Source organism: Podarcis melisellensis, assembly GCF_964234715.1.
Source record: "Podarcis melisellensis genome assembly, chromosome: 8".
NCBI classification, from domain to species: Eukaryota; Metazoa; Chordata; class Lepidosauria; order Squamata; family Lacertidae; genus Podarcis; species Podarcis melisellensis.
Window position 1 is genome coordinate 5,945,900 of NC_138540.1, and position 112,811 is coordinate 6,058,710.

The window sequence follows — 112,811 nt, forward strand, 5'->3', positions numbered from 1 at the left end:
GGGTTCTTGATTTTTGTCGATAACACGGCAAGGGGAAATGGAAGAATCGGGGCCACAAAGGAGGGACAGGCTGTTCCGAAGAAATCCCTTACCCTGACCACTTGACCTACTTTCCAGAGCCTTTATCAGAAACTAGCAAACTTCGCTTCAGGGCTTGACTTTTGAAAGGTTTGAGGCACTGGATTCCCTGCGGACAGCCAACACCTGTGAGTCTAGGACCACAAAAACCTTTTTGGAGATGTTGCCACAGAGAAAAAGTCTAGCTCTATAACAGAACCCCTGCTTTGCATTTTTAGATAGATCTGGGAAAGATTTAGTAGGTGATAACAGCTTCCTGTGTTCACATCAGCATTCCTCATGTGTTTCACAATGTGAGATCCCAGCCCCGAGGAGCTTACAATCTAAACATTGGCGTAAGAGACAACAGCAGAAAGTAAGGGAGATGCAAGCAGAGGTGGTGGGGAAGAATAGTGTTACACGCCACCCCAATCTCTGAGCAGTGCCACATTCCAGGGGTAGTAGGAACACATACCAAGGTCTGTATTTCTTTTTGGAAATGAGGCACAGCGGAGATGGTGGTGTTTTTATGATATATGGTTTACTTATACATACAGCCTCTTTGAATTAAAGAACCTCCTAATGAGGGTGAAAGAGGAGAGCAGAAAATATGGTCTGAAGCTCAATACCAAAAAAATTAAGATCATGGCCACTGGTCCCATCACCTCCTGGCAAACAGAAGGGGAAGAAATAGAGGCAGTGAGAGATTTTACTTTCTTGGGTTCCGTGATCACTGCAGATGGTGACAGCAGCCACGGAATTAAAAGACTCCTGCTTCTTGGGAGAAAAGCAATGACAAACCTAGACAGCATCCTAAAAAGCAGAGACATCACCTTGCCAACAAAGGTCCGTATAGTAAAAGCTATGGTTCTCCCAGTAGTGATGTATGGAAGTGAGAGCTAGACCATAAAGAAGGCTGATCGCCGAAGAATTGATGCTTTTGAATTCTGGTGCTGGAGGAGACTCTTGAGAGTCCCATGGACTGCAAGAAGATCCAACCTCTCCATTCTGAAGGAAATCAGCCCTGAGTGCTCACTGGAAGGACAGATCCTGAAGCTGAGGCTCCAATACTTTGGCCACCTCATGAGAAGAGAAGCCTCCCTGGAAAAGAACCTGATGTTGGGAAAGATGGAGGGCGCAAGGAGAAGGGGACGACGGAGGACGAGATGGTTGGACAGTGTTCTCAAAGCTACCAGCATGAGTTTGACCAAACTGCGGGAGGCAGTGGAAGACAGGAGCGCCTGGCGTGCTCTAGTCCATAGGGTCACAAAGAGTCGGACACGACTAAACGACAACCTGAGCTTGAATGGAGGAGAATCCCAGCATTACACTCCAAGGTGCAGCAGGCCTGGGTCTGCAAATGAAATCAGCCACTCTCTAGTATGTGTCCTTGTCCTAGCCAGCCCACACGGGGCTGAGACCCCCACTTCCCTGCATTTCCAAACCGCTTACAAAACTAACACTCCCCTTGTTTGCTTATTTCATCCACCCTGAAATCCTAAATTGCTTTGCTCTCTGCCCACCGACGGCTGTGGGCCCCCCCCCCCCCGTGTCCAGCAGAAAGTCTTCTGCCTTGTTGATTCCTTTCTTGCTGGGTTAATGACTGCCTTTGTTCCATAATAGCGCATCTCCAGGCAATTCTCCGCTCAGGAAAAAAAGTCCAGCTTGTATTTTTACCCTTCTAAATCCATTGGATAAACTCCAACATTTACTAAAGCCAGGAATCACGGGATTTGCTTAAATTCTAACCCTGTTACAGAATCCAGAGATATTGGGGGAGCCTTAACAATATTAATTAATTTCAGTCTCAGTAGGATACAGGGCGAACTGCTCCTTCTCTTTCCCCCTAAGTATTGCCCAAGCACCTTCAAGAATACCTTCAAAACCATAACAGACTTCATTTTTAGTAAGAAAAAGAACGGAATGAAAGGTCGTCTTTCCAGGGTCCCACAGCCTCAGATTTCAACTTTTTAAAGTCCATCTAATGTTGAATCCACAAAACTGTTGTCATTTACTAAATTACAGGGAATGTTTAATGGTGTCGGGTGACCTGGAATTACCGTATTTTTCGCACCATAGGACGCACTTTTTCCCCTCCAAAAATGAAGGGGAAATGTGTGTGCGTCCTATGGTGCGAATGCAGGCTTTCGCTGAAGCCTGGAGAGCGAGAGGGGTCGGTGCGCACCGACCCCTCTCGCTCTCTAGGCTTCAGGAGAGCCCCACCGCCAGCCCCACAAGCTCGGGGGACAGCGGGGAGGCGGAACACAGCCATCCCGGTGTCCCCCAACTTGGTTAGAAGGCTGGCGGGGGGAGAAGCCTGCTCCTCCCCGTCGCCAGCCCCGCAAACTCGGGAGACAGCGGGAGAGGCGCAGCGCGCCCTTCCCGCTGTCCCCCGACTTGGCTAGAAGGCTGGCGGGGGGGAGAAGCCTGCTCCTCCCTGTCGCCAGCCCCGCAAACTCGGGGGACAGCTGGAGAGGCGCAGCGCGCCCTTCCCACTGTCCCCCGACTTGGCTAGAAGGCTAGTGGGGGGAGAAGCCTGCTCCTCCCCGTCGCCAGCCCCGCAAACTCGGGGGACAGCACTGGGCTCCCGCTGCTTGCGGAGAGTTGCCTGCATGCTGAAGCCTGTGCACGCTGAGCTCAGCGCGTCCAGGCTTCGCGGACCTCTCCGCAAGCAGCGAGAGCGCTCCCACGGCTTGCGGAGACTTGCCTGTTTGGGGGCTGGGGTCGGGGGAAGCTCGAGCTTCCCCCGTCCCAGCCCCGCGCCTGGGGGGGAAATAATTTTTTCTCCTTTATTTCCCCCCCAAAAAACTGGGTGCGCCCTATGGTCCGGTGCGCCCTATGGTGCGAAAAATACGGTAGGAGCGAATAGTGTGAGGCCAAGTTTGCTGATGACACTAACAACAAAATGAGATTGTGAAGAGCTCCAAAAGGATCTCTCCAAGCTGAAATGTTACTGTTTCTCTTTTGGTGCAGCTGTAAGTGATGCTTCCTAACTCCCAAGTAGCCTCTGTTGGGGCTACCTTTGAATGATATCTGTGGAGGTACACTTGTGGAAAACGTTGTGTCAGAATTCTTCACCAGTGTGAAGTTTCTGGAACGATACCATGAGCAATGAGTAAAACCGTAACTCTCTGTGGATGACCAATTTTGACTTACCGGTAACATTTATCACATATATGCCTAAAGGAATTGTTCAGGAACATTCCTGTTGAGGCAAATGTTACATCAGAGTGTTGTTCGTTTGATTTTATGAGCCCTGCAGGGTGGGAAACCATGCATGCATAGTTGAAAGGGCTGGCCTCCAGGGCATGTTGGAACAAGCACATCTGAGCACCACCAAACACAGTCTATGCCATTCCCTTCCCAGGCACATGCAATTCAGTGCAAACAAGTGTAAAGGGATAAGGCACACTGGGGCAAAAAATACAACTTTGTGGTGACTGACAAGGACAGAGAACTTGTGGTTGTGTTGGATGATTGCTCCGTTGACTTGCCAACCCTCTCCTTTTCATGGGCCTTGTTTCCCTCTGGGAAAAGTGAATTCTGTGTTCAGGATTGTTAGGAGACAGATGGAAAAAAATAAAACTGCCTACCTCAAGGTGCTTTTATGCAAAACATGCTGGGGAAATGACTGATTGCTTCTGGCTGCCAAACGTTATTGTACAAGTTTCAGAAAAGGGCAGCCCAAATGATCAAGGGGCTGGAGCGACTCCCCTAGGGGGAATAATTACAGTGTTCAGGGCTGTTTAGTTGAGAGAAAAGGTAAGAGGAGACCTGACAGAAGTGTATACAATTGTGCATACTGTGGGTAAAAGTTATTCTCCCTCTTGCCTAACACTGGAACTCCTGGACATCCAATGAAACTGAATACTCGAAGATTCAGCACAGACAAAAGCACTTATTCGCACAGTGCACAGTTAAACTTTGGAACATGCTCCCACAAGAGATTGTGACGGCCACCAACTTGGATGATTAAAAAGGGGTTGAAGGCAAATTCATGGAGGGCAAGGCTATCATTAGCTTCTAGCCACAATGACTGTGCTTTGCTTCCACTGCTGGAGGTGATTTGCCTCTGAATACCAGCTGCTGGAAACCACAGGGACAGCGCTGTTGCGTTCACGTCCTGCTTGTGAGCTTTCCACAGGTGTTTGCTTGGTGTCATCCAGATCCAGCCTCCGAGGAACGTATTGCAGTGGCAACAACGGCTGTGGCACGCTCCTTCGAGGCCAGATATTTCGTCTCCTCGGCAGCCACCCCATAGCTGTCAACTTACAGATTTGAAAATAAGGGACCAGCAGCCAAAATAAGGGATTTTAGTCAACCAGCTCCCGAGCCAAAGGCAGAAAGCCCAGCCAGCCCAGCAGCTAAACGAAGCCTCAAGTGGTGGTTCCCACAGCGCAGCAAACCGGCAAAGGGGATGCAGCAAGGGAAACCACTGTCACCTCTCCGCTGGGAAGCGCTGAGCAAAGACAAGTCCCCAGGCAACGCGGCTGATTTGATTGGCACAAGGCATGCAAGCTCCACCCCCCAGTAGTTCTTAGACTCCTTATTGGGTGAGCAACGCAGCCAAGCAACACAGTTGGAGCCTCCCTCCTCCCTGGCAGGCAGGGAGGGAGAGGAGCTGCGTCCTTTGAAACTTGGGAAATTTAAGGGACATCATCAATAAGGGACAGCAGCGGGACATGGCGCTGGGATAAGGGACTTTCCTGCCAAATAAGGGACGGTTGACAGCTATGAGCCACCCCACCAAGCTGCCTCTAGAGTGGCCTCTTGGCAAATAGGAAAAGTGCTGGTCTCCTCCCACCCTTAGGGAGGAAATGGCAGAGGCGGCATGATTCAGAGCGGCCCCTTTCTCCCCTGCCTTTGATTCTCACTTCAGCCATTGGATAAGGTTGGTTTGATCCCCCACTCCTTGTTCCCAATGTAGATCTTCACTCATCCCTTGTTCCCGAGTGGGGTGTGTGTCTGCCATTTTGTGGTTCACCTCAGGTGACAAAATGTCTTGGGCCCGCCCTGGTGATTGCGGACTTACCTCATCTGAACCTTTACAGACGTTTCCTTATTGAATTAAGCACATTCAGTGTTTCTGCTCCCTCTTCTGCTACTCCAGTCTATGACTTGGACAAGGAGACGTGACGTCGATCACCACCTTGCTGCATCATGCAGTCCTATTTTTCCTCTTGCAAATGCCATGCGCTTTCTCCGTTATCTGATCTCGGGGCCTGTTCCCAGATGCTCCTGCTTAATTGGCCAAAGGACTGTACAATTCATTGAGCAAAAACTGCTTCTGGGCGTGGAAAGCTGGCAAGGAAAGCAGTTGGCTGATTCATGCGGATGAGTCAGTGTCTGGTCAGCATCTTGTGTCAGGGTGCATAGCTTTCCCTTCAGCAGCTGAATGGCTTGGAGGGGAATGTACGTCTTGAAGGTGAAGCACTGAAGATGGGAGGCATGGTGGGGTAGTCATAGGCTGATTCTGCTTAGTGATAATTCATCTTGATTAATACACATTCAGGTTTGCTCCTGTTTGCCCTAGCAAGAGATGCGTGCTGCCTGCACCTCCACAGAGCTACAGGTTCACATCTATTTCAGCAAAAGCATCCGGCTGCAGAGACATTGCTTTTGTGCTTCTAGCGGCTGATTAGTCATATGACCCTACATTTGCCATCGAGCAACTCAGAGACTTGCTGCTATTTTTGTAGACAGCCTGGATTTTTGTTTTGCAGAAATGTGGACACGAAAACCTGGAGGATAGGAAGAGATGACTTGCTGGAACTTCATTCCTGTCTCTTCTTGTTTGATTTCAAGCCACAGAGTCAGCTTCCTCCCTCTCCCTTTCTCGAGATGCTTTTGAGAGCATCAAATGAAATAACATCTTCTAGGACTGTCTGAGGAAAAACACTTGCTAGACTAACAATACTGGAGAGAGACAGAGATGGATGTAAACTCTTGCTCCTTGTGTGCATGTGTGTACATATTCTAATATTTATTGGTACTGATTTATTGCATGCATGCATGCAAGTTGAAATTTCTACATGCTACCGAGGGAAAGCTAAAAACTGCCGGCACACAAAATGGTAACATCCAGGCTATTAGAAAATTCAGGTAGATTTAACTGCTTGCTTGTCCTGCTCTTTGAGACACCAAAGGCGAAAGGAATGGTGAATTTCCAGATTTTTTTAAATTTTTTGGTGGGGGGCAGAAGGTTCAGACCTGCATGAATGTCAGCCTTGTTTGCAATAAGGCATACAGGTGTGCAAGTGTAACTAAATCAGGATCTTACCTTTTTATGAAGACAGTCACAGGTTTGCAAAGAACAACATGTCCATGTAATCATGACAATGCTGGGTCAGATCCAAAGGTCAGTCTAGCCCAGCCTTCCCCAGCTGAGAATTATAGAATTGTAGAGTTGGAAGGGACCCAGGGGTCATCTAGTCCAACCCCCTGCAAGAATCTCAGCTAAAGCATCCATGACAGATGGCCATCCAACCTCTGCTGAGAAAACCTCCATGGAAGGAGCGTCCACAACCTCCCGAGGGAGTCCATTCTACTGTTGAACAGCTCTTACTGTTAGACAATTCTTTCTAATGTTTAGTTGGAATCTCCTTACTTGTAAGCCTGCACAATAATTGGCCTGGTGGGAGTAGCAGTTCAAAACATCTGGAGAGCACCAGGTTGGGGAAGGCTGCTCTATCTAGCCCAACACTTTCTTCCCATCAGCGGACAGCCAAAAGCAGAATGTGAAGGAAGGAGATGCCCCTTGACTTTTCCTTGACCATCTGGTGGTCTGTGGCAGGGTGTCTGCGACACACCACTGAAAGTGCCAGGTATGTTCTGAACTTGCAGGATGGCTGAGAATTTGCCTGATGGTGCATCCCTTAAACAACTCCATTGTGGCTGTGGATCTCAAGCCAGCCTGGCTCTCCCACAGCTGTAAAGAGGTAGTAGGTCCATTGGGCACTGCCTGAGGAGTCAGGCAACTTGGCCTTGCTTTGCTGCAGCAATGCCTCCTGTTTTCTTTCCTATGGTGCCAAGAGTTCTGCTGTGAACAAAGACGAAGAGATTCTAGACCCTCCAAACCAACTGCCTTGCCTCTGGGGTGCCAGAGGGTCGTGTGCAAAAACCCTTGCATGATGGTGCAAAGGCTGGGAACTGAATGCAAGTGACGACTGTTCTTGAATGAAACCCAGCGCTGCAGTGAATGAGGCTTGATCCAGATCTGTAGGGAAGACAGGATGAGGGAAAGGGGAGCACTTGGGTTTGTTAATGTTCTTTCATGGTGACCTAAAGATCTTCTAGCTAGGCAAAAGGCTGCACAGTGCCACAGAACTGTTTCATTAAATTGTAAAGTTGGGAGGGACTCTGAGGGTTATCTAAACCAGTGATGTCCAAACTTTTATCAAAGAGGGCCAGATTTGATGAAGTGAAGGGCCGTGAGGGCCAACCAAAGGGTCAATCTTTTTTTAGCACTGAAGTTATTGAACTTTTTTTAGGATTGAAGGTGTTGGGTTTTTTTTTTAGGATTTTACCCCAGGAAATAAACTGCCACAGGGGCCGGATTAAACCAACCGCCAGGCCGGATTAGACCCCCGGAACGGACTTTGGACATGCCTGATCTAAACCAGGGGTCAGCAAACTTTTTCAGCAGGGCACCGGTCCACTGTCCCTCAGACCCTGTGGTGGGTTGAACTATATTTTGGAAAATAAAAATAAAAAGGAACGAATTCCTATGCCCCACAATAACCCAGAGATACATTTTAAATAAAAGGGCAAAGTTTTTTGCAGATAAAATCACTCATATTCGGAAGGAGCTAGACACCACCGTGGGAGCAGGGCTGGGGCGGGAGAGTGCTAGAGCCCTGTCTGGTCAAGTTGCATGGAATCAGTTTCAATCCGTTACCCCCGAGGATGTGGACAGGCTGCTTGGACGCGTGAAACCAACCACCTGTCTCCTTGATCCTTGCCCATCCTGGCTAATAAAAGCAAGCCGGGAAGGGCTGGGCGATGGGCTCTGCGGGGTGGTGAATGCTTCCCTCTGTGAGGGAACATTCCCAGATCCGCTGAAAGAGGCGGTCGTTAAACCGCTTCTTAAAAAACCATCTTTAGACCCGGCCAGTATGGCCAACTATCGCCCAGTCTCAAATCTTCCATTCTTGGGCAAGGTGATTGAGCGTGTGGTTGCTGAACAACTCCAGGCACGCCTGGAGGATGCGGACCATTTGGATCCCTTCCAATCGGGGTTCAGGCCTCATCATGGGACCGAAACTGCCTTGGTCGCACTGGTTGATGATCTCCGGCGAGCTAGGGACAAAGGTGAGAGTTGTTTCCTAGTTCTGCTGGATCTCTCAGCGGCCTTTGATACAATCGACCATAACATCCTTCTGGACCGTCTAGAGGGGCTGGGAGCTGGGGGCACTGTTATACAGTGGTTTCGCTCCTTCCTCCTGGGCCGTGTTCAGAAAGTGGTGGTGGGGGATGAGTGTTCAGACCCTTGGGCCCTCACTTGTGGGGTACCTCAGGGTTCCGTCCTCTCCCCCATGCTTTTTAACATCTATATGAAGCCGCTGGGAGAGATCATCAGGGGGTTTGGACTGGGTGTCCATCAATATGCAGATGATACCCAGCTCTACCTCTCTTTCAAATCAGAACCAGTGAAGGCGGTGAAGGTCCTGTGTGAGTGCCTGGAGGCGGTTGGAGGATGGATGGCGGCTAATGGATTGAGGCTGAATCCTGACAAGACAGAAGTACTGTTTTTGGGGGACAGGGGGCGGGCTGGTGTGGAGGACTCCCTGGTCCTGAATAGGGTAACTGTGCCCCTGAAGGACCAGGTGCGTAGCCTGGGAGTCATTTTGGACTCACAGCTGTCCATGGAGGCACAGGTCAATTCTGTATCCAGGGCAGCTGTCTACCAACTCCACCTGGTACGCAGGCTGAGACCCTACCTGCCCGCAGACTGTCTCGCCAGAGTAGTGCAGGCTCTAGTTATCTCCCGCTTGGACTACTGCAATGCGCTCTACGTGGGGCTACCTTTGAAGGTGACTCGGAAACTACAGCTAATCCAGAATGCGGCAGCTAGACTGGTGACTGGGGGCGGCCGCCGAGACCACATAACACCGGTCTTGAAAGACCTACATTGGCTCCCAGTACGTTTCCGAGCACAATTCAAAGTGTTGGTGTTGACCTTTAAAGCCCTAAACGGCCTCGGCCCAGTATACCTGAAGGAGCGTCTCCACCCCCATCGTTCTGCCCGGACGCTGAGGTCCAGTGCCGAGGGCCTTCTGGCGGTTCCCTCATTGCGAGAAGCAAAGCTACAGGGAACCAGGCAGAGGGCCTTTTCGGTAGTGGCGCCCGCCCTGTGGAACGCCCTCCCAGCAGATGTCAAAACGATAAACAACTACTTGACATTCAGAAAACATCTTAAGGCAGCCCTGTTCAGGGAAGTTTTTAATGTATGATATTTTAGTGTTTCCTGGTTTCTATGGAAGCCGCCCAGAGTGGCTGGGGGGCCCAGCCAGATGGGCGGGGTATAAATAAATTATTATTATTATTATTATTATTATTATTATTATTATTATTATTATTCTACTCATGTAAAAACACACTGATTGCCAGACTGTCTGCGGGCCAGATTGAGAAGGCGATTGGGCCGCATCCGGCCCCTGGGCCTTAGTTTGCCTACCCATGATCTAAACCAACCCCCTACAATGCCAGTAACACAGCTGAAGAATCCCTGACAGGTGGCAGTTCAACTTATATTTTAAAATCTCCCAGGAACGAGAGTCCACTACTTTCCCAGGAAGTCTACTCCACTGTCAAACAGCTCTTACCATTGTAAAGTTCTTCCTAATCTTTAGCTGGTCTCTCATCTCTTGTCATTTGAATCTACCGGAGCAGCAGAAAGCAAGCTTGCTCCATCCTTTTTGTGACAGCCCTTCAGATATTTGAAGATGGCTCTCATATCCCCTCGCAGTCTCCTCCTCTTCAAGCTAAATATGCCCAACTCTCTCAATTGATCTTTATCAGACTTGGTTTCCAGACCCCTTAGCATCTCAGTCGCCCTCCTCTGCACAGTGAACACCTTCCAGCTGCTCAATATCCCTCTTCAATTGTGGTGCCTAGAATTGGACACAGTATTCCAGGTGTGGTCTGCCCAAGGCAGAATAGAGCTGTACTATTCCTTCCCTTGATCTGGACACTAGACATCTGTTCATGGGCTGGCATTAAAAATGTCGTGGTAAACTCAGGTAGCAGAGGCTGGGAAAGTTGCGTAAGCTTAGGAATCAGGAGAAAGCATGACTTTGTGGAATTTGAGAAGCCTCTTCTGCTTGCTGTAATGATTTTGTTGTTGACTCCCACAGCTTCCTTCCTGCCCCAACACTACACACCCGATAGGTTGTGACGGTCCTGCTCTATCACATCGGCTTCCTGGGCTTGGCAGGGCTTATCACATCACATTTGGTGGCTTTTAACCAAACCTGACTGACAACTGGAGGCTCAAGAAGCAGCTTGTCCCTTCAAGCTTTGGTTTTAGCCAGTGCTCAGAATAGCTTTATTCATGGCTTAGGACCTAAAGAAACATGACACACAAGGGAAAAGAGACAGGGAGGGAAGACAAAGAGGAAAATCAAAACTCATTCACTGATTTCTGAACTGTTGTTCCCATAATGGCTAGGGGGCACAGTTCAGGATCGTGGTGAAGAAGAGGAGGAGGAGTTTGGATTTGATATCCCGCTTTCTCACTACCCTAAGGAGTCTCAAAGCGGCTAACATTCTCCTTTCCCTGCCTCCCCCACAACAAACACTCTGTGTTTAACCACCGCTCTTAACTACCGTATTTTTCGCTCTATAAGATGCACCAGACCACAAGACGCACTTAGTTTTTGGAGGAGGAAAACAAGAAAAAAAATATTCTGAATCTCAGAAGCCAGAACAGCAAGAGGGATCGCTGCGCAGTGAAAGCAGCGATCCCTCATGCTGTTCTGGCTTCTGTGATAGCTGCGCAGCCTGTATTCGCTCCATAAGACGCACACACATTTCCCCTTACTTTTTAGGAGGGGAAAAGTGAGTCTTATAGAGCAAAAAATACGGTACTACACCATGGCTCTCTGATGCCTGATGGAGGTGAGCCTCTAGCAATGAACCCTGCAGCTTCCTCTATCTCTTCCACTGAGGCCGCCTGATAGAATGGCTGTCCCCAGGTGACAGGTGAGGGGAGGTTTGAAGGAGGCAGAGCATAGCCATCATCACTAGTAGCCATCAGTATACCAGATTTTTTTTCAAAGAATCTCTTTTTTAAAGAGAAAAAAGTTATTTAAAAAGTTTTTTTTTATTAAAAAAGTAGTAATATCTTCTCTTCTGTAGTCTCCTCTGTCATGCAGCCTTGCTCTGGCCCCTGGCCTGCTCTATTGGAGTGCTAGCTGCTGTGGAGTAGGCTCAGGTTGGGCCTGGGCTCGGCCACATGTCCTTGCCCTCCCGGTGCTCTCCTACCTTTCCTCCTCAGCAGCAGTGGAGTGACAAGGTCGGGGCTCCCCTCTTTTTTCTCCTTCCTCTTTCTCTCTCTTCTTTCTCCTTCTCCTCTCCCACTTCTCCCTGCGTTGGCTCCGGGGTTTTCCTGGCCCTGGAGAGCTGGGCAGTCGGCCAGGTGCTCTAGCCCTCGGCTCAATTTGGGTCACGGGGGGTGGTCAGTGGTTCCCCCAGTTGACGCACCAGGCACCCCCAGTTCCCCCTCAGCAGTTGCAGCAGAAGTGGCAGTCTCAGCAGCCCAGAGCCAGCCTGGTAGCGCAGTTGACTCTGGCTGGCTTCAGAAGCTGCTCGCTGCCGTGGCACCCACCATTTTGCCTCGCTGGAAGTTCCCATATGATGTGTCTTGTGCCGTTGAACCAATCACGCAACATTCATCCCCTACTAATAAATCTACAACACTTAAAATATACATCCGGGGACATTAAATGAAATCTGGGGACATTCCGGGGACGGATTTTGTCCAGGGACAGATTTGTAAATCCAGGGACTGTCCCCGGGAAAGTCTTGTTAACCATACACCAGTAGCCTTAATCTCTTCCATGACACCTGGGAGAAACTCTATTTGAACTAAATGGGATTAACTTCTCCACCAACCGGCACAGGACTGTTCTATTAAGGAATTAGTCCTGAAGCAGTATTGCCCTACAAAGCACCCAGCAGGAAGACTGGATTTATATAATGAAATGGACTTAAGTGACAAGGCAGCATTTCTTCCAACATACTGTACTACAAATGAAATTAGGGCAATCCTCATAATAACCTATATTTGATATCAAAGGTTCCTGTTTGAAAACCTTCCCCCTCCACCTGTATTACACACTGCAAAAGGCTCTACTCTGCCTTCTGTAGCTGTTTACTCTGCAATACCTTCATCCCTGGTTTTTAAAAAATATACTTGATAACATTTTGCAGACAGTTATGTTTCTCAGTAAATACATGAGCAGCTGCATGGTGTAAATTGTCAGCCTGTGAGTGACTTGGGTCTCTGCATGTGGACAGGGAAGACATGTCATCATGTGGATCAGAGACAAGAGGCATCCCTTTTTCCGTCAGAGATCTGAGACTCCCCAAGAGGAAGCTAAATGCTGGAGGATGGCAAGAAGTCTTGCAGTTTCCATTCACAACATTTTAGGTAGGTATCCACAAATGGCAAGCATCAGAGTAAAACAGATAGTGAATGACCGGAGATCAGGAAATTGGGAGTGTCAATAGCTGTGGCATATGGAACATGCCCTTTGGCACCATGGGACCCCTCACAGCTCCACCGGAGATGCCAGAAACCAGGACAGCACTCAGCCCAGAATACTTTTGGGCTCTGAGCGGAAATACATGTTCAGATGTCACAGAAACTGCCTCGTAGCACTTCTCGCTTGGCTGTCTCAGTCGATCAAACCTTTGAGCAGTTCAAGAGCTGTGTCCTCCTACCCATCCCATTGCTTGTTTTTTCACTCAATCACTTTTATGCCTTTCTCCCAACATGACAGGCCCAGTAACCATGATGCCAGTCCATAAAGCAGAACGAAATTAGGATGTTAAAAGCCCCATGTTATGCTGCTCGTTTCACTTTCTGAGTACGTAACGCAATGATGTTTTTGCAATTCTCTGGGAGCTTGCAAGTGGCTGTAGTGAGTGGGCTTCACAAAGGAGGGAATTTCACAAATGTGCTGCCGCCTCTGAGAAGGCTGGCTGTACGCTGAGATGCAGCCCCTGCTTTCTCCCAATGGTACCTGAAGTGAGGATTGCTATGTGCACCATGTGTGATCATCCCAAATGTTTTGTGACCATCCCAATACCATTAAGAGCAGGAAGCATCCTGACTACACAAGTTATAAGTTCAGCCAGTTATAAAAACAGTTAGAATCTGGCCAGAGGGTGCTCTCAGTCAGCTCCAGGATTGTTTCGAAAGTACTGATTGGAGCGTGTTTGAACATCAAGATCTATACAGATGCACAGACGCTGTACTTTCTTCTATCAAAGTATGCACTGGCAATATAACAACAGAGAGGTGCATTAGAGTTTATGGGAACTGTAAACCCTGGATGACTGCTGAAGCAAGGTCACTCTTGAAAGCTCAGAAAGGCCCAACAGAGACTCCATTTCCTCAGGGTCTTGCAAAAGAATAATGTTAAACAACAATTGATGAACTCCTTTTACCGGTCCACAATAGAAAGTGTCCTTTCATATTGTATCACAGGGTGGTATGCTGGCCTGACAGCTACGGACAGAAAGTCTCTACAGAGGGTAGTGAATACAGCACATGATATCATGGGCTGTCCCTTGAGTCCGCTAGATGACATTGCATGAGATCATTGCCTTAGGAGAGCGAGAAAAATACTCAGGGATGACTCACACCCCAGTCATCACCTCTTTAATCTTCTACCCTCGGGCAGGAGATAAAGAAGTATAATCAGCGGTACCAACAGGCTAAAAAATAGCTTCTATCCGTGGGCTGTTAGGCTGTTGAACGGAAAATAACATAGCACAATTGACTTGCGAGGTGGTGTGTTGTTCGATAAGAGATTGAATGTTTTTTGGGGGGAGGTTTGTTTAATTTCATTGTACACAGGTTGTACAATGACAACAAAGGTGGTAATAAATAATAATAATAATAACAACAATAATAATAATGATGATGATGATGATGATGATGATACCTGAAGGAGTTTCTTTGCCTCATGATCTTGACACCAAGCAAGTCCAAGGTTGTCTATTTGGGAAGCTTTTCTTGGGCACCTCCAGGTGGGTGTCTTATTGCTGGTACAGTGGTACCTCAGGTTAAGAACTTAATTCGTTCTGGAGGTCCGTTCTTAACCTGAAACTGTTCTTAACCTGAGGTACCACTTTAGCTAATGGGGCCTCTTGCTGCCGCTGCGCTGCTGGAGCATGATTTCTGTTCTCATCCTGAAGCAAAGTTCTTAACCCGAGGTACAATTTCTGGGTTAGCGGAGTCTGTAACCTGAAGTGTCTGTAACCTGAAGCGTCTGTAACCTGAGGTACCACTGTATATGCAGCAGTAGCTTTATGCTTCTTGACTAACTACAGTGGTACCTCGGGTTACATACGCTTCAGGTTAAAGACTCCACTAACCCAGAAATAGTGCTTCAGGTTAAGAACTTTGCTTCAGGATAAGAACAGAAATCAGGCTCCAGCAGTGCGGCAGCAGCGGGAGGCCCCATTAGCTAAAGTGGTGCTTCAGGTTAAGAACAGTTTCAGGTTAAGTGAATGAATTAAGTAATTAACCCAGGTACCACTGTACTTGATACTTAACAATCTACTTGACTGATTACTCGGCCGTCCTTCCACCCACTACGTGAATCTCCTTCAATTCTCCCACATTACTGACTCTGCTGCAATGGCCTCCTTTGACTCTCCCCAGGCCACTGTTTCCGCCCCCACACCCTGCTCCCTTTTCCCCCACTAGTGAAAGCTGGTTGCACAATGATGCCTTGCAACCCTCACCGTAGGCAAGTCCCACCACGAAATTCCAGGAAAAAGGGAGGAACACTTCCCCCCCTTTAAGTTTTATTTTTATTTTTCCAAAACATTAAGAAAACAAAAAATTAAAAATAGACAGGAACTCCTTATTCTAAAGGAGCCCTGACCTTTACTGGCTGCTCTAAGATTGATTTGATCAATGCAATGACTGTGCTACAAAAATAAAGATTAAAAGAATCAGCTCGAGGCATCTTTATAGATTTTGTGGGGCGGACGATTTGTGGATTTCTAGTGCATCATAGCAGCTGACGCCGCAACAAATCAGCTGGTCTTTAATGGAGCCACAAAACTCAAGGTATCGGTTGTTCTTGTGGCAGATTAATCCTGAAAAAAACTAAGTTACTCATCCAAACCAAAAACAACCTCGAATTTGATTAATTACGATAAGCACGTTGTTCCAGTGTGCTTTTCCTGTTTACTCGATTGCCGTTTCAGATGGCTCGCTTGGTCTGTGGGGCCAGGGCAGTGTCGTCATAAGTACAGTCAGCTCCTGGACTGATGCAGTTATAGGAGTGTGTTTTATAAGCCAAGCTAACTACGTCAGCGCGAAACCCTTACGTGCAGCAGAAAGTGGTGTGTGCAATAGGCTCTCTGTTTTTCTGCCAAAATGTTTCCAAAGAGATCCTTGTTTGGAGAAGAAAAGTAGAGTGGACAACAACCTGCTTGTCTCCCTAACCACCCCTCTCTGCCTGCCCATGTTCCATGGCTGTAAAGTGGGGATAACACACAAGGCTCTCTCCTGATTAATACTGATAAAGTCTAGCAATTATATCCAGCAGAGGAGGGTGACCAAGATGATAAAAGGTCTGGAAACTAAATTTTATGAGGAACAGTTTAGGGAGTTGGGTCTATTTAGCCTGGAGGAGAGAAGAGTGGGTATAGCCATCTTTGAAGGTACTTTTTACGATATGTGGTGGGAATCTAAGAAAGTAAAAGACTTCTGGGAAATGATTTATAATGAAATTTTAAAAATGTTGAAATATACAGTGGTACCTCGGGTTACATACGCTTCAGGTTACAGACTCCACTAAACCAGAAATAGTACCTCGGGTTAAGAACTTTGCTTCAGAATGAGAACAGAAATTGTGCGGTGGCGGCGCAGCAGCAGCGGGAGGCCCCATTAACTAAAGTGGTGCTTCAGGTTAAGAACAGTTTCAGGTTAAGAACGGACCTCCGGAACGAATTAAGTACGTAACCAGAGGTACCACTGTACATTTGTAAAAGCCCTTTTACTTGGTATAGTACAGAGGTGAGCAACTTTTTCCAGCTGTGTGTCAGTCCACTGTCCCTCAGACCTTGTGGGGGGCTGGACTATATTTTTTTGGGGGGGAAACAACGAATTCCAACGCCCCACAAATAACTCAGAGATGCATTTTAAATAACAGCACACATTCTACTCATGTAAAAACACCAGGCAGGCCCCACAAATAACCCAGAGATGTATTTTAAATACAAGGAGACATTCTACTCATGTAAAAACACGCTGATTCCCAGACAGTCCGCGGGCCGGATTGAGAAGGCAATTGGGTCGCATCTGGCCCCTGGGCCTTAGGTTGCCCACTCCTGGTATAGTAGGTACAGAGATTCACAAGCATGATAAAAAAATTGTTTTTATATGCGACAACTGCAGCAAGAATACTATTAGCCCAGCGATGGAAGCAGGAAGAACTACCAACAAAAGAAGAGTGGCAGATGAAACGGATGGACTATGCCGAGTTGGCAAAATTAACTGGGAAAATTCGGAACCAGCAAGACCAGACTTTCCTGAAAGACTAGAAGAAATTTATGATATATTTGAAAGACAATTGTAATCAATTGACATCACTTGTAGGGTTGCAAGAAGTTTTGTAAGGAGAACCATATGAATTATTGCAAAAGAGGACTCAGAAGGAGTTTATTTAGGATATGGATTTTATAGCAATAACTATTAAAATAAAATGCAAAATCAGAAAGAAAGTTAGAAAACCATCAGTCAAGGTTGACCAGTGTCTCAGGCTGTGATACCCGAAGGTTTGTTATGTTGTATAAGATGGGATGTTATATTTGGAAAATATGTGCAAAAACCAATAAAAATTATATTTTTTTAAAAGGACACACACACACACACAGAGAGAGGGGGAGGGAGAGAGAGAGAGAGAGAGAGAGAGAGAGAGAGAGAGAGAGAGAGAGAGAGAGAGAATAGCCATCTTCAAATATCTAAAAGGCTGCCACATGGAAGATGGAATAAGCTTGCTTTCTGCTGCTCCAGAGGGGAGGACCTGAACCAGTGGGTTCAAATTGCAAGAAAGGAGAGTCTGACAAATCTTAGGAAGAAGTTTCTGATGGTAAGAGCTGTTTGACAGAGGAATGGACTCCCTCAGAAGGTGGTGAGCTCTCGTTCATTTGAAGTTTTTAACAGAGGCTGGATGGTCCTCGGTCAGGGATGCCTTAGCTGCAGTTGCTGCATTGAAGGGGTTGGACTTGAACTAATTATTATTATTATTATTATTATTATTATTATTATTATTATTATTATTATTATATCTTCTAACTCTACAAGTCTGTGATTCTTCACAGGATGTGATCCTACCTTTGAGTTATGCCTGCTCGATCAGGATAGGCTCTAAATTCCCATTTGCTTCAACAGAACAAAGTGCTAGGCTGGTGCTAGGAAGATGCTGTGTCAGGGTAACCCTGCCAGTAGCAGGGCAAGGTCTTCTGAATGGCTATGAAACACCTTTATCTCCCCAATACTACCTAAAGACAATGCAATCTTAGCAACTGTGCATGCAAGCACGGTTACAAAAAAAAGCAACTACCTTGTAGTTTGAGTCAGAGAGAGCTGGTTTTTTTTAGTGAGACTGGAACAGATAGCTAGGAGAGTAAGAGAAAGCTGAGTTTGGACACTAAAAGCTAAGAACATTTTGGGGTGCTGGCTGCCCTAGCTCAGTAACAGAGCATCTGCTTAGCATGCAGGCATTTCCATGTTTGATCCCTAAGATCAAGCAGGTAGGACTGAGAAAGGCCCTACCGTCTGAAGCCCTGGAGAGCCACTGCCAGTCAATCGAGGCCAGGCTTCCTCAACCTCGGCCCTCCAGATGTTTTTGGCCTACAACTCCCATGATCCCTAGCTAGCAGGACCAGTGGTCAGGGATGATGGGAATTGTAGTCTCAAAACATCTGGAGGGCCAAGGTTGAGGAAGCCTGATCTAGGCAACACTGAGATGGACCCCAAGTGTCTGTGTATAAGGAAGCTTCTTGTTTCAGTGGCCTTTGGCTGCCTGTTGAGGGTGCTTAGATGTGCACTTGTATATTTGAGTAAATAAATAAAAATGTTACAAAGCAACAAAAGCCTCCAGTGACATCCTTTCAAAGAAAACGGGATGTATCTTAGCATTTTGCTCTTGGAACGTCTCACCACTTGGAGAAGCTGAACAGTATTATCACAACAGCTGCAAAGAGTGTTTAAAACCATTTGGTCATTGCACTATATTATAAACAGGACTTGAAAATGCATTGGCTTATTCAATTATAGTTAGGAACTGGTTTTTTTTTAACAGATTATCCTGGCTGTTCTTCACCTGGAGGCACCTTGCTAAAGTCTTTACACATACATTTCAAAAGCCTTGCTCATTGGAACTGCCGTATTGGATGCAGTTGCAGTCCATGCAGAGGCTGGTGCTAATTGTGCCAAAGAAAGCAAGAAAAGACCCACAGGCCAAAGTTTATTTCTGAGATGAGACATTTGGCAAATGGAGTGTGCTGAGAGCATGAGGGTTTATGTTCCTTCCATGATGAATTATTTTGCTCTGATGTAACTGAGACTGTTCTTGCATCTAGTATTTTGCTGGAACCATCCATAATCTATCATGGGGAAGTTATGTTCACAAGTTAAGTGTGTCACAAGTTAAGTGGGCCGGTCCACTGTCCTTCAGACCTTGTAGGGGGTCGTACTATATTTTGAAGAAAAAAATGAACAAATTCCTATGCCCCACAAATAACCCAGAGATGCCTTTTAAATAAAAACACACATTCTACTCATGTAAAAACACACTGATTCCTGGACCGTCCGTGGCCGGAATTAGAAGGTGATTGCGCCAGATCCAGCCCCCGGGCCTTAGTTTGCCTGCCCATGTTTTAACCTTTACATTAGGAAAAACTTCCTGACAGTAAGAGCTGTTCGACAGTGGAATTTGCTGCCAAGGAGCGTGGTGGAGTCTCCTTCTTTGGAGGTCTTTAAGCAGAGGCTTGACAACCATATGTCAGGAGTGCTCTGATGGTGTTTCCCGCTTGGCAGGAGGTTGGACTCGATGGCCCTTGTGGTCTCTTCCAACTCTATGATTCTATGATTCTATGAGCTCTAATCTGCTGTGGACCAGGGTACTGAAAGAGCAGTCTTCTCCCAAATGAACTCACCCTTTAGGGCTGTCACATGGAAGATGGAGCAAGCTTGCTTTCTTCTGCTCTGGAGAGTAGGACTTGAACCAATGGCTTCAAGTGACAAGAAGGAGATTCCGTCTAAACATCAGTAAGAGCTGTTCGACAGTGGAACAGGCTTCCTCAGGAGGCTGTGGACTTTCTTTCATTGGAGGTTTTTAAGCAGAGGTTGGATTGACATATGTTACAGATGCTTTAGTTGAGATTCCTGCATTGCAGTGAGTTGGATAGGATGACCCTATTCTATTATTCTATTATCGATCAGCTATTGCAGGCTCATTTGCTTGTGCATCCTCAAGTGATATAAACTGTCACCTGTTACCAACAGCCTTGGGCCATTATGTGAAACTCTTTAAACACCAAAGTGCAATATAGATTCTCAACATTTTTCATCCAAACTAAAACTGGAACCTTCTAGTCTTCCCTTTTCCTTGCTCAAAATCATGTGTATAGAAAGAGGCCTTCACATTCTGACCACGCATGAGTTTAAAAAGGAAATGCTGAACAGGCAGCAGAGATGCTTGCCAAATAAATAAATGAATAATCTCAGCGTTAAAAGTTCATGTTGCTGACACTGTTCTCCATATCACATGGCAACCCTGACCCTATGCAGACATAGTTTTACAATTTATGATTTTAAAATATCAAGGGGGAAGACAGAACGAAGGACAAAAGGGTGCCGAGTGCACAGCTTGTGGCAGGCTAAGGCAAACACAGCCCACCAGCGCTGCATATTAACCACAGTGCTCCAAAGCTGCCTCCTCCTCAGGCAGGGAAACCAGGAGGTTTTCCAGGTGTGGCCACCTTACAAGGAAGACAGGTGAACTGCCTTTCCAGGTGACCCAAGAAAACATCTGTCATGCTCTGACCATGTGGGAGAAAGATAGAAGTGGTGCAGGGGCGCGAGGTTGCAACCTTAACCACCTGTCTTTTATCATGCAGTCATCCACGACACACTTGCTTAAACCCATTTCCATTGACACCCATGGCACTAATCAAAGGAGCATATGCAGATAGAGGAGTAAGTAGGATGCTGTTTTTGCTTGACCCAACAACATGACTAAGGTATCCATTTCTAATGATTAATCAATTATGAAAACACAATACTATCTAAAACAAACCTATCATAACTACCACTTATATAACCTATTTATTTGCTTATATCTATGGTAGAGAGAAAGTTCTGTTTCTATCTGTTCATAAATCCATCTTCATTCTAACTCAGGCCTGTCCAAAGTCCATTTCGGGGATCTAATCTGGCCCGCTGGTCAGTTTAATCCGGCCCCTGTGGAAGTTTATTTCCTGGGGCAAAATCCTAAAAAACCTCAACAACTTTAATCCTAAAAGAAGGTTAACAACTTTGGTCGGCCCTCACAGATGTTCACTTCATCAAATTTGGCCCTCTTTGAAAAAAGTTTGGACACTACTGCTAACTGATCCTTAGCAATATAATCAGGTGATTCTTACATATGGCAGAGCTAAGAGAGTTTAGACAACTAAATGCTACTAAAAAATAAAATTAAGGGGAAAAATATTTAAGATACCTGAGTACATTTTTTACTTTCTTTTTATTTGTTGTTTTTGAGGCGTAACATACAACTACTGCATAACAAGCAACCAGAACATGCCCCCTTCAGATAAACTGAGGAATATGATTTTGGGGGTGGGAGTTAAAGATAGATCCACGTAGGTTAACATGCTTATTCTTGAAATACAAAGGGCTTTTTAGAGCAAAAGCCTCCTTTTCTGTATATAGCTTGACTTCCTCTATTGAGAGAAGCATGTAAAGAAATATGGAAATGTGCTATGCAAGTATCATGCAGCAATACCTGGGTATATCAATGGGTTTGATTTCAGCATCCTAATCAATATTCTTTCAGTTACAGATAGGTAGCTGTGTTGGTCTGCCATAGTCAAAACAAAAAAAATTCCTTCCAGTAGCACCTTAAAGACCAACTAAGTTAGTTCTTGGTATGAGCTTTCGTGTGCATGCACACTTCTTCAGATACACTGAAACAGAAGTCACCAGACCAAGAACTAACTTAGTTGGTCTTTAAGGTGCTACTGGAAGGAATATTCTTTCAGACTAAGATGGCCCAGTGTAAGCTGGAAGACTTTTGAAATGTTGTAGAAATGGTAGGCTGTACATTTGTACATTCCAGTGCAGTAGTAACTGCTTTTTGGTAGGCCTACAAGCAGTTCCAGTCTAATATAATTATGCATAGTTCATGCCAGTATAATTCTACCTGCACACAAACCCCACCACTAAATGGTACAGCATGCTGCGTAGGAAGGTATTGTTTGCATAGATGGTGGTGTAGATGCATTCAAAATAACTCCTCCTACACTACAGATGGCGTGCATTAAAAGGATACAAAAGTCCCCGTGCAGCGGAAAACTACACTATTATTCATGGTTGTGGCTGCTCAGATAGAAACAATGGCTACAGGTGCTTTCACTGCTAAAGCAATATAACTTCAACAGAATCCTCTGACAGTCATTGGGCAATATGTGTAAAATAAACAGCCAAATAACTTATTCAAATATTTCCTCTTTTTGCTTGCTAGTGTAGGAGGGAAATTCCAGCAGCCATCAAGTAAATCTAGGATGGCTGAAATGGAAACTTTCCCTTACCCACCCCACGCCCCCAACAATATTAGGAAGATTAGGAATACAGTATGGATTTTGCTCAGGTTTTTATTGTTGTTATTCTTTTTTTGGAGCGCCACAGGAGAGCAGTAGTCAGTAAAGGCTATAATCATATATGCATATATACCTGGGATTAAGTCTCACTTAATAGGCCTTTTCCTTCCCAGGTAAACATGCATAGGATTAGGCTGACAGCTGTTTTATTATGGGCAACAGTAGGGTGTTTGTCACCGGCAGTGGGAACCCCATTCATTTCTCCACTTAGCTGGGCTTGTATACACCCCCTTCAGAAAGAAGGGGGCCCAGAGAAGTGTGTTAATGTATCCCATGAGGACAGGATACCCTAGGCAGCACTGTGCCTCAGGGAGATCAGACTCCCTTTCTCTTTATCTGATTTTCAGAGCTTTCTCTACTGTCCTAGCAAAACCGGGAAAGCAGTCAAGCTCTAGGCAAACAAGAAATTATTTGCAATGACTGAAAGATCAACAAAGATTTGAAGGCCAAAGTGGAACGTTGTAACATGCTGGAGATTGAAACAAAAAATAAAAAAAAATTCCTTCCCGTAGCACCTTAGAGACCAACTAAGTTTGTTTACTGGTATGAGCTTTTGTGTGCATGCACACTTCTTCAGATATCTCAGAAAGCTCATACCAATAACAAACGTAGCTGGTCTCTTAGGTGCTACTGGAAGGAATTTTTTAATTTTATTTTGTTTCAACTACGGCATACCAACATGGCTACCTACCCAGTGGCGTAGCGTGGGTTGTCAGCACCCGGGGCAAGGCAAGTAATTTGCACCCCCTAACCCGTGAATTTGCGCCCCCTAACCCCCAGATGTTGCGCCCGGTGCGGCCGGCCTCCCCTGCACCCCCCACGCTACGCCACTGTACCTACGTGTAACTAGAATGCTGGAGATTGTGTCACTGACCTAGAGAGCAACCTGCTCTTTTGACAAAGCCTGATCCAGATGCTATGGTTTCTTTTGCAGAGATCAGCCTCTAAATAGAAAAAGCAACGTGGTTTGAAATGTGACACTTATCAAGCAACTAATGCAGGTAACAGTTCTGAAGTGGTCAGTCAGTTCACATGTACCAACAAGAAGACTGGAGCTAAACTTCAAATGCTACCAAGGACACGCTTCCTCCGGAGATCGAATGACATGATAAAAAGGCACTCCAAGATGAAAGCACTCCAAAGGAGAGAGTTGAACTGCCATCCTATACCCCTGGAAGCTATGCATGGGAGCGCAGAGACCCCAGATACAAGGAGAAGCTGAATGCACCTTAGGTTTCCCCTCCCAAACTGCCCAGTGCCTAACCTAAACTTTTTTGAAAAGAGACTACAGCAGCCAGCTTTTGTCTCAATTGTATCTATCATCTTAGTGATACAGTACTATTTCATCTTCTTAAGGGGGCAGAGATTTGACATGAATCAAAGAATCATAGAGTTGGAAGAGACCACAAGGGCCATCGAGTCCAACCCCCTGCCAATCAGGAAACACCATCAGAGCACTCCTGACATATGGTTGTCAAGCCTCTGCTTAAAGACCTCCAAAGAAGGAAACTCCTTGGCAGCAAATTCCACTGTCAAACAGCTCTTACTGTCAGGAAGTTCTTCCTAATGTTTAGGTGGAATCTTCTTTCTTGTAGTTTGGATCCACTGCTCCGTGTCCGCTTCTCTGGAGCAGCAGAAAACAACCTTTCTCCCTCCTCTATGTGACATCCTTTTATATATTTGAACATGGCTATCATATCACCCCTTAACCTCCTCTTCTTCAGGCTAAACATGCCCAGCTCCCTTAGCCGTTCCTCATAAGGCATCGTTTCCAGGCCTTTGACCATTTTGGTTGCCCTCCTCTGGACACGTTCCAGTTTGTCAGTGTCCTTCTTGAACTGTGGTGCCCAGAACTGGACACAGTACTCCAGGTGAGGTCTGTCCAGAGCAGAATACAGTGGCACTATTACTTCCCTTGATCTAGATGCTATACTCCTATTGATGCAGCCCAGAATTGCATTGGCTTTTTCAGCTGCCGCGTCACACTGTTGGCTCATGTCAGGTTTGTGGTCAACCAAGACTCCTAGATCCTCTTCACATGTGCAGTGATTTATCTGTGTGCATCTGTGACTTGGTAAAATAGATATTTTCATTTGTGCCCCCTATAAATATTGAAATATTTGATTAAGAAAATGCTTTGTAGTCTTTCTGTTCTATGCAATTTTAATTATTTCATGTTCTCCCTTCTTTTAAACCTGCAAAAGCCTTGAAATGAAAACAAACAGAATTGATAAATGTTTTTAAAATGGCACAGTCAGGTGAATTGGCTCTTTTTGGTCATGCGTACTAGCTTACTACTACTACTACTAATATTTCATAATTCTTTTCTTATTATGTATTTATTAATTTGCACCCAGTTCTTTATCTTCTGTTCCCCATTTCCTGTTTTCCATCCTGTTGTTTTTTTAAAAAAATATTTATTCTATTTATGTTTCCTCCATTTCTCCCCTTCCCCCCAAAAAATGTTCCAGAGGTTTACAGCATGATCCCAGGCATGTATTGTTCAGTACTTTTTATTACATTTATATCTGGATTTCTTCCATCATGTAACTCAAGGCAGTATACACATGGTTCCCAGTGTTATAAGAAAAAAACTGCTCCCTGTCCCCTATGGGGTATCTAAGAGCCCGTATAGAGTCCATAAGTAGGTTCTCTATGGGTAGGAGAAAATAACAGAGGCCAACCAGAGAATACAGTGGACCCTCAGTAACGTAACTTTCAGGTTGCGAACGCGGCAAACCCGGAAGTGTATACTTCTGGGTTTCGCCGCACATGCATGCGCAGAAGCGCTATAACGTGCTGCATGTGCGCGCAGAAGCAGCGCCTCTAGATGCAAACTTTTTGGGGTACTTATGGACCCCTAGAACAAATTAAGCTTGTATCCGGGGGGTCCACTGTATTAAGAAGCGAGGTAGCTAGCGAGCCTGATCTTTATTAACTGTTGCAACAGGGCGCCCACAACCACAGAAGTCAGGAGTCAGGAAGGACCCAGTCCAAGAATAATGGTGCACAAGCCCTTCTATAGAGTTTTGAAGTTGCCCATCCTGTAGCCAGAGACCACCCCCAAAACATCATACATACATCACAGAAGGAGGCAGGCTACAGCATAAATCCTGTCTGGCAGGATTGATTGCTTCACCTGGGCAGCCTAGCCATTCCTTTTGAGATGCTAAACTCTTAGTTCCTGAATCCAGGTGACAGGCTCACCCTATTCATACACAATACGCCCTTAAGACAGGATTTGTGAGCAAAGAGACAATGGGGAGGTTTCCCCATTTCCTTCCTTACTGCAGAGAATTTTTGAGGTGGCTGGAAGAGTCAAAATGGCTTCAGGATTGTTCTCCTATACTATTTCAGACATGTGGTTCATATACTTATGAACATAAATCTATGATTATATATATGAGACCTTAGAATTCCTATAATACCAGGCAAAACGTGCCCTATAATTTTTATTAAAAAATCAATATACTGTAGACCCAACCATAAGTAGTCAGGTGCTACCATGAACCCAGAAATTGTTTTTTTCCCCCAGGAGGTGCTCCCTTTTTTCACCCCCACTCAGGTAGGCCACCTCTAAAAAGCTTTGGGGCAGGCAGGAAAAAAACAAGCACACTTTGTACCCCACAGCGGCCAGTCTGATGCCTCAGTGGGAAGCCCACAAGCAGGCGCGCTGGTGATTCCCAACCTGGTGGACTCCCAGGGGTTTTGGACTACAGTTCCCATCAGCCCCATCAAGCACACCTATACGATTCATGGGGCTGATGGGAGCTGGCAGGCACCTGGGTGCTGGGACTAAGCTAAGGGGGTCCTCCTGAGACACAGAACAGAACCATGAGTAGCCAGGGAGAGCGTCACACGGAGTGGGGTGGGGAGCCGAACCTGTTGCATTTCTGCCTGTCATAGAATCATAGAGTTGGAAGAGACCACAAGGGCCATCGAGTCCAACCCCCTGCCAAGCAGGAAACACCATCAGAGCACTCCTGACATATGGTTGTCAAGCCTCTGCTTCAAGACCTCCAAAGAAGGAGACTCCACCACACTCCTTGGCAGCAAATTCCACTGTCGAACAGCTCTTACTGTCAGGAAGTTCTTCCTAATGTTTAGGTGGAATCTTCTTTCTTGTAGTTTGGATCCATTGCTCCGTGTCCGCTTCTCTGGAGCAGCAGAAAACAACCTTTCTCCCTCCTCTATGTGACATCCTTTTATATATTTGAACATGGCTATCATATCACCCCTTAACCTCCTCTTCTCCAGGCTAAACATGCCCAGCTCCCTTAGCCGTTCCTCATAAGGCATCGTTTCCAGGCCTTTGACCATTTTGGTTGCCCTCCTCTGGACACGTTCCAGTTTGTCAGTGTCCTTCTTGAACTGTGGTGCCCAGAACTGGACACAGTACTCCAGGTGAGGTCTGACCAGAGCAGAATACAGTGGCACTATTACTTCCCTTGATCTAGATGCAATACTCCTATTGATGCAGCCCAGAATTGCATTGGCTTTTTTAGCTGCTGCGTCACACTGTTGGCTCATGCCAAGTTTGTGGTCAACCAAGACTCCTAGATCCTTTTCACATGTACTGCTCTCAAGCCAGGTGTCACCCATCTTGTATTTGTGCCTCTCATTTTTTTTGCCCAAGTGCAATACTTTACATTTCTCCCTGTTAAAATTTATCTTGTTTGTTTTGGCCCAGTTCTCTAATCTGTCCAGGTCGTTTTGAAGTGTGATCCTGTCCTCTGGGGTGTTAGCCACCCCTCCCAGTTTGGTGTCATCTGCAAATTTGATCAGGATCAAATTGTCACCACAACTCAGAAGAAACTCGCCCTGACAGGACGGAAAAGGGGAAATAAAACAATTGGCTCCTTTTCTTATTTCTCGGCCAAGTTTCCTTTGGGGGTTAAACTGCTGCTGAGCCACTGCCCCCCTCAAATGACGGAGCTGGATGTCGGCTGAGGCAAATAAGAGCAGCAACAATAAATTCCCTCTCACACACATAGTAACATATTCTGTATAAAAATACGGGGGGGGGGGGGAAATGGCAAAAATAAAGAAAACGGGTTAATATGGTCGAATTAACCTATTTGGGTAGACTTGCGGGTATAAGGCGGCATATAAATTCATTGAATAATAATAATAAAATAATATATCCTGTCCGAATCTAGGCATGTCCACTCGTTCGTTGATTCCACTCCGAGGATTTTATGGAAAATAGGTTTTACCGTTTCATGTACATCGCCTAGATAGAAATATATAGAGATATGCACACACACAGAATATGGATTAATCCGTTTATGAAAACCAACAGCGAGCGCAGCAGCCTCCTCAGAGAAGAACAAAGGCGGCGGCGGCGGCGCTATCTCCATCCCCGGCCTGCCGGGCCGCCGCCGCCGCCGCCTCCCTCCAAACCGCGGAAGGGGCCGCGGTGGGAGAAGCAGCCGCCGCCGCTTCCGAGACGCCGCCGACGGGGGGGGGGGAGACGCGAGAAAGGCAGGCCGGCGCCGCCCGCGCTCTTTCCGCGCTGCCCGAGGGGCCGCGGCGGAAGGCGCCATCTTGTGAGGAGGGGGCGGCCCTCGCTGGCTCGCTCGCCTGCCCGCCCGCCCGCCCTCGCGTCCTACCTCCTCCGCCTCCTGCTCCTCCTCCTCCTCCTCTTCCATGCCTCGGCCGCCAAGTCCCCTCGCTCGCGCTCCCTCAGTCTCCGCCGCTCTGCGAGGGAGCGCAGCCACTCCAGGCCGCCTCAGCCGCCGCCGCCGCCATTTCCAGCCGCTTCCAGCCATGGCAGGTGAGGGGAGGGAAGGTCGCTCGGATAGGGAAAAGGGGGGGGGCTGCCCCGTTCTTCCATTAACGCCCACCTGTCCGGGCCCCCCACCGATGCCTCGCCCCCCACAAAAAAATATCCAGGTTATTTCTGGGCTCCTTCCCTCTCTCCCCGGCTTCTCCATCCTTCCTGAGCATCCCTTTCTCGTTTCGTTTCTTTCCATCATCGCTGGTTTCTTCTCGCCCTGTCAGGCCCAAAGCCGCCCCCGTTATCCTTACACGCCCGCCCAGGTGTCCACACGCCGCTTGGGACCCCCCCTCCTTGACCGGCCTCTCCAAGCATCGCTTTGCCCCAGAATAACGAACCCCCCCGATCCAAAAAGGTGGGTCCCGCGCCCACGTCCTTTTGCATCTGCCTGCCTCCCCGCCCCCACCCCCCAATATAGCCCATTTTGTTCACCTCTTATGCCCTTCCCCTCTAAATACTCGGAATTTACACCTCTTTTTCTTTGGGCTACCTGGATCAGTAGTTCACGACTTCGCTTTGTTTCTACTCTTTGCATCTCTGGTTTATAAGGCACAGTTATTGCAATCCCCTTTTTCTCTGCCCCCCCGAATAATCCATACTAACCTTTGTACTGTACACTGTTTTGTGCAATGTTAATAGTTGCAAGCATGCACAGCTGTCACGCCCTTCCGCGAACTCCTCTTTACAATGTGCCCGGAGTCATTGATTCCCATGCGTGCGTTCACACAAATGTGGTCCCTCAGTTGCCCCTTCTTTCCACCTTGGCATCTTCTGCCTATAGGAATCCTGCTGTTCCTCTTCCCCCCACTAGACCCTGATGGTTGCAGCCTAGATACACATATTTTTTCCTCCAAGCCAAGCTATAGCATTTGCCATCATATCCTCTGCCCCTTTTCAAATCTTTCCTGAGGTGAGCGGCCCCTGGCTCTCTTTTCTTCCCACCCCCCACAGCTGATTTGAGTTCTGGCTTTCTACTTGTAGCAACCCGTTTCCTCCACTTATGGGCACTTGAAGTATCTTTCTGTTTCTTTTTATGTTAACCCAGTTTGTTGCCTCCGTAGCTGTAACTACAAAAGCCTTGTTATCGTATGATATATTCATTCCATCACTTCTGTTTCTCTGTCTGTCTCTGTCTCCCTGATAATGCCTTGTTACTACAGCAGATATTAGCCTCATTTTGCTCCCTTCTTGTTGGTACATTAATAATAGCATTCTAGCCATTCTCTGTGTGATACCAGAGCGAACATCTAGCTAATTACTGCAGGGTTTTTGCCTTCAAATTGACTGTTGGAAAAGGATAAGAGGATTGAAATGGGTTGGTGCCAGCGAGAATCATCCATCTGATTAAAAATGAATGCTTTCTCCCTAACGCACTCCTGGGTGTAACCTCTCCCTTTCACTTGTATGTCCATCTTTTTTTGAAACAAAATGGGTGGCAGACATATAAGGCTTATAAACCAGGTGAAGAATTTAGGTTAATTCACCTGCAGTGACAGACTACATTCCCTTTCTGGCTGGGACTAATTTAAAATTGATGCAGGGATAGTGTGTTTCTGTAACTTTAACTCATAAACTGCCTGCCTTTCAAACTACGAAGCATTTATTGTATATTAAAATATTGGAGGACGAGGAATTAACTCTTCTCTCTTTAACTGAGCAGCATCATTCAAGCCTCTCCCCAGTTTATAGAGAAAATGTATTCTCTAAAACAGAATGACGTAGCTGATACCTACTAATGTTGCTGAATCCATACACGTACTGTATTCTTAAAAGATAGTATATTCTGCACACTCATTTTGAAACTGACATAGGTATTCCCCTGCCCTTCAAAGATAAGCTTGGAACACAACCTTGATCTGCTTCTATTCTAGCTATTCTATCTATTTTCTTTGAATGCCCAGTTCCCTCTTGAAAAGCAAAAGATTAAACAATGAATTTGCTTTGAATGACTGAAATAATTGCTTTTCCTTGTCAGAATTGATTGCATTGTCTCTCAAGGATTCTGGGTCAATGAGTGCTCTGTTGCTGGACAGTTTTTAACCCTCATTTTAGTCCTTGTTTAACTGGAAAGTTGGAGACTCTGCAGGACTGGAAATGCTGGACAAATACTGAGTGTGGGTGTGGACTGACTATTTAGATTTGTGCATTTTGGGGAGGTGGTGCAAGAAGTAATAGATTGGCCATTTGCAGCCCTCTACTGACTAGGAATTGAGAGAACATCAGATAATTAATGTATAGAATCCTACCATGTCATGTAGTCCAAGCAGTTTGCTTATCTACACAATTGCCCTTGTTGACTGGATCTTGCACTCCAGCAGCATTGGAAGCAATCTATACCAAAAAAAGAGTCTTCACCCTTGGATGTTTTTTTAAAGGTAGTTGTTAAAGATCATAGTTCATAGGAAGCTTAGTGTGAAATCTTAATTCTTCAATGGTCTGATGCTAGGAACAAAAGCTATCCTGGAACAACCATTGATGTTTGGTTAATAGACTGTAAACAAAAGGAATGAACAAGAAACTAGATTGGAGGGCAGAAATGAATGTTGCTTGGAATTTTTGTTTTTATCTGTAATTTATACTAGTAAATAGGTTTAGATGCACCATCTTAATATCTGATTAACTTTTAAGAACAAAGATAGGTCACACCTTAGGATGTTTTCTTGCTAGCAAAGTGTAATGCCTGGTGAATTTCGGGGTTGGGGCGCAATACATAACAAAGCACAGTATAAAATATTAGGATTATAGTCCCCTCTCCCGAATTGTTATTTTCCACTGTATAGTAATACCTTATGTTATAACTCTTGCTCTACAGCCCACAATGCCAGTAAATATTGGTAGTAGATCTCATTGATTTCAGACGAACTTGTTTCCAAATAATCATGCTTGAAATCAGTGAGGATTAACTGGAAATATCACTTCCATCCTCTACAGAATACTAAACTGCTTCCCTCCAACTTTATAGAAGCTCAGTGTTTGATTTTCACAGATTCTTCATGAAGTTATATGTAAGCTGTTATAATTAGGTGACGTAGGGATCCTGTGTGTGATCAAATATCAGCAGTGTAATTGAAAACTATTGACCTGTTTGGTTATGTAGGCAGTTAGAAAAGTCCGCTCTGCCTAAAATAATAGTGGTTGAGCAATTAACTGTAAGAGCAGGATGCAGTTTTGGTGCAGTAAGTTCTCTTCTGCTGTTGCCTGTCGATGTACCACAGGTCAAAGATGCAGGAGGTGCTTGACAGTCCTCAGTGTCTTAAGTGGACACACATAGAATGGGAAATGTAATGCTAGTAGCATCTCAGCTGTGTAACAACTTAAACACAGTGGCCGCTTCTCTGCATGCCAAGGATGGCTGAGACAGTATAAGGTGTGTTGTGTTTTATTTATATACAGTATTGCTTTTTGGCCCAAAGGTCTCCAAAGCGGTTAACAACATATTAATACAAAAGAAAGATACCACAAATACAATCAAACAATCAAAACAATATAACATAGCAAACCACAAAATACCCATCAGTTACAATGGATATCACAAGAAGATGGCCATATGAAAACGATCTAGTGAGCAATGCTAGGGAGTGTTGTAGGTATTGCAAAAGATGTCAGGGACAGGGCAGGATAGAATGCAAAGCACTGAAGGGGAATATGTACACAGCTGCATTTTTGTAGGCTTGTGTGTGGGCATTTTGAAAATGTGAATAATGCATGGATGGCCAGACTTTGCACAAGTAATGTACAAACAGTTGACAGATGTTGGGATTTTATTCTTAAGTGAAGGCAGTCTTCCTCATGAAAGTGCTTGGAGAATAATAGTGTTTGTTAAAGAAGCTGTTATGAAAAGCTCTTCATTAAGTTAAAACATACTTTTTTGTTTTACTCAGAAACTGCAGGAAGAGGATATTAACAAATGGGAATGTCCTGCATGATGTCGAGAAAGGTAGGGAAAAGATTAAAGATGGAAAAATAAAAGCTGCATTCCGTGTTCTGTTGCTGACTTCAAAGCTGGAATGGAATGTAAAGAGGAATATGTTTTGACCAGAAGGATTATCTTTGGTTTTGATAAAAGTCTTAGGAAAATACTTTTCCAGCAATTTGTAGAGGAACGAGGACTTTTATTCTCTTCAAAATAACAGAAATCGGGCTATTCACCAATTCTTTGAAAGCTTGAGGTTTGCACAGCTGACCAAAAATTTCTCTTGTGTTGCACCACCTTTCTAAATAGATCTGCAGTAGCCAGCCTTGCCTCCCAAGTCTCTGCTTCAGTAACATGCCCACCTTCAAATGAAATCTACTGGTTCACATTCTTGTTCTGAGCATCATAGATTCAAATGTTTATTACCAGGAGAGATGTCATGCCCCTCTATAAAAGGGGGCGTAGCTCAGTGGTAGGGCTGGGAAAGACTGCTGCCTGAGATCCTGGGAGGTAACTCCCACATAAATTGTAGACTTACTTTACTTTTAGAAAATGTATTGTTAATGTGGTGACAGTGTCAGACCAGGGAGATTCAAGGTCTCACTGAGCCATGGAGCTCCCTGGATGACCTTGGGCCAATCAACGTTTTCCTTGTCTTCTATACAGGGGTCTTGTGAGAATCAAATAGTGTGAGGGGCAATGTATGCTACCCTGGGGAAAAGATTAAATTAAAATGTTATAAATTAAACCAACCGACCTTCAAACAATACCCGATACTGATTGCCTCTCCTCCCCCCAATATCCATTTCTGGAAACTTGGTGAGTCACAATGCTTGGCTTCTGCAGCTCACTGGTGGGTTCTGATAAATCTAATAAAGATTATTACCATTTTTAAAAGAATTTATCTGGCATTTATTTCCCCCCTTGGCATTTGTTCAACCTGTCTTCTCGTTGAAGGTTGTTGTAATGATTAGATACAACCTTCAGTGTCACGTGAAAGCTATTGCTTCTCTGATAGCTTGGTGATTAGTTCTCTGTCTTTGATCCACCAACTGAATGTGATCAGTCATCTAAACCTATTAGTAACCAATGAGGATGGGGTATCTAACTGGAAGTAGTTTATTCCAGCTGGAGTCACTAATTTCTTAAGATGCATGCAGATAATATATAGCAGGAGTTAACATGTATAACTGCATACCCTCCTCCTAGGGACCTCCTAGTCAATAATAATAATACTTTTATAATTTATACCTGTCCCATCTGACTGGGTTGTCCCAGCCTCTCTGGATGGCTTCCAACGTATATAAAAACATAATAAAATGTTAAACATTAAAAAAAACCCTTACCTATATAGGGTTGCATCCAGCTGTCTTGTGAAGATAAATGTGGAGAAAAATGTTATGTGTCAGTCTATGGAATGGATAACCTTTGCAGGAAAGACGGTGTGCTTCAAATCATTTAACTGTTTTTCAGATGACAGCTGAAATGTTTGCTTTTCAGTTGTTGCTAGAATACTTGTTGCTGTACTGATGTATAAAGAGTTTAGGATTTGTGGATGAAAGCACATAAGTGTCACTATGCGAGATCTAGTATTGGCAGGCTACTGGAGTTCAAGCATTAGACATGTGAGAAATTCTTAATAGTTTGGGCAACATACTTTCATTAAATAATCTGTACTGTAGCTCCAGACTTTCTAATAGCAGTAGGATAGGTTTGTTATAAGCAATTTGTAGGCAATTTGATTAGAATTCAGTTTTGTTGAAGAAAGGATAGTTATAAATTACCCTAGCTTGGTTATAAATCACCCTAGCTTGATTCTGCCAAAGAAAGATTTACATTGATCAGTTATTCTTGCTTTGCTCTACTCTCATTGTTTCTCCGCTGAAAAACTTGAATATATTCAGAAGCATAAACACAGATACTGTAACATTTGAGCACAGAGAAGCACTTTAAAATATTTTTGATGTCTGTCAGAAGTTTGTAGCTCATAAAGTTCTTCCTCACGTGTTTTGGAATAAAATATGTGTTAACGTCACTGCCATGCCTAGTGCTTTGGCAAATAAAATGTCATGCAGTAGGATACTTCTACTGATATGCTTCTTCCTTGTCTCATGAGCAGGCAGGCTGCTACACCCAATGTGAAGAATTCCAGCTGTGGCAGTAATTAATAGCCAAAAAACGATATGGAAATTGACATCCTCTGTTGGCACAAGACATTTTTGTGCCTGAGTTAAAAAAATCCAGATGACACCCTACCTACTTAACATTAGGATATCCTCCCTTAGAAAGGTTGCCTGTACAAGCCTTGATGAAATGAGCAAGGAGACAGTAGAATTCTTGTTGTGAATTCATATTAGCTTTTGTTCAGCAAAACATCTAAGTAGGTTGGACTGTATATGTCAGACCTATCCCTGCCCACTGCTGCCCTCAGTGATACCCAAAATCTGCTGCCCTACTTGGTCTAATGCTGGTTGCCACCTCTGTCTGAACTTACTGAAGCTGAAATTCCTTCATTTGCCCTGTTAAGTATTTCATGACAAGCGTATTTTAGCAAAAAGACATTAGGCCTCTGTCCAAGTTGTATAATAAGAAAATAGTGTGTGTGTGTGTGTGTGTGTGTGTGTTTTGGTAAGCAAGCTGTTATCCTTCATCCAAGGACCAGCTTGCATAATCATTCTTTAATGGCTCAGTGCCTCTGACCTGCGTTCAAAAATGTATTGTGTTCCTTGTCAAACCTCCATGCTACAGAATCGGGACTGTAGGAAAAGTTTTCAGACTGGATACATCTACGTTACTGCTGCTGTTTCAAGAAAGAATGTACTGTAAAGCACAAAGCCAATGGCTTGTAGATAGGTGAAGCCATATTTGATCTAGGGGGGGAAATGAGATATTACTACAGCTATAGCTAAAGTTGAACAAAAGTTGTACAAGAGCCCACTGGATCAGACAATGTGGAGGATGCTTAGTAAGGGTTTCTGTGGGATCTGCCAAAAAATGTTCTTAAGAAGCTCTCTGTATGCAGGTAACTCTTTCTGTTTCAGCATGTTAGTTAGTTCTCACAGGATTATGGGACATGTTTTTGATTGTTCATGTGGATTGTGGCCTCATCAGTACCTTTACTGCTTCTGAATGCTGATTTAATATGCCAGGTGTTGTATAAAGTGCCTAAGTGACAATTATTCCTGCTCGGAGGCTTCTAATCTACAATAGATGATCATGATGGGGACTAGTCAGGTATTGGCACTGAGGGAACAAAATTGAGTTGGGAAGGGTCATGGCAATGGAGAAGCTTGGATGGTTCAGGAAAGGCTTTGTGAGATATGGAAAGGACACTGAGTGTGGAAAGGACAAGAAGCTTCAGAAGGCATTCAGATTTGGTGGAAACCCAGCTATGTGGGTCTGTCAGATGGGTTTTGGGTAGTGGGTGCTTTCTGCCAACATTGGCTCTCAGGTTTCTAAACCACTTGCTACAGCTACGTAATGGCTATTTGCACCATATTTCTGTTGGTTAAGCTTCAGCTAAGCTTGGTGTAGACAACTGCTGGCCTGGCTCCCAATGTGGTGCTTGAAACGTGTGTTAAAGGTCCTTCATTTGTAACCCCCTCTATTAGTAAACGTATATTTAGCTTTAGGTGTAAATGTTATGATCATATACAATGTCGGCACCATAATTTTATTTTTAGAAGGTAGCTCTTTGCCTGTTTGCTTTTTTATATTGAATCACTCTGACTTTCACCGATCATTCAATAACTTTTTAAGGCTTGGAACAATGCATCTGTTGTACTAATTATAGTTGGAATTGGTTTTTTTCTGAACACTGTTGTGACAGCTAGTAATTTGTTGAATGGACAGAAAATCACTGTTGGAGGCACTACAGATGGTGGGTCTCCTCAAAGAGGGGGATAACTAACTTCTCCCTGTAACTGTGGGAAGCATCAGACAAATTTATTTCTTTCAATGCTTTCATAACCCAGCCTTCTTCATCAGTACAGTACCAGGGTGGGGTTTGACATAAAATAGTGATTACAAAAAAGAGTTAGTGAAACCAACAAAACATTGTTAGAAACAATGGCAAACGAATTAACTGCAAACTGCTTAACAGCGAAGACTAAAACAACCAGTCATTGAACACCTAAAAAGCCTAAGGGAACAGATATGTCTTTACTTGTTGCCAAAAATGATGTGGTGTCAGCACTGAATGTACGGTACTTATAGAGGAAGGGCATTTCACAAATAGAGTGCTACCTTGTAGGATGCTCCACCACCCCGGGTAACCTCTTAACAGTGTGATGTGAAGAAGAGCCACTGTGCAAGTAAACAGGGTGTGTTTTATACATAAGAGGATGCACTGGGATAGTTTGCATGCCACGCTAAGCCAAACCATGGCTGGGCATGAATGCATTAGTGTGTGACTTCTTGGAGAAAAACTAGTGCTCCCTTCTGGTGCTCCACTCCCTCTCCTGGTCCTCCTGCACTACCTTAAGCTAAGCCAGAGGTTGGCTATGCATTATGTCTGGATTCTGACCCACCCCCTGGGTGCATGGGTCGGGGTCATGAGTTGTCTCACTGGAAGCAAAGCAGAAGCAGTAAGCCAAGCACAACTTTGGCTGCAGCTCATGGTTTCTATGGAGTGAGCCTGGTTTCTCTGGAGCCTGGGTTGGGATGTAATGCTAAGGCAAACATGACTTAGCTCCTGGTAGTGTGGCTAGCAAGAGGATCGGGGGAAAGGAAGTGGCTACCAGTTTACCTCTTGAGCACCTGCATGCTTGCTCATTCATGTGTAGTGGTGGTTTGGTTCAGTATCAGTTAAGAATTGGGCCACTCTAATTCACTGACAGAGTACATCACTGAAATTCTTATAACAAACTTAACATGTTTACTAAAACATTAGCAGTGTAGTCAGAAGAGTTCACATTCATTTCAGTGGGGCTTACTTCCAGGCAAACTGGTACAGGATCAAAGCTTAAATTTATTAATCATTTATTAGCCTTTTTTTCTAAATCCTCATGTCAGTAACAAATTTTATTAAAACAAAAAAATACCAAGAACTAACTTAGTTGGTCTTTAAGGTGCTACTGGAAGGAATTTTTTTTGTTTTGACTATGGCAGACCAACACGGCTACCTATCTGTAAATTTTATTAAAAAGATTCATAGCTGTTTACCCTAATTTTGCTGTTAGAACAAAATACATATGTAGAAGTAACTGATTAGTGAATTTGTAATTAAGTTCTGACGTCCCCAATTTTAATATAATTGAAAAATAGTAATGCCATCTTGCCTAAAAAAGATCCATGTTGCTTGAAGCTTGATACCTCCACATTTATAAACTTTGAACCTGTGAACCAGATTGCCTTGCCTGCTGTGTATTCTGTTTTGGGGAGCTAACAACTGTGTTACCAAACAACTCCTGAGACATGATTCTTACACTACCTTTGGTGAAGAATATTCAGTGTGGTAGTTGCACATATTTTATAGTGATCAAGTGTAAAACAACAACAACACTCATTTGTTTGGGTAAAAAAATGTATGTATTGTCAGAGTTGGTACTCTGGGTTTCCCAAACATGGGTCTCCAGTTGTTTTTGTTTCTTGTCATTTGTTTTATTGGTTAAAGGAAGTTATAGCTCATTATAATAATTAGGTGGTCACAAATTGCGACTTGCATTTCTGCAAACTTGGTCCAATAAAATAATTTTGTGTTGATTTAGTTCAGCTTTCCCCAACCTGCTACCTTCTAGATATTTTAGACTACAATGCCTAAGGGCACTCCATCACCATACAGCTTTGCTTGCTGGCAAAAACTGATGGGAGGGCACCTGGTTGGGGAAGATGGATTTAGTTGTGGAGTGAAGGCTATTCTTGAAAACCACTTTCTAGTGTGCCAGCAAGTTCACTTACAGTTATGTTGGCCCTGCAGTAGTGAAATAGCACTTCATTTTGACACTGCACCTTGAACATGGCAGAACATGAATGGGAAGGGGGACAGAAGTGTTATGCCTGCTGTTAGGATTAATATAGTTGGTCAGCTAATTGCCAGGATTGTGGCAAGGCTCACAATTATCTTGCACAGCAGATTGCTTTATTAGAACCATAACAAAATCAATAATGAAATCTGATTTTTGTTTTGTTCTTTTAAGTGTTTCTGATAGGCACTTGCAAATCCGGAGTCTCTTGAACTTGCTTGAATGTTAGGTTTTGCCCTGCCCTGCTTTAAATTTTTCTCCTTTTTCTCAATTTCCTTAGCAGTTTCTCATATCTGTTCATACATGTGGTAAGAGGTGCCATTAACCTGTGGGATTCAAAAGTTGTTCATAATCCTTTTGTTCCAAACACAGTGATTGCATTAACAATGTCCGCATTCAACTTGGAGCATTCTTATCCATTCCATAGTTGTAGCAAGCAGTTTTTTCCTAGAACTTCCTGCTATAGTAATTATGAGTAGGCTTAGGTAAAGGTAAAGGTACCCCTGACCATTAAGTCCAGTCATGGACGACTCTGGGGTTGCGGCGCTCATCTCGCTTTCCTGCCGAGGGAGCCTGCGTTTGTCCGCAGACAGCTTCCGGGTCATGTGGCCAGCATGACTAAGCCACTTCTAGCGAACCAGAGCGGCACACGGAAATGCTGTTTACCTTCCCGCCGGAGCGGTACCTATTTATCTACTTGCACTTTTGATGTGCTTTCAAACTGCTAGGTTGGCAGGAGCAGGGACTGAGCAACAGGAACTCACCCCGTCACAGGGATTTGAACTGCCGACCTTCTGATCGGCAAGCCCTAGGCTCTGTGGTTTAGACCACAGCACCATCCGCTTCCCATATGAGTAGGCTTAAGTGCAAATAACTGAAGCAAATTGCCCCCCTGAGTGAGTGCCCCAGGTGAGAGATGGAGTGGTTTCTGACTGGATTGATTGGATTGATCTCTTTTATTTATTTCTCTACATTCTACTATTATGATTAGAGGTGGGTTAACAGCAGTACAGTGGCACCTCAGGTTACAGATACTTCAGGTTACAGACTCCGCAAACCCAGAAATAGTACCTCGGGTTAAGAACTTTGCTTCAGGATGAGAACAGAAATCACGCAGCGGCAGCAGGAGGTCCCATTAGCTAAAGTGGTGCTTCAGGTTAAGAACAGTTTGAGGTTAAGAATGGACTTCTGGAGCGAATTAAGTTCTTAACCAGAGGTACCACTGTATGTGTCTGGGTCAGAGACGGAGGAGGGGAATGAGGCTGCCATCTCTGTGGTGCTGGGCAGGGGGTGGTTTGAAGCTGGGCAAAGTTATGCAGAGACAACGAGGAGGGCTAGTTATATCACAGCCCTTGCTCTCTGTCTGCCGTATTTCAGAATCTAAGGATACTGGTTAGCCAACCCCATCCTCCTGGTCTGATGGTGCTGCTATTAAATGGCAGGTCTGATTTGATTCTGGGTGAAGGGGGTGGCTTGGTGTGCGTAACAGAGACTTAGGTAGGTGAGTTGGGCGGCCATATGGTCACCCTGGGGTGGGGTGGGGAGTTATAATTGTCCATAAAATGCTATCTCCCTTGCCACGAAATTGCTCCGATTTGGACATTGCCTTCTCCTTCCTCCTTCCATTGTGTTAAATTATACATTGTATGCCTCTTGGGGTAGAGACCCATCCTGAAATACTTTGGAAAGCACCATTCTTTGTGAATGTGCCACACAGTACAAGCAAACTAAGTGGTTATTATCAATGGTATGATTTATATCTGGAGTAGGGCATATTTATCTCATGCTCTGTGGAATGTGCTGTTTTCTGGCTTTGCATTATCTCTCTTGATGAGATCAAACCTTTTATCTTGGCAACAGAGCCAGCTATCTCATCTTTGCCTGCAGCATGAAACAGATGACCTTGTTTGCTGTAAAAATGTCCACTCTTCTGGTTCCGATTAGCTCTGTAGACTCTGGTCATGCACAGGAGCTGAGGAGGACTGCACTCCCACAGTCACAGGGAAGTGGAGCTATGGTACAGCACATGATTGGAGCCTAGAAAACCTGCTTTTTGTGTGATTTGAGACTCTGCATGGGAAGTCTTTAAGCTGCGAATACTCAAAGTACCCTGCAATTCACTACCTGAAATATACTCCCCTGGGTGCCATTCCTCCTCCTTCAGAGTTATCAGAGTTAGTCTGGAATATCCACAAATAAGACATAACCTGTAATGGATTCTCTCAAAACATTCTGATTCTCTTTTCCCTCTCCTTTTGTACTAGTGCATGAGGTTCAGCATTACCCTGAAGCTAAAACTTGACATGTGGTTGCAAATGAAGAATTCCCAATCCAGTGTTTTGTTTTTAAGGTGCAACAAAGGGACCATTGGTGAGGCAGGTTTGCAGGGAAGGGCAGGAAGGAGGACGCCCTTCCCCTGCCCTGCCCTTTCCTCTAGTCAACCTGAAAGCCCAACCTTGCAGATTTGAGTTAAACAGCCACTGACTGCCATTTCTTCCCCAGAAAAGCACCCTGCCCCCTCCTTTTTATTTCTGTTTGCTACTGAATGTCTAGTGGAGCCCTGAAGCCTGCTTCACAAATATTTAAGATGTGCACATAGAAAAGAACATGTGATTATGTCATGGGTAGGCAAACTAAGGCCCGGGGCCTGGATCTGGCCCAATCGCCTTCTAAATCCGGCCCGCAGACAGTCCGGGAATCAGCGTGTTTTTACATGAGTAGAATGTGTGCTTTTATTTAAAATGCATCTCTGGGTTATTTGTGGGGCATAGGAATTCATTCATTCCCCCCCATATAGTCTGGCCCCCCACAAGGTCTGAGGGACAGTGGACCGGCCCCCTGCTGAAAAAGTTTGCTGATCCCTGGTATGTGATGAGCACATAGCTGGGAAACCCAGCCAGATGGGCGGGATATAAATAATAAAAGTAATTATTATTGCCATATATACATAGCTCCTTGCCCGCATTCACTTAACAAGAAACCCAGAATTGCTAGTGCCAAATGTAAGGAGCAGTCCTGATAGACTTGTAAGATGTAGTCTGCTATTGACTGCTGGTGGGTACCGTATGTCCTTTCCAGCACGTTCTTGAGCAGATCTTGAAGGGTGCTATATCCCCAGGCATCCATCCTTATCCTCTCTGCTCTGTCCTGAAGCACTTGCTTCCTTTCTCCACCCTTCATCAAAGTAACTTCCCTTTCAGCTTGACCTCTGCACACAGAAATGACATGCCAGCAGTTTTGCTGTGTCACTCTATATTGCAATGGGCATAAGCGGAGCTCTTCTGACTCAGGCAGGAACTCCCATCTTGTCCAGCATCTTGCTTCTTACAGGGATCATTCATAGCCACTGAGAAAGCCCACAAGCAGGGCTTCATTTGCTGCTCCCCAGCAACACAGAGGGGTCATTTAAGCATCTTTTCTCTTATATCTCCTTTTTAAAAATATGTTTTTATTAACAGGTTTTTCTTGACTAACAAAGGTACATAACACGTCTCTGTTTAATAATAGTTTAGTCCTTCATACAGGTCTGTTATGGGAGACATTATTGTTATAGGCAACATAGCGTAGGGGGAAAGTGAAGTGGTGAGAGAGAGGGGAGGAAATAGAGTGGGGGACACACAGTAAACTTTCATTCTTTGGCATAGTATATGAGCAGAGCTTTTGTGTCAGCATCACGTGAGTACGTATCTTATTTTTGCTGGTGAAGTGAGAGGCCAGAGGGCCCAGGACATGGCTGGTTGTATTTGGTTGGTTGCAGTGTGCTGGGTTAAACCAGCCATATCAATTCACATGCTGTCAGGGGAGGTTGGTCTTTATCTTGTTAGCCTATATATGCAATAAAGAGGAACCACACTGGGTGAAAGCGTTCTTTGTTTTCCCCCATGCTAATTTCAGTTTATTAGTTACCGGTAGCTTTTCGAGTATGACGGTTTCCCATACAGTTTGGTACCAGTGGTCCATGTTCACTCATGATAGGTCCCTCCAGTGTTTGGTTATGACACTCCTAACTTCTGAGAGTAAGTGGCTTATGAGTTATTTATCATGGGAGTGTGCATTGTTGTCTTGGAAGATATTTTGTAGAGCCGGTTCTGGAGTTGCAGATTTATTGTAAGACTGCTATCCAAAAGGATTGAATTTGGGGGCAATTGCACCACATATGGAGGTATGTACCTATGGTGGTGCAGCTTCTCCAACCCCCAGATGAAGTTCCTGGGTTCTTCATCTGGGGGTTGGAGAAGCTGCACCACCATAGGTACATACCTCCATATGTGGTGAAATTGCCCCCCATTGCCAGTTTCTGTGGTATTAGGTACCACCTGTAAATTAGTTTCAAAATGAGTTCCCTCTTCTTGGCTGAGAGGGATTTGAAGGGCAATTTAGTCCACAGTTTTGACCATTGGGTTGAGTTTATTTTGTATATTGTGTCATGTTTCCATTGTAGTAAGGAGTGCAGTGTCCTGGAGTCGTGCTTTGTACATTGCTGATACCGTCCCTTTGCTGTGTCCCTTTATTGATAGTAGGAGTTTTTCAAAGTTAGTCAAGGGCCTAGTGGCAGTTGCCTTTGTTGCTGGTTGTTTAAGAAGGCATGTAGTTGTTGGGTTAGTCAGGGTATTTGGGTGTTCCCTACTTTGTCTTGTGTTCCTTGTATCAGTATGGGGTTGCCATTTTGTAGGTGGTGTAGACCTTTGGCTTGCCAAAGCTTTATTTGAAAGCTTTGGGATGCATGGTAGAACAGTGGGTGGTAAACTGGGGGATTAGAGGGGGACAGGGCTGGGACAGTATTCCTATTTTTTCCTTCCATGCTTTAAGCATGGTCTATGTGAATCTGTTTTGTGTTGTGAGGGTTTAGAAATGAGTACATTGAGGTGAGGGTGTTTCTGATTATAATTCTATGTGCACCCATTCTTTCGTTTCATCTTCTAAAATGAATATTGGGAATTCTCCATCCTCCATCCTCCTTCTGAGGTGGGGAAATGCAGGAATTTGGAATTTATTCTTGGCTTTCTATGTAAAAAGATAAATGAATGTAGTTTTTTTCTGCCACTTGCGGAGTTGGGTCTAATCACCTTTTAAAGGTGTCTTTAAAAGGAGGTTAGAGCACCGGGCAGCGAAAGCACAAGAGGCAGCACCCTGCTTGCCCCACTGCTTCTGCAGCCAGAACACCCCCCCCCCCGCCAGTGGGAGGGAGATGTTCCAGCGTATGGCATTGCAGCTCATCTTCTCTGCCCCAGGGCGGAGTACCCTGGCTTTTGCCAAGTACGCTGTGAGGGGGCATTGTGCTGGCAGTGAAAGTGAGGGTGGGGCGGGGCGGGGTAGGCAGAGACACATTCCCGTTTTACGAGATGTCCCGGTTATGGCATAAGCTTTCCTGTAGAACAAACAACTTCATCAGTTGCATTCTTCATGAAAAGCTAGTATTGTAAATGACAGTTTCACAGATCACATTCCAAATTACTCATTTCTTGTATGACGAAGTAGTGTCTCCAGGCTATGAAGAATCTTATGAGCCTGTATAATTTATTGAACAGAAACAATGGGGTGTCTGGGCGAATTTCAGACATCCCTTTCCTGAGGGGCAATTAGTTTAAGTGGAGGACTACAAGAATGGTCAGGAGACTTGCTCAAATCTCACAGTTGTGAGCTCACAGGCAGCATTTGACAGGCCATGCTCTTTCAGCCTCAGCCCCTCCCATCTATAATAGGGCATATAAATTTAACCTACATTACAAGGTTATTGTAAGGATTAAAGCAATATAATTCACATGAAACACTTTCGGGTGTGCAAAGTGCTATATAAATTGGAACAGATGTTTCCTTGTTGGTTTAATACTTTTATATACCCAGAGGAGCTCCGGGTAGCAAACAACAAGGTATAAAGCAACAAAGCAATGAAAACATATTGAAAATATCTTTAAAACAATACTGCATCTCTCTGTCATTGTTCCATTGATTAACATTTTCACCCTTTGTTCCATATACCCTTCAATCCCTTTGATAAATGCTATCCCAAAGTCCATAATTTCCATAATTCTCTTCATAAATACCCAAGGGACATTGTCGAACACCTTCTCAGCATCCAAAAATATTAAGATAGCTTCTTTTTCATTCTTTTTAATGAAAACTTTCCATGAAAAATATAACAATGGAATATTTTCCACCCTGTATTCACATGCAAACATGCAACTTTAGCGAACAAATCCAGACATTCACTCTGTAGAAGAAATTAAAACAGGCACCATCCATGGTCCAGTTTGGATTATTGTTTGAGCCTTCCCAAGCCACAGTTTATGAAATCATAAATAAACGTTGAAGCTGAGTTCTCCTTCCCTGGCTCATTTTCCTGGTTTATTAACTGACATTAAAACACAGCCCCCGTTTTCAGATGCAACATGTAATTCTGGCCTAATGCACAGATTTGTGGTGAAGCCAGTGCAAAACAGCAAGAAGGGATGGGTTTGGAATTACTACTGTCTATGCTAGGTCAGTGTGAAAGGAGTTGCTATTCAGGTTAGCTATACCACTGAAGAGCAGTAAACTTGTTCTTAACAGATAGTTCTGTGGAGTTGTTGTTCAGAAGAACCTGGCAAATGATTCCACAAAAGTTATTTGCCTACACAAAATGTTTACTTGCCCACTTGCCCAAACATATTTGTCTTAATGATGGCGGTCACCTTAATGATGGCGGTCACCTTAGTTCACTCAGACAAATTCATAGAAGGTAAGACTATCAATAGCTACTGGTCATAATGGCTGTATCCTACCACCAGGGCAACAGCAGTGAGAGAAGGCTACTGTGCTTATGTCCTCCTTGTGGGCTTCCCATTGGAGCCCATTGGACCTGGTTGGCCACCACAGAAAGCAAAATGCTAGACAAGATGGCCCTCAGTCTTTTATGTTTAATTGATGTCTATAAGTTAGTTCTTGGTATGAGCTTTCGTGTGCATGCACACTTCTTCAGATACACTGAAACAGAAGTCACCAGACCCTTCTATATAGTGAGAAGGTGGGGAGGGGTATTACTCAGAAGGGTGGTGGGAATGGGTGATTGGCAGATAGCTGTGATGAGATAGCTATGATGAGGTGGTGGGAATGGGTGATTGGCAGATAGCTATGATGAACAGGCTCATCATAGCTATCTGCCAATCACCCATTCCCACCACCCTTCTGAGTAATACCCCTCCCCACCTTCTCACTATATAGAAGGGTCTGGAAACTTCTGTTTCAGTGTATCTGAAGAAGTGTGCATGCACACGAAAGCTCATACCAAGAACTAACTTAGTTGGTCTTTAAGGTGCTACTGGAAGGAATTTTTTTTGTTTTGACTATGGCAGACCAACACGGCTACCTATCTGTAACTGATGTCTATAAGGGTGGAGGAAGGCATGAGGAAAGTTTTCCTATATGATATTGTAGAAACACTTTGCCTGCCCTGGGTAAGGTCAGCGGAGTGGTTATCTACAAGCCCTGTTGTAAAAGACCAGGATGGAAATCCACATTTCCAGCTGTGGGCTCTGGCATTGTGGCTTTTCATCTTAAGCCAAACCATTGAACATAGTTGCTGGAGGCATTGAAAAGGGACTGCTTAAGGGTAAACAAACACTGCGTCAAGTGTTAGAATAAACCAGTGAAATTGGATGTCAGTACGTGTGCATATGTGTAGAACACTGCTGCTTAGCCCAAAGAAGAAGAAAATGTTGGAAATGAATAAATAAGGAAACAATTCCTGCATTACAGGGGGTTGACCCTCGGGGTGCCTTCCAACTCTACAATTCTATATTTAAAAAATGTACTTGCAAGTTAGGAAATATCACCTCTGTCTTTGCATACTGAAATGATGTATATGGTGGGGTCTTGTTTTAAGATTAATGAGAGGTCTTGGTGATATATCAAATGTCTTACCTGAGCATTGTGACCAGTATTTTTAATTATTAAGGAGAGAACTAGTAGTATTGTGTAGTGGTTAGGGTGTTGGACTTGGACTGGGGAGTCCTGACTTCAAATACTCCCTCAGCCTTAAAACTTGACTGGTCCAGAGATACTATCGCTCAGCATCAGCTACCTTGTATGGCTGCTATGAGGATGAAATGGGGGAACCACATGTGCTACTTTGAGGTCCTTAGAGGAAAGGTAGGATATAAATGTAACAAAGGTATAAAAAACAACAACATGGAAAGCAAAATGTATTCCCTTCCAATAGAGCTGCCTTGCCATTAGTTGCTTTCCCATGTTCTGGCCAGGTTCTCAAGATGCCCTGCAAGTACATGGCAATGAGCTGATGTGAGCACTTTTTATGCGCCGATATATCACTTGCAGTGCTGTACTAAATCCAATGCAAATCATGTTTATATAGTCCCAAATTTGTGGTGAGTGGATATTATTTTTGGGTGTTTGGGGGCAGAAGGAGCAAGCTCTGAAATGCTGATTATTTGCATATTCATATCTTTCCTAACATTAGAAAGAAAATCCTTTACAAGGATGCCATTCTTCTGAAATCAGCAATTAAATCTGCATGGCTTGTAATTTGCATTAATTATGGTGTAGGTCCTGTATAATTGCACACTCAAGGAGAATATGGAACCCACAGTGAATTAAATTCATCTGGAAACACTGATATGGGGAGACATGAGCTCTAATTATCTTGGTGTATTTTACCCATCCAAATGAATTATGAACACTGGACTTTGTTCAAAAACTAAAATATGTGTACAATAAGACTAAAATCTCAAACACCCTTTTTATGGCTATGATTCTCAGGTGGCTAACATCACTGGAGTAGAGTAGTTTGAGGGTTGCATTTTTAAATAGTTTCTTTAAAATGTTAATATTTTTTGTTGTGTATTCTTTTTCATTGTGTTCTGGATTTCATATTGCTAACTGTCTTCTAAGTGAGTTTATCTTGTAAGAGTTGTATAAACTAACACACTAAAAGAAGTTTTATAAAAAAAGTTTTTTCTCTTTGTGAAAACAATTAACTGTAAGTTTTGTTCTGTACTTTTTGTGGAACTGCCCCGCCTCAAATCAATCCTCAAATCAATTTTTTTAAAAAACCCTAATTTCTTTCACCTCTATATCATTCATATGCCAAACACACGAAATGATTGAACGGTGTTATATATACAGTAGTGTGTGTTGGAAAACTTGTCAGAAGAAGAAAGATGCTTGCTTCCTCACATGTCCTTTGTGAGAATGAATTTGGGAGTGTTTTTGTGGGGTATTTGCACTAATATTTACAAAGTATATTTGTACCAGAAATATACTTCTGTTTTTTAAAAAATTATATTTATTTTTTAAATATATTAAATGCAAATAGTGAGTGAGATATATATCTTTTGAACCGCCCTGAGATCTTACGATGCAAGGAAGTATATGTCTAATAAAATAAAATCTTTCTGTGAGTGATGGAAGTGTGTTTGCTTCTCAATTCTGATGGCCGCTTTGTGTGGGTGTTGTTGTTGTGTGTGTGCCTGTGTACTTGCCTGCCTGCCTTCCAGTAACTTAACAGCCACTACAAGTGGAAGCTAGATGGCGCTCTTGATTTGTATTTTTTTTGCAATGAAATGTCCGGGTTTGAACATTTATTTTTTTAGGGAGCAATTGCAAGTTAAGGTTGTGGTTGTTTTGTGGTTGTTTTGTGAGGGGAAAACTGTATTCTGTGCATTACCACAATAGCCTGAATTCTGAATTATCTACAAACCATATTAGGTGGTTCTGAACTATATGCCATAAATGATTATTTATGAAATTATAACCAAATGGAATTGTACAAGCCAAGAGGCTACACGATCAGCCCTTTTTAAAGACCCCTGAGGCACACAGCACAGAGTCATGTGTTTTGTCCATTTGTTATATTAATGAATCTCAAGCAAAGCTAATACTTAGATCTTGTCCCTTCAAGGAGTTGAGGGGGTCAGCCCTATGTTTGCCTGCCTGCTTGTATCAATCTTCCTCACACCAAGCTGATTGCACTGAAAGATACAGTACTAGGTTCCCAAAGGTCACTTAGTAGTAGTAGTAGTAGTAGTAATAATAATAATAATAATAATTTATTATCTATACCCCGCCCATCTGGCTGAGTTTCCCCAGCCACTCTGGACAGCTCCCAATCAAGTATTAAAAACAATACAGTGTTAAATATTAAAACCTGATATTTTCCCATACACTTAAGATCATAACAAGAGCCTGATGGATCTGGCCAATGGCCCATCTAGTCCAGCATCCTATTCTCACAGTGGCCAACCAGATGCCCATGGGAAGCCTGCTCCAATAACTGGACTTCAGAAACATTCTGCCTCCAACTGTGGCGGCATAGTGGCCAGTAGGGATTATGGGAAGGCTAGCAGAATTATCTGATGTGCTACTTTTTCTTCTGCACATGTAGTATTTATCTTCATACATTGCTTCCCCATATTTAACCACCACTACTGAGAAGACCAGGGACGCGGGTGGTGCTGTGGGTTAAACCACAGAGCCTAGGGCTTGCCGATTGAAAGGTCGGCGGTTCAAATCCCCACGTTGGGGCGAGCTCCCGTTGCTCAGTCCCTGCTCCTGCCAACCTAGCAGTTCGAAAGCACGTCAAAGTGCAAGTAGATAAATAGGTACCACTCCGGCGGGAAGGTAAACGGTGATTTCCGTGCGCTGCTCTGGTTTGCCAGAAGCGGCTTAGTCATGCTGGCCACATGACCCGGAAGCTGTACGCCGGCTCCCTCGGCCAATAAAGCGAGATGAACGCCGCAACCCCAGAGTCGGCCACAACTGGACCTAATGGTCAGGGGTCCCTTTACCTTACTGAGAAGACCAAATGCAAACTCATTGACTTGTATGATAATATTGGAGAGAATCCCTTTGTCTGATCCATCCAGAAAATTAGTAGCCATTTATAGCCTTGTTCTCCATGAATCTGTCCAATCCTCTTTTAAAGGCATCCAAGTTGATGGCCATCCCTGCCTCTTGTGGGAGTAAGTGCCATAGTATAAAGGTGTGCTGTATGAAGAAGTATTTTCCTTTAATGGTATTGAATCTTCCAATATTCAGCTACATTGGAGGTCCATGAATTCTAGTGTTATGAGAGAGGGGAAAACAGCTTTTCTCTATTTACTTTCTCCATGTCATGCAGCATAATTTTTTAAGCTTTTATGATGTCACCTCTTAGTCACCTTTTCTTTAAACTAAAAAGTCCCAAACTTTGATCTTTGTGGTTAACCTTTCCCAACAATACAATACCCTTTTCTATAGGTGGGGCAACCAGAACTGCACACAATTTTCCAGTTGTCTACAGTAATCTTATCTAATAACTTTATTTTATAATTATATATTTTACATAAATATATAGTTATTATATGTGATGTTACTAAATGAGATTAGTTATTAAGTTACTTGCTGATAAATATTCTACAGCCTTTTAAATGTGTCTGTGGGAAGGGGGATTATTGTTTTGCTGTTTTGTTTTACTTATTTACTTGTTTTTATGCTCTCTTTTATTCTGTGAACTGCCCTGAGATGTTATGACGGGTGGTATAATAATAATAATAATAATAATAATAATAATAATAATAATAATAATAATAGAGAATTTCCTGAAATGAGTAGGGAAACAGTTGGGTACATGCAAAGGTTTCCCCACATCTGTGACTTTACCTTTCTCTAGCAGCACTTTGGAGCAGATCCTTTAGCACAGCTTGTAACCTGAGCAAACCTTTGCCACTGTGGCAGAAAATTGCATCTCAGCTTATGGTAGATGAGGCATAATTGCAAAAGTCGGTGCTTACGCTTTTGTTGTGGCTAAATTGCGCCACATGTTTTTTGCAATATCATGATAGATTGTTAGAACGATGTCTTATGGAACTTGATGACTAATTTTTTTCTCATGACCTATATTTTCAACAGTAAACTTCATGGATTGCTCTACATATCTGTAACTGATAATAGAAGTGGGTGAACCCGAATAATTTGCCAGTGTGACAGTAGTTTTTCAGAACTGGGCATCCAGATTTTGAAGGACTTGGTTTCACACCTTCAAGGGGCTTTGCATACATATTGCACAATATGTAGAACAACTGATGATTACAGATGCAGTCTGCATTTTCCTTTTTGAGCTTGGTTTGCCGAAGCCAAGTACTGTTTAAAGGGATTGCTACTGTAATATTTACTCAAGGTTTCTAGTTATGTCAGAGGCATGTAGTAACACCGTGTGACCATGTGGTGTGTCTTGGTATTTTTTAACAGTTGTGTAATGTATAAGCACTTACTCTGATAGGATAAAGTACAGTTATACAATATATGGAATATAAATCCTTCTGCATAATGCTTGTGGTGCTAGTATGATCGCTACAGCTGGCAGCTCCTCGTAGGAAGCAGGCGAAACTATTCCACAGAGACTCTGCTATCTGCCCTGGTATCTTGAGGTAAGATAGTCATTAACTGGCTGAAAGTTGTAGCTAATGTACTGAGAAGTTCAGCTAGAGAATCTATATGGGTTATATGCTGAAGTTTTGGTCTTGAAAATGTTACCACTTGAAAATTTGAATTTTCATAACTTGAAATTTCTCCCCTCTTCAAGTTATGAAAATCCAAATTATCAAGAAGTTAGAAGTGTCAGTGTATTTCTGTGTCCTGAGATAAATAAATCCAGACTAATCTTAAAACTGTTTCATGTGCATTGTTAATAGGGGTGGGGTTGCATAGTGTCTGGCTTGATTTGAAACTTGACATGGCCATGAACTGACTAAATGGCCTTCGGCAAAAACTACACTGCCATAGAATCATAGTATTGTAAAGTTGGAAGGGACCCCAAGGGTCATCTAGTCCACCCCTCAACTAAAGCACCCATGACAGATGGCCACCCAACAATTGCTTAAAAGCCTCCAATGAAGGGAGTCCACCCTTTCTGAGAGAGTCTGTTTCACTGTCAAACAGCTCTTACTGTCAGATAGTTCTTGCTGATGTTTATTATTAAGATTAAGATTAAGATAAATTTATTGTCATTGTCCGTATATACACAGTATACACAACAACGAAAATCAAACACCCAAAGACCGGATTCACATACACACCCGCACGCATCTCCAACACTCCCATCCCATTCAGACACAATCCACAAAACATAACATAATCCAGAATATAACACAACCCATTAAAGGCATAGCATAACCTAAAACCTATCTCATTCCTTACTACTCCCTGCTTGCTATTTCTTACAACTGGCCCTGAGATCATTATTTAGTGCAATCAGAGCTTTTGGATAGAAACTATTCAGAAGGCGTGTGGTTTGTGTTTTCATTGTCCTATATCTTCTGCCCGAAGGCAACAGTTCAAAGAAGTTGTGAGCAGGATGGGTGGGATCTCTCAGGATATTGTGTGACTTCTTCAAGCTGCGAGACGTGAAGATCTCATCCAGGGTTGGTAGTTGGAGCCCAATAACATTCTGGGCAATTTTAATTATTCTCTGTAAGGCTTTTTTATCCATTTCAGAGCTGCTCCCATACCACGATAATAAGACACTCTCGATGGTACTGTGATAATAGGACAGAAGTAGGTGCTGAGATAGATTCAGTCCCCTGAGCATTCTCAGGAAATACAACCTCCCCTGCACCTTCCTCACAACCATATTAATATTTGCAGTCCATGAGAGGTCCTCAGAGATGTAAATGCAGAGATGTTTAGTTGGTGTCTTCTTTCTTATAGCTTGAAACCATTATTTGAGCCCTACCCTCCAGAGGTTGCCCGATCTTCTGTGTAGCAACCCTTTAGATATCTGAAAAGGGCTATCATATCTCTCCTCCGTCTCCTCTCTTCCAGGATAAACATGCCCAGCTCCCTCAACCATTCCTCCTAAGACTTGGTTCCCAGTCCGTTGACTATCCTCTGCACACCTTCCAGCTTGTCGATATCTAGTATTAGCTATCTAATCTGCATCTTGGGGGCAATAATATGAATCAAAGTTTACAAGATAATGTATGTGAAATGCTTTGAACAGACGAAAGTGGAGTGTCTGTTTCTGATGAGGAAAATGTAGTTCAGAATAAAGCTTTCAGTTTTGGAGATTTGGTGGGTGCAAAGAGAAATAGATAAAACTTTGTAAAAATAGTCTTTCTATGTCACAGTCCTCTACCTATAGAAAGGAATGACTACATATTAGTTTTCTTGAGAAATAACCAGGCACATAAATCATTATCTCTTTTGTATCTTTATTGCTTGGTTTGAGAGGCTAATTGAAGTGCTTTGTTCAGGAGAAAACAGCTGCTTAAAACCTCCACAGCCGCTTCGTTATTTTTTCTGATCCAGACAAAACAGTGGCAGTATGTATGAACACCAAGCAAGAACAATTCCTTTCACTTTTCAGGAGATGACGTAACAATTAGAGCAGGGATTTAAATTTAAAACATGCATTTTCATTCTGAATGGACATATTTTTGCTGTCACAAACTGAAGGCAGGGCATTGCTCAAGCACAGCTATTTTCAGAGAGCATGATTTGGATATGCTTAAACTGTTGGTAAGGGACGTGGGTGGCGTTGTGGGTTAAACCATAGAGCCTAGGACTTGCCGATCAGAAGGTTGGCGGCTCGAATCCCCACGACGGGGTGAGCTCCCATTGCTTGGTCCCTGCTCCTGCCAACCTAGCAGTTTGAAAGCACATCAAAGTGCAAGTAGATAAATAGGTACCGCCCCGGTGGGAAGGTAAACGGTGTTTCCGTGCGCTGCTCTGGTTCACCAGAAACGGTTTAGTCATGCTAACCACATGACCCGGAAGCTGTACACTGGCTCCCTCGGCCAATAAAGCGAGATGAGCACCGCAACCCCAGAGTCAGCCACGACTGGACCTAATGGTCAGGGGTCCCTTTACCTTTACCTAAAACTGTTGGTATTGTGAATGCCAGCGAGCTGTCTGTGTGTGTGTGTGTGTGTGTGTGTGTGTGAGAGAGAGAGAGAGAGAGAGAGAGAGAGAGAGAGAGAGAGCGCTTGAGAGAGCTTGAGAGAGAGAGCTTGCTCCGTGTACAGCATGGTGCTGCACTAGCAACAGTCACCACCACAGTTAAAGTGAACATTGGGATTCGATGGAGACAAAGCAGAGACATGCCCCAGTGCAAGGGATTTGACCCTGAGTGCCACCTCTACCTAACAGCACAAACCTACAAGCATAACATTTTGGGCTGACCATCTTCTGATCATACGTGGACTTTAAAGTAATCAGAAGAGGCCCTTTTACATGTATGTGTCCTGTCCCCATCTGGGGCATGGCTGATAGGAACACACAGAAAGGCTTTTTTGGGTTGGTGCACAAAGTTGGTAGAAATTCCTCCTCAGGAGTTCCATGCTGACCCCTTGATTTCCTTGAAGCTTGAATTTGTTTTATTCTGGGTCGTTGTATTTGTTGTAAACCACTTTGAGTTTTTTCTTTAAAATATATAGTATAGAAATGAAAATCATCATCATCATCAATTGGGGGGGGGCGCCTAGACATTCCATTGTGGTGACCATAACCTAAGTTTAAGGTGGCATTTGGCAATTAGTTTATATAACTGAGTTTTCAACACTGGTCTTAGCCAGTATGGCCAGTGGTCAGGGATGGTGGCTTTTATAACCCAAAACATATGGAAGGCATCAGTTCAGGAAAGATGAACTAAACACTCTCTGCACTTTTGTTTGTGTGTGTGTGTACGTGTGTGTACAGTGGTACCTCAGTTTAAGAACAGCCCTGTTTACGAATTATTCGGTTTATGAACTCTGCAAAACTGGAAGTAGTGTCCCAGTTTGTCAACTTTACTTGGGTCTAAGAATGGAATCCGAATGGTGGAAGGGCACTGGCGGTGGGAGGCCTCATTAGGGAAAGCACGCCTCGGTTTAAGAACGATTTCGGTTTAAGCATGGACTTCTAGAACGGATTACGTTTGTAAATCGAGGTACCACTGTATATACATATATATGCACAATGGTACCTTGGTTCCTGAACAGCTTAGTTGTCGAACAAATCAGCTCCCGAATTCTGCAAACCTGGAAGTAAGTGTTCCAGTTTGCGAATGTTTTTTGGAAGCCGAATGTCCAACGCGGCTTCCGCTTGAGTGCAGGAAGCTCCTGCAGCCAATCAGAAGCTGCACCCTGGTTTTCAAGCGGTTGTGGGAGTCGAATAGACTCCCAGAACGGATTAAGGTTGAGAACCAAGATACCACTGTACATGAATTGTGGTATAGATGCAGTGTGCTGTGCATATAATGGAAATAGATGGTGATGGTGAGTTTAATAAACAACAACCCCCCACCCCTGAATGACTTGGTCTTGACCAGGAATGCCCTGAATCTTTCTGTTGGACTACTGTTGATGGTTATTGAATATTGTAAGTTTCCATCATCCCACAGTACCTCCACAATATCCCACATTGCCCTCTGTGAGAGACTTGAGCTTCTCGTCATCTGTCATCTGCACAGCCTTGCTGCTTGAGGTTTCATGGTGCTTGCAAGTATTTAGTGATTCCCAGGTGCTTTTTGTCAAAGCCCAAAGGGGAAGAGCAGAGAGTGAGAATGAGAATGAGAGTGTGGTGAGGAGGAAGTAACACTTCTTCTGTGCCCAGTGCCAGCTGGTAAATCACTCTCAGCACATCAAAGTGATATTAGATGTGCTATCTATCGTTTCATGTATGTACGTAACTTCTTTTTTTTACGGATAAGCCACGAACAAACTTTATAAATTAATTAGAGGGATTCACAGCCTTTCCCCCCTATCCTGACCTCCACATCCACCCCGTGTTAGTTCCATTCTTCCTATATTGAGTTTGAATCTTTGCGCTCCCTTGTTATGAGGGAAATGTGTGAACCAGCTATTCACTCGGTTTCATTGGTAAGTTGTGTTGCTAGAAATGCTTTCTTTATCTCAGCTTCATGGATAAGGATTATGACTTCAGCCTGTCCAAGTGGAATTTCCCAGTTGATATAACTGCTGTGGAAAAGCCAGCAAGCTTGCATCTTATCAATGACACATCCAAATTTCTTGCATCCATCTTTCTGCAACCCCTTTTTTCCACTGGGAGAGAATGAAGGCTTATTTGGTATCACTGGTCTGACAGGTGCCAAATAGAGACTCAGAAGCTGCTGTCCTGTAATAAACTGGGAATTGTCTTTTGTGCAAAACTGAGGCTCTGCCAAGCATTGGTCTGCCAGCTAACTATTCTGGCTAATCAAAACTCTGCCCAAATACAGTAATTATCTGCTTCACTTGTTCAGAATGCTTAAAAGCATTATTGTTTTGCTAATCAGGACAGTCTGTGAATTTCCCCCCCAAAATGTCCCTGGCCTGCTGGCCAATCTTTTGATATTGATGTCAGTCTCTTAGCCAATCTGATTTTCACTTATTTCCATCTTATTTCCCCACCTTAAAAGAAAGGCTTGTTGTCTCCCAATAATTTGTTGCAGAGTGCTGTGCAAGCATGTTTTTTTTCTTCAGGTCAGGTCAGAAAGCAGAAATATAATTATGAAGCATTTCTAGTTTACATAACTAGCAGGGCCTTCCGCTGTTGTGAAAATGGAAAGCAGAAGCTGGAGGCAGCTGTCTTGAATGCATGGGTTGAATTAGATTCTAGCAAGAGTGATGTTTCCTTCCTGCAGGCCTTCACAGCCCACCAACCTGAATCCAGGTCTTTCTGCAGCAGAATGTCTCTGACAGGTATTTGACAGGCAGCCTTGGTAGGCTACCGAGACAGGGTGGGGTGGGTTTACTGAGTTTCTGGTGGGCTGTATTGACTTGGTTTGCAGGCCATTCTGTGCCTTCTAGGATCATTTCTCCACCTTGCCCTCCTGGCCTATTTCTAGTTTTGAAATGTGCCTGTAATCATTCTTTCTAGGCAAGCTTCTGAGAGAAGAAAGGAAACAGTCTTTATTTTGTTAGGAAATTTTTGTGAGATTATAGAGGGATTTGTTTCTCATGGTGATTTCTCAAAGGCCATTCATTGCCTTTTGCCTCAGGAATGTGGCTAAAAATGCTGCAGGCTAATTTTTTAAGCTAACACGAAGGAAGATCAGTGTAATACTCTTGATTGCCTTTTTTTATGAAAGCATTTTGTATTATTGCTGTTTCTGGCTTCATGATTTATCATATGCTTTTTCTTGGAGTCGAGCACCACTTATGTTAGCTGCTTTTAAACTGCAGGTGTCCACTGATAGAATTTCAGAGCTGGAGCAGAACGTGCTTGTTGGCTACCTGCCATTCTTTGGAGGGAAATGAGTCGTGGGGCTTAAAGGAACGGCAAAAACCTGAGAGCAAAGTTGTTGTAACACACGATGACATGGTTGATCATACCCTTTTTGTGTGAGGAGGAATTTAGACTGAGGAAGGAATAATTGGTATCCCAGGAGTTCAGTCCAATCATTTCATGTGGCCCCCAACACTGCCTGTAGCCTAGTGGTTCCCAAGGATTTTAGGGCCTCCACCACCGCACACCCCCCCCATTTCCATAAACTCATCCCCAGTGCCCCTACCCTATAAAAAGATTATTTAGTACGTATAACACACGGCATAACACTAAATTCCATATTCAGAGACGTATTGTCCTTGCAGTGTAGGGTGGGTCAAGACCATTGCACATGTCTTCTTCTAATGTCCCTTTTATGCAGTAATCCGCCACAAACGTTTGAGCCCCCTGCTGAAGGAGTGGTTAAATTGTTCTGACTCCTGCAGGGTTTTCTTTTTATTGAATAGCTGCCGGCATGATGGCATGATCGTATGGAGGAAGTAGCAGAATATCTGAGCAACGCCATGAAACAAGGGTCAGCAAACTTTTTCAGCAGGGGGCCGGTCCACTGTCCCTCAGACGTTGTGGGAGGGGGGCAGGGCGGACTATATTTTGAAAAAAAATATTGAATGAATTCCTATGCCCCACAAATAACCCAGAGATGCATTTTAAATAAAAGCACACATTCTGTTCATGTAAAAACACCAAGCAGGCCCCACAAATAACCCAGAGATGCATTTTAAATAAAAGGACACATTCTACTCATGTAAAAACATGCTGATTCCCAGACCATCCGCAGGCCGGATTTAGAAGGCGATTGGGCCAGATCCGGCCCCCGGGCCTTAGTTTGCCTACCCATGCCATGAAACTACGTCGTCATAAGACCTGAATGGTACTTTTTAACCTTACTAGGCCTGTATAGTTTTATCTTAAAGCATCTCCTCCTGTGAACAGATGCCAATTTTATGTTTCGATTAATATATTCCAGTCTTCTCTATATGCCCATAAAGGTTGATTGGTTGATTGATTGAACATAACAGTTTATGTTAACCACTAAGGAAGAACATAACACAATAAAATTCAAAACGGCAATGATTAGTTGCATATTTAATTCAAAATCCAATTAAAACTATTTACTTTAATTCAGCAAAATTGATTGATCCAGTGGTACCAGCTTTTCAAGGTCTGATAGTCATTTACACCTCTAGCACCCCCTTGCCTCATAGCGCCCCACTATGTAATCTCACTGCCCCCCAGGGGGCGGTACTGCCTACTTTGAGGACCCCGATCTATCCCCATGGTTTCTCACTTCCTCTGTCCCTCAACTGTTCATGCAAAGGCAAAATGCTCTTTAACTTGCCCACCCAATGTGCATGCAGCCGCCGCCGCCACCAATCTGCCTTTGTTTTGCTTCTCTGGAGAGGAAGGAACTGAAGTGCCCTTTGTGTCTCAACTTATATAGAAGTGAGCTAAAGGAGAGAGCCATTGCAATTATCTCCAGGTCATTTAAAAGTGGACCCTGTTAACATTTCATTTGCTCCCCATGCGACTAACATATTGAAAGCCTGGTCTTCCCAGTCTTTCATTTCTCTCTTGCTCCCTTTACTTTCACAGCAATATATACTTCCAAACAGCCTTATGCTAAAGGAAGATGATTTCCCCAAATCTGTTCCATGTGCCACCTGCTTTATCATTGAGTCATAGAATGACAGCATCCCAATTTCCAAAAAGCCACTTGTATGTTCTATATCTCCTGTATTGCTATATGACTTTTAACACACAGTCCATGCTCTCAGTATTTTAGATGAATGTTAGCCTCATATTAAGTTAGAACACATATTAAGTGTTTTAACTTCAGTGGTTCTAAAGTAGAAGCATTATTGCACAGAAGTCGGATAGTAAAGGGAGTTGGTTAATTCACTCATGCAAAAAACAAGATGTAAGAGACTGTGTAAAGCGAGTTGTCAACAGAGGCAAACATCTCTGGACATTTTGCAAGTCATGTCCCTTTATAGAAAAGGGTTTTGGAGTAGCCTAAAGATGAGTATGTGAACTTAAAGTACATAGCCAAGAATACTAACTGCAGATGGATGGAGCACTGGTTTGTTTTTGGAACATCTTTGGACATTTTGATTGTTTAAATCTGAGTTTGCGCAGTTATTTTGTGTGTGAATTAAATCATCCTTGTTCATTTATCAAAGGCAGTCTTTACACAGCTTTAATTTTATTAACCCCAGTTTCAGACTGAAATTTGATCTGCGTTCACATCTGTACTTTTGATTAGATCCATTTTTTAATTGTGACCAGCTTTAAATTGTCATAATGTGTGTGTTTGTGTGTGCTTTTTTGAAAGGTTTACCTACAACCAAGTGCGTAGGCAAGGTTTCTGTTGTTGTTTTGCCTTTGTTTATTTATGTAAACAGCACCATCACTCAGTGGTGCTTCAGACTATGGTGTCAGATGGTAGGACAGGGACCTTTGCAGTTTATCATCTGAAATTCCTCAGTGGGGAGGCAATAGAGCAGTGTTCCCCAATCTGGTACCCCCCAGCTGTTTTGGAGTACAGCTGCCATCAGCCCTGACATCCTATGACTGTGCTGGCTGGGGCTCATGTGAGTTGAGCCCTAAGCATCTGGAGGGTACCAGGTTGATGAAGGGTGCAGTAGAAGGAGAGGAGGAAGGTGGGAGTATGGCTAAAAGGGAATGAATATATGCAGTTCGAAACTCAGGGTTAGTTTCAGAAGAGTAAGTGGTAAAACTTCATTTTGAGTTTTAAGGAAGAACTGGGGCAGGTTGGCATCATCAGCCTTGAAAAGGGCTGAATATCTGTTTCAAGATTCCTGTCACCAGAATCAAATAGGCTTGAGGGATTTTTCTGCTATGTTGTGAAGGGGGGAAAGACTGTGGCTGACTGTCTTCCTTAGGGCATCCTTGGACATTGGTTGAAATTTTCAATGTAATTAACTTGTCATAAAACCTGGATTCTCGGTCAGGTTTATACACTGCAGCAAATGTCTTGTGGAATTGTATTACAATTTTTTTACTGGTGTTTCATTTCTTTATTTCTAGGTGCCATAGAAGCACATGTTACTTACAGGACCTCATGCTCCGTTGTGAACTCCTGTGATGCTCTTCTGACTCCCTGAGGTGCCCTAGTTTTTAATTGAAAACCCTATCCCCGTACTAATAACTTAGTGACTACGTGAATTTTAGAGCATTGTGGGAAACAATGGGAATTGGCAAGAACACCACGTCTAAGTCAGTTGAAACTGGAAGTCCAACAGAGGGCAAATATGAGGATGAATCCAAGCATCCTGCTTTCTTCACACTACCAGTAAGTTGCATACTCCAAAAAGTTGCCTTGCTTCCCTGTGGTGGCACAATGTAATCACAAGCTTGGCCATGATATCTGCTTCTGCTTCAATCATCGTTCTCAGCCAGGTATTTCTAGGCACTGATTCTCCAAAGTGTGCCCCATGAGGTCCAGTTAAAAACCCCCATTGTGTGGAAAATGCATTTTACAATAGCACAACTTTGAAAATAGCGTGGGTCAGTGGTGACTTGTGATATGCCTTTCACAGAAAGCTTTACTGATCTTTATTTCTGGAGTAGAAGTTGGTTGTAAAAGTCATCTTTGTTGTACAAGCCATCTTGCTAATCCGATTCTTCAGAAAGAAAGAGCTCTGAATGTATTTTTAGTATGGAGAGGCGACTAAGAAAAAATAGTTCCATGGTTTAGAAATGAATTTTAGGGCTCTGTATGAATGACTTTGTTCAGAATGCAGGTACAAATGTTGTGTACACTGATTAGATTGCTCAAGCAATCGGACTCTTACTCTTTGAGTACAGTTGACTAGATAGGCTTTGAACTATTGCATGCAAATGCTGATGATGATTATGACAATTTAGCCACAGGTTACCAAACCACTTTCAAGTAATGCAATTCATCATTTGATGATATCTTGACATTGGTTCATTGCAACATGGAAACATGAACTTGCTGACCATGGTGATTTGTTAGTCTAATTGTTATTTCCAGTATTTGAATAGTGTATTGAGGGGTTGTTCCACCTCTGTTCTGCCCTGTGTAAGACTGGACCAGAGGGTTTCTAGTCTGCTGTTACAGTCACTGTCTCCATACCAGCGCTGTTTGTATTAAGTCATAGGGGCTGATGTCTTTCTAATGTGTACATTTTGTTTCCTGTTGTGGCATAATGTGTATATCTCTTTAAATTGATAAAATACTGTTGACGGGTCCTGTGCTTATGCTGCAGTATTCCTGTTCTGTCTAGTACTGTGCCAAGTCTTTCAATAGCTCCTCCATCCCCGGTTCAGGGAGGGGAGTAAACCCAAACATGCCCTAAAAATCGGTGAGGTGAAAATGAAGTTCAGATAATATTTTGTCTGGTTTTGGGCCAGTGGGGATGGGACAGTGCTTATCTTCTTTTCCTTTATGAAATGGCCAAAGGCCTTCAAAGAAAAATAAACATTGCACAAGTCAAAGTGCTGGGCGCACTTGCTGCAGCACCAGCAGCCAGCTCTCTCTGTCTCTTCCAGCCAGCCTCCCTTCCTCGGAGGCTTATGTGACTACATGGCATGAAGAGAGCTGCATGCTGCAGCAGCAAGGGGTTACAGTGCTTTTACCTGCACTTTTTTTGCTTGTACATCAGCTGGCTCAAGCTAATGGGAGTTGCCTCTCAATGAATTCAGTATGTTGAAAATGTTGCGCTCTTCATTGAGAATAATAATTCCTGCGCTTGCCCTAGAGGATACATTTATTTGAAAGGGTGGCAAATATGTTCCAGCAGCCTTAAGGGTTTTCAACGCAAAGCCCGTTTCCCAACTCCTGTATGCAGCAAATGTCTGGCATAATGGGGACCTGCCAAAGCTAGATGGCTTTCAGGCAAAATTTATACGATCTCTGCTGCAGGTACCTAACTGCGTCCCCAACTCCGTACTTCTGTTGGAAGCTGGTGAATGCCCAATTTCAGCTAGAGCATGGTGGGCTGCCCTAAGACATTGGCTCAGGATTTCAGTGTTTAATCTAGGGAAGGGTCTGTACCAACATATCACCAATGAGGAATTTGTCAGCAAATGGCAGAAAACCATGGCTAAAAAAGCCACCTCTATTGGTCTGTCTCCCCCCCAACTGTATTACCTGGGCTATGAAGGCGCCCAAAAGGCTTTAAAGCAAAGATTATGGGACAATGCACACAGTGACTTGCGATCTCGGTCACACGCAGTCTGTAGTCCACTGGCAGCAGGAGTTCAATATGGGTATGTCTTTGAGTTAACACCTTACATCAAAAACCTGACAGTACCTAACTATCGAAGCCTTTTCACCAAGGCCAGACTGAATGTCTTCCCCTCTGCAGTGCTGGATGGTAGGTTGAGAGGAGTTCCCTACCAGGACAGACTTTGCTCGTGTGCTCAAGACATCGAGTCCATAAATCATATTTTGTTACATTGTGCGAAGTATGAGCAGGCCAGGGCTGAACTGATACTACCCTTGCTGGTGCCTTTCCCAGGAAAGTCAGAGGCTCACTATGTCAGGTTCCTACTGGAAGACCGGACAAAAGGTAGAACTTTGGCAGTGGCAAAGTTTTTATCGGTGGTTGAAAGAACAAATGAGCCCTATATTCCAAACAAAGTGCTTGATTAACCTGGAGGTAGGCTGTATGAACTCTGTATTGATTTGTAATGTTTTGTTGGTCTCTGGACCGTAATAAAGATTGTTGTTGTATAATACATTTATTTGAAAATCTACAGTAACTATTTTTTATATATTAATTCCTTTTTTCTTTTTCGTAGGTTGTAATGAATGGTGGAGCTACATCAAGTGGCGATCAAGATACGGAAGATACAGAGCTTATGGCAATCTATACAACTGAAAATGGAATTGCTGAAAAGGTATCTTTCTGGAGTAGATTCTAAGATTGGCTCTGGTGCAGCCAAAGTTTGCTCATTTGCTCAGCTCGGGATGCTTCACACACACTGGGGTGATCTCCAGGTGAACACTTGGAGTATTTTTGGAGGGAAGGTAACTGAGTGACTGCCAGGAGGAGAGCTTGAGTGCTGGTAGTGTGTGGAGATGATGGGGAATTGCCTGGAGAATCAAGGTGGAGACTGTAATGGTGTTTTGAGGTTACAGAAATTTATCTGTTTGTTCATAACCTTCTTGTATCTTCTCTGGCTTGTGGCAGGCATCACAGCTGGAAAAAGTTCACTGCTACCACTAACTCAGAATGAAAGATAAAGTGTGGAGCAGCATTGTTGCATAGTCTAGGTCGATCATGATGAACAATAAATCTGATTCATGAAATCCTGTTTATTGCATAATTCTTATTACCATGTGATGGTTGGTTGTATGGCACAGTCTGCCAAACATTTACAGACAGTGCTTTTCCCATCCCACCAACAATATCTATCAGTGGAAGGTATGGTTTCTCAAGAGACACACCCTGGATTCAGTAATCAGTATCCTGCCAAGCAGTTGACAATCCTGTGGAAGCTCTTCACTCTTCTCTTGTTCTCCTCAGTTTGACATTTCTACTAATTTTGCTTGTTCTTTGTCTTTCTTGTGGTTCCCTGACATTATCCATGTCTTTTGTTAAGACTTCAAGGCAATGTCTTTAGATAACAGTAAAACCCATAAATTCTGCTTACAAAATTAATTAAGCAGCTTGTGTAGTCTACCAAAGAAATTTAATTTGCTGTATTCAGGTTTCTGCAGCCTGGAAAATATTTCAGCAAGACAGGGAAATATAAAAAACAAGGAAGCAAGTTTCATTTCACAGAACTTTCCCCCCCCCCCCGAACCTTTCTGAAAGTTGCCCTTTCTGATCTTACATGATCTGCAAAATTACATTTAAAAGGAAAAAAATAAGCTGAGAATCAGTTTTATTTATTCTATATAAAGATAGTATTAGATGGGCGAGTTTCAGCATCACGTTCCCACCCCCTTTGCTTTCTAATGAATATACTAGAGTTTATAAAGGCTTTGAAATTTGCAATTTGAGTTAGAGAAAAGATGCAGTAAATAGGATGGAAAAAAAGGGGGGGAACACTATCACTGATTACCTTTTAACTAATTTAATTTCCCTTATTTTCTATCCTTCCATAATTTAGATAAAGTGTTAAGGAAAGGTTTCTTTGGTTAAGGGAACATTGATAATTCTTAGAGTGAAAGCATCTTTTGGAAAGACTGTACTTGAAAACTTTCATGTTTTGGGCCTTCATAATTTACCAGTGGATTTTAGGATTGTACATCATTTCCCTCATTTGTGTGGGCTGAAGTAGATGATTTGATAATCAGTTTTACTATAGCTGCAGTTGTCTTGTTGCACAAACCTCCTTTTTCCAGAGTCCAGCTATAAACACTGAGCTTATTCAGGAAGGCAAAATGACTGAGCGTTTCTGTTTTTAATGCCGCCTTTGTTTCAGAGATTAATGTTGGCAGCCAGGGAGATGCAAGGGAAACTGTGCCAAAGTTGGACCACCTGGACTTCCAGGATTGTAGGTGGTGGCAATCATAAGGGGATTAGGCAACTGCCGCATGTGTAACTAATAGGATAAAGTTATACAACTGGGTTACTGGACTCCGGATTCCAAGACACATATTTTGAATATCTGATATCGGTTAAGTAATATATTTGCTTGGTCTTCACTCTGACTCGTAGGACAGAAGCAGCACATCTGCTGATACTGCAGCTGCTACCTTAATGCTGGGTCTGCTGCCTTTGTGATAGATTTATGTTATCATTCTTATTTTGAACAAAGGTCTCCCACATCCTATCACTCATCAGCTCTTCCTACACAAGCCTGTTTGTTCCCTGTGATGTGAGGAAGAGTAGGAAACTGCTGCATTTTTCATGCAGGAAATATCCAGTTTTAGAAAGGCATTGTTTTCATAAAATTAATTAGCAGGCTTATGTATTACAAGTAAAATTGGGCAACAGCAATGGGTACAGTGCGAGTCAGGCTGAAAAATCCAAGTTGTAACTATTTCTTCAAGTGTCTCTACGGAACTGAGATTTACACGCACACCTCATTAGAATCTGATACTTTGTTTTAAAAAAATCGCTTAATATCTAAATATAAAGGAAGTGCACACTATTAAACTGTCATGCCTTAAAATGTTTACATGTTTTCCAGTAAAACAGTTTCCAACAATTTAGTTCAGTTACTTTCAGCTACTAGGAGGTGGGGCGGGTCTCAGCAAATGTGGGGGTCACAGAAAAGCTGTAGAAACCTGTCTTCATGCTGTTTTTATGTAGCATAACTAACACTATTTTGCTTCTGTACAACTGCTTGCTAAATTAATGCTCTTTGCTTCTAATTCAGATATCTCGACAACAGATAAAATTAACACATCACTCTAAGTTTCATTGACTTGAAAGTTTAAACTTTGTTTACGTAAAAGAAAAGGTTTCGTCAAGCATGCTAACTTGGACCTCCATTGGTTTTAGACAAGTGGAAAATGTTCTTGAAGATAGTTTAGAAAACTCATGTCATTAGCTTGTTACGCACAGAGTTTGTTTAACAAAGCGCAAAGCACCTATGAGTTGTCCCACAGATGATCAAACAAACCATGGCTTGCTTTTCAAAAGTTTGTTTTGTTTTTTTATCTGCTCTTTATATCTTGGTTACCATCTGAGGTGTGCAAAGAAACCATGGTGAAGGAAGGGTGATGGGTTTGCATGTAACACAAAGCCTTATATGAAAGCACACTAAGGTTTCTGAGCCAACAACAAACCCTGAAGTTAAGCCACTGGGTAGAGTTTGGACAATTATATGTAAACCAAGCCACTTTTCTGCTCCCATCTTCAGCAGAGCTCCTGATATAGCCGTAGGCTAGGATCCTAAAATCTTAAGCAAGTTCACAGAAGGGAAGTTTGACATCTTGCCCTCCTCCCTGAAAAGCCTTGGACAGGTGGGGAGCATGTGGGAGGGCCAGCCTGAATTATGTGGATGAGGTGTGGGGACTGCAAGAGAGAGATGGGGATAGAAAACCTTCCCTGTGTTACCTTAGGATCCACGTCTGATTTTGTTTGATTTCTTCCCCTCCCCCAGTAGCCTTGCTTCATCCCATGTTCTTCATGGGGAGTGCTAGACCTTCTAGGGAAGCACTGGGGAAAGCTTGGAGGGGCTGGTAGGAAATGTACTTTTGTTAATGTTCTTACCTTCTCTTAGGACCTAAGATATTGTCCTCAGAATGAGAATCAGAACTCCTTAAAGGATTTTCTTTTGGGGAGGGGGCTTGAGTTCTTCCTCCTGTCTTTTTTCAAGCAAAATGTGCATCCTGGGTGGGCTGTAAGACAGACTGCAAAGGTTCTGTGCTCCTTTACATTGAATTGGTAAATAGTGCTCTAGGTCTTCTGGTATTCTTGCTTCTCAAACCCTTCCTGAGGAAGCTTTACGTTATGGGGTGTGTATGGTCTTGATCCCCTCTTCCTTTAGTTTTCCTGATTATTCAGCATTGAAGACTTATCTGCTGGAGACTTCTCTTGAAAGTGTTTATTTAGGTTGCTTTTACCCCTTAGGCTACACTGCATGAGTTATGAGAGTCTAGCTCTTGATCAGTTATTTTGGGGAAAATGTTGTTGGCATTTTTGAGCCATGTGTTGGGATGAGCCAAGCTACTTTCTGTCTTCTTCCCCCTGCTCCCTTAGAAGGGTGTAGCCTTGAAATACATTCTGCATTCTCAAAAGTTTAACTGTAGAGCCGTTTCCAAATACAATAAACGTACATCCCTTTTTGAATGAGGCTCTTCTGTCATCACACAACCCCAAATGCTGCTTTGTTTGTTTGATCTTTGGCAAGTTGGAACAGCTTCCATCAGGTCTATGACGTCCCACTCATGGATGTTTGCCTTCAACCACACCTCTCTTCTTCTCTACATACAAAAGGAATCCTGTGAGAAGGCATGGCAGTTGAAAGACATTAAGAACCTAGCCTTCTGCACCCTCCTCTCTCACCGCCAGTCTCGCTGTCAGTGACTGTGTCCCAGGAGAGCGAGAATGGGAGAACCTCCCTGTAGGCAGGAGCTCTGTGAGGAGTGCTCCACAGATCTGACAAGATTGCCTGCTCCCTGCCACATGCTACTTTGAGAAATCTGGCATTAGTACAACTAGGTGTAACTATCCTGCATAACAAGCCGTTTTCCTTCATTAGCATCTCATTCAGTTCAACTGATGTCAGCCATGCTGTGCTCAGGGTTGAGTTGTCATGGTTGAAATCACAACCACAGGGAAAACTTAAAGTTCCCGTCAAAACAAAACAAAGGAACTCTCCATTGCCTTTTACAGAAGTATGTGTTTTGTTATTAAATCGGCACTGGAGTGGAAATAAAAATTCATCTGCTACTGTAGTTTCAATTATTCTCTCTGATACTAAACACAACATTGACGAGTAAATGAGTTTGGTTTTGGGCAGTGCTTTTTCTGGGGGGATGCAGGGGTTCGCATCCCCCTAAGCATTTTGTGAACCCAAGTTTGGCCTTATTGAGGGGCAGTTTTTCAATATGAGTAGGAAAATGAGAGTACCCCTATACATTTTTTTTAAAGAAAAAAAGGATTAATTTTGGGTCTCCTGTTCAACAACCAAATATAAATAATCAGCCAAATATGGATTCAAGTCAGCATGGTAGTTATACAAGCCCTTCTTTCCACTGAGATTGGTAAATTGAAAACATCCCCCTGGCTGTGGCCAATAAAAAGTATCTCTTAACAAATATTTAAAATGACTTCTGTGGATAGAGCTAGGCCAGTGGTTCCCAAACATTTTTTGGGCCCTTGCCCCATTGGTTCCATAAATTCATCTCCTGTACCTGCTACCCTATAAAAAGCATTATTCAGAAGGGCGGTTTGCACAACCCAATAAAGAAGAGAAAAACACAGTGAAATTCAAAACAGTAACAACCAGTTGTTCATTTATTCAGAATCCAATTTAAACTGTTTACTGTATTTACTGTAATTAATTCAACAAAACTGATGGACTTGATCCAGTGTGGCCAGTCTGATAGTTGTTTACACTTCTGGCACCCCTCTGCCTCTTAGTAGCCCCTGAGTGATTCCACTGGCCCCCAAGGGATGCTACTACTCTCTTTGGGAACCACTGATGTAAGCTGAACAACCATTTCATACCTTTTAGACCCTTTTATTCAGGGGTCAGCAAACTTTTCAGCAGGCGTCCGGTCCACTGTCCCTCAGACCTTGTGGGGGCCGGACTATATTTTGAAAAGGGGGAAAAAGGAACAAATTCCTATGCCCCACAAATAACCCAGAGATGCATTTTAAATAAAAGCATACATTCTACTCATGAAAAAAACACCAGGCAGGCCCCAGAGATTCATTTTAAATAAAAGGACACATTCTACTCATGTAAAAACACACTGATTCCCGGACCGTCTGTGGGCCGGATTGAGGAGGCGATTGGGCTGGATTCGGCCCCCGGCCTTAGTTTGCTTACCCATGCCTTTATTCCTAATCTGATGCCTATGTTTTGGTTTGTGTGTTTAGTTTCACTGTATTTAGTTTAGCTTCACTGTATTTGTCTATTTGCTGAATTGGGGGAAGAGCAGGATATAAATAGAATAAATAAATACCTAAATCTGTTCCTTCCTCTGTCCTCCTCCGTCTGCTCTCTGTCTTCTTTTCCTCTCCAAAAGGTGGTTGTGGGCCAATGCCCATGTGGTTCACAATAGTGATCCACCAGCAAAAGACCAAGATTCTACAGCACAGGTTGTGGCAGTTTACTGTAATTCTTTGCCCTGCATTAGAATAAGAAGAGTAACTAGCAATGAGGGGGTGAATCAGAAATGTGTCATGCGTAAACCTGAGGATACCATCAGTGTTTCTGATTTTTCACATTTTTGCTTACTATTCATAGAAACATTCTAGTTGCCAGAATTACAAGTGAGCCAACTCAGCACTCTTGGCTTTCCAAATTATTACTATGAAATATGAAAGACTTCAGTGAACGCTTGAAAAATATTGGGCAATGTATGGCCTTGATACTTACAATTGCAGAAAGACCAGCATACTTGGCTTCTTCTCGGTGTCTTAATGTTTGATCCTTGAGCAGTTTTTACCATGATGCTTTCAAATGTTATGGAGTCTAGAAACTTTATTTTTAAGCTGGATTTTTTTCACATTGGGCCTATAAACGGAACCATTGTTTTCTCTCCTGCTCTAGTAAGTGTGGTCAAACTTTTCATCCTGTTGTGTCTTGCCTAAATTCTAATGCAACCCTGATTTGAGTCTAACTCACTGAAAATTCAGCTATGTGTACTGAAAGGAATACATCCATTGTAGTAAGTAGGATTTGTACCATGAATTGTGAAATCTTGGTCTCTTATGCAAGATTTGCCATTATTACTATATTTATTCTTAAACGCCCCTTTCCTGATGATATGTGATTTGGTGTTCCTCATGCTCTATTTGTTTGTGTAATCCCATTGGCCATCATAATCTTTTTGGCATAATGTGCCATGGTTATATTACAAGAAGGGAATAATGCCCTGCTTGTGGGCAAAGGGAAGAGGTTGCTTATATGAAAGGGTGAGTGTGTGTGTACATATCTCTTGCATACTAAATTCAACAGATTACTTGAAAGCTAAAAGATCTTGCTTTTTAAGTGTGTGTATTGACGCTGCTTTGAAACAGGGCACAGATCTTGTCAAATGTGCTCTCGTAACCATGTTGCATATTGAACTGGTGCGTTCTTCTATAATACCTAATTACTAATTATTTGTTTCCCTCGCTTGATGTGTTTTTAACAGAGTTCGCTGGCGGAGACACTAGATAGCAGCGGAAGCTTGGATGCCCAAAGAACGGACATGATATATACAATTGAAGATGTTCCTCCCTGGTACCTCTGCATATTCTTGGGATTACAGGTACATATTGTGAGAAAAATATGGTGCTCTCATTATTCCTACTCAGCTGAAAAAAGCCTTAACTAATGCAGGCAAGCAACACAGGAATGAAAGATTTCAAGAACTGATGTTGGCTTACAGACAGTTTTCTCTTTGGTCCTAGTTCTCTGAATTTTAATTGCTGAAGCTGGGAAGGTGAGAAGCCAGCTCTTCTTTCACAGTACCTCATATTGGTAGCATATTGGTAAACTGGAGAGGGCAAAAGTATTTCTGGAGCCTCTGGAAATGTTTGTCCTACTGCTTATATAGTCAGTTCTTTACCTCAAAAGTCCACATGGATTTGCCCCAAAACTAAGTGCACTTGGTGCATTAATTTGGGAATTCTAAATACAACCCATAATCTTGTACTGCTGTTCTACCAACGGGATCCTGGGAATTTTGGTACTGTAGTCTGCACAGCCTTGTAGCCAAAATGAGGTATTTTAGAAGCAGAGGTGGCTCCACTAGGATTCAAAATGAGGTGGCTACCTCAGGCAGCAGGTCTTAAGATGTATTTAAGAGCATCAAGTAGGAGAGATACAGACCTGACCAAAGAACAGAACAAGCCCTATTGAAACAAACGGAAGCTTTGGAAGGTCATAGTAATGCTTTTGCAAAGTTTCCCTTCAAGTCATTGGGTCTTGTGCAGCAGAACTTCCCATTGCTCCTGTAGCCTGGGAAAGAAGTGCCATTTCGTTTGTGTGCTGCAGGGACTATACTGTCATCGATCTGGTCCTGCTGAAGGGATCCCTGTGTGTGTAGTTCAAGAGAAAAGACCCAAGGATCCTTTGCCTGCAGTTCTGTTTCCTGTCCTATGAGGAATGGTTGAAAGACCAGGGTAGGTGTAGCCTGAAGAAGAAAAGATTCAGTTGTGGACATGACAGTATCTGAAGGACTGTCATGTAAGGTGGAAGAGCTGTGTTATCTGTTGCTCCAGAGGGCAGGACTTCCAAGCAGATTCTGACTAAACCTTAGGAACTGTTTGGCAGTAATGCAGACTGCTTTGGCAGCTGGTGGGCTCTCCTTCACTAGAGGCATTTAGGCAAAGTCTGGATGGCTGTCTGTCACTGACTTCTGAATTGTAGATCCTGTACTGATCAGTAGGATCACTAGGTCCTTTCTAATGGATAAGCCTGCTGGCCCACAAACTCAATGGGGGGTTGGACTCGATGGCCCTTGTGGTCTCTTCCAACTCTATGATGCTATGATTCAATTTCCCCCATGCCCAGGAGTTCTGCTCTTGGTATCAAGGCATTTCTAAAGAAAAGATGCTTTCCAGTATGTTTTGTAAAAAAATTATTAAACTGTGCTTTTGAGTTCTTCATTTTTGCAGTGAAGCACCATGCCCTTTGAATATATAGGAACATTTGCTATTTATTATGTAGTAATACTTTGGGAGTTTGTCTATTTATAACTTATACAGCACCGCTCTCCTTAGAGCACAGTTTCCCAGAATCTTGCAATCAGGCAGAAATGAAGGTTGGAGATAACAATTCATTGATTATCTCCATTACAATCTTACATATAAATCTTCAAATTATGTTCCAGATCCTGCACTTGGCAGGGAACTGAACTGGATGACCTCCAAGATTCTGTCTGACCCATTCAATTGTATGCTTCTATATCCTTATTTTTTTTAAGAATGACTTAATACCCTCCAACATTACTCTGATGAATATAGGGACGTCCCATTCCATAATGATAATTTTAGTATTTATACCCCAGACATCTTATTGGGTTACCCCAGCACTCTGGGCAGCTTCCAACATATACAAAAACATAATAAATCATTCAACATTTAAAGAACTTCCCTATACAGGATTGCCTTCAGACGGCTTGGGGGTTGGATAACTCCATGCCCTCCAACATTTATCCAATGAAAATAGGGACATCCTAAGGAAAAGTGGGACATTCTGGGATCAAATCAGAAACCGGGATGGCACCTCTAAATCAGGGACATCCCTGGAAAATAGGGACACTTGGAGAGTCTGAGACTTCCATAGTTTCTGTGCAGTGGTTCTGCTCCAAGTCTTTATACAGAATCAGTCTCTTAGTCTTCATAGACTGGCAGCAGCTCTCCAGGGTCTTGGACAGTTCCTGTCAATGCAGCTGCCTGAGATCCTTCTGCATGCAGAGCAGGCACTTTATAACTGAGCTATGGCCCCCTCCCCAGTGTTTACCAAATCCACACTACAGAAAACAATAGTTTTCAGTAAGGTTTCTTGGTAGTATAATATATACCTGCTGATTTTATTTTACACTGGCGTTTCCTAACCCTTGGCAGGAATCTATCCCAAGTGAAGTTCTGCATTGAGACTTCATTCCTTAGGGAGTGGTGATGCTGTGCTCTCCAGATGGCTTTTAACAACCTATTGCATTGTTATCGTCTCATTTCTAGTTTGCTTTGTGCTGCGATGCAGCACCACTTCTGCTTTGCTCTTGCCAGACGGCGTGTGTCTTCACTGTTGAGTCCTGCTTCTAGAAATTGCTTATCCATAAGCAGGTGTTAATTGATGGCTGTTTGGAAGCAATTTGGAAATATATTGCGCTTGAAAAATAATGCTCTTGAGCTAATGGTAATGGTGTAAACAAACGGAAGGCAATCATATATCATGTTTGTAAATAAAATAACCCTCTGTATTTGCAGCATTACCTGACGTGTTTCAGTGGCACTATAGCAGTGCCCTTCTTGCTAGCAGATGCCATGTGTGTTGGATTTGACCAGTGGGCTACTAGCCAGCTGATTGGGACCATATTCTTCTGTGTTGGAATCACAACGTTGCTGCAAACAACCTTTGGGTGCAGGTAAGTTAAGAGGATGATATTTCACTGCCTGTTAACTGTTTAGAGGTACACCTCTCCCTGTCCCAAGCAACTAGTTCAACTTTGGCCAGTGATTCAAGAATTAAAGGTAAAGGTAAAGGTACCCCTGACCGTTAGGTCCAGTCATGGACGACTCTGGGGTTGCGACGCTCATCTCGCTTTATTGGCCGAGGCAGCCGGCGTACAGCTTCTGGGTCATGTGGCCAGCATGACTAAGCCGCTTCTGGCGAACCAGAGCAGCGCACGGAAATGCCGTTTACCTTCCCGCCGGAGTGGTACCTATTTATCTACTTGGACTTTGACATGCTTTTGAATTGCTAGGTGGGCAGGAGCAGGCACCGAGCAACGGGAGCTCACCCCGTCGTGGGGATTTGAACCGCCGGCCTTCTGATTGGCAAGTCCTAGGCTTTGTGGTTTAACCCACAGCGCCACCCGCGTCCCTCGATTCAATAATTAGTGCAGCTTAAATAAAAAAGTAGGTTAGAAATAAGTAGCCCGCCTGAGTATACATGTTAATTTATTAAAACATTAATTAGCTATTGGAACTTTTTTTAAAAAGCATGACTGATATTTCAAATATCTGAATCATGTGAACCTGCCTTATGCCAAGTGAGATGGTTGGTCCACTGGTTTTCTCTGAAAAAACTCCGCCAGAGGCCCTTCCCATCCTTCCGGTCATTTCCCGAGAGACGCTACTAACGATAGAGCATGGAGCCTTCTGCTTGCAAACATGCGCTTTGCCTCTGAACCAGAGCAAAGGGCCCTCATCCAGCTGCACGCATTTGTGGCACATTAGCAATCCAAAATGGGGACCAAAAGCAACAGCAACTGGCATCTTCTCAGGCTAAAATTCACTTCTCTGCCTTGCTAACTGGGGGTGATTCCAGCTCACTGTAAGCATTGAGGGGATAAACTAGTTGATACAAGTATGGTTGTGGAGAACACGCACTGTTTTGTGGGTAGTTTTGCTCTCTGTGCCTTTCCAAAAATATATATTTAACTCCCACACCCCTCAAAAATACCCCTTGTGGTAGCAGGGAATTCTGCTCCAGTACTTCTTTCTATATATTTATCCTAAATGTAACAAAAAGTTAAAATAATATTAACAATTCATTGTATTAGGCTCTTGTTATCTCCTTCCATGGCACCTGTTCTTCTAAGTAATATCAAGTCTTGGAGTCTTTCTCTCAAAAACAAGGTATTTGGCATAATATACATATGAAATAGAATATTGGGTGGTAAGATAGCAGCAGCTCAGTAGGAGAGTTCAGTTAAGCCTGTTTAAATAAACGAAGATGATTGAAGAGAATCTTCCCAAAGAAAAACCTCAAGCCCTGGGCAATACAATTTCAAGTTTCTTGAATTAAAGTAGATATTATCTAGTTTCATGTCAAGTGATCCACAGAAAGATATCAACTGTACCAATCTAAGGGACATTTTTTGTCCTTTGTTTTTTCCTGACTTGCTCAGAATGTTCCTGCTGTTTCTTCCAAGACATGATGCTATAGTTCCCAGAAAGGAAATCTTGCTCCTCCCTGTGAACTGACCTGCCCTGTAATTCTGACAAACCTTAAAAGAAGTTCTTCCCTGAGCAGAGGAAGCCCAAAGGCTATAGCAACCATATGTAAAAAATCTTCCTTAAAATAAGCACTAGAAGACAGAGCTCTCACTTCTGGTTTTCTCCCTGCAAAAACCAGTGCTAAGCATGGTTAGTACTGGCACACTGCATCGTGATGAAAGCAGACTGGGGAAGTGAGATGGAGGGAGTGTAAGAATCTACACCACACAGATGGTTTCCTAAGCGTGAACCGGAAATTTGAGAATGGTACTTCTGTACCAGACTACAGTCCTTTAATCTTCCCCTTTCTCTTTAAGTCAAACCTTTCTGTATTTTGCAAGCTCAAATTCCACTGGTACAAAAATACTTTTATGGTTTCTGGCTATTACTTCTGATTTTAAGAATCCAAGTTATTTATACCAGCATAGGTTCATCTAAAAAACTGTTAAACATCTTCATTATTGCTCTTGCCACCTGGATGAACTCTAAATGTGAATTAGTAGAACATAAGTGAATAGATACAAGATTGTTTGTACGCTCCAGCCTTTAAAATAGTCTGTCACAGTATCTCCAGATTTTCTCTTAAACCTTTTGGGTTCTCTGTGTACCTCATTTTTAGAATGCTTTATGTTTGTTAATTAACAAAATGTATATACTATTTGATTGTAACAAAACCTGTAACAAAGTAGCACTAATTCCTTCCACCCCACCCCAAGTTATACTTGAAAGTATTTGCTGCATCCTAGCTGACAGGCATTTGACAAAGGGGTTATTGTGACTGAACTGTTTGAGAAGCAAGAAATGCACTTGTTAAGTCTTATATGTCTCACATGTCCTAAATAAATTTGCTCGGAATAAGAAGTCACAGATTCTGTAAGATGCTAAAAAGATCAGTCCTTAATCACTATAAAAAGTGATCTCATGGCTTAAATGCAATTTGATTTAGGTATGTACAGACATGGACTGATTCTTATTTTTACCCCACAGAGAAGAAAGAAACCCTTTCTGGAACTAAATTCTAAACACTCAGTGATCTAACTTTTGAAGAATGTATTTAATTGCCTACACTTAATTAGAGGGCTTTTGAAAGGGTAATGTGTACGTGAGGGAGAAGAGCAACAACTTTACCAGGGGCAGAGCACAAGAGCCAACAAAATCCCCGTGATATTGAGTCATTCGCCCAGCGTACCTCTCTGCTATTGCAAAGAATAGTGTTCAGTTTTTGCTCCTGTTATAAATCAGGCAAATATTCCTTTGTGTTTCTTCCAGCATTGGCCTTACTTGATTGATATAGATAGTTGTGTGGGTTGCTCTTAAAAAGCAAATGCCACGGCTTATTGCCTGTGCAAATTTGAGTTGTTTATGTGCACTTTATAAATAATGATATTCTGCCAAAATATCTTGTATAATACAGATATTACACTTCACAAAGTTTAATATGTTGTCACAGCACCTCTGTGTGGTCACAAATACACTGGGTTGTATCAACAGTGTCACTCAGATGATGGTAAAGCTTCTATCAGCAGAACGGGATGGGAATCTTTTGGCTATTCCTCTTCCCCCCTTGTAGCTCCCCCCAAAAAAACCCCACCAATCTGCTCTAGAACCAGGGGTTCCGTGCCAACTTGAATAAAATATTGTGGGGGCCCAGATAAAGTAAGGCCCCCCTCGCATAATTGATCACATAACGCAGTGTACACACAGCATTTGAATGGGAATGCCCATCAACTTTGCGGGGGCCGAAGCCCCTATGGCCCCTAGGATTTGGCTCCTAGGTCTAGAACCTATTTCTTCCTAGGGCATGGGGAAGAGATTTCTAACCTGCCTCACACTATAAGGACTTGGGTGGGTAGAGACATTAAAAATGAATAGAATCATAGAGTTGGATCTATGAGGATCATTTAGTCCAACCCACTGCAATTCAGGAATATGCAGCTGTCCCTTACGGGGATCGAACAGGCAACCTTCATGTGATCAGCACCACACTGAGCAATTTTGAAACAATCACTGAGACTGCCTTTTATCTGGATCTTGGAGCTCATGTAAAGGAGCCCTGCTGGACCACCTGGTGCAGTTTCCTCTGACCTCTGAACTATGCAGAGCCTGAGCATTTAGGACTTTGAATTCTACTGCATAATAAATACATGACTACAGTATGGGGAAAATATTTATTAAACTGTCCATGCCACTTTCTAGAAAAAACTCCCAGGAGTGGATTGTATTAAAAAATATTACTTACCTGTCTCTTTCATGAGAGAGCTCACTCTAATATTGCCATTTTGCTAATTGGGTAATATAACACTGGCTGTGGCATGTCAGAAGCCCCCCAAATAGTCCACAGATAAGCTGGGATGTGGACTCCTTCCTCACCCTCATTTATCTTATTGGTATTTAAGTCAAGATTTTGTGTAATCTGGTCAAATGCATACTAACACATCCAAGAAGGACTTCTTCTGATCCTTCTTTTCCTTAGAAAAAAATCTGCATGGAAGTTATGACACTGCACAAAAAGTTTGAGGTATCTCCTTTTTCCCTTTTTCTTTCTTTCAGGTTACCTTTGTTCCAAGCCAGCGCTTTTGCATTCTTGGCTCCTGCCAGAGCTATTCTCTCTTTGGACAAATGGAGATGCAACAACACAGGTAAGAAAAAGCAATTTCCATCTTAATCTTTCAGGTAGTTCAGAGCGGGAGATGAAACAGAGGAAAGTTGTCTCAATGCAGATTTAATCTAGGAGATAATATTGTCTAAAGAGTAGAAACCATATTGAATTTTGAAAACACCCAGACAAATGCGGCAAATTCCATAGCCTGTCCCCAGGTATTTGCATGCCAAACTGGGATTCACATAAGCTTGCCAGGTTACTCTAGCATGCCAGTTTGGGCTTGACTCTAGCAGGTGAGTGAGTAGAGGTCCGTTTCAAGCTGGTTACTTACTATGTGAAGACTGTCTAACATGTTTTAGCCAAAGCTTTTGGTAAGGTTTTTGCTGTTCAAGTTGTTGTTATTTATTTATTTATACATCCCCCTCCCTTCTGGCTGGGTTTCCCCAGCCACTCAAGAGAGGTACCAGAATTTGTCTCCCGCTAGTACACATCACCTTGCCAACAACTACTGGTTTTCCCAGTAGTGATGTATGGAAGTGAAAGCTGGACCATAAAGAAGGCTGATCGCCGAAGAATGGATGCTTTTGAATTATGGTGCTGGAGGAGACTCTTGAGAGTCCCATGGACTGCAAGAAGATCAAACCTCACCATTCTGAAGGAAATCAGCCCTGAGTGCTCACTGGAAGGATAGATCCTGAAGCCGAGGCTCCAATACTTTGGCCACCTCATGAGAAGAGAAGACTCCCTGGAAAAGACCCTGATGTTGGGAAAGATGGAGGGCACAAGGAGAAGGGGATGACAGAGGACGAGATGGTGGGACAGTGTTCTTGAAGCTACGAACATGGAGTTTGACCAAACTGTAGGAGGCAGTGGAAGACAGGAGTGCCTGGCGTGCTCTGGTCCAGGGGGTCACGAAGAGTTGGAAATGACTAAACAACAACAACAACACTCATTAAACAAGTTTTTAAAAAAGTGTGGGCTGCTAGTAGTGATGGCTGTATGGATCCTGCATCTTCAGGGACTTCAGTGTCTAGATGCAATAGTGGGAGAGGAATGTTGCCTTCATCTCTGCATATGGGCTTCTTTTACCAGTTGCTGGAAACCACCAGAGGGGAGATTGCTCTTGTGCTTGAAACCTCTTGTGCCCAAATCCAGCTTGCTGGTTTCCCATGGGCATCTGGTTGGCCACTGTAAGAACAGGATGCTGGACTACATGGGGTATTGGCTTGATTCACCAAGCTCTTCTTATGTTACTAATGTTGAATTCAATTGGCTACTATGGGAATTGGCATGGAATGATCCAGCAGGGCTCCTCTTATGAACATGCAACTCCCTCCCCATTTGCATGGGGGAGTTCTGCCCCCACCCTGACCCCTTTCTGGTGCCGAAAATGGCACACATGTGCATGGTCCTATGCATACCAAATGCACACAATTGTGGAGTTGCCTGTATTCTTTGGTATAATGTTGTATGTATGACCTGTTTCACACAGCTGCCTGAATCTCCTCCTGTGGGTCTTCCCAAGCAATCTGAAAATATGTTGACGTATCTGTCTCTGCTCTTCTCTCTTCATGTGTCCTGAACCCCTGGCCACCAGTCCCGCTGGTGTATACAGTCCCAAGGGCAAATGTTAGGAGTCCCAACAGGTCAGGAAACACTGTCCATGTTCAATACTGAAAGCCAAGTCCATAGTCCAACAGTCAGGCCAGTCGGCCCCTGCAGCCGATCCAAGGGGTTCAGTCCTGTGAAGCTCTTAGGACAACCAAGCTGTGGTCATTCAACATGAGAAGTTGAGCAGACACAGCACCTCAGCTCTGCTTTTTTATCCCTTGAATCTTGATCGCAGCATCTGGGCTTGATAAGGCAGGTGACCCTCACCTGTCCTGAGCCTAATCCACTGACACACCTCCTCCTAGGTCAGCTAGTGAGCTGGGCTGGGGAGTCTAGCCTGCCTCAGCCTCCTAGAGACCCATGTACCTACAAGACCGCCTCTCCTGGTATGCCCCGTGGAGGACCTTAAGGTCCACAAATGACAACATTTTGGAGTTCCCAAGTCGCAAGGTGGGTAGATTGGTCTCAACTAGGGCCAGGGCCTTTTCATTACTGGCCCCACCTTAGTGGAATGCTTTGTCACAAGAAACTAGGGCCCTGCAGGACTTGACATCTTTCTGCAGGGTCTGCAAGACAGAGCTGTTCTGCCTGGCCTTTGGTTTGGACTCAGCCTGACCCTTATGTTTCCCTCCCCTTATGGTTTTGATCTATGGGCTACTTTTAAAATGAGGCTGCATTTTAAATTGGTTCTCCCCGCCCCCAATTATGTTTTTACTGTAATTTTACTGGTGTTAGCCTCCCTGAGCCCAGCTCTGGCCAGGGAGGGCGGGGTATAAATAATTATTATTTTTACTAGAGCATCTATGCCTCAGAGTCTGACATGTTCATGGAGACGGGGGGGCCCTCTGGCTGTGGTGATGGGTCCTGCTCCTCTGATTCCTGTGCACTGACCCTCATCCCCTCACCATCCCCCCCCCCCGTGTGTGTTTGTGAAAAGAAGCTAGCCTTAAAAAGTACAGTTTGAACTTGGCTTTTTCTACTAACTATAGTTGAGCATAACTGCAGTTTATCCTGGTCTGGATGTCACAAACAAGCTGTGGTTTGTCTAAAAAAGAGTAGCAGAACCCCAACTCCACATGGCCATGCCAGAGGAGGAGGAGGAGGTAGTGTGTGAACCAAGTGTTTCAGTTTGTCCTTCTAATGCTAAACCATTGTTTTTGTTTCCATGGTTATGGTAAACCATTGTTTATTCACAGCAAACACTAAAGAATGAGCCTGATTTCTACTCTGAAACCCCATTTTTTATTATTCCTGCCATGCTTATACAACATATTTATAGCATTATTTGGAGCCACAGTGTCTTGACTACATTGGCAAGTCTAAGGAAACTAGAACATGATAATTTTTGTGATGGTGGTGTGTGTGTGTTGTGTTTGTGTGTGTGTTCATTCTCCTACGTATATTCTTTCTGACAGGTCTTAACAGGGCAAACAAGTATAAAATAGCACAAAGTACTTTTGGAAATAATTGGCATGTTTACATGACTAGAGGCCAGGGCCAGATCTGTTACTTAAGACTACAGTGCAGCCAACGCTAATACTGCACTTGATGAGAAACAACTGTCCTATGAAGAAAGAGAGTAGCAACAGTGTCCACATTCTTAGCTGATTGCTTGCCTTTTCTGAAGGGGCTGCAGGTTCTTTTCCTGAGCATTTGAAAGCAGAAACCATTTTTGGAATGGTTAGAGAGACCCTACAAGTCCCAAAATGGAAACTGGTCCAGTGATTACATAGGTTTTTGTTTTTCCTTGCTGAATGTGGCACGGCCCAGCAAGGAAGCCGAATAGGAAAGCACTCTGCTACAAGATTTACCAAGCCCAGATGACTCAGGGCAACTTTGCTTTGAAGCACCTTTGGGAATCAAAATATATGCTGGGTTCCCAGGACAGCCTAAACAGATATCTAAGAAGATTATGTGGAATCATTTTTGAGACGGTGGCCTATCATTAGTTCCAAAGCTTGCAAAGAGTTCTTACCTCATCCTCCAAACAACAAGTATTCATGAAAAGCCAATATTGTTCCCATGTTGCAGGGAGCAATTAAGGCTGAGAGGTCTAAGGTCAGCTCTATATGTCCATGGTTGAACTGAGATTTGAACTCACTCTACTTGACATTGCAGGAAGTACCGTATTTTTCGCCCCATAGGACGCGCCAAGTTTTTTTGGGGGGAAATAAAGGAAAAAAAATTATTTTCCCCCCAGGCGCTTGCGGGGCAGGCAGTGGGGAGAAGCGCTCTTCTCCCCGCCACCCGCCTGCAGATCAGGTCCGGGGACAGTGGGAAGACGCGCTGCGCCTCCCCGCTGTCCCCGGAGCTTGCGGGGCTGGCGGCAGGGAGAAGCACGCGTCTCCCCGCCGTCAGCCTCCAAACCACTTCGGGAGACAGCGGGATGGCGGCGTTCCGCCTCCCCGCTGTCCCCCTACCTTGTGGGGCTGGCGCTGCGGCTCTCCTGAAGCCTGGAGAGCGAGAGGGGTCGGTGCGCACTTCAGCGAAAGCCTGCATTCGCCCCATAGGACGCACACGCATTTCCCCTTCATTTTTGGAAGGGAAAAAGTGCGTCCTATAGGGCGAAAAATACGGTAGTTTTGCAGTATGGTAGGAGGTCCTGTGACATGTGGAGGAGCCAAAGGGAGGGGCATTGTTACCACCAGTAGTTAAAAATCTCAAAAATACAGTGTGTAATACATACATTCACCAAGATTCAGGGTCCTTATTCTACAAGAGTGGTTTTTGTGTTGAGTAAATGTAGTGGAACAAGAAGCACACTTTCAACTGTATCGGCAGCTGCAAGAGAGGTTGACATATTCACTAAGTTTGGTAATTCCCAAATATTCAATGTGAATATGATATTTTGGGGTGGGGAGTGTTGCCTCTGTTTCCCTGATTGACTCGCCTTGGCTGGCTACTGATCTGCACCTTCATGCGCAGTCAGGAGACACGTGTCCATACGCTGCTCAGCTGACATCCTAGTTCCTTTGTAGTCCTGCAAATCCTCTTTTCCAAATGGATGGCAATAAAAAGGCAAACACTTCCAAATTCTAAAATAATAATCTCAAAACAAGTGTACAAAATAATATGCTTTCAATTTTGTTTGTACAATAATTGTGCTGCTTTGGTTTTCTGGTTACAGAATCTGTTTTTGTGTAGAAGCTCAGGACCCACTGGGCATCAGTGACACTGAGCATATATTCTTGCGTCCTAATTGCAGGATTTTAGGTCAAATAGCCTGACTGCAGCTCTAATAGATCAGGATGGCTACATTTCTGCACGCCTCAGGGAAGAGCTACTGTATGGAAATTAGGAATCATAAATATAGAACATTTTGTTTATGAAAAGAATCTTTGTCCTTTCTTCCTTGACCACTTCTAACCTTCATGAGGCGTCAGACGGGAGCTGCTATTGCGGTCTAGCCATCCCAATTAACAGGCGACAGATCTGGAGAAATAATATGCAAAAGTCACTTTATCTGCACTCTGAATCACCCCTCTGCAGCTCTTAAGAGGACCTTTGCCTCCTTTTGTGCCAACTCTGGTTACTTGTCCATTCCTAGTTTCAACAGTCTTGAAACTGGCATTAGAGATTAGCCCTTGAGGAATGAATTCATCTAGAACACAGCCTAAATACGGAATGAATGATTTACAAATTATGTGAGGGAACAAATAAACAACAATGAGGTGGTGTTTAAAAAGCAAAATATATGAAATGATGTCCATAAAAAGTGCTGGGGGTGGGGCAGATTGGTGGTGGTAGATCCTGTTCATTCACTAGAATGGCCAAACAGTTGGGTTAAAGGAAATAGGAGGTTCAGCACTGTACTAACCTCAGGAGCAACTCATAGGAATGTTGCCTGTGCCAGCCTTTCTAGCCATGGCCATTCAGATGCCAATTGATCACTGACAAGCAGATTCTGGAGGTGATGACTGTGCCTTGGTCTTACTACCCAACACCTGGTATTTGGGGGTATCATGGTTCAGTATCAACAGAGCAAGTTGCTAAAGTTCTGCGGTTGTCTTTCTTGGAGATTTTCATAGAAAATTCTTGGAGATTTTCATAGGTTGGACAGGTTGGAGATGCCTTAAGCAGACTATCCTCTTTGTGTTGTAATTCTGGACTTGGGCACCTTCTTGTTTCATACAGAATTTAATGCTGGGGTGCATGGAATCGTTGCACTTTATTTTGCCGTAATGCGAAATATTTCTTTTTGCCTTCCTAAGCTGTAATGATTACCAATGGAACAACAGAACTGCTGCATACGGAACATATCTGGTACCCTAGGATACGAGAGGTAACTTGCACCATGTAATCAGTCCCATGTCCTCACTTCAGTAGGTTCTTTTCATCCAGATGCCCTGCTACCTTGAACTGTTGAAATTGTTACCCTTTTTCGTTCTTCTCTTTGCATGCAACTTTTTCTACACATTCATTACATGCAGGTTTTAAACTTTTCTGTATGCCTGCGAAGCCCCCTCACCCTCCCCAAAACAACTTCAGGTGCACTATGGTCTTGTTGGAGACATGCGCCCATGTTAGGGGAGTTTGGCATTCTGCATCTTGTGATATACTCAGCTGACCAGTCATAGCCAAAATAACCAATTAGCTCCTACAAATTATTGGATTGTCTCTGCTCTGCAATGAGGATAATCCGCATTTATTGTGTTTCTGTTTTGGAAAGCCAAGTACAATTGTAAGGAGTGCCCAGTTTCCCCAAAGCCATGTGCAGATTTGCTATTCGGTTTCTCCTCCTCCTCTAATGATCATTCGTTAGATGCAAATATCCATAAGAATCCAGGAGAGTTGTCTCACTACAGGGGGAAAAAATAGAATAGACTCCAGTTCACACGTGTGTCATGGAACTTTTCTCCCATCCCATTGCTTTGGGCTGCCAGTTATTCCTCAATTTAAAAACATCCCCTCTCTCTTCCCCATCTTCAAACCGTAGTTCCATCCTGCCAAGAGGCCTGCAGCCAAGGGGGGCCTGGCAGTCTCCTGAGACCACAGCGCTGCTCTATGCCAGCTTCTAAAGAGCACGTGTGACCAAATGCATCATACACTCTGCCCCTAGGAGCTAAGAGCATCACCTCCGTGGCGCCACCAGCCCTTGCCGGTTCGATCTGAGAGCTTTAAAGGTTAGCTTGGAACCCAGGTCTTCCTGTATGACAGTGTGATGTGCTATGGACACAACGGCCAGGCTGGTCTAATGACCCCCGTTGTGCATTGAAAGCCAGCAGTGTGCTTAAGCGGTAAGAGGAAGTGGATGAAGTTGGGAGCTTTGCTATTGAACCGACTTCTGTTGGTACCACAGAACATACCTCTGACCTTCAGATATTCTTTAGCCCAGAAATCGTCTGCTTAAGCACTTAGCTGAATAACACATGCCATTGCCCAGTTCTGCCTAGTCACTGAATTATTTGACTTGCAGTTCATCCGCCCATTAAAAGAAACAAAAACTCTCAGAAACATAGAATTTCTTTAAAAATCTAAATTACTATTATTTTTCTCTGTGTTCAGATCCAAGGCGCTATTATTATGTCATCTTTGATAGAAGTGGTGATTGGGTTCCTGGGCCTGCCAGGAGCGCTCCTGAGATACATTGGACCTCTGACGATTACACCAACTGTGGCTCTCATTGGGCTCTCTGGCTTCCAGGCTGCTGGAGAAAGAGCAGGCAAACACTGGGGCATAGCCATGCTGTGAGTATCCTTTGTCCCTCAACAGTTGCTGAAATGCAGTCAGTCAGTATAAAACAGCCAATGTCTGTCACTATTGATCATTGCCTCTCCTAGGGGGTACTATGGGCCATTATCTTAAAGATGAATCTATGAAATGAGAATCCTTCTAAGTTATATTCTAAAGTATTTCTTAAGCGATGATGTGCTGGCTTTCCAGATGCCTAAAGCAGCTAACAATGAATGATGGGGGTGGAGACACTCCTTCAGGTATACTTGGCCAAAGCCTTTTAAGGCTTAAAGGTCGGCACCAACACTTTGAATTGTGCTCGGAAACGTACTGGGAGCCAATGTAGATCCTTTAAGACTGGATCTACATTGGATCCCAGTACATTTCCAATTCAGCAGTATCCCACTACTATTACAGAAAAAATGATTATGAGGCCTGGTGTTAGCACTTTTCTCCCAGAACTGTGGCATATTCATATGTTCAGAAGCAGAACGTCATTCTTAAGTCCTCTTGCAATCTTCATGCATATTCTACCCCTCCTCTAAGTTCTAGGTTCGGTGGCCATGTCTAAAACACGACCACTAAAGTCCAAGAAATCAGAATAAATGTGACTATTAGGAAAACTGTCTTCATTCCAAGTTGATCACTCAAATATTACCAGAATTGTTGATAATGTTTTTGTGTATGTGTGTTATCACCTGACCACAAGGCAGTCTCTAGGCAACTTACAATCAAGTTTAAAAACATACAAAACTGTTGGAATTTCAAATTAGCCATCAAATTGGGACACCAATCACCAGGAACTGCAGGGAAGATTATCAGCAACCCAAAGCAGCCCTACCTTTAGAGCCTTGGCTCAAGGGCCAGGTTCAAGTTAGATGGATTATTGACTCTTGGGGCACAGACTGACCTCCTAAATCAATGTTGTTATAGGAAGCAAGGCAGCCCTGAATTCACCCTGTCTCTGCAGTCTGACTCTGACCCACTTAATAGCAGGTGTGGATTGGAATGATGCATGAGGAGGTGCAGCCTGGTTGCTCTGGCAACAGGGATCCCAGCCCCCCCCCCCTTAGCGTGAGGACAGTATGAGGGTATTGTTTGCCATAATCATCAGTGGCAAAACGGACCTGCAGTTTCAGTACATTTACTTACATGATTCTGATGGCTAGGTATAGGTAAAGGTACCCCTGACCGTTAGGTCCAGTCGCAGATGACTTTGGGGTTGCGACGCTCATCTCACTTTACTGGCCGAGGGAGCCAGCATTTGTCTGCAGACAGCTTCCAGGTCATGTGGCCAGTATGACTAAGCTGCTTCTGGCGAACCAGAGCAGCGCACGGAAACGGCGTTTACCTTCCCGCCGGAGCGGTACCTATTTATCTACTTGCACTTTGACATGCTTTCGAACTGCTAGGTTGGCAGGAGCTGGGACCGAGCAACGGGAGCTCACCCCGTTGCAGGGATTCAAACTGCCGACCCTCTGATTGGCAAGCCCTAGGCTCTGTGGTTTAGACCACAGCACCACCCGCGTCCTTGGCCAGGACCATGTAATAAAGAAGTCATTTCAAGCTGTGTGGGTATTTTAATTCACAGAATCAGCAGCAGATTGAGGGAATAAATAGTTAGTTGTGAACAGGTGCAAAAAAAGTGTGCGAAAGAGTAGAAGCTGGTCTTAGGATGTTGGTGAACCCTCTTCACACAAGTGCACCCCCCAAAAAACAACAACACCCCAGCTACTTTGTATAAATAATTTGACAGCGCTAGATCAAATGCTGTTCCATAAAGAAGCCATATTTTAAAACTACCATTAAGGCTTTCACGTTTTAAAAAAAAAACAGCACAAGAAAGCTTTCTTTTTTTTACTCATTCATGCTTAGCAGAAGGTCATGGTATCAAATGATGCCACTGCAGAGTTCAGATCTTTGTGCCTGAAGGAGAAGAACAAAGGTCTTTGTCTGCTTCCTTTTGAGCTAGAGGTGATTTCGGCCTCACTCTTTTATATACTGGGATGTAACCTGCCCTCCTAGAATTTCAGGGAAGTTTGTTCAGGAATTTGTAGCTGTGTTCTCAGTGGATTAGCATTTCTCGAAGCTGTGTTTGGCACTTAACATAAAGACAGCCTTCTTCCAGCATAGGATGTCTGAACATGTATAATGGCACACACATTTTGTTGATAGGGGCATTCTGAGGATTTGGTTATGTAACTGGAAGCCCGCTTATTTCAGAGGCTAACAATTTAGACCTTAAGTTTGCTTACTTTGGCCATTGTTTCACATCCTGTGGCAGCCAAGTGAGGAAGCATGGCCCCTGAGCAGTACATTTATTTAATTGATTTATTGAGCCTTTCTTGAGCTCAAGGCAGCTTACAGGCAGTGTTAATGCAGCTTAAAACACATGATAGAAACAAGCACAGAAGATGAGATATCAGTCTAGCCCCCCCCCCCATTAAGCAATATGTAAATACCTAATATAAAAATAAGGGGAAATTCCAGGTCCCCACACAGTGAAGATCTTGACCCTGAGCTTAAAAAGAGAACCTGGTTGCCTAAACTTAAAAGAAAAAAACATTCATCTCCTAACTACCCTACTGACTACTTTGCAGACACGTAACGTTAGCACTGGGCAGGCTTGTTGTTGTTGTTGGTTTTGGTTTTGCTTCACTTCCTAAAATGTGGATTTCGGCAAGACTTCAAAACATGCTAAAGCCTAAGCTGGCCTCCCACGGTAGTAAGTTTGCTTCTCTCCCAGACAAAACTTCATCTGTTCTAGGGGGCATAAGTTTTGCAGGTGGAAAGGCAAATTCACTGTGGGATTTCAGTTCTTAAAGCTTGTGAGCGGAACAAATTAAATTAAGCTTATGCTTATAAAGTTCATTAAAAAAGAAAGAAAGAAATGGCAACATTAAGTAACTTTTTCATTTTAAAGGCTAATTCCTTACTTTCTCTGACTAAAAATAAAACTTTTTGCCATGATACAATTCTATTTCTGCAGGAGTTACTGTACTTTAAATATGCAGTTTTACTATTGCTTTAAATATACAACAATAAAACTGAGAAGTGATATGATAGTCACCTTCAAAAATCTAAAGTTGTATCCCAAGGAAGGTGGACCGAGTTAGTTTTCAAGTTAGCCAATGGATCCAAGTGTCAAGGAAGGAGATTCTGACTAAGCACGAGGAAGAAATTTATGACAGTAAGAGCTGTCCAACAGTGGAACAGACTCCCTCAGAAGGTGGTGGACTCCTTGGAGGATTTTAAGCAATGGTTGCGTGGCCAATTGTCAGGGATTCTTTAGTTCTCTGTGTGGGGCTGCCCTTGAGACTGACCCAGAAACTCCAGCAGGTGCAGAACTCAGCGGCGAGACTCCTTACGGGGTCCTTGCCACAGGATCACATTCACTCGGTGCTATACCAGCTGCACTGGCTCCCAGGTTTAAGGGTCAGGTTTAAGGGGCTGGTTTTGACCTTTAAAGCCCCACGCAGCCTAGGACCCTCGTACCTATGGTACCGCCTCTCCTGGTATGCCCCACGGAGGACCTTACGGTCTTCAAACAAAAACATCTTGGAGATCCTGGGCTGCAGGGAAATTAGACTGGCCTTGACTAGAGCCAGGGCCTTTTCGGCCGTGGCCCCGGCCTACTGAAATGCTCTCCCACAAGAGACCAGGGCCCTGCGGGATTTGACATCTTTCCGCAGGGCCTGCAAGACGGAGCTGTTCCGCCAGGCCTTTGGGCAGGATGCAGTTTGACTTACTTTCCTTTGTATAAAACAAGCCCCAAGGAGGCCCTTGTATGATCAGTGGAAACAGTTAGCCCTGGCAAGTATTAACAACTCTCAATTACACTCTGATAATTCTCACCTGCCCAGATTTTAACTTGCTTGAATTAATTTTAAGATGTATTTTAATTTATTGATGTCTGTTTTTATGCTTATTGGGTTGTTTTTATGATGTTAGCCGCTCTGAGCCCGGTCTCGGCCGGGGAGGGCTTGATACAAATAAAAATTTATTATTATTATTATTATTAGTTGCAATTCCTTCATTGCAGGGGATTGGACTAGATGATCCTTGCATCCCTTCCATCTCTGTTACTGTAAGCACAGCAGTAACTGCTAGAAACTGCAGTTGCTTCTGTTGGCTAACTATTACCTCAGTGAAGAGTTCATTGATTCATTAACTTTTCTCCTTCCTCTCCCTTCTCTAGGACTATTTTCCTAGTGCTATTGTTTTCTCAGTATGCCCGAAATGTCAAGTTCCCATTACCCATCTATAAATCAAAAAAAGGATGGACTGCATACCGGTTACAGCTTTTTAAGATGTTTCCTGTAAGTTCTCTCTTCAGCTTTCACTGTGTTTTATTGTTCTGTCTACTGGTGTTTATTTTAGTGTAATTCTATTTATTTTACAAAATTTGTATACTCCTTAGCTGTGCATAAAATCTCCAAGCAGTTTACAAAGAATATCAAGTTTGCATTTCAAATGTGAATAAAAGTCAACAGTAAAATCTAGTTTTTAAAAGGCAAAAAGAAGAAAACCAACAGATAAAAATATTCATTGTAAACGAAATTTACAGTTTAAAGTACACACCAACTTTATATGTCTCAGTAGACTTGCCTAAACAGGGCAAGAATAAAAAGGAAGTTCCAGAGTGTAGGAACGGTGACACTAAAAGATGAGAACATTATGTGGCATTTGTAAAAGTGGCTGAGTGGGTACATATGTGGCAAAGTGATCCTTCAAGTAAACTGGTCCCAATATAATAATGGTTTTATATTCTAACAGTAACATCTTGAACTTGGGCTAGTAACCAGTTGGCAGCCAGTGTAGAACTCTGAGCACGGGTGTTAGATGCTGACAGAATCCCACTCCTGTAAGCATTAAATGCAGCAGTGTGGTTGCTAACTGCAGTTTCTGGACCAAGCTCAGGAAGAAACCCATATAGAGCGCATTGCAGTAATCCAACCTTCAGTGTCACCAACGTCGCAGCTGTTGTGATTCAGCTAACCAGGTCCAGGGATTGCTGCAGCTTCTCATATGATTCGGAGCTAGTAAAAGGGACTTCAAGCAACTGATGTTACCTCTGCTTCCAGCGACAAAGCTGGATCCAGAAGCATCCCCAGACCACATACCTGCTTCTTTAGGGCAAGTGCAACCCCACCCAGGGCAGGCAACTGGCTGATTTCTCAGAAATGGGAGACAATCACCCACAGTGTCCTGGCTTGCTGGGTTTCAAGCTCAGTTTAGTTTCTCTCATCTATCCCATCACTGCAGCCAGGAACTGGTTCAGGGCCCACGGGGCCTCTCCTGATTCAGGTCTTATGAAGAAAAAGAGCTAAATTTCATTGGCATGTTGATGGCACCTTGCCCCAAATCTCACGACCACTCCCAGCATCTTCAAGTAGCTATTTAAAAGACCATGAATTCTTTAATTAGCGAAAGACCTGGGAGAAGAGGAATGTTTTTGCCTAGTGCCTGCAGATTTGTAATGAAGGCTCCAGTTGAGCCTTCCTGGGGAGAGCATTCCACAAGTGGGGAGCCACCGCAGAAAAAAAACCATTCTCATGTTGCCACTCTCTAGACCTTGCACAGAGGAGGCACACAAAGAAGGGCCTCAGATGATGACCACAGGGCCTGGTTTAGTTCATATGAAGAGAAGTGGTCCTTGGTACTGCGTTCCTGAGCTGTTTATAGGTCAACATCAGCACTTTGCATTGGGCCTGGAAACTAATTGGCTGCCAGGGGAGTTAGGCCAAATTGACTTTATGTGCTGAAACCATCTTGCCCCAGTGAGCAACCTGGACACTGAATTCTGCACCAGCTGAAGTTTCTGAACCATTTCAGAGGCAGCCCCAGGCATAATGTGTTGCAATCATCTAACCTAGCGGTTACCAGAGCCTAGACAACAGACGCTAGGCTATCCTAGTCCAGGTAGGGGTGCAGGTGGGCCTCTAACCAAAGCTGATGGAAGGCACTCCAGACCACCCAAGCCAACTGAGCCTCACGTGAAGGGAATTCAGGACTGCAATGAAGGATGTGGATAGAGTGGTAGCGAAACCATTCACTCTCCAAGGCATGGAAATTCGGGCTCAGTCAGTGAAAATTATTGGCATTCACTTCAAGTTACCCACTTGAATGGTTTTTAAAAGAATTAAGCAGATTAGCTATCGGGTCTGTTGATGGCAGTTTAGCTGAACGGAGCCTCCATGTCCATCAGCAGTGTATCTGATAATCAGATGCTGAGAATGAACAGGGGTGGCCATCACCTTGACACCCTGCTTGTGAGTTTGTCTGCAGTTTCAGATAATGCTAAATCCAGTTCCTAAAGAGCTCTACAGAGTTTGCTACAGCACCCCCACCCCAAATCAATTTATTTATTCTTCAGCTAGCCCTCTGGGATCCACTCATTTTATTTTTGTAAATTGTTGTGAGTTTATCAGCACGCACAATGCTTAGTTTTGTCTTAAAAGGATTAATGGCGCTCCTTTAAGTGCTTATTTGGAGATATTCCCAGTTTGGGGAAATTGTATGAAAGGATCCATTTTGAACTAGAAGGGTCTTTTAAAAATTGTAAAGGGAATGTGTTCACAAAATCCTTGATGCAACAACTCCTCAACACCAGTTTGAATATTATTATGCAGAGTTGGTAAGGAGATCTTCTGTGGGCAATTACTGTTTCCTTGCTGGTGTGTTTTAAGCCCCTTTCTGTTCCCACTGCAGATCATTCTAGCCATTCTGGTATCCTGGTTGCTGTGCTTCATCTTCACTGTGACAGATGTGTTTCCACCTGATAGTACAAAGTATGGATTCTATGCACGCACTGATGCTAGGCAAGGAGTGCTTTTGGTAGCTCCATGGTTCAAGGTTCCTTATCCATGTAAGTGTATTTAGCAAGGGAGAGAGTTTCCCACAAAGCTTTGTTCTTTGATACAGTTACTCCAGACTTACATTAGTTTATTTTTTTTCCTGCACCTTGCATGAGTACAGAAGAAGTTATCTGGTCACTGGCATGTGCTTGCAGAAATGAGCGTTTGTGATTCGGCTCCCAAGTTGCTGCTAGGTCTGTGGTTCAGCCGCCCAGGATCTCCAGTGAAAAGGGAGCAAGGCTGTGAAAGATCTCTGTCTTGGAGATCTGCTGCCAGTGAGACTAGAGACGATACTGACATATCTGGGCTGGCGGTCTAAGGCAGTTTCATGCCTCTTGGTTTAACTGTGGTTTGAATTAAGCTGATGGTTCCCTTAGTGCTATGTCAGCTAAATGAACCCCTTTCTCTTTGGCCACACCATGTTTGGTGGGTCAGTTTTGAAGACAGATTCAGCTTTAGTGGGGGGAAAAATCTGTATAATCTAAGATGAGAGTGGACAACCGGCAGATGCCTCTGGTAAAGGTTGTCCATGCTTCCACTCATGAGGAAAATAGACAGGTTGCATTAGATAAATATTCCACATTATTTTTAATCTAATTTTTGGATTTTAAAAATGTGATGTGCAGGTAAACCTATCTGTATGTGCTGCTAATAAAACTGCTAAGGTAAAGGTAAAGCTACCCCTGACAGTTAAGTCCAGTCGCGAATGACTCTGAGGTTGCGGCACTCATGTCGCTTTACTAGCCGAGGCAGCCAATGTTTGTCTCCAGACAGTTTTTCTGGGTCATGTGGCCAGCATGACTAAGCCACCTCTGGCAAAACCAGAACAGTGCACGGAAATGTCGTTTACCTTCCCGCTGGAGGGTTACCTATTTATCTACTTGCACTTTGAGGTGCTTTCGAACCGCTAGGTTGGCAGGAGCTTATGAGCGAACAATGGGAGCTCACCCCATCACGGGGATTCGAACCGCCTACATTCTGATCAGCAAACCCTAGGCTCAGTATTGCAAAAGCTAAGCAGGGTACGGTATGGTTTCAAATTGGGTGGGGGACTGTGTGTTGAGACTCCCGCATTTCAAGGAGTTGGACCACATGACCCATGGGGTTCCACCCAAATCTACAATTCTGATTCTATGTAAATGCGTGTGGGAAGCCCTCCTGATGGTACCAATTTATTATGCTGGTTGACTACCTATGAAGTGTCAGTTTGTGTGGCATGACCACTATTGCGAGAAGAAATGCTATTGCCCACCCCTAAAACCCAGACATTAGCCATCCTATGAGCTAAGAGAACATTTTACACCTTAAAAGTCACTTTGCTTTAAATACAGTAAGAATGATTATGGTTTTTTTTGTCTTCACAGTTCAGTGGGGATTACCTACAATATCAGCTGCAGGTGTGATAGGAATGCTCAGTGCCGTGGTTGCTAGCATCATTGAATCAATTGGCGATTATTATGCCTGCGCGAGGTTATCTTGTGCTCCTCCACCACCAATCCATGCAATAAACAGGTGAGCCTCCTTGAAAAGACTTTGCTTCCTTCTCACCCTTTGCTGTGTTTCCCTGGACTCAAAAGTCCTAACTTCTTTCAGATTTTGCAATATTATAGACTTTTGGGACCCAAAAATTCAGAACTGTAGCATATATGAGGATGAGTTTGCATGTGGATACTCACAACTCGATATTGCAGCATCAATTAGTGATGTCGATGATCAAACTACCTTAACTGGTCAAATCCCACAGGCAGATTTCATATCACATTGCTTTACTTCTAACCTGTTTTCACTAGGGACAATTACACGTTCATCCGCAAGTCAGAAAGTGAATAATCAGGAAATGGTTCTATGGTTGTTTTTGCACTGAGCAGCCACAGAGAGAAAATTACTCCACTGCATCCTTCTCAATCATGTTCCGATCTGATTCTGGTACTGCATTGCCCTGCCAAACATCCAGTTTCGCTTGGCTTCAAAATATTTGAATTGGCAGGGTGGTCAGCTAACTGGCCAGTTGACTACCTCTTTCCCTCTCCCCATCGTGACTGTAAAGTTCAGGGTGTCTAAATAGTTTTAAAATATAGAATCAACATGTTTATTGATATGATGCCTTTCCATTTAAAAAAATGCTCAAAGCACCGTACAATAGCAGTGGGAGCACAATGCATAACAAAGATCAACAATCCTGATAGCAATTCCATAACAAAAGTAATATGCAACAATACGTAAGAAATACACCAGTGCAATGACAAATTATAACAATAATTATAATATAATAATGCATACATAAAAAACAGACCATTCAGTAGATGCTATAATGAAAAAGAATCATACTGAGAAGCTAGATAGCAATTTGTGACCCCTATGCAGTAGTTAAAAACTTCAGGGAAGTTTTTAACGTGTGATATTTTACTGTATTTTTGGTTTCTATGGAAGCCGCCCAGAGTGGCTGGGGAGGCCCAGCCAGATGGGCGGGGTATAAATAATAATTTATTATTATTATTATTATTATTATTATTATTATTATTATTGCAGAAGTTTCATATGTAAAGACAAAAGTTAGTGTGAGTTTCCTTAAAACATGCTAGGCAGCTGGAAAGGACACAAGAAATCCAGAAAGTGAGAGTTGACAAGAACTGCAGAAGGGGGCAGAGATGAGAAGGCCAGGAAGAGGATGTCTCTAATGGGCTTGAGTTTTCTTGGATCTTTCTACTGCAGGCCAGGAGACAGTGTGGCTTTTTCCTTTTGCTTGCATGAGGTTGGAGGGGAAATCACTTCGTTTTATTTGTAGTACAGTTGTACCTTGGAAGTTGAACGGAATCCGTTCCAGATGTCCGTTCAACTTCCCAAACGCAGCTTTTGATTGGCTGTAGGAGCATCCTGCAGCTAATCGGAAGCCACACCGGATGTTCAGCTTCCGAAAATCGTACGAAAACCAGAACAATCACTTCCGGGTTTCAATCGTTTGGGAGCCGAAATGTTCGAGTTCAGAGGTGTCAGCTTCTGAGGTTCCACTGTATTCTGTATTCTGTGTTACAAATGCATAAGAATATTTGACCAGTTGATGAGGTCTTTAACTGTCAAATACCCAGCCCTTAACTACAGTGGCTGCCAGTCTTGCTTGAGAGTCAGAAAATAACTACTTGTGTTTGCCTGGCCTCAACTCGTTTTCATGCTTTTCTAACATGCTATATAGCGTAATCTCAACATTTTCCTTCCAATTGCAGGGGCATTTTCATAGAAGGCCTTTCCTGTGTATTAGATGGAGTGTTTGGCACTGGGAATGGATCTACTTCCTCTAGCCCCAACATCGGAGTCTTGGGGATTACGAAGGTACATATCTGTTCAAATAAGCTTGAGATTTATCATGGTAGGAGCTTCCCCTGCACATGCTTTGTGAAGAGAGAGGGACTTGCTCAAGAGCAGAGTTCAGTTAAAGTTGTACATAGAAAACACAGTCTGATTGCTGTGTTGTTGTTATTATTATTTTAAAAATGCACCCTCTTGCAGTCAGAGTTCTTAAAGATCAGTGAACATGAGGTGTTTCACGTGTCACTGCATGAAAAAGCTGGACTCCGTTCTCCATTATCATTTGCAAATATGAAATGGGATGGTTGTTCCCACTTAATTAAGTGGAATCCTGGGGTGTGGTGAGTTAAAACACTATAAAAGTCACATGCGAAACCCCTTTGGAATCTAACAAGTGCCAACACCGATGATATTGTGACACTTGTTAAAATTGTTTTTTTTATTGTATATTGCATTTTTGTATATTACAAATCACACTCTGTGTGTGTGTGTGAAGCAATACATAAATTCAATAAAACTAATGTTATCTAAATAGTTTAGTTCCAGTAAGATTGTTAAATTATGTGTATCAACTGCACTTTAGTTTGATTTGTATGAAGACGTCATTGTTTTAATAGTCTTGTTAGACATTGCCTTGAAACTCACCATAGTAGGTACTACATAAATACTTTTATAAATGACATATATAAGCTGTGTATATGCATACAGTTTAATATCCTTGAGGAATGGTTTGCAGGGAATAGAGGTGGTGATTTCAGCATCACCCCCCTCCACCCTACATCTTGTGCTGTAAGTTGTACTTCCATCCAGCATGTTTTATACATGATGGGGACAGGTGCTTAAAGACACAAGATTTCTAGAGTCATGTGTAGCCTGGCCCTTAAATCTTTTTTTTTAATCATCAGTGATTTGCTTGTGAAAGTCTGAATATGAAGATCGCCATCTACTGGATGCAATATTTTTTAGGCAGGGAGGGCAATGTTTCTTACAAAAATACAATGGTACCTCAAGTTACAAACGCTTCAGGTTACAAACTCTGCTAACTTGGAAGAGTTACCTCGAGTTGATAACTTTGCCCCAGGATGATGAGAACAGAAATCATGTGCCGGCGTCACAGCAGCAGCAAGAAGCCCCATTAGCGAAAGCACTCCTCTAGTTAAGAACAGTTTCAGTTAAGAACGGACCTCTGGAATGAATTAAGTTCGTAACTAGAGGTATCACTGTACATGCAAGTGCAGTAGTGGGTTGGCCCCATTTCCATAGCCTAATATTGGCTGTCTGCAGTTATCCAGGGACCTGTCACATCTGTTTTACCTTGATCTCGTAATTTCCAGTCATGGATTAAATAATTTCTGAACATGGTACCAGCAAACGTTACAAAGGCACTTTATGTATTACGTGTTTACTTCATAAAATGATTGTTAAAAATAAACCCACCCTTAAAGTGGTTTACAGTTAAACATACAAAAAGTTAAAATACTAAAACTGATGAGAATTCATATCAACTTTCTGAGCACCCGGGCTTGTCTAAACAATAGCATTTTTAGCAGGCACAGAAAAGAATGCAGTGAAGGCACCTGCTTGATATCAGCAGGCAGGGAATTCCAAAGTGTAGGTGCAGCCACTTTACACATCCCCTTATGGCAAAATGTCTGTTTATGGGATTGTAGTAGAAATAAAGGCTGTTTAAGGAAAATAGCATGGGAAATGTTTTCAAAGAGGTATGTTCTGCCAGTGCAGCTTGCCTTTGTTCGTAATCTTTTTCATTGTATAGATAGCACTAAATAAAGCAATGGGAAAGTGTGGCGGAAGAAACCTTTGCCCACACACAGAGTGTGACGCAAGTCAAGTGAATGTTGATTGTCACACGGACTCTGCTGCTTGTGTGTTAAACTGTCAGCGCAAAAACTTCGCAAGGAATTGATTTGTGCTTCTCCTGAGAAGCTTTGTTTCGTTCAAAGCATCGCTTTGTTCAGTTGTGCTCTTCAAAGAGTGTAGCCCCAAGCAATGGAAATGGCTGTGTGTTATGTAACTCTACAAAAATAGTCTTTTTGAACTAAAATGCCCCAAAGCACGAATCTGTATTGCCAGGTCTCACATTCAGCTGATGTGGAATATATCAAGTGGCTTTATCAGTTTGCTTCCATTGATAAATACTGGGAACACATGATAACATACTGGCCTGCAGTATCATCCTGTCAAGTGATCACATCATAACTGTGGCCATAGGGAATCGGCCTAGAGTGTTTGAAAAATAAAAATAAAAAGTTTTAAACTTGCTGGGGTTGTGGAGCAAGGAAAAAGCCGAGGTCAGGCAGTTTTCACCAAACTAGCAGGAGATGGTGAGGTTTAGTTGGGATATCCATCTAATAACAGAGGCTTTAAATTCTCTGTGCCACTGAGTCCCTAATCTGTTTCCTCTGCAGCTGTTGTTGCATCTACCCCTAGTCCTTCCCCTTCACTGCGGTCCCCGAATTGACTCAGAGAGATTGTTCTGTGGCTGGCAGTGCAATGCTCCACTAATTAAAAAAGGCCCACCTGCATATTGATACACAGATCTCACCAAACACCCTCCCCATTGAGAAGGATCCTTCTTGTCCTTCAGCAGAGAGCCATCAGGAACAAGTGAGCCATCAAGTGAGGAAATGGAATATTGCATTTAAATCAGCTAAAGATTATATATTTTTTCCAGAGTTGCTGAACTACAGCACCCGTCAGCCGTAGCAAGCCCAGCCACTGACTGATGAGTGTTGTAGTTCCCATGTCAGTTTTACAACTTTGTGATGAAATCACAAGTTGTGATAATGAACAAGACAGTGGAACAGTCTCCCTCTGGCGGTTGTGGACTCTCCTTCCTTGGAAGTTTTTAAGCCATCTGTCATGGATGCTTTAGCTGAGATTCCTGCATTACAGGGGCTTGGACTAGATGACTTGGGTCCCTTCCAACTCTATGATTCTGAGCAACTGCCAGAAATGTTGTAATTTATCTCCCTTTTTGTTGTGTGATTCGTAGGTTGGAAGTCGGCGAGTGATTCAGTACGGGGCAGCGTTCATGTTGTTGCTTGGAATGGTTGGCAAGTTCAGCGCCCTCTTTGCGTCCCTCCCTGACCCAGTGCTTGGTGCTCTCTTCTGCACTCTCTTTGGTATTTGAATTTCCCTCCTTATATTTTCGCCTGTTAGCAAGGAGCTCTATGCGCAGCCATGTCAGCTGCCGCTTCTCCAGCTGTCAGGCGAGTCTCCTGTCTTTCCTCATGGACTTGCTTGGGAGAAGTGCCTTCCAGATGCTCACTTTGATGTCTGTTGATGCTGCTTCAGGGTACAGCCCACCTGTTAGCATGAGCTGAAAGGGTCAAAACCTTAGTAGACTCGCACACATCCCCCCCCCCATTGTTTGTTAGGCTGTTGAGTAATGCTGTGCAGTTTTACAGAAAGAACTGGTGGCTGTGGTCTCCTTCCACAACTGGAGGCAGCAGTGCTTCTGAATACCAGTTGCGTGTCGAGACCCCACAGCCAGCCCCTCATTGGAAGTAACTCACATAAGGACACCGATATTAGGTTTACATTATTGGGCAAATTTTGGCCACACCTTTATTGAAATTAAAGAATGTGAGCGGTGTTGGTTTAGGCAATGATTGGACCTGACTATATCTGACTCCTGACTGCTGCGCAGGAAGTCCAGTAAGGGTGAGCCACTGGTAGGGGGAGCCCTGTCGATGCGAACCAACTCAAGCTCCCTCTGGTGTTCCCGTCGGGGTCGTGTCAAGGCCTTAGTCCCCCAGCCGGGCTTCAGACTAGATCAACACCCCCGGATTCCTTTAACAGAATACCCTTAAGCATGGAGGGGCAGGTGGTGGCCACACCTCCCCTCCCCCACACAAGGTATGGCCAGTGCCAGTTTGCCAGGTGGAAAAATTCCTACCAGGCCCCTCGGACAACCAAGGCGACCAACCGAAGTCCATAGCAAGGCCATTGCCTAACTTGCAAAATAGGGAGGGGGCGCGGGTGATTGAGGAAGTGGGCCAAAGAGGAAGTCCTCTGGCTCACTCCTCCGATTTAAACGGCCCTGGCCACCCCCCTCCCCGGCCAGCGGGTTGGCTGGCTGGGCTCTGACATGGCTGGGATCCCCCAGGCAACAGGGGACAGAGTCCCCCACCCCCCGGTGGGGAATGGGTGGCCACGTGGTCCACTGCAACTCCTCCTCACTGGGAAGTGGAGCAGCTTTGCTGGAAACAGCAGGAAGGGAGAGGACAGCTCTTGTGCTAAGGTCCTGTTTGCGGGTTTCCCACAGGCAGCTGGTTGGCCACTGTGAGAACAGGATGCTGGAGTAGAAAGGCCATTGGCCTGATCCAGCAGGCTCTTCTTATATTCTTAAAATGTAATGTTATTTATGTATCGGCTTGGTACTCATCATCACAGACTCCCAAGGCCAGGCATGAAACATAATAAATCAATCCCCTTTTTTTGTATGCCACCTTTCCAAAGTTAAAGCCGTCTTGACACAACTACAAACATAAGAAAAATAGTCATAAACAATAAGCAAAACATCAGAAATGCACAACCAAATCCAACAGTTTCCACATAAACCATAAAGATAAAAAAGTAACAGCAACAGCAACAACTCCAACAACGCCCCCCCCTAAAAAATTCCCCAGCCCAACATAAGTCTTCAAACTATCAATGTATATTTATGCACCCTTAGGTGAACATACGTCTCTTACCTTCTGCAAAGATGGAGGTTATTTTTGCTTTTTGATGGAAGGGAAATACTGGTGGTCTGTGTAGTATTTCACATTGCATACTCTAGAGGCTAAAATCCTGTCCTGTTTGTTCTTGTTCAGGGATGATTACTGCAGTCGGACTGTCTAACCTGCAGTTCATAGATTTAAACTCTTCTCGGAACCTTTTTGTGCTTGGATTTTCTATCTTCTTTGGACTGGTCCTTCCAAGTTACCTCCGACAAAATCCACTCGTCACAGGTACAAAATTTTCCTTTTTCTTATTCTACTACATGTATTAAAATAAGCTTATGCTGAAACATCTTGTTCTGAACAAAAATGCATTTACACAACCCATGTGGAAATGGATTTTGTAAACATTTCAACCTGTACTGTCAGCTGTGGCTGCAATTGTTAATCAGTCGGCTGGTATAATTGCTTAAAGCTTTAATTGCAGACTAAGATTTGGTTCGCCAGCCGTACTCTGTGTTCTTGAAGGCTTCATAGGGCAGCCCTGAAAGAGACTTTGGTCCCTTTCCCCATGGTTAATAAAAATATCTCTTAAACATGGATCCTCCACAATTCTAAGAAACTTTTTCAAGCTTTTTGAATCTGGTAAGAGAGCTTTATGGTATCTACTGTAAATTACTTTGCACTCAAGTGAAATGCCCAGAATCTTGATAAAGACACATTTATTTTATTTTATTTAAAAAGAAACCAAAAATTAGTTAATTAGCCAACTGGTTGCAAGTCCCTGTTAACGGGATAAAAAATGGGTTGACCAGCACTACTGCTTGTTTGTACAAGCCCAGTTCTGGGAGCAAGGACCCATCTGCATTTTAAGCCCTTTTACAAGATAGATCTTTCTGCAGATTAATGGGGAACATACTGTTGATGGATGCGCAATGCTTTTTTCTGCTTATTATTATTTGTTGAATTTATATCCCACCCTTCCTTCTGAAGGAGCCCAGATCCACAACTTGGGGGGGGGGGGTAAACTAGAGCAGTTTAAACATTATGAAAACAATGACAGTTAATAACACCTGAAAGCGGTTATGGTTAAACATTATTCCATCCAGTGATGTCAGGGATGCCAGGAACAGTATCCCTCAGCCGTAAAATGCCTGGGTAAACAGGAATGTTTTCAAATTCTTCCTGAAAGTTAATAGTGGAAGCAGAAGCACCTCACTAGGGAGGGTGTTCCATAAACACCACTGATGGCCACTGATGGGGACCACCACTGATGGCAAGGGCTAAATAGTTGAAGAACAAGTTAAGAGCTGGGAGTCTGTTAGGTATGTTTAGCCAGGAGAAGAGACTATCCTATAGGAAAAGTAGCAAATTCTTTTTCTTTTGTTCCAAAGGATTGAAACAACAGGTTCAAATCAAAGATGATTTAGACTTGGAAGAACTAATGATGGTACATGCTTCTTTGACAGTGTAAGAGGTGGTGATCCCTCCCTTAGGGAGGCTGTAGTAGTAAATTTACTGCAGTAGGTGGGACTAAATTTCTTTTTGAGGTCCCTTGCAGTTCCATGGTTCCATGATCCCAACTTACACTGAGTCAGGCCATTGGTCCATCCAGCCCAGTACTGCCTACTCTTAACTGGCAGCAGTTTCCCAAGATGTCAGGCAGAGACCCTACTGCTACTTGCTACCTGATTCTGGACCTAGAACTGTCTGCATCAAAGGCCTGTGCTCTACCAATGAACTATAGCCCTTTCCTGGTAGGAGGGGAAATTGCCTCCCAACTGACTTTGGAGTAGTGCTGTACATCATGTCCATGTGAGGGATGGGGTGGATGGAATAGCAATATACAGTGGTGCCCCGCAAGACGAACGCCTCGCAAGACGGAAAACCCTCCGTTTTGGAGGCGCTTCGCAAAACGAATTTCCCTATGGGCTTCCTTCGCAAGACGAAAGCCCATAGGGAAATCTCCAGGGACAGCGGGGAAGTGCAGCGCGTCTTCCCCACTGTCCTCTGACCTCCTCCGAAGGCTGGCGGTGGGGCGGAGAGCCCTCCTCCCCCCTCCAGGCTTCGGAGGGCTCCTCTGAAGGCTGGCGATGGGGCGGAGAGCCCTCCTCCCCCCTCCAGGCTTCGGAGGGCTTCTCTGAAGGCTGGCGATGGGGCGGAGAGCCCTCCTCCCCCCGCCAGGCTTCGGAGGGCTTTTCCGAAGGCTGGCGGCGGGAGGAGGTCTCTCCGCCCCACCAGCAGCCTACAGAAGGCTGCTCCGAAGGCTGGCGGCGGGAGGAGGGTTTTCCTTCACACCGCCAACATTCAGAATGCTGTTCTGAATGTTGGCGGTGGGGAGGAAAAACCCTCCTCCCACCGCAAGCCCCGGGAACAGAGGAGAAGCGCTGCGCGCCTTCCCCTCTGTTCCCGTACCTGTGCTGAAGGCTTGCGGTGGGGAGAAAAGCCCTTCTCCGCACCGCCAGCCTGGCAAGCGGTCTCCATAGGAACGCATTAATTGATTTTTAATGCATTCCTATGGGAAACCGTGCTTCGCAAGACGAAAAACAAGCAAGACGAAAAAACTTGCGGAACGAATTAATTTCGTCTTGCGAGGCACCACTGTACCATATTTTTTGCTCTATAAGACGCACCAGACCACAAGACGCACCTAGTTTTTGGAGGAGGAAAACAAGAAAAAAAATATTCTGAATCTCAGAAGCCAGAACAGCAAGAGGAATCGCTGCGCAGTGAAAGCAGCAATCCCTCTTGCTGTTCTGGCTTCTGGGATAGCTGCGCAGCCTGCATTCGCTCCATAAGACGCACACACATTTCCCCCTTTTACGAGGGAAAAAGTGAGTCTTACAGAGCAAAAAATACGGTATATTGTTTTATTTCTATTATTGCTTAATTACTTTTAAACGATTGTATTTTATATGTTTTTAGCTTTCTGTATTTTATCTGAGTCATTTAATTTGTTTCCTTGAGTCCCCGGCATGATGATGATGGTGATAAATATATGAGCATTGCTAAGCAATCCACATCACCAGGTGATTGTGCTGTGTGGACAGTGTGACTTTGGCTCCTGAAAATGTGCGTATGAATATGGCGGCTCTTCAGATTTTGCTCTAAGTCTCTCCCTCCCCTTTTATTCTTGTAGGAATAGCCAGCATTGATCAAGTGTTAAATGTTCTTCTCACTACAGCCATGTTCGTTGGGGGTTGTGTAGCATTTATTTTAGACAACACCATTCCAGGTGAGTAGTGCAACAGGCTGCCTTTCCCCAGTTTTCCTCCCCTGCCTTCCTGTTAGAGACACTGTGGCACTTGAGGCTGAAAATACAAAGCACAGCCACAGGTTGACACAGAGCACAATCCAACAGTGCAGATTGTGTGCTCTTGGGGAATCCTCATTCATTTCTGTGTGGCTCATGGGTTTGTAGGTCCCCTTCTACTGCCCTGAGGCAGCTGGAGCCCCTGTGCACAATTGCACGAGTTTCACTTTCCAGGTATCCCACTCAGTGCTCAGGCATGATGGAGTGAGGCTAAAGGGGTTTAGAAGCTCATAAGAAGAGCCAATGGCCCCTCTAGGCCAGCATCCTGTTCTCACAGTGGCCAACCAGATGTCCTAATGCAGGCATGTCCAAAGTCCATTTCGAGAGCCTAATTGGTTTGATCCGGCCCCTGTGGCAGTTTATTTCTTGGCATAAAATCCTAAAAAACTCAACAACTTTGGTTGGCCCTTAGGTTGGCCCTCACAGCCCTTTACTTCATCAAATCTTTGAAAAAAGTTTGGACACTACTGCATGGGGAGCCCACAAGCAGGATCTGAGCACAGAAGCACCCTTCTCTCCTTTGGTTTCCAGCAACAGGGAAGCATTGGTGCCTCCAACTGTAGAGGCAGAGCACAGCCATCATAGCTAGCAGTCACCGATGACCCTCTCCTCCATCAATTTGTCTAATCTTTTAAAGCCATCTAGGTTGGTGGCAATCTCTGTCTCCTGCAGGAGAGACACAGGCGGCTCTATGGTCTAAACCACTGAGCCTCTTGGGCTTGCCGATCGGAAGGTCGGTGGTTTGAATCCACACAACGGTAGTGAGCTCCCACTGCTCTGTCCCAGCTTCTGCCAACCTAGCAGTTCAAAAGCACACCAGTGCAAGTAGATAAATAGTTACCGCTGTGATGGGAAGGTAAACGGCGTTTCCATGCGCTCTGGCTTTCATCATGGTGTTCCGTTGTGCCAGAAGCAGTTTAGTCACGACCCGGAAAGCTGTCTGTGGACAAACGCCGGCTCCCTTGGCCTGAAAGCAAGATGAGCGCCGCAACCCCATAGTCGCCTTTGAATGGAATTATCTGTCCAGGCGTCCTTTACCTTTACCTTTACCTGCGGGAACAAGTTCCATAGTTTAACTCTGTGTTGCATGAAGGAGGACTTTCTTTGCTCTGTCTTGACTCTTGCATCATTCAGCTTCGTTGGGTGTCCACGAATCCTGGTATTATGAGAGAGGCTTATGTCTCTAATGTTCAGCTCTTGATGCATCTCTCTCCCTGTCCTTTTGATACCCAGGAAGCCCCGAAGAAAGAGGAATCCAGAAGTGGAAGAAAGGAGTGTGCAAAGGCAGCAAATCCATTGATGGCATGGAAACTTATGACTTGCCTTTTGGCATGGAATTTGTGAGGAAGTACAAATGCTTCCGCTTTTTACCCATCAGCCCCACCTTCATGGGCTACACATGGAAAGGCTTCAGGCAAAACAGTGGCTGCCAGAGCACAGAGGAGGAGGACTCGGAGGCCACTGTATAGCCCCTGCTGCTGTAGCCCCTGTCGACCAGCTGCAGTGACAGACACCTCTGCAGTTCCTTGCTGACCTTGTTTTGTTTTATGTTTTTTGTATTTCTGCATTTTGAATTCTGGAACCAGAGCCGAAACAGATTATAAAAAAATAGCTTTCCTATTGTGGACAGTGATGGCTATCTATAACGTCTCTCTATAATTACATTGTGCTTTTTGTTTTGTTTTTAAGAAGTACTGTTAGAATTGCTTTTGCTGATTTTGGCGGGGCAACTACTGTTCAACTGTTTAATCCAGATCCAAAACTGGTAAATATTGTAAACACAGCGCTTAAGCAGGCTGTGTCTTTCCCATTTTATAGCTGATACATTCCATTTTTTTATTTAACTCTCATAAGCCCCCAGTCATTTGTTGGCATTATTCTGGCAAATTATACCAAAGTGTTCCATACTAGACAGTGCTTTCAAAGCTTCCCAGCATTGTGTATTGGATGTACCGACAAGTGGTGCCTTTGCACAAGCTTCTGTTCCTAAGAAAGTGACATGGCTCTGGGGTGCTTAACGAGTCATAGCTGAGCACCTTTTGTGGACAGGGTTGACTGGGGCTTTGCCTCTGGCTGTCGTCAAATTGCACATCCCTGAACCTGACAGATTGCCTAAGCAGCTCACTGTCTTGCATCCCTGCAGGCCAGTCTTTTAAAAGTGATATTTATTAAGCAGCCAAATTCACTACTTCTCAGTGGAGAACGGAACTATCTGGTTGTCTCTGGATTCGTACTGACCTGCTTCATGCAGTTCTGCCTGTCCCAGAAACACCCTTCAGTTAATGTTGCCTTTGTGTTTTCCTCCCTTTCTGAGCGTAACATGGGACCTGCTTTTAAAACAAGAGAGACCGTGTGTGCATCACTGTCCACTGGGTGGTTTAACGGGTATCGGGGGCCCACTGTGGGTGCCATTCAGACTCTTGATTTTTCTTCTTCTACTAGTCTTGGCTCTGACATTACATAGCTGTTAATGCTCATCATGCATTTATAATTGTAAAAAAATTATTCCTGTGTAATGTTCTTACTGTTGCAGATTAGTTTTTAGACATCAGCATTTTGTTCCTTTCTTATTGTCGTCCCCCTACCCCCCGATGTGGCCCAAAAGGCATTTTTGAAGCTGTGGAAAGATTTGTTAGAGAGGCATTAGGGTAAGTCTTCTCTCAAAGCCTGTACTCTCAAAGTCGGTGTGATCTAAGGTGCTCCTGTTTTGTATCTCTCTTTTCTTTTTTAGTTCCCAAAGCAGGTACTGTACATTTGTTGTCAGTTTCTCAAGCGTGAGAGGTATAAAGCCACTCATGTTGATTACTGAGGCTATTAGGGTTTGGGAAAGGTGTAAGGAGCATTGGTGTATCAGTATTGAATGGTGGGGAAGGGAAGGCAATCAGCAGGTGGTGGGTGTTTCCCGCCATTTCAGTGACATTTTCATTGTATAGCTTTTCACATCAGGGTTATTTCCCCTCTCTGATCTTTCCTCAGAGACCTTGCAGCATGAAACCAGCATGAAACCAGGTATCATGAAACCAGGTATCATGAAAACCAGCCCAAAAAGTAGCTGCTTTTAAATTTTTTTAAAAGGTTAAATCGGGGCTGTTGCATGAGCTTCAGAAACGAAGGCCACAATCCCGTGCATATTCACCTAGGATTAAGCTCCATTGGGCATAGTGGGACTTACTTCTGAGTAAAAGCACAGGGGCAGCATGTTTGCTTTCCACCTTTATTTTATGAGCAACCAAAGAAAAGGTGGGTGGAAAGGAACCGCCCCCCTATAGGTGGCTTATAATAATGCAAAATGCCAAAGCCAAGATTTTCCGCACACATTAGAGCAAATGTTGTGTATTCATAACATTGTCAGAATTTAGTATATCCTTGTTTGGGTCATTTTTGTTTGCTGAGGTGCCAGTTGTTTGTTTATAGCAGAACTGAAGATGTCACTGAATGTGATGCACTACTGTAATAACACTCTGCCACAACTTCCCCATTTGCTTCAGTAAAAGAGTACATCTTCAATAGTTTGGGCCCAGCCAGTGCAGTAAATAAGGAATATGGACTGTTACATGTGCCCTGCCACCAGCTGTGTGGCTACAGCTATCTTGAGTAGCTTTCATATTCTGCTAACAAGTGCGGCAAGGTAAGCACCCAACTTCTTCAGTAGCCGCTTGACTATGTTTATTGCTAAACTTCTCTTCAAGGGACATGCATCTAAGAGCTAGTCCATACATCACACAGAAGCCAGGAAAAGAGGCGTTCAAGTGACCCACCCTTGTCTCACTTCTGAGGTGCAAATGACGTGAGTTTTTAAAATGGACTTCTACTGCCCTCCTGGGATGTAGAGCTATGGAATGAAATGTTTCCAGAGTCTTACAGTGTTTACAAGTGCAGTCTGCTTTACTCTGCGTCCCCATATATATATATATATATATATATATATATATATATATATATATATATATATATATATAATATTATATATATTCTGAGAGAGACGAGACAGGTTCACTTTGAAAGTCAAAGTGGTTAAAGCGAAGGCCGTGGCGGGTTTTCTCTTGCAGAAACAACCACAAGAGGGCATTGCAATTGCTGCTGCTTTTAGAAAAGATTTTTGACAGCCTGGATGCAGAGCATCCAGAAGGTCAGGTGCTTTTGCAGCTGTGGCAAGAATACTTTGTTGTCCTGAGAAGAAAGCATGCTTTTAACTTTGGAGAGAATTTTGAGAGTCCAAGATAGGAAAGTGTAGTGAGATAGCAGGTCTTGGGTATCATTAAGAGCAGGAGATGGGAGTCAAGCACCATTAAAGCAAAAGAGCACAGCAGTGTTCTTTCACAGCTCCCATTAATTTCAGTGATGTTGGACACATGAACTTCTGGCAGATGGCACCCTGTGTTACTTAGTGGGAAGAACCATAATCTGCGCCTTGTCCGACTCTGGGATCAAAATGGCTTAGGACTGTATTCATAAGAGAGAATTCAGAAAACTCATTTTTCTGGAAAACCTCCAAGGCCTGTGAATTTCAATCAAGGGAAGGTATTTGATGTACCTCTTGTTAACTTTTCAAAGTGGTGTATGAACTTCAGCTACCAAACATTGGGCTCCAACCGTATATATGCTGTGTTTGTAGTAGATCCCAGTATTTTGTGAGAGCAAAGAACGGTTAGCTCCTTACATGTATCCTAGCTGGAAGGAAGTCAGAACAAGGTTGTGATGGTTGAATAGCAGAAAGACAGGAGGCTACAATAAACAATGCTGCCCAGACAGATCACCTTATGAGAGAGGTTGGGGGAAATCACTGACAAATTTCAGTTAAAAGAAATAAATATTCATGACTAAACCATCACTGTCATGTCAAAGATCTATAAACGTATATTGAAAGCAAAACAATTTCTGAGCTTTTGTATTTAAAATAAAAACCTATGTTAATTTTTTTAAATTAAGTACTCTGGCTAAGATTTATGAATGTGTCTTATAAAATTATGCCTCTTGAATTTATATTTAATGGTTAATTTTATCTGTGATTGAAAAAAAAAGTATTAATCAGAATAAGATGCATCAGGGAAGGAGTTTTTAAATTTACACAGTCGATTTGTCTTAACATCCTTTAATACTAACTTTCAATATGGCAACTTTGTACGTGAATATTGCAGTATTCTATTTCCATAGACTTAAAAAAACCCACACCCAACGAGTAACATTTCCACCCAGGATAATAATTGTCACAGGTTTCCTGGGCGGGAGTGATATGATTGTCATGACAATGTCATGTGATAGAATTTCTTCATTGACGAATTGCTAGCGATTGTTTATACTTTATTTACCCATGCTTATGTCCTTTAAGTAAAAACAGAGAGAAGTTATTGATCACCTCTCTCTTGAAAACATTGGTACCGGTAACAGCATTGCTTGTGTACTAGCAATGGAAGATGTTGAGCCCAGAGCAGGTCCAACCATGAGACGAGATGCATGGCCATCTAACAGAGTAGCTTCTGATTCCGACTACTGTTCAGCAGGTGACACTGTGGGAAGCATCCGCACCCTGGTCCCCGGGGGCACAATCCACAGGGACGTTCTCCTACTTCCTTGAAGCGAGCAGGGGTTAACTGTGCTCTCGCACGGCTGCTGTTTGTTTCCATGAGGCTTGTGAAGGAGAACCTTGCTGCGTTCATTATTTTGTATATGTTTGGAGTCAGGAGGTGAGAACGCCTTTTGAATTTTCTGCCTCAAACACCAAAATGTCTCTGGTTGAGAATTAGAAAGAGATGCTAATCAGATGCAAAGATTAAGCAATCAGACCAAAACATGTCAACCTCTCACTGATGGCACAGCTAGGCTCTAGCCTTCTATCATCTATGAAGTGCCAAATTCTGATGGCATGCATAACTTCAGGCTTCTTCCCATGTTATGGTTAAGGACAAGGAGCATCTTTAGAGCCACTCACCCTCTCTGTTTTTCACCTTGGTGCCTCCTTGCTTTCAGCCCAATCCCAGCCATGAACTCTGCAGGTAGGGTTCCTAATCGATTCCCGTAGGAGTCGATGGGAGGAATTGGGGAGAGCCTAATGGTTCAGGAGCTGATGGTTTAAAGCCATTGGCTAGCCTGAGCCTACTTCACTGGCTGAAGTATGTTTCCACAATTATCAAGGTGCTCCAAGGATGCAGCTGCTGAAGGCCCTTCCTCTCTATTTGGCTGCTTTTGCCTCCCAGAAAGAATAATAAGCCAGCCTAGTGAAGGTGTTTGTGGGAAGACATATGATAAGGCTGCTTGTACACTCTTGGGGTTTTATAGGCCCAAATTCAAAACGGGCCGTCTGGTTCTCGACCCCCGTTCCCTTCCATTTTGTTAGATGCAAGGGGCAGAGCCTCAGAGGTGACTCCCATCCCGCCTTCCCCTTTGCTCAGTGGCCAGAAGCAGCCTCCTTTCTCTTTACACCATAAAGTGGAGAAGCAGCCCTGTGCCATCGGACGTGTGCCTGCATTCCAAAGTGACGGCGCAACTCATATCTCAATATGCATGACAGACCAGCACAAAATGGCCTTTCCCCCCCTTTTCTTCTCCAGTGGCCTTCTTGAACCAAAAAATAACCAACCATTCACCACCAGAAGAAGGCGGCGTTGGGAGCAAGATACACTCACCATTTGTATTTTGTATTGTTTTCTTTTGCACGGTGCATGGTGCATATCTAGAGTATCTCACTCAAATAGTTTCTTAACCTGCCTGGACGGAGGAGAGCAGACTGCTGGGGCTTCCCATTTTGTAGTGGTAGATCCTTTCCCATCTGTGCTGTGAGGCGGCCACGTGCTCACCAGTATTTAGCTTCTGCCCATTAGTCTCTATAACCGTTATAGTGCTGGGCTGCTTTAAGTATTGAGGATTCACCTTGAGTGGCATCAGAAACATTCCTGTCTGGTTATAATTTGCTTGTGGCTGTGATTAGTCATCAGTACATATTTGATAGCAGAGAATTCCCTTGTGTATTGCCTGACATCTTTCCAAGTGAACCATCTTGCTGTCAATCCAAACTCTAGTGCATCTTCTTTTTCTCCTCTTTGGTCTGTTCATAATAACAACTTTTGATGTAACAAACTCTTTTGACTGTTTTTTAGACAGTGGGGATAAATAATAATATTCTTTTTCCCATGAGGTTTTTTTTTTGTGAATGACTTTTGACTGCACAATCTCATGTTACAAACCAAGTTGGGTTTTTTCTCTGAGATGTGTAATTCTTTTATTGAGATTTTTATGAATTTTGTTGTGTTTTGTTGGGATATTTTTTTCTAACATTGCTTTATTAAACGTTGAAATATTTAAGAAATATGTAATATTTGGACCAGATGTTGTGAATAATAGTAGATAAATGCTATTTTATTCTGTATTTTTAAAAGCTGTTCAGTATAAATAAAAGTTGACCTAGATGCAACTTTGCAACTGGACTGTCGTGGTCATTTTTCGGAGACAGAAGAACCAACATTAAGATGAACAGATGGCCAGCTCACTCCAAATGCTTGTTTAATAAGACGTAGTTGATGTTAGAGCCCAGAGACAGAGAGCTCTTTCTGTCTCTGTGCTACGCTAGCAAACTCAACAGGTTTTTCTTTTTACAGGTACTGTAGACTGCAGTACCTTGGACAGCTACATCAGGGAAAGCCGGAAACTGGGTTTGCCTCTCTGTAACCCTTCGGTCCCCTTCTGAGTAATAACCTGGAGCTTTTTAACTTCAGTTTTTCCCCAGCATGGTGCATCTCAATTTGATTAATGCAATTGATTCTTGCAGTCCATGCACTTAGGACTTCAACCAAGGGCCCCTACAGAATGAAGATGCCATTAGCCTTAAGGTTATTAAGTGCTGAACAAAATGTGTAGCAAAATAATTAAACACAAAGTCAGAGGTTGTCGTCCCTGCAAGCCTCCAGAAAAAAATAAATCCAGGAATTGAACCAGCTTCTTCATCCTATATTGAACGCCTTGCAGAGTAAAACAGTAGCTCACCTTGGTCTTGTACCACTATTTTTGAATGGATATATACAGTGGCAAATGCTATTCTTTACATAGCACCACCAGTGTGTGTTTGATGTTTTACAGGGTTCAAGAGGCCAAGTCCCTGCTCTGATGAGGTGGTGACTGCCAAGTATTCTTTAGCTGTGGTTCCTGCACTGCAGGAAGTTGGACTAGATGACCCCTGAATTAAGGGTTTTCCAGGGAACCTTCTACCTCTTGCTTTACCCCCCCCCCCAATGATAATCCTGGGGTTGCTGATCTAGTCAAATTAAGAGATGGATGAATTGTTGCCTGGTTCCCATAGCCCCAGCCTGCCCCCCCTTCCCCCTCCACCTGTCATACCAGGGATGATGAAAGGTGCAGTCTGAAAATATCTAGGGTGGCACAGCCCCCACATCTCTGTCCCAAGTAGTTTCCTGCAGTGCCTAATGAGTTGGGTCAGCCCTGGTTGTATTTCAAAGGACAATAAAGATGGAGTAAAAACTGGCATTTCAAGAGCGATGTGTTTGCTGAAACAGGCCTCGGATAGCTTTTTCTGAAACAAAGCCTGTCTGATAATGCTCTCATCCATTTGGCTTTCTCATTCCAAGAGGGGGTTAGCCCCACTCCCCACAAAAAAACGAACCTGTTGCTAGTCCAGGCACATGCCATGTGTGAAATATTACCAGCTTCCCTCTCAGGTCTGTCTCCTGCATGAGCTGGCTCTCTAGAAATAGTTCATAATTTATAAAGACAGCTGACTTACCGTATTTTTCGCCCCATAGGACGCTCTGTCCCATAGGACGTACCTAGTTTTTTTGGGGGGAAATAAAGGAAAATTTGTTTTCCTTTATTCCCCCCCCCAAAAAAACCAGGTCGGGGAACAGCAGTATGACGGCGCTGCTATCCGCAGCGAGGGGTATGGCAGCAGGCTGCTATCCGCAGCGTGGGGAGCCCTGCAGGAACTCCTGTGGGCTCCCTAGGCTTGCTGATAGCTTCCTGAAGCCTGGAGAACTAGAGGGGTCGGTGCGCACCGACCCCTCTTGCTCTCCAAGCTTCAGTCGAAAGCCTGTATTTGCCCCATAGGACGCACACAGATTTCCCCTTCATTTTTGAAGGGGGAAAAGTGCGTCCTATAGGGCGAAAAATACGGTAACAGTTTCTCATCCATTCCTGTTAGTCGTTTCACTTCTTTGCCATCAAGGCCCCAACTTATGCAATAATTAGCTGGTGTGGGTGTGTATGAATGTGTGTGAATGCTTAGGAACCGTTTTCAAGGGCCACAATAACTTAGCTATTCCCAGAGGAAATAGTTGGCTCTTTTGTTAATATTTTGGGCAACAATACTGGATGCGACTTGCCCAAATTGAGTTCTAATGAATGTTTAATGTGACACCGTAGAAAAGAAGGCCAAACTAATGGCAATAAGAAAACAGCCCTTTGTGGAGGAAAATAAACGGAGGGTTTTACTTCCTTGCAATTAGATACTTGATACGGAGGGCAATCAGCACATACATGAATGATTGTGAATACTTCGAATTATTTCAGCTGAGAGGCACCATGCAGGAGCTTCAAAAGTGTGCAGAATTAATGTCAACGCACCTCTTTTATTGGTGGATAACCTTGGGAAACCTTGTTTTTCTAACTTGGGTTTCCTGAATTTCATTCTGTGGAAGACTAGCCGTGATTTTAAAAGGGTTCACTAAAGAACAATAGGAGGGGATGTTTGCATGTTTAAGTCCATTAGTGGCAGAGGCTGTGCCAACATCTGTAGCTCCTGCTGTGATTATGAAAAGCAGCATTTTCCTTGGGGCTCCCCAGGCGTGGGACTCCTCTCTCCCCACCAGCACAATAGAGCCCGCCCTACACTGTCTGTGTCCAGCATCAGATTAAGATGCATGAATTCCCCCAGGTTCATAGATCTGACTGATGTTTTGTTAACCCGCTCCCCTTTTAATTAAAGTTGTGAATCCATGGTTCATTCGTGGAGCAACTGCGCTCCTCCACAGTCACCTGGGCACAGGAGGGCAGGTAACAAAGGAGGCAATCAGAATTCTAGAGTTGTGACTCAGGGTCCTCCAATGCAGGAATCACAGCTAAAGAATCCCTGACAGGTGACCATCCAAGGTCTGTTTAGAAACCTCCAGTGAAGGAAGTCTCCTCCACTGTTGAACGCCTCTTAGTGTCAGAAAGTTTTTTCTAATCTTTAGTGGAAATCTCCTTTCTTCTCACTTGAATCCATTGGTTCGGGTCCTCTCAGTCTTCTCAAATGACAAATGGCCATTGGATTCCAATGGCAAGAAAGGAGATTGTGACTCAACATGAGGCAAAACTTTCTTTTGAACATTGGGATGGACTTTCTCGGAATCACAGAATAGGAGAGTCTGGAAGGGACCCCAAGGATCATCCAACCCCCCATGTGGCGGACTCTCCTTCGTTGTGGGTTTTCAAAGCAGATAAAAATAACAACAACAACAACAACAACAACAATAATAATTTATACCACGCCCATCTGGCTGGGTTTCCCCAGCCATTCTGGGCGGCTTCCAACCAAACACTAAAATACAATAACCTATTACACATTAAAATCTTCCCTAAACAGGGCTGCCTTCAGATGTCTTCTAAAAGTTTGGTAGTTATTTTTCTCTTTGACATCTGGTGGGAGGGCGTTCCACAGGGCGGGCACCACTACCAAGAAGGCCCTCTGCCTGGTTCCCTGTAACTTGGCTTCTTGCAGCGAGGGAACCACCAGAAGGCCTTCGGCGCTGGACCTCAGTGTCCGGGCAGAATGATGGGGGTGGAGACGCTCCTTCAGGTATACTGGACCGAGGCCGTTTATTTTTTTTTTAAAAATATTTTTTATTAGTTTTCACAAACATAACAGAACACACAAGACAAAAACAACTGAACAAGACAAACTAACACATAATGTGGCTTCCCCAAACCTCCCCTTCACTGCATCCTTAGTTTTAAAATATCATTTTTTAACAATCCTTCATTCAAGTTCAAAGCTATTTTTCCTTAAATTCTCTCATATTTCAAATTTAACAGCTATAATTCTGTATTTCATACCCTTTGACATTTTAACATTCCGAAATTTTACAGTTGTTCTTAAGATATATTTTAAACTTTCTCCAGTCCTCTTCCACCGTCTCTCTCCTCTGGTCACGGATTCTGCCGGTCATCTCTGCCAATCCCATAAATTCTGTCACCTTGGTTTGCCATTCTTCCAGAGTAGGTATTTCTTGAGTCTTCCAATACTTTGCCAGTAGAATTCTTGCCGCCGTAGTTGCATACATGAAGAATGTTCTATCTTCCCTTAGTATCGTTTGGCCGACCATGCCCAAGAGAAAAGCCTCCGGTTTCTTAACAAATGTCCGCTTAAGGATTTTCTTAATTTCATTATAGATCATCTCCCAGTAGGCCTTAATCTTCGGGCAGGT

The 112,811-nt window shown here is 43.7% G+C and overlaps 1 protein-coding gene across 12 annotated transcripts; it reads left to right on the forward strand.

Moving 5' to 3' along the window:
• The first annotated feature begins 27,681 nt into the window (after nt 1-27,681).
• Nucleotides 27,682-103,078, forward strand: SLC23A2 (solute carrier family 23 member 2). Of its 12 annotated transcripts, none has more exons than XM_081922540.1 (17): nt 27,683-27,967; nt 31,852-31,907; nt 59,132-59,396; nt 61,874-61,972; nt 68,844-68,960; nt 71,626-71,783; nt 75,910-75,998; nt 81,784-81,854; nt 83,078-83,259; nt 87,444-87,564; nt 89,957-90,113; nt 91,467-91,614; nt 93,324-93,429; nt 96,419-96,548; nt 98,244-98,381; nt 101,230-101,325; nt 102,637-103,078. In XM_081922540.1, the coding sequence occupies exons 3-17, from the start codon at nt 59,292-59,294 to the stop codon at nt 102,870-102,872; spliced, it is 1,953 nt and encodes a 650-aa protein (XP_081778666.1). In that variant the 5' UTR covers nt 27,683-27,967; nt 31,852-31,907; nt 59,132-59,291; the 3' UTR covers nt 102,873-103,078. The 12 variants fall into 12 exon arrangements, with proteins under 12 accessions (XP_081778677.1, XP_081778666.1, XP_081778667.1 ...); XM_081922541.1 differs by having other exon boundaries at nt 59,132-59,209; XM_081922551.1 differs by lacking the exon at nt 59,132-59,396 and having other exon boundaries at nt 27,682-27,967.
• Nucleotides 103,079-112,811: the final 9,733 nt, after the last annotated feature.

Coding starts and splice junctions, on each gene's coding strand:
- SLC23A2 (XM_081922540.1), top strand. CDS start 59,292: ATGGGAATTGGCAAGAACACCACGTCTAAGTCAGTTGAAACTGGAAGT. Junction 61,973..68,843: donor AAAATGGAATTGCTGAAAAG/GTATCTTTCTGG, acceptor TGTTTTTAACAG/AGTTCGCTGGCGGAGACACT. Junction 98,382..101,229: donor ACAAAATCCACTCGTCACAG/GTACAAAATTTT, acceptor TTATTCTTGTAG/GAATAGCCAGCATTGATCAA.